Raw genomic sequence first — 144,179 nt, 5'->3', positions numbered from 1 at the left:
GTCTAAGTTAGTTTCAAGAATAAACTTTATTTTTCACAAACTTTTCGTAAGAAAGACCGGAAAAGACTAACTATAAAAACTAAACTGCTTGTGGTGCTGGAGGAAGCCACGCTGCTAGAGGTCTGTTACCTGGTATTTGCTTACCCTCTTTTGTGGGTATGTGATCCGTTATCTGTCTGCTCGGTGTTTACCTGCTCGATGTTTGTCTGCTCTTGTTTGTATTAGTGTCCACGTTATCTGGTACAGTCATGCAGTTATGACTCCTCCGGGGGGTGAAGAAGTGTCGTCCTCGGCACTTGGTTTTGCATCTTTGAATTTTCGTTCCGGTCTGTATGACCAGAATCTGTGGTTTTGCTGCGAAAATTACGATGATCGTAATATTGTTGGTTGATGTTCCTCCGGAAAATTCAGTTTCATATCCAGTTGTTTTAAATAGACATGTTGCAGACGGTGTCGATTCTCTCGCGTTTGGTTTTATATTTTAGCAATGTCACGTGTCTCTTTTTTGTCTCTTTATATGCGAGTTATGAAGTATTTCTTGAATATACTTTTTGAAGAGCTCTATTGTCTGAGCAACGATTAGATTTCAGTTTGGTGCGTAATATGGTTTTCTATTATTTGTTTGAATTTTGGACTGTATTTTTATCCATTATTGTCTGCGGTTGCTTTAGGCACTGATGGTATGCTAATCGGAGATGCGGTAGCAGCGCAGTACGTCATTTTGTGAGTTTTCATTAACTTCTTTATAGTTGAAGATAAATCGAATAACATCGATTTCCTCTGGTTTCGGGAGGAGTAGAATGAGCAATAACGATTCGTTGCTGACTGCTTTTTTTTGCATAAAATTTTCCATAATGTTGCGAAACATCGATTTATGATGCTATTAAATTTTGCAGTTCATTCACTTCTATTGAGAAACCTGATACGATTTCTGTGAGATGCTTGGGCAAAACTAATAACTCGTTTTGTAGATGATTTTCGACAACCGGCTCATTAAATGTCCTGTTCGTAATCCTCAGCTACTGTGTGTTGTGGTTTCCAGCTTTCCACATCTAATCTGTGTTTAAAATGTTTTTCCTGCTTCTACAACTATCTCACTTAAGCTCATGTGTATTTCAGCATAGTTTAAATTTGCAACCGTAGATTGGTCAAAGGGTTACAATAATTTGAAATGAATAAAGTAATAATGTATAGATAATTTCTTATATTCTACAATGTATTCTCATAAGAGTTAGAACATGATAATTATGCTGGTCAGATGTTCCTAATTCCTAGTTATCGATTTGTCTAAAAAAACGGTTCCTATCTCTATTTATATTATTTGGTAGATTTCCTTTTTTTTATTGTTGTCTACAATCGTCGTTATATTATGTCCTTTCTTGTTTTAGTAATTTCTCCGAGAAAGGGGAATATTCATTTTGATTTTTTGATTTTTTGTTTTGGGTTTTAGAATAGGTGTTTCCTTTGTTCTGGGCCAATGGTTGTGAGTGAACCTGTAATAAGTTAAGTTAAGGAATTCTTTCCGTTTGGATCGAGAAAGATCCGGAAAATAATCTGCCAGTTCCTCTAGGAGTTTAGAAATACATTCATGTGAAAGAGTTTATTTGAATGTTTTCTATCCATGTAACACTGTGACCAAATATGTTTCAATCAAGTGCTATTAACAGATGGTTATCGAGTTAGCATTAACCACTGGTGGGCTTCCAGTATCGAGGAAAATGTGGAAATATCTAATCGTTACTGAAAATAATCTGCCAGTTCCTCTGGGAATTTAAAATTACATTCATATGAAAGAGTTTATTTGAATGTTTTCTATCCATGTAACACTGTGACCAAATACATTAGGTTTTGTGATTTTTCAATCAATCGCAATCAACAGAATAGCTTCTGGAGATTATTCTTCCCCATCAGTAGAATATTTCCGTATCCAATATTGGATGCATAAAACCTTGTGCCTCCAACGTAACGCTCTCGTTTTCGAAGTTCTCCAAATATTCATTCATTCAGAATGAATTCAGATTCAACTTCATACAAATGATCTCTAAATCAACGATAGTCCTACGTCACCCTTGCGGTTATACCATAGATATAACCTACTTCCTGTTTTTCTATTTGTCCATTCGATTCAGAGGAGGATGCGAATTCCATCTCAATTCCAAGATTTCCTAGAAAGCCTTTCAATTGTATACTAGTAAAAGATGCTTCGTGGTCACAAACGATTGTTTGTGGTATTCCGAAGTTTGCAAAGTATGTTGTGAGGGCATTTTGTATGTCGATTGTGTTTCTTGTTTCTATTCTTAATAATTGTAAGTGTTTAGAAAAAGCACAAATAAGGGAGAGGTAATTATTTTTATCCATCCCGAAAATATCCATATGAACTCTTCGGAATGGGCATTTTTCTATTGGTCTAGGGGAAATTTTGATATTATACGGTTTTCGATCGTACTTATGTTGAAAACACGTAGTGCAAGTGTTGTTATAGTTTTTGATTTTCTTAATCATGTTAGGAAAGTAATAGGCACGTTTAAGCTGCTTTTCCACTTCTTGCGTGCCACGATGGGCTCTTTCGTGTTCCTTTTTTACAATGTCGTCCTGTCTTTGTTCAGATGTAACGTCTTCCACCATATTTTGCGTTATTACAAAGTGTGATGGAGAGTTTGAGAAGCTTTCTTGGAATACTTCTTGAATTAATTGCATAATATTCTCGGGCAGGAGAATAGCAGTTTGTCTTCCATTGTGACATTTTTTTATTGCATCCGTCAGTGTTTGTTTGTCGAGGTGGTTGCTGCAAATAATGGTTCTTGTGTGATTTGGGAGAATAGTTTTGTGTGTTATGGAATTGGTTTCTGAATGTTTGGAGATTACTTGATTATTATAATAGTTTATTGGTCTCTCGGTGAAGTGTATAAAATAATCTGTCGATGCGTCGGCAGAATGAATCGTGTTCATTGCAGATTGTGAGGCATTATTCGGCACCAGTGGGGTTGATTTCATTATTGTTAGTTTCTACTTTTCTGCTTAGTGTATCGGCAACTACATTTGTTTTGCCGGTTCTATATTGTATAGTCATAATTTTCTAATTCTAGTCTCCATCGAAGAATTTTCGAGTTTTTGTTTGAATTTTTAATAAAAGTGAGTGGTTTGTGGTCGGTTATAAGGGTAAATTTGTTACCGTACAAGTATGGCTTAAATTTTTCAATTGCCCAAATAATTGCTAGTGCCCCCTTCTCTGTTGTGGAATAATTTATTTCGTGTTTATTAAGGGTTCTTGATGCAAATGCAACTGGGTGATCTCGTCCTTCGAGTATTTGAGACAAAACTGCTCCTAAAGCATAGTTTGAGGCGTCTGTCGTAAGAAAAAATTGTTTTTCGAAGTTTGGATAAATTAATATGGGGTCAGTCGTTAAGATTTTATTACATTTTTCGAATGCTTGTATATATTGTACATCCTTAATATCGAGTTCTTTATCTTTCTTTAAATATTTAGTCATTGGTTGAGCAAGTTTGGAATAATCTTTTATAAATTTTCTATAGTATCCTAACAAACCTAAAAACTGCTTTATTTCTTTTTGTGACTTTGGTAGGTTCCATTTTTGTATTTCCTTTATTTTCTTCGGATTTGGCTAATCCCATCTGCTGTGATGATGTGTCCTAGAAATTCGCAATCTCTTTTCAAAAACTCACACTTGTCCAGCTGAATTTTTAAATTGGATAATTCTAATTTCTCGAGTACTTTCCCTAGGTTTTCTAAGTGTTTTTTCAAACTATCACCAAATATTATGATGTCATCTATGTATACGTAACATATTTTACCAATGAGGTTTCCTAGGATAACATTCATCGCTCTTTGGAAGGTTGCGGGTGCATTTTTTAATCCAAATGGCATCCGCAGAAATTCATAATGCCCTAAGTCGGTGCTAAAAGCTGTCTTTTGTCTAGAGCCTTCATCGAGTTCTATTTGGTGGAATCCAGATTTTAAGTCTAAAGTTGTGAAATAGCAAGATTTTCCCAAGTTGTCCAAGATATCCTATATCTGTGGTATAGGATGTCGATCATCCACAGTTTTTTCGTTCAATTTCCTGTAGTATAACGACACGAAATTTTTTCATGCCGGATGCATCGGTTTTTTTGGGAACAACCCAAATTGGTGCGTTCCAGGGGGATTCGGAATGTGTAATAATTCAATTCAATTTTCAAGCATTTCTTCGATTTGTTCATTAACCGTCTCTTTATGTGCATGTGGATATCGATAGGTTTTCGTATAAACAGGACTGTCGTCTACTGTATTTATCTTGTGTTTAACTGTGGTTGTTCATGTCAACTTTTCGTTATTTTGAAGTATAACTTTATCGTATTTGGCAAGTGTTTCTACACTGAGAGGAAAATTTAGTAAATATGACGAATTTTTTGGTACATGTTACCAATTCTCTAGTCATTTTCTACCCTACTAATCATTGGTACATGTTACAAAAAAAGAATGGTAGGCACATATGTCAAACAAACTACAAATTGTTGGTCCAACATTGGTGCAATAACAGTGAAAATTTTGCTTCATATTTGTGAGAGGTTATCATCAGGGATAATGACAAAATTTTTAATAATTATTTTTAATTTAAAAAATTGTATTTGATTGCGTTTAATTCTACATACTTAGAATACATTATACTAATAGCTTATTCTATAAACAACATCAATAATTCTCGTTGGAATCATTCTAACAACTGCGTACAAGAGGCAAATTTTAATCGCAGCCTCAACCACCTCAATTTGATGAGCATTTCCAAAGCACGTTCCCGTTCCTCTTCCTGCTGCATCGCTCTGATTTGCATTAGCTGATTAGCAGACTGACGGTAGAATTAGCACGTTTCATCCGTATTTTGTTCTCTCGTGTCCCTATGAAGAAAAGAAATACATATGTTAATGATATTAAATATGCAATAAATTATGTATGTTCACCTTAAGTTTTTTACGGTCGATGATGTGTTGAAGAAAGATTCCAATTTTAGCGACAAACTCGCCGTTACCTTCAATCCCATAGCTTGGATGGTTTTTGGTAAACAAGTATTACGAGTCTGGGATCATGCCAGCTGTAAAGACAAGGAAAAAGGTCAATAGTGTTGTAATGTACAGAATATAACTGATGTTTATCCTTGGCGGGAATATGAAAATAGTTTCCTGACCGAGGTGACTGATGTAATGATGTAAAAAAAACGAATACTTATCTCCGATTTGTTTATGATGAATGATTGAACTGCATATAATTTTAAGGCCAACTAAAAAAGAAAAAAATGGTATTAGGACAATTATGTTAATATGGATCAAAATTTCTTGTGATATTTTCCCCGCCGAAAAGATGAAAACAAATTCTCGGGGGAGATGAATACATAATTGAATTCAATAAAAACAAAGTGCTTACCTCCGAATCGCTTCGTCTCCAAAAGACAAAAGACAAAGTGCGCACATCACAGTTGTTAGGTATGACGATAAATACAAACTTACTAATGGTATGAAGTAAAATATACGAATTCCTGGTAGGAACATTCATTGCGTCTGACATCTTTTTTACGCAATTTTAGTAATATTTACAAAAAATGTGTATATTTTACCAATGTTTTTGCTACTAAAGATTTGGTAGCTGCTTTTACTAAACTATTTCTCCAGTGTAGCGTTTTTAATTTTTCGAATTCGGATAAATGTTCTGTTCTAATAAAATTTTCGATGGTTTCTAAAGGTATTTTTTCTGACGTGTTTTTCGACGAGAGAAAGTTATAGCATTGAAAATTATTTACTTTTAGTATCAATTTTGCTCATGTTGGTGTGTTAGGAGTCATGGGTTCGTTCGTTCTGACGAGAAATGTGGTATTATTGTTTATTGATCTATATAAGCCTGGTTCGATTTGAATATCTTTATAAAGTTTAGTTGGTTTGTCTACAAACCAATCTCCGTTTTTGTCACTAGATAGGCTTATAATATGGTTAAATTGTTTCGGTCGATCTTTTATGTAATACTTATGGAATTCAATTGTTTTTCCTAGCAAATTCAAGCTTAATTTATTGTAATCTAAAATAGCATTGCATTGCGAAAGGGTTTCGGATCCTATAAGTCCGTGGAAAAATTCATGGAAATCTAATTCGTAAAGTGTTAGTGCTGGTAAATCTGCTCCGAGTAGGGTAGCAAGTCCTTTCGATGAAATTATTCGGCTTCCACCGAGATTTTTTGTTAGAGTTGGTTTTATTTTCTTAGCTTTTTTTAAAATTCCGGGACGTATATATATATAATATTTTTGTTCGCACCTGAATCAATAAGTATATTCAAAATGCTATTGTCATCAGTATTACATATTTTTATGTATGGTAAAAAGTTGTGTTCCTTTGTTTTTACGTTATTGAGTTGGTTGACGTGGTCATGCAAAAATTTGCTTCCAAAGAGTTTTCTTCCTCATCTGTATCGACTTCTTGGTTGTTCACGATTTTTCTATTCAATTTTAATCTACCTTGTAGTGATGGATCAATTTCCATAGGTTCGAGTTTTGTATTTTGTTGTGTTTGATAGTGTGGTTTTGATTGGTTAAAGTTTGGTCGATTGAATGAAGGTAAGTTCCTATCAATCACTTTGTTTTCTTTTACAATTTTACGATGGCGTTCGTTGTCGTCAGGAGGACTGATTTTGTTAAAACTATAACTCTTTTGAGGATTTTGGTACTGTGAACTCTGTTGAGTGGCAGAAATTCTCTCGGATGATATGAATTTGCATAGAAATGCGTATGCGCTTTCTAAGTTTTCGGGGCATGCTGCCTGAGCATAGCCGAAATATGGATGTCTGAGTCCTGCCATAAATGCGGCTAGTGCATCCTCGTCAATAAATTTGCAAATTACTCTCCAGCTGTTGTTATATTCTGGATTTTGCTTTGCTATTGATTTTATGTTGAAACTCTCTAATTAGGGATTTCCTTTCTCAGGGTCGTTTAATCTGCTTCCGCTCACTCGCAAACAGCTGTTCCTCCAGCAAAAAGGAGCAGTGTCGGTTTTATCCTTCTCCACAAGACCTACGCATTCCTTTGAAGCCGCCAACTACTCCCACAATCAACTATCTCTCAAAGGTTGAGCAATGCTAGCCAACTCCGCCGACCAATCGAGGACGAGGGCTGGTGACTCCTTTCGAGTCCGAAAAAACGGGAATTTCCAAAACCGCAATAGAGGAGATAAATGTAATTTTCTTACAATTTTCTTCTTTAATTCCTTCCTTTTAAATCTACTCTTTAATTTTCTTCTGACCCTATCCTATTTTCCCTACCTTTTTCCTCTGTCCTAATTGTGACGTCACAAAATTTTATGCTTTTATACTTGCAGTACTTTACGTGTATTTTTTCTCTTCTTTCTCCGTCGTTTAACCGGATAAAATCCCCGCTGTAACCTCCAAGTGTGAATATGGCTCTTCTGGTTCCGGTATCTTTATTCGACGTCGACTATCAATGGCGGAAACTGCAGTCGAACGTCCCTTATCTCAATGGCGGGTACAACACGTCTCGGCGGAGAAAAAGATGAAATATAAAAAAAAGGCCCGCTGAAAGGACCTGTCCAGCGCATTATTTCTTAGTCTTGATTCTCGCCAATACACTACTTTACCTTTTTTTCTCTCTTCCGAATCTCTTCTTCTTTTTAGCTCTTATATGTTCTCTTATAATTTCTATAAATTAAATATTAAATTACTAATAATTCATTCCTTTTCAATTTCCCACTAACCTTTTAATTCTTATAACAATCTTTTTCTATCTTCTCTATTTGCTCTCGATGCACTCTGGCACTATTAAAATTCACTTGTTCCGTCGCGCACTTCCTACTTCCTTGATGGTGGAAAGTCGTTAGCCGGCACTACTCTTTACCGAGCTTTTCTTTTCTTTTTTTCTTTTGTGTGAGTTCATCTATGTTTTGCCTAGTTGGCAGCTCTGTTGAATGACAGATGGTCCCATGGAGCGTATTTCGCGGTGGGCATCTTTACCCAGGGCTCACACCGTTCACTATTGGGCCAACTGTTCACAAGCAACAGGCGGTGGGTATTTATGGCGATTTTTTTGAAACATTATGTTGGGATCTATTATTTGGGTAGAGCCCAAATTAATGCTTGGAACCAACGGTTACAATGTTTTGCACGATGTCTTTTGTGCGTTTATAATATTTATGGATATTCATATCGGCGTTTTGTTTGTTGGCTCAGAGCTGGGCTTTATATGTAGCCAGTTCCTGGCGATCGCCAAAGGCGTCGATAAGAACTTTTTTCACATCCTCAAAAATAAGTGAGTTTCCAGCAAGACAGACCACATCCTTTGCATTTCCTATAATTTTATTCAGAACAGCTTGTACATAGATGTTGTACGTTTGTTCGTTCACAATTTCTCTGAAAACGTTCAATGTATTTTCAGCGGTTGTAAGCCAGGATTGCAATTGCTTTCGGCTTCCATCGTAAGTGGGTATGGATTTGATTGGATCTGGAATCCGAAAAATATCGCCCGTCATTGAAGCTTGTGGCATGGCAGAAAAACACGGTGTATTTGATGTTGAAGGGTTATTAATGTTTTGGAACATATTTTCGTGAACTTGTTGCTTCAGTGAGATCTGCTTCATATTCATGTTCAATGAGCTAATTTGTTCAACTAGTTGCTGTAACAGCTGTTCTGATGTTTGTTGTTGTCCATCCATTTCGTTTATGGATAATTTTTCAAGATTGATTTTAAGATTTTCGACTGGTACGTGCGATAAATCTCCTGAATCGTAAGAGCACTCACTGTCACTATCACTACGTTCGTCGTCGCTTTTTGGTATGCGTGGCGCGAACAGGATTTTTCGTAACTGGCTCATAAATAGAGAATGTTTTTCGTGACGAAAAAAAAAATATTCGAAATCGGCGCCTATCTGGTAGTACGTCGAAATTGGAGCAGAAAAATCGTCTATCTGGTAGTGCGACCTTTCTGCAGAGATTAGGCGTCTATTTGTTAGTGCGCGAAATCTTCTCGCAAGTAATTTTAACTTGGATAGTGGGAGCACTGAAGAAAATTAAAAACAGGAAGTGGGTTATATCTATGGTATAACCGCAAGGGTGACGTAGGACTATCGTTGATTTAGAGATCATTTGTTTGAAGTTGAATCTAAATCCATCCTGAATGAATGAATAAATAAATATTTGGGTGACTTCAAAAACGAGAGTGTTACGTTGGAGACTCAAGGTTTTATGCATCCAATATTGGATACAAAAAACCTTGTTCTGAAGAATAATCTTCAGAAGCTTTCCTGCTAACTGCACTTGATTGACAAATCACAAAACCAAATGTATGTGGTCGCAGTATTATATGGATAGAAAACATTAAAATAAACTCGCTTGAATGTAATTTTCAATTCCAAGGGGAGCTGGCAGATTATTTTTCAGCAACGATAATTTCTTTCCAGGTTTCCTCTCGATAACCAGCAAACGAAAAGAGTTGCGCGCGTGTATGTGTGTGTGTGGCGGCAGCTTCTATGTCTTCCCGAGGAACCGTATTTCGATGCTGATACTCTCTTGGTCACGAGAGTATCAGCATCGGCTTTTCTGCGCTCCCTCACAGTTAAAACAAACTGATTGCATTTCAGGTCAGGTCAGGCCAGGTAATGAATCCCTCGATCCCTCGCCGTTCAGCTCGCTCAGATGTTGTCTTGTCGATGTTCTCAGGCATCGTGCACAAATTACGTAACGCTAAAAATCCGAATTTTGAACCACCTCTCCCCCCCCCCTTTCGTAACGCAATTTCCTCTAATCTCTAATAAACAGAAAGTAACGCAACATCTACCCCCTCCCCCTTATCGCGTTACGTAATTTGTGCACGACGCCTCACGAAAAAGGAATCGGTTTCACCACCAGAATATCATTTCAGTATGCTTTTCGTGCGTGATTGAATCGAGAGAAGGTGTGGTTTACGATGGCAATTTGGAAGGCAAACTAGAGGAGAATGAACTCTCTGAGTATGAAAATTTCGGCGACTGAGCAATAATCGATTGAAAATTATATAATTTTCGCGATACGAAACATTTTCCGTTTTTCATGTTATGCATCCAATATTGAATACGAAAATATCCTACTGATGGGAAAGAATAATCTTCAGAAGCTTTCCAGCTAATTACACTTGATTGAAAAATTACGAAATCAAATGTATTTGGTCGCTGTGTTCGCCATATAATTAGAAAACATTAAAATAAACTCTTTCGCATGGATGTATTCTTCAATTCCCAGGGAACTGGCAGATTATTTTTCAGCAACGATTAGATCTTTCCGGAATTTTCTCGATGCTGTATGGCATCCAAACGAAAATTCTCGTTTCAGTTCGGCCTGTAAAAAACGTTTCTGAACTCTAATCCTTCAAATTTGGAGCCCTGAAAAGGGCTGTTGATTATATGCTAAGCTAATATAGCACGCTCTCCTCGGATACGATGGGCCAGCTGGATGTCCTTGGGCATTATGTGACGCGTTTTGCATGGATAGCACACAAATTGGTATCTTCGAATAAGCCTCCTGCAGCGTCATAACCGCGGAGCGCAAGTCGGTTTTGAAGTCCTGAGCAATTCCACGAACCAAATGCTGCAAAGGTAGCATGCGGATCAGCAATTCGGTCGACTTCTGATAGCGACGAATTTCATGCGAAGTTCCCGGTCGATAGCGATATGGCTGCTTCACGCTTCCTGCGGCTGATGCGCTTATCCGAGCTGCTTTCGTGGTGCCTTACCACCGAAAGACTAACGAGCTGTCTGCTTAGTCCCGATGAAACGAGTCCTCACGGTGCGAGAGTAGAGTAAGAAATGAACGAAAGCAAGGGAAGTGTCATTTTATAAAACATAAAAGAATCGAATGTAAACCCCACCCTCTTTATTGTATAAGCTTACTGTATACTCACGAATATAATAAGGGTGGGATTTAGATTCTATACTTTTATGGTTTATAAAATGACGCTTCCTTTGCTTTCGTTCATTTCTTACTCTACTCTCGCACCGTGAGGACTCGAGCTCGTTAGTCTTTCGCAGACAGCTCGTTAGTCATTCGGTGGTAAGGCACACGAAGTCAGCTCGGATAAGCGCACCAGTAGCAGGATAGGTGGAGAAGCCACATCGCTATCGACCGGGAACTTCGCATGAAATTCGTCGCTATCAGATATCGACCGAATTGCTGATCCGCAAGCTACCTTTGCAGCATTTGGTTCGTGGAATTGCTCAGGACTTCAAAACCGACTTGCGCTCCGCGGTTATGACGCTGCAGGAGGCTTATTCGAAGATACCAATTTGTGTGCTATCCATGCAAAACGCGTCACATCATGCCCAAGGACATCCAGCTGGCCCATCGTATCCGAGGAGAGCGTGCTATATTAGCTTAGCATATAATCAACGGCCCTTTTCAGGGCTCCAAATTTGATGGATTAGAGTACAGAAAAGTTTTTTACAGGCCGAACTGAAAGGAGCATTTAGCGAAAATCGTGGTTTCGATAATAATTCGTTACCGATAGGTGCCATGGATATGGAATTCCTTATGAAGAATATGAAATACATGACATGATGTAGTGAATATATCCGAAGAAATCACTTTGGTGAAACTGCATTATAAAATTATTTGTGTACGAATGCCGCAATCGATAGTCGACTCTAATTTGCGCTGGGTAATTTCCTCGGAGGACTCGATTCCTCCTTTGAGCATTAATAATCTCTTTCTGGCAAAACGATGTGGTATGAATCACATTATTTGAATGATAGAATGAAGAAGTTTTCTACCAATTTCCTTCAACCTCCAAATATCTTTCTCCCGTTTGTCGTTTTCGCGTTCGCTAATCCTTTCTCACAACACCCATTTCTAGTTTGAGAAATTGTTGAGTAAACATTGTTTGCCAGTGCGCGTAGAGCGGGAATTCCTAAAGATTCATTGCACCTCTAATAAATTGCCGAAAGACGTGGTCTTACGTTGATCGCACTTGATTGAAAAAATCCAAAACGAAATGTATTTGGTCGAAGCATTATATGAGTAGAAAGCAAATAATCGCTCGAAAATGACTTGATTTTCGCGATGTGAAACATTTTCCGTTTTTCATGTTATGCATCCAATATTGGATACGAAAATTTCCACTGATGGGGAAAAAAATATTCAGAAGCTTTCCTGTTAATTGCGATTGATTGAAAAATAACAAAACCAAATGTATTTGGTTTCAGTGTTATATGGATAGAAAACATTAAAATAAACTATTTCGCATGAATGTATTTTTCAATTCCCAGGGGAACTGGCAGATTATTTTTCAGCAACGATGATAGCAACGAGAATTCCGCGCGTGTATGTGTGTGTGTGTGTGTGTGTGGCGGCTGCTCCGATGTTTCAAGCGGAACCGTGACATCACTCTCCTCCTGATGGATTCCCTTTTGGCCTTAGGTGCACAAACAGGCTCTTGGTGACACCGTTCATCAGCGCTTTCATGATAAACGAAATTAGTTTCACAACAACAGCGACAACATGCTCCAATCGCTGTTCAATCATAACTGAGTGGGTTTACATTTTTTTTTTTTTTTTTTTTTTTACATTAATTTTGATTTACAAGTAGGAAATAATGCAAGATTTGGAACGCTTATAACTCGAGCATTTCTCAATAGATCGCAAAGGTTTTTGCATCAATTGATAGGAAATATATCTACGCATCTATCATAACGAATAACATTTCATTTTTCTTGAGATAAATAATTGAATAATTGTGAAATATCAAGCATTGTCAAAATGTGCCCATTTTTGATTGGTCCATTTTGTGCTCCTCAAATCGAACCGAGCAAAACGGGCAACCAGAGCAGCAGTGAAACAGAATGAACCACGATTGGAAAGGAAAAAGAAAAAAATGAACGAAAAATTGGTCGCAGTCTCACACATGCGTAATTCTCGAGCCAGCCAGTCAGCTTAAAAATCCCCGCTCCGCTGCCGTAACGATCATTCTCATTCAACCCGTACACTACATCGGTTCGCATCACAACACATCAACAAACCAACCCAAGCAGCCATGTCTAGACATGGTAAAGGAGGAAAAGTGAAGGGAAAGGCAAAATCCCGCTCGAACCGTGTTGATCTGGAGTTCCCCGCAAGGGTAGCTAGGCCGAGCGCGTTAGTACCAGTGCACCAGTCCACCTAGCCGGCGTTATATAGTTTCGGCCGCCGGAGTGATCGAGTTAGCTGGCAAAGCTGCTCGCGACGATAAGAAAACCCGCATTCGGAACAGAACACATTCGGTTCGGTGGACATCAAGACAACAGGCAGTTGCAGCGAGTGGCGAGTGGCAAACGCAATCGCAAAACGGCATCAGGTAGCAGAAGAAAAAAGTTTGTTCTTTATACACACTGCTTTGGTGGCAAATCCAGAACAAGGCGGCATCGAGGGCGTTCGAAATGGTTTTTTTTCAAAACCACGAGTACTAAGTTTTCTAAATTGGAACCATTCCATAAAACAAGGCGCTTTTCAGGGCCATTAAACCTTCCAAAAAAGAGTTCAGGAAATACAGTTCAATGCTCTCTAAAACAATATCCAAAATAATAATAAAACACAAATTGATTTTTTCATAATTTGTTTGCCAGGATATGATGAGTATGTGAATTTGGCAGTTGTTCTGAGCTTATTGATTTTCACCAATTCTTAAATTGCTTCTAGATTGAAAGTACAGTAATTTACACTTATCTCGACATTTAGCTAATTGGACGGACCAGTAATGCGACATATTTAGTTGGACATTTTTGTAAACATAGAGTTCGGGGTCCAAATTATGACCCCACATTGAAAGTTGACACTGTACCACTGTCATCGCAAATGTTCAATTACAGGTTAAAATTACCTCCAATCCGATACTGAGTGGTGGTAATGCGACGTGCCGTTGAATGTAATTTACTGTAAAATATGTCACAAGCTGGATGGGAAGAAATTTTCCAACTGTGAAAGGCGAGTGGCAAATGCAATCGCTAAATAGCAAGGTTTAGCCGAACAAGATGGGGATATCGAGTGATAACAAAACAATAAACTCTTTAGATTGAAGATAATTTTGTGATCCTGAAAAGGACCCTTTTTAGCCTGCATGTGAATCCAACGAGCGAACAAATCGTAATGAATGTATTTTTTTGCCATCGCTCCCTTTTAACGCTCATTCGTTCGTCTCGTTGGACTCGCCCCTCTGGCTGAGTCTGCCGATTTGTCTCTATCCTGTGAGTGTGTACCGCTAGAGTATAAAACACGCGGACCCCAAAAAAATATCTTATTTTCTTTCAAACCGTAAACCCGTGTGGTTGTACGGCATCGGCATCGTGGACGTAACAAAGGAGGACAAGTTAAGGGAAAGGCAAAGTCTCACTCGAATCGTACAGGTCTCCAGTTCCCTGTTGGTCGCATTCACTGATTGCTCCGCAAGGGTAACTAGGCCGAACGGATTGGTGCCGGAGCACCAGTATACCTAACAGCGATTATAGAGTTTCGGCCATCGGAGTGCTCGAGTTGGCTTGCAAAGCTGCTCACGACAATCAGAAAACCCGCATCAAGAACAGAGCAGCTTCGGTTCGGCGCTCATCAAGGCAACAATTAGTTTCAGTGAGTGGCAAAGTGTTTCTCCGGCACGTCGCATTAAATGTAATTTACTGAACAACATGTCACAAGCTGGATGGGAAGAAATTTTCCAACTGTGAAAGCTGTGGCGAGTGGCAAACGCAATAGCTAAACACGAAGGTTTAACCGAACAAGATGGCAATATCGAGTGATAACAAAAACACAACACCAAAGGTTCTTTTCAGAGCCATCAACATATTCATAAAGAGTAAACAGTAAACTAATCCATTTTTCAGGTAGATAGGTAGGTATTCACGTAGGAGAAGAAAATAAAACAATATATTTAAAATATATATTTAACAAAAGCTGTCCCCCTTGTATAGTCCTACGTCACTCCGGTTATGTCCCCGACATTACCCACCCTTTTTTTTTAATTTTGAAATTAATTATGTTTCTAATAAATTGATTGATAAATGTATAAACATTTAGTGATGAGGAATATAAAATTATTAATAAAAAGAAAGCTACCTACTTAATCTAACTTAACCTACTGTACAGAAACCTTGGGTTTACAGATTTTGTATAATCATATGTTCGGAAGATGAGCACCTCTCTCTGTATTTTTGATTGTAACGGGCAAATTTCACCTCTAGGGTATTCAGGAAAGCCTTCTCGTGTACCTCGCTTGTTCTCGTCCAAGGCGGCAGACTAAGGATCTTATTTTGTACACGCTGGAGTCTCAGCATGTGAGTCATGGCGCATCCCTTCCATACCGGGACCGCGTATTCTATCGCTGGATAGATTACTTGTTTGTAGACAGCCAACTGATTTTCTAAGTTCAGTTTTGAAGTTCTACATGGCATCTGTATGGCATCCAAACGAAAATTCTCGTTTCAGTTCGGCCTGTAAAAAACGTTTCTGAACTCTAATCCTTCAAATTTGGAGCCCTGAAAAGGGCTGTTGATTATATGCTAAGCTAATATAGCACGCTCTCCTCGGATACGATGGGCCAGCTGGATGTCCTTGGGCATGATGTGACGCGTTTTGCATGGATAGCACACAAATTGGTATCTTCGAATAAGCCTCCTGCAGCGTCATAACCGCGGAGCGCAAGTCGGTTTTGAAGTCCTGAGCAATTCCACGAACCAAATGCTGCAAAGGTAGCATGCGGATCAGCAATTCGGTCGACTTCTGATAGCGACGAATTTCATGCGAAGTTCCCGGTCGATAGCGATATGGCTGCTTCACGCTTCCTGCGGCTGATGCGCTTATCCGAGCTGCTTTCGTGGTGCCTTACCACCGAAAGACTAACGAGCTGTCTGCTTAGTCCCGATGAAACGAGTCCTCACGGTGCGAGAGTAGAGTAAGAAATGAACGAAAGCAAGGGAAGTGTCATTTTATAAAACATAAAAGAATCGAATGTAAACCCCACCCTCTTTATTGTATAAGCTTACTGTATACTCACGAATATAATAAGGGTGGGATTTAGATTCTATACTTTTATGGTTTATAAAATGACGCTTCCTTTGCTTTCGTTCATTTCTTACTCTACTCTCGCACCGTGAGGACTCGAGCTCGTTAGTCTTTCGCAGACAGCTCGTTAGTCATTCGGTGGTAAGGCACACGAAGTCAGCTCGGATAAGCGCACCAGTAGCAGGATAGGTGGAGAAGCCACATCGCTATCGACCGGGAACTTCGCATGAAATTCGTCGCTATCAGATATCGACCGAATTGCTGATCCGCAAGCTACCTTTGCAGCATTTGGTTCGTGGAATTGCTCAGGACTTCAAAACCGACTTGCGCTCCGCGGTTATGACGCTGCAGGAGGCTTATTCGAAGATACCAATTTGTGTGCTATCCATGCAAAACGCGTCACATCATGCCCAAGGACATCCAGCTGGCCCATCGTATCCGAGGAGAGCGTGCTATATTAGCTTAGCATATAATCAACGGCCCTTTTCAGGGCTCCAAATTTGATGGATTAGAGTACAGAAAAGTTTTTTACAGGCCGAACTGAAAGGAGCATTTAGCGAAAATCGTGGTTTCGATAATAATTCGTTACCGATAGGTGCCATGGATATGGAATTCCTTATGAAGAATATGAAATACATGACATGATGTAGTGAATATATCCGAAGAAATCACTTTGGTGAAACTGCATTATAAAATTATTTGTGTACGAATGCCGCAATCGATAGTCGACTCTAATTTGCGCTGGGTAATTTCCTCGGAGGACTCGATTCCTCCTTTGAGCATTAATAATCTCTTTCTGGCAAAACGATGTGGTATGAATCACATTATTTGAATGATAGAATGAAGAAGTTTTCTACCAATTTCCTTCAACCTCCAAATATCTTTCTCCCGTTTGTCGTTTTCGCGTTCGCTAATCCTTTCTCACAACACCCATTTCTAGTTTGAGAAATTGTTGAGTAAACATTGTTTGCCAGTGCGCGTAGAGCGGGAATTCCTAAAGATTCATTGCACCTCTAATAAATTGCCGAAAGACGTGGTCTTACGTTGATCGCACTTGATTGAAAAAATCCAAAACGAAATGTATTTGGTCGAAGCATTATATGAGTAGAAAGCAAATAATCGCTCGAAAATGACTTGATTTTCGCGATGTGAAACATTTTCCGTTTTTCATGTTATGCATCCAATATTGGATACGAAAATTTCCACTGATGGGGAAAAAAATATTCAGAAGCTTTCCTGTTAATTGCGATTGATTGAAAAATAACAAAACCAAATGTATTTGGTTTCAGTGTTATATGGATAGAAAACATTAAAATAAACTATTTCGCATGAATGTATTTTTCAATTCCCAGGGGAACTGGCAGATTATTTTTCAGCAACGATGATAGCAACGAGAATTCCGCGCGTGTATGTGTGTGTGTGTGTGTGTGTGGCGGCTGCTCCGATGTTTCAAGCGGAACCGTGACATCACTCTCCTCCTGATGGATTCCCTTTTGGCCTTAGGTGCACAAACAGGCTCTTGGTGACACCGTTCATCAGCGCTTTCATGATAAACGAAATTAGTTTCACAACAACAGCGACAACATGCTCCAATCGCTGTTCAATCATAACTGAGTGGGTTTACATTTTTTTTTTTTTTTTTTTTTTTACATTAATTTTGATTTACAAGTAGGAAATAATGCAAGATTTGGAACGCTTATAACTCGAGCATTTCTCAATAGATCGCAAAGGTTTTTGCATCAATTGATAGGAAATATATCTACGCATCTATCATAACGAATAACATTTCATTTTTCTTGAGATAAATAATTGAATAATTGTGAAATATCAAGCATTGTCAAAATGTGCCCATTTTTGATTGGTCCATTTTGTGCTCCTCAAATCGAACCGAGCAAAACGGGCAACCAGAGCAGCAGTGAAACAGAATGAACCACGATTGGAAAGGAAAAAGAAAAAAATGAACGAAAAATTGGTCGCAGTCTCACACATGCGTAATTCTCGAGCCAGCCAGTCAGCTTAAAAATCCCCGCTCCGCTGCCGTAACGATCATTCTCATTCAACCCGTACACTACATCGGTTCGCATCACAACACATCAACAAACCAACCCAAGCAGCCATGTCTAGACATGGTAAAGGAGGAAAAGTGAAGGGAAAGGCAAAATCCCGCTCGAACCGTGTTGATCTGGAGTTCCCCGCAAGGGTAGCTAGGCCGAGCGCGTTAGTACCAGTGCACCAGTCCACCTAGCCGGCGTTATATAGTTTCGGCCGCCGGAGTGATCGAGTTAGCTGGCAAAGCTGCTCGCGACGATAAGAAAACCCGCATTCGGAACAGAACACATTCGGTTCGGTGGACATCAAGACAACAGGCAGTTGCAGCGAGTGGCGAGTGGCAAACGCAATCGCAAAACGGCATCAGGTAGCAGAAGAAAAAAGTTTGTTCTTTATACACACTGCTTTGGTGGCAAATCCAGAACAAGGCGGCATCGAGGGCGTTCGAAATGGTTTTTTTTCAAAACCACGAGTACTAAGTTTTCTAAATTGGAACCATTCCATAAAACAAGGCGCTTTTCAGGGCCATTAAACCTTCCAAAAAAGAGTTCAGGAAATACAGTTCAATGCTCTCTAAAACAATATCCAAAATAATAATAAAACACAAATTGATTTTTTCATAATTTGTTTGCCAGGATATGATGAGTATGTGAATTTGGCAGTTGTTCTGAGCTTATTGATTTTCACCAATTCTTAAATTGCTTCTAGATTGAAAGTACAGTAATTTACACTTATCTCGACATTTAGCTAATTGGACGGACCAGTAATGCGACATATTTAGTTGGACATTTTTGTAAACATAGAGTTCGGGGTCCAAATTATGACCCCACATTGAAAGTTGACACTGTACCACTGTCATCGCAAATGTTCAATTACAGGTTAAAATTACCTCCAATCCGATACTGAGTGGTGGTAATGCGACGTGCCGTTGAATGTAATTTACTGTAAAATATGTCACAAGCTGGATGGGAAGAAATTTTCCAACTGTGAAAGGCGAGTGGCAAATGCAATCGCTAAATAGCAAGGTTTAGCCGAACAAGATGGGGATATCGAGTGATAACAAAACAATAAACTCTTTAGATTGAAGATAATTTTGTGATCCTGAAAAGGACCCTTTTTAGCCTGCATGTGAATCCAACGAGCGAACAAATCGTAATGAATGTATTTTTTTGCCATCGCTCCCTTTTAACGCTCATTCGTTCGTCTCGTTGGACTCGCCCCTCTGGCTGAGTCTGCCGATTTGTCTCTATCCTGTGAGTGTGTACCGCTAGAGTATAAAACACGCGGACCCCAAAAAAATATCTTATTTTCTTTCAAACCGTAAACCCGTGTGGTTGTACGGCATCGGCATCGTGGACGTAACAAAGGAGGACAAGTTAAGGGAAAGGCAAAGTCTCACTCGAATCGTACAGGTCTCCAGTTCCCTGTTGGTCGCATTCACTGATTGCTCCGCAAGGGTAACTAGGCCGAACGGATTGGTGCCGGAGCACCAGTATACCTAACAGCGATTATAGAGTTTCGGCCATCGGAGTGCTCGAGTTGGCTTGCAAAGCTGCTCACGACAATCAGAAAACCCGCATCAAGAACAGAGCAGCTTCGGTTCGGCGCTCATCAAGGCAACAATTAGTTTCAGTGAGTGGCAAAGTGTTTCTCCGGCACGTCGCATTAAATGTAATTTACTGAACAACATGTCACAAGCTGGATGGGAAGAAATTTTCCAACTGTGAAAGCTGTGGCGAGTGGCAAACGCAATAGCTAAACACGAAGGTTTAACCGAACAAGATGGCAATATCGAGTGATAACAAAAACACAACACCAAAGGTTCTTTTCAGAGCCATCAACATATTCATAAAGAGTAAACAGTAAACTAATCCATTTTTCAGGTAGATAGGTAGGTATTCACGTAGGAGAAGAAAATAAAACAATATATTTAAAATATATATTTAACAAAAGCTGTCCCCCTTGTATAGTCCTACGTCACTCCGGTTATGTCCCCGACATTACCCACCCTTTTTTTTTAATTTTGAAATTAATTATGTTTCTAATAAATTGATTGATAAATGTATAAACATTTAGTGATGAGGAATATAAAATTATTAATAAAAAGAAAGCTACCTACTTAATCTAACTTAACCTACTGTACAGAAACCTTGGGTTTACAGATTTTGTATAATCATATGTTCGGAAGATGAGCACCTCTCTCTGTATTTTTGATTGTAACGGGCAAATTTCACCTCTAGGGTATTCAGGAAAGCCTTCTCGTGTACCTCGCTTGTTCTCGTCCAAGGCGGCAGACTAAGGATCTTATTTTGTACACGCTGGAGTCTCAGCATGTGAGTCATGGCGCATCCCTTCCATACCGGGACCGCGTATTCTATCGCTGGATAGATTACTTGTTTGTAGACAGCCAACTGATTTTCTAAGTTCAGTTTTGAAGTTCTACATATAAGCGGGTACAAAGACCGGACAAGTATGTTGCATTTCAAAATTATTTTATTAACATGAGCCCTGAAGATCAGTTGTCTGTCTAGCGTGAGTCCTAAGTAAACTACCTCTTCGGACCACTGAATTATCGAGCCGCCAAGCCGAATTCTGCAATCAGCAGTCGGGATAAGTTTTGGCGATTTTGAATGTGGAAACAAAACGGCCTGAGTCTTTGCCACATTGACAACAATTTTCCAACTAAGATAATAATCAGCTAAAGCATCCAGACCTCCCTGTAACCTACGGGTGAGTGCACGTATAACACGACCTTCGTACATGATGGCAGTATCATCCGCGAATTGAGACAAGACACCACCACCTGGAAGAGGTGGGATGTCCGATGTATATATATTGTACAGGATAGGCCCAAGGATGCTTCCTTGAGGCACTCCTGCGGGGATATCGAAGGTTTGAGAAAAATTGTTATGCAGAGACACCTGGAATGCTCTGTTGGAAAGGTAGCTTCGGACGATTTTTATTAGGTACATTGGAAAATTGTGTTGATGCAGCTTGTACACCAGACCATCATGTCACACATTGTCAAACGCTTTTTCAATGTCCAAGAGCGCCATTGCTGTCGTCTTGGACACCGACTTGTTCCGCTGAATTAAATTGGTAACTCGCGAGAGTTGATGGATGGTGGACCTTCCTTTGCGGAAACCAAACTGTTCTTCCAGGAAGACGCCATTCTCATCAGCGAAGAATAGAATTCGGCTTTGTATAGATCTTTCGAACAGCTTAGAAAGGGCAGAGAGTCGATAACTTTTAGGAACAGAAGGATCTTTCCCCGGCTTAAGGACTGGGATCACTTTTGCTAACTTCCACATTGATGGGAAGTAGCAAAGCTCCAAGCATCTGTTGTATATTTTAGCTACAAAAGCAAAAGAGGTTCGACTCAAGTGCTTGAGCTCGATGTTGAAAGTACTGTCAAAACCAGGGGCCTTCATATTCTTAGATCTAAGAGCAAAACCCATCAGCTCATCCACTGTAACCTTTGCTTCCACTGGAACTAAACTGTCGGAATGATCAATAATGGCGACTCCTTCAGTAACCGAACGTTCATGTGGACTATTAATGTGTCTCCCTAAATTGTGTGACATCACAAACTGTTGCCCCAGCGCGTTCACTTTTTCAATGGGTGTGATTAGAAGATGACTCACATCTGCATCTTCGGACGAGACAAGTGGAGGGATTGGCTTGGACTTTTTCTTTAGGATTTTCGTCATGGACCAAAATGGTTTAGAGTGTGGGGGAATTTGACGAATATTTTGTTTAAAATCCCTATTTCGAAGATCTTGAATCCTCTCCTGGATTACCCTAGTGAGGCTGTTGGACATGATCTTTCTGTCTCGGTCACCAGTCCTCTGATATTGACGTCGGAAAATGTTTCGCAGGCGCATGAGGTGTTTAGTGGTGCTGTCTATTACGAGAGAGGTACTCACCTGATGTTGATGCACCGGGACCGCATTGCTGCGAGCGATGTTGATCGCCCGCTGGAGGGATTCCAGCGCCTGGTCAATCTCCTCTGAGGAATCTAAAGGATGATCAATATCGATATTGTTATCGACGATTCTCTGGAATTCACTCCAATTGGCGCGGTGATAATTCCTCCGAGGTAGGCTAGCCAGCGTATCAGCAGAAGCTCCCAGTTTCAGCACCACTGGGTAATGATCGGATGATAACTCCTCAAAGACGACCGGATCCTCAGAGATGGCCATGTTTGTCAGGAAGACGTCCAGAATGGAATGAACTCCTGATTTAGAAATTCTGGTTGGACTATCTGGTGCCAGGATATTATAATGGCCGATATCCAAATCCTCTGCAAGAATGATCCCGTTCCGGTTACGCCTTCGATTACCCCACATCTCATGCCGAGCATTCAGATCACCTGCAACAATGTACTTCGCCCGCCGCCGCGCCAGCTTGGCCAAGTCGTTTCGTAGCTGAGCGGCCGTACCATCCCTAATGGTGACTTGCTTAGGACAGTACGCCGCGATGATGGTGATTGGCCCAAGCGATGTGCAAATCTCGACTCCGATGGCTTCGATTGTTTTAAGTTGAAAGTTCGGCAGCAGGCGATAGTTGATGTTTCGCCTCACAGCAACAGCCACTCCTCCTCTATCTGCATTAGTTCTATCTAGTCTCAAGAGCCGGAACTCCGAAAGATAGATATTGTTTTCCGGTTTGAGGTGCGTCTCGGTGATGATGGCTACGTCAATGTTTTTATTGTTCAGAAAATCGAGTAGCTCGACGTGCTTACTCCTTAGCGAGCAAGCGTTCCAGTTTGCAATGCGAATAACTTCACGGGACATATTTCTTGATCAGAGATAATGCAGCTTGGAGCTGTTCGGTTTGTGTTTTGCAGGTACGCATTATTATAATAACCTCTGATACCAACGTTAGTAATTCCTGCGTTGTGAACATGTCGGAGGAAATACCAGATGCAACATCTGCGTATGTTAATGTTGGGACAGACGAGTATCCTTGCATCGGCTGGGCGGCAGCAGCTGCGAGGCGGGGCTGTGCTGAACGACGGAGAGTATCCGTTAGGTTGGAAGAATTCGCAGGAGTGAAGTTACTGGAGCGCTGATTGTTGAGAGGAAGTGGTGCTAAATTAGGGACCTGTCGGCGATGTTGGAGAGCGGGATACTCAGCTTCTGAGTTGATCGGTGGAGTGCGAACGTTGCGCTTGCGTCCGGGCTGGTTAGAAGTTGTCGCTTTCTGACGGATGGAAATGAACTCAGCCCGCTTGGGGCAGGCCCGATTTGAGGTGCCATGATCACCACCACAGTTAACACATTTCAAAACGCTGTCATCAACTAAGCCACAGGACGCAGTGCTGTGATCCCCAGCACATTTACCACAACTGAGTGGGTTTACGAGCGGCGCTCGCTTATATACCGATTTTTGATTTCAATAGCCTGTTTTGAAAGCAATTTTAAGACTATTGAAACAAGTTTTTGGATGAAAAAGTAACAAGTATATGACGCGTAGACATTTTATCTTTCAAATGAAGTGTTTATCATACCATTTCGTTCAGTTGTTTAAGAGCTATTAACGCTCAAAATCTCGGTCTCCAGCGTAACGCTTTCGTTCTCGAAACTTTGGTTTTACACCCCGGTATAGAAATGAAAGACGTAGTCCTACGTCAAAAGACGGGTGGGTAATGTCGGGGACATAACCGGAGTGAAGTAGGACTATACAAAGGGGACAGCTTTTGCTAAATATATATTTCAAATATATTGTTTTATTTTCTTCTCCTTCGTGAATACCTACCTATCTACCTGAAAAATGGATTAGTTTACTGTTTATGAACATGTTGGGGGTTCTGAAAAGAACTCTTGGTGTTGTGTTTTTTGCGTTTTTTTTACAAACTTGATTCTTGATTTTTTTCTGAAGGCTTTGTACTTATTAAATGTTCAAAGCCGGGCATCTTTCGGCGTATGCACATATCGTACAATCAAAATGATGGCTGTGATAGGGAATGCATAGGTGGTCATCAGCTCATTCACTATCATATATTTCACTATTGAGCATATTATCGTCCCTTAAACTGTGGTTTCGGAGACGAATGAATTGTAAGATTTGTAGTCTCCGCAAACAAAATAATTAAAAATGAAACAGAACTGAGGTTTTGGAGACGAACTTTACGATCTGTCGAGAAATAAACGAGCTATAAGCGTTCTGAAAAACCAACAGTAAATACAGGGACGGATGACCTTCGGATTAAAGTCCTTTAAAATAAGAACAGAGCAGCAGGAAATACATAGCTCATCATGTTGCTCCTTAGTTATTTTTCTATACAATGCAGATGTAACGTCCGTCAATTTTCAACATCAGTTATCAACCAAAGAAAGCAGTTCTTGTTACCGAGAAATTTCGTTAATGCCATCCTGCATACAATGTGTTGTAATTTGAAGCCACTTTTAATTCGGAAACCATGTATGGATTTGTGAAAACTGAATGATCAATTTAAAAGACCTCAGCCACCAATAAGCTCAAGAACAAGCATAAACAAAATAAATCGGTTTATATTATATGTCATATTATGTCACTTTAGAATGCATTGTGAAATGTATTGTGAAAAACTTTTAATAACTCTTCTTTGAAAGGTTTAATGGCCCTGAAAAAGGCCGCGTTTTACGGTGGCTGGTTTTGCCACCAAAGCAGTCTGTATAAACAAACTTTTTCCTTCTACCTGCTGCCGTTTTGCGATTGCGTTTGCCACTCGCTGAAACTAGTTGTTGCCACCGAACCGAATGTGCTCTGTTCTGTAGGCGGGTTTTCTTATTGTCGTGAGCAGCTTTGAAAGCCAACTCGAGCACTCCGGCGGGCGAAATTCTATAACCGCTATTAGGTATACTGGTGCTCCGGCACCAATCCGTTGATGCGATGTGATGTGAAACGATGCCATACAATCGAACTGATTTACGGTTTGAAAGAGAATGATATATTTTTCTGCGGGTCCGCGCGTTTTGTACTTTGGCGGTACACGCTCACAGGATAGAGATAAATCAGCAGACTCAGCCAAAGGGGCGAGTCCAACGAGACGAACGAATGAGCGTTAAAAGGCAGCGATGGCAAAAAAATACATGAAGGTGCTACTGACATTCAACCGATTCGGTCGTGTTTTTAGCGCCCTTGTAAAAGAGTACGGAAAAATAGGAGTTTTCTCGCACAACTAATCAAATGCTTAGAGCAGCCTTTCTGAAGGCTTGATTAGTCCTAAATACAAATTGATTTTCAGCATCGCAACCCGAGGATAGCAGAAGAGGATATCAACAAACGTTCACTGCGGTGGCGGTGCTCACCGGTTCACCGGAAAAAGCGCGCGCTTTTTCGGCGTCACTGACGCCACGCCCCCTTTTTTCTTTCGGGCAGTGTTGCCAGTTTTTTTCTGTAGTGCTAATAGTGAATCTTAATTATTAAATAAAATCTAAAAAGAAAAAAAAACACGCATACAAACAGTGAAGTGACTGAAGCAATTATTAGATTAAGTGTAATTTGAAATTTTCTGCACCTGTTGGTGGCTTTTCAAAGTGCTTTATCGGAACAAAGTGTAATTTTCTGGGAAAATACCCCTTAGTGAATATCCCCCATAAGGAATTTTAGTGGTTTTATATCCGTACCTGCTGACTATAACCTAGGTATAGTCAAGCAGAAGCATGGCTTCAAGTAGCTCCGGGCCTCCGGGAGGCCGGGCTACAAATTTGTACGAGGGTAAACCTACCCAACGTACTGCTCCAAGGTGGGCCGACCCACTGAACGGCAACCTTCAGATCCTGTTACTTCGTGCCACAGGAGAGAACGCGATCCCGACTAACCCGTTCGTCGTGAGTAAGACGATCGCCAACGCTGTAGGGAAGAAATACTACACAGCGCGACCGCAACGGGACGACAAAAAGAGGACGCAGTATATCCTTACGGCCAAGGACGAGGATATAATTGGTAAGCTCCTTTTAATCAACAAATTGATCGATGAAACCCCTATCGAAGTAATTTACCACCCTACTCTAAATCAACGTAAATGCGTTGTTACTTGCCGTGATGTAATTGACATCAAAGAATCCGAACTGGTGACAGAGCTTTCCGATCAAGGTGTGATCGATGTCAAGCGAATCACCAGGAAGGAGAATAACATTGTTATTCCAACCGCTACTCTCATTTTGACAATTCGTGGAACTGTTGTTCCCGATTTTATTAACTTCGGATTTATTCGGGCTGGGACTAGAAATTTCTATCCCAACCCAATGCAATGTTTCAAATGCTATAAATTTGGACATACGAGCAAGCGATGCAAACGCGAGAACCCGCTTTGCCGAAATTGTGGACAGGAACATCCAGAACAAAAGGATGGAATTAAAACCTGCAATGCTTCAGCATTTTGCTTGAATTGCCAAGGGGACCATTCCTCTTCGAATAGGAAATGCCCCGTATGGCAAACTGAGAACAACATCACAAAATTAAGAATCGACTATGGTATCTCCTACAAAGAGGCGAAAGAAAAATACAACGGTCAAAATAATGGACCAACTTTTGCAAGTGTTCTGCAAGACAGACTCTCCAACTTGCAAAAACCAACACCCAGCTGCAACTGCAAATGCAACTGCGCCTCGGCCGCTTCGGCCTCTTCTAGCCGCGAAAGCACTCCCCCAATTGACACTACAATCGATACTTCTATGACAGAGTCGACAACCGACAGCTCAACAACGGAATCCGAATCCGAATCAGTCATTTCAATGGACACTTCTGATGTTCCAAACAAAAATAAAAATAAACGGAAAATGGCGAAAGGATCATCTTCTGATTCAGATCAAAAATCCGAAGATGAAATCCAAAATAACAAGGACAAGAAAAGAACAAAAAACGAACAAAGAACTACACCACCAACAAATAACAACACAACACCAACAAAAAACAACAACAACAACACACATCAAACAAAAAACAACAATAACAACAACAGCAACGCACATTCAACAAAAAACAACACAAACACAACAAACACTCCAAAGACTTCTACACCAAACAAAAACAACACCAATACCTCAAAGAAAGCTTCTCTTTCCAAGGGTAAAGGACCATCGAACTAATTCTCTTTGAATAGTTCAAACATACACACAATTAAGACTTAGGAATTAGAGTTAAAAACACCAACACATTCACTCCAACACAGAAATTCGGGATACAATGGAACATCAGAAGTATCCGACGAAATATTCTAGAACTGAAAATGCTTATTTCAAACTCTAATCCCACAGTCATAGCCCTTCAAGAAACTATGACTCCAAACAACTTCGATAAACACTTCATCTCAAAATATATCACATATTTCAAAGAGGGTCCCAACCCCTCAAAAAACGGAGTTGCAATCGCAATCAAAGATGGCACTCCACATGATCTTCTACCCATTACCACTGATCTTCAGGCAGTGGTAGTGCGCATTAAACACCCCTTTCCAATCACCGTCGTTAGCATCTACATCACTAATGATTCCGATCCGAACACTCTACGCGGCCAACTGGACCATCTGTTCGCCCAACTTCCCGCCCCAATCATGCTTATGGGTGATTTCAACGCCCACTCATACGCCTGGGGAGGTGCATACCTCGATCGAAAAGGATCCATCATTGAGGATTTCATATCCGACCATTCTCTTCTCCTTCTTAACAACGGCCAACACACCAGAATCCATTATTCTGGTACTACTTCAGCCATCGATCTCACTATAGTATCAGACAAACTATCTTCAAAACTTTCTTGGAACATCCACGATGATACTTGCGGAAGCGATCATTTTCCAATCTTCACTTCCTTCGGCCAAACTTCTCCAGAGTTTTCAACAAGGCCAAGATGGAAATTTGAATACGCTGACTGGGCTGGCTACCAGTTTGACATTGAAAACCGCCTCTCCGCTAAACGAGATTGGACAGCCAAGGAATTCTCCAAAGTTGTCCTAGAAGTTGCAATGGTGCACATCCCCAGAACCAGTGGCATCCCTGGCAGGAAATGTGTCCCATGGTGGTCGCCTGAGCTGAAGGCAGCGATCAAAGGTCGACGTAAGGCCCTACGCAAATTAAGAAAGGCCCATCCGGACAGCCCACTGAGACCCACTCTGCTTGCAGAGTTCCAAAGGGCTCGCAAAGAAGCTAAGACTGCTATCAACACAGCCAAGCACAACAGTTGGGTTAAATTCGTCAGCGAAATTAATCCCAACGCGTCAACAAAGGATTTATGGAGTAAGATTGGCAGGCTTCATGGAAAGAAAAGAAGCAAAGAATATAATCTTCTAATTAACGGTCAATACACCAATGACCGGAAAATCATCGCCGAGGCGTTTGGAGATTTCTTTGCTTCCGCCTCCTCCAATCAAAACTACGACCAAACCTTTCTAACCCACAAAACGGAATGCGAAAGAATTCCCATCGATTTTCATACCGATGTGGAATTTGACTTCAACAAAAACCTCTCCCTCAAAGAGCTCGATTGGGTACTGAACAAAGTCAAACAAGGATCCACAGGACCTGATGACATTAGCTACCCTATGCTTAAGAATCTACCCCATCTCGGGAAAAAAGCACTTCTGAAGCTCCTCAACAATGTCTGGGACAGTGGAACCCTCCCCAGTTGCTGGAAAGAGGGTTTAATGATCTGTATCCCGAAACCAGACATGAACAACCATCTTCTTGACAATTTCCGCCCCATCACTCTCCTAAGTTGTGTTGGGAAAGTCTTGGAAAAAATGGTCAATCGACGCTTAACGACTTTTCTAGAGTCAAATAAGCTGATTGATCCCAGACAATTCGCCTTCCGTGCGGGAAAAGGTACAGAAGATTGCCTTGTAGCAATCGAAAAAATCCTAGACGACGCAACTGAAAAATTACACCACATTGATATTGTTTCCCTGGATTTATCCAAGGCCTTCGATCGGGCATGGAGGTACCCAGTGCTGAAAAGCCTTTTCGACTGGGGGATTCGTGGGAGATTAGGTCTCTTCGTTAAAAGTTTTCTAGAAAACCGGTCTTTCAAAACCGTTATTAACAACCACCAATCTTCTCTAAAAATCCCAGAAAACGGCTTCCCACAAGGCTCAGCACTTTCACCAACCCTCTTCAACATTGCCATGCAATCTCTATTCGAGATTATCCCGGACCATATAAAGGTCATAGTCTATGCAGATGACATCACTCTTATCTCTACGAGCTGCTTCGGCTTAATTCAGAGAAAGAGGCTTCAAAAAACCTTAGACTCCATTCAAAACTGGGCTCTAAAAACAGGTTTTAAAATTTCCCCGGAGAAATCCAAACACATACATATCGGAAAAGCTCTCAGAAGGAGAACCTATCTTCAGCTCAACAAAATCCCGATCCCTACAATGAGGACATTGAAAATACTAGGGGTTACTTTCGACAAGAAACTCAACTTCCTATCACATTCCCAAAAGACCAAAATAGCCACCAGAAAGAAATTGAACATCATCAAGTCTATCGCAGGCAACCTAGCCTCTGGTCATAGAAAGACGTTGCTAAATGTTGTAAATGTTTGGTTGGTCCCACAAATCCTTTACGGAATAGGCACCTTCAGCCGTGGAGGGGACAGGGTGTTAAACACCATTCAACCAATTTACAATAAAGCAATTAGGCTCGCAATTGGCGCTTTTCCCACCAGTCCCACTCTTGCTGTAATGGCAGAAAGTGGGCAACTTCCCTTCACCCACCTGGTAACAAAAGCCATCACCAATAAAGCCATCCGTCACTTGTCACTCCCCGAAAGCGACCACAATGTCCCATTAATACATAGAGCTAAAACATGGTTCAAAAATCTCACGAACAAAGATCTTCCCGATATATGTGAACGTTCATCTGCGACGGGAAGAAATTGGAACGTCAAACCGCCGAACATTAACCTTGAACTTCTCAAGACAGTTCGAGCGGGAGACCCTTCTCCAAAAGTCAAAGCCTGCTTCAATAACCTCGTTGCATCCAATTTTCAAATCAACCACCAGGTATACACAGATGGTTCAGTCAGTGCCGATGGAGTTGGATGTGGAGTCTTTGAGAGTAGATACACTGGTAGCTTTTCTCTTCCACCGCAATGCTCCATCTTCAGTGCGGAAGCTTTCGCCCTTTTAATAGCTACCCAAGAATGCACCCATGAGTTTCTTCCTACCACAATATTCTCAGACTCAGCTAGCTGTCTCCACGATCTTCTGAGTGGAAACAGCAAACACCCATGGATTAAGCAAACAGAAGAGGCTGCTTCAAATAAAAACATCTCCTTCTGCTGGGTTCCTGGTCACTCAGGAATCCGTGGAAACACAGCCGCCGACATACTGGCCGGCAAGGGCAGCAAAATAGATCCCCCAGACATGCCCTGTCCTCCATCTGACATTGTCCGCTGGGTAAAACAGCAAGTCCGTGAAAGCTGGGACATAGGCTGGATAAACAGCCGTCCCACTCATCTTCATAAAATTAAAAATTCCACTCTCCCTTGGGATGACCGCCTCAATAGTAGGGAAAGGCAAGTCCTTACCCGTCTTCGAATTGGGCACACTAACTTCACCCACTCACACTTGTTCTGCAGAGCCGAAAAACCCCAATGTGCTTGCAACGAAGCTCCGGTTTCCGTTAGCCATCTTTTACTTGAATGTCAACATACCAAAGATGCTCGAGTCCGACACAACATAGGTCAGAGTCTCCGAGATATCCTCAGTAGAGACGAGACCCAAGAAACCAATTTAATTGCGTTTCTGAAAGAAACCGACTTCTTTGGTAAAATCTAAACCGAAATACTAAATACCTTGGAAAGTGCTTATTAAAGTTCGCCACTTCACAGTCATGTATGCGTGTTTATGTGTGTATACACATGTATGTACGGGTCGGAAGGAAGGTTTTCATACATGTATATACACGCATTCAATAATATTAAATAACAAATAATATAATATATACTTTCATACCCACATCTATCTTCTATCCATTACATTATACTTTAATCAACTTCCTATTCCTACAGCCACACTCACCAAGGAGGATAAATTCATTAAATAAACCTCTCCATTCTTCAGCTATACTATATACCATTAAATTCAAAACCACTATATTTTATTATCTATTCAAACTGTATTTCATTTCATTTCACCCCACCCCACACCTACTCCTCCCCTCTTTCCTTCCCATACCACTCCCACCCCCTCCCAATCCACTAATCCCACCCAAATCCTTTCCACTCCTTTCCTTCCTATCCTCCTGAGAAGGGCCTTTTTGTTTTTTGGCTTTGGAACACGCCCTTCGCTGGGTCACTTGTGCTTCGTTACTGCTTTGGTCCTCGGATCAGTAAATTTTTACTTTTCTTTACAGCATATATTAAATATCTTATGAAGCATAGGATCCCTTCCTACCTTCTTCTTTAACCGAGAGTCGAGCGGACAGGTCTGATGAGTGATTTTGTTGGTTTCCCTTTCGCCAGTCCCCTCTGGACTGGTTTTATTGTGGCTCTTCACTGGGCTGGAGGCGAATGAACTGCAAAGTTTAAAGCCTCTTAAAAACAAAGAAACAAACAAACAACAAAAATACATTCATTACTATTTGTTCGCTCGTTGGATTCACATGCAGTTGTTTCTAACAAACACGAAGGTACCGAAGACTAGTGGAATAATGGAAAAGCCGCCAAAAAGTTCGGCACGGCGCAGAAGAATATCTCGGAAACCGACAAGAAGGAGGAGAAGGAATCATATGCTATCTACATCATAAGGTGCTGCATCCGGATCATCCCGACACCGGTTTCTCATCGAAAGCGATGAGCGTCATGAGCTTCGTCAATGCATCTTTGAGCGTATCGTAGCGGAAGCCCCGCGTCTGACCCACTACTATAAGTGGACAACCATTACGGCGAGGGAAATTCAGATCGCAATCAGTGTGTTGCTGCCCGGTGAACTTGCATGCGGTTTCCGAAGGTACCAAAGCGGTGAAGAAGTATACCAGCTCCAAATAAAGAGCGTTTTCCGACTGCTGATTCGAAAGCAAACACTAAAAAGGGTCCTTTTCAGGACCACAAAACCATCTTTAATCTAAAGAGTTTATTGTTTTGTTATCACTCGATATACCCATCTTGTTCGGCTAAACCTTCCTGTTTAGCGATTGCGTTTGCCACTCGCCACAGGATTCACAGTTGGAAAATTTCTTCCCATCCAGCTTGGGACATGTTGTACTGTAAATTACATTTAATGCGATATGCCGAAACACCACTCAGAGTCGCATTGGAGGCGATTTTAACCTGTAATTAAACATTTGCGATGACAGTGGTACAGCTTTCACAGTTGGAAAATTTTATCCCATCCAGCTTGGGACATGTTGAGTCATAACTTGGACCCCGAACTCCATGTTTACAAAAATGTCCAACTAAATATGTCGCATTACAGGTCCGTCCAATTAGCTAAATGTCGAACTAAATGTAAATTAATGTACTTTCAATCTGGAAGCAATTTAAAAATTGAATAATCGAGAAAGCCTCCAACCATCAATACGCTCAGTACAACTGCCAAATTCTCAAACTCATCATATTCTGGCAAACAAATTGTGAAAAAATCAATTGGTGTTTTATTATTATTTTGGATAACATTTTAGAATGCATTGAACTGTATTTCGTAAACTCTTTTTTGAAAGATTTAATGGCCCTGATAAGCGCCATGTTTTATGGAATGGTTCCAATTTAGAAAACTTAGTACTCGTGGTTTTGAAAAAAAAGACGGGTGGGTAATGTCGGGGACATAACCGGAGTGACGTAGGACGATACAAAGGGGACAGCTTTTGTTAAATATATATTTTAAATATATTGTTTTATTTTGAATACGTGAATACCTACCTATCTACCTGAAAAATGGATTAGTTTACTGTTTACTCTTTATGAATATGTTGATGGTTCTGAAAAGAACCTTTGGTGTTGTGTTTTTGTTATCACTCGATTTCCCATCTTGTTTGGTTATACCTTCCTGCTTAGCTATTGCGTTTGCCACTCGCCACAGCTTTCACAGTTGGAAAATTTCTTCCCATCCAGCTTGGGACAAGTGGTTCAGTAAATTACATTTAATGCGACGTGCCGGAGAAACACTTTGCCACTCACTGAAACTAATTGTTGCCTTGATGAGCGCCGAACCGAAGTTTCTCTGTTCTTGATGCGGGTTTTCTGATTGTCGTGAGCAGCTTTGCAAGCCAACTCGAGCACTCCGACGGCCGAAACTCTATAATCGCTGTTAGGTATACTGGTGCTCCGGCACCAATCCGTTCGGCCTAGTTACCCTTGCGGAGCAATCAGTGAATGCGACCAACAGGGAACTGGAGACCTGCACGGTTCGAGTGAGACTTTGCCTTTCCCTTAACTTGTCCTCCTTTGTTACGTCCACGATGCCGATGCCGTACAACCTCACGGGTTTACGGTTTGAAAGAAAATAAGATATTTTTTTGGGGTCCGCGTGTTTTATACTCTAGCGGTACACACTCACAGGATAGAGACAAATCGGCAGACTCAGCCAGAGGGGCGAGTCCAACGAGACGAACGAATGAGCGTTAAAAGGGAGCGATGGCAAAAAAATACATTCATTACGATTTGTTCGCTCGTTGGATTCACATGCAGGCTAAAAAGGGTCCTTTTCAGGATCACATAATTATCTTCAATCCAAAGAGTTTATTGTTTTGTTATCGCTCGATATCCCCATCTTGTTCGGCTAAACCTTTCTGTTTAGCGATTGCATTTGCCACTCGCTACAGCTTTCACAGTTGGAAAATTTCTTCCCATCCAGCTTGTGACATACTTTACAGTAAATTACATTCAATGCGACGTGCCGAAGCGCCACTCAGTGTCGCATTGGAGGCGATTTCAACCTGTAATTGAATATTTACGATGACAGTGGTACAGTGTCGACTTTCAATTTGGGGTCATAATTTGGATCTCTATGTTAACAAAAATGTCCAACTAAATAAGTCGCATTACATGTCCGTCCAATTAGCAAAATGTGGAACTAATTGTAAATTACTGTACTTTCAATCTAGAAACAATTTAAGAATTGGTGAAAATTGAATAATCAGGAAAGTCCCCAACTATCAATAAGCTCAGAACAACTGCCAAATTCACATACTCATCAGATCCTGGCAAACAAATTATGAAAAAATCAATTGGTGTTTTATTATTATTTTGGATAATGTTTTAGAAAGCATTGAACTGTATCTCCTAAACTCTTTTTTGGAAGGTTTAATGGCCCTGAAAAGCGCCTTGTTTTATGGAATGGTTCCAATTTAGAAAACTTAGTACTCGTGGTTTTGAAAAAAACCATTTCGAACGCCCTCGATGCCGCCTTGTTCTGGATTTGCCACCAAAGCAGTTTGTATAAAGAACAAACTTTTTTCTTCTGCTACCTGATGCCGTTTTGCGATTGCGTTTGCCACTCGCCACTCGCTGCAACTGCCTGTTGTTGTCTTGATGTGTTCTGTTCTGAATGTGGTTTTTCTTATCGTCGCGAGCAGCTCTACCAGCCAACTCGATCACTTCGGCGGCCGAAACTATATAACGCCGGCTAGGTGGACTGTTGCACTGGTACTAACGCGCTCGGCCTAGCTACCCTTGCGGGGAACTCCAGATCAACACGGTTCGAGCGGGATTTTGCCTTTCCCTTCACTTTTCCTCCTTTACCATGTCCAGACATGGCTGCTTGGGTTGGTTTGTTGATGTGTTGTGATGCGAACCGATGTGGTGTACGGTTTGAATGAGAATGATCGTTACGGCAGCGGAGCGGGGATTTTTAAGCTGACTGGCTGGCTCGAGAATTACGCATGTGTGAGACTGCGACCAATGTTTCGTTCATTTTTTTCTTTTTCCTTTCCAATCGTGCTTCATTCTATTTCGCTGCTGTTCTGGTTGCCCGTTTTAGTCGGTACGATTTGAGGAGCACAAAATGGACCAATCAAAAATGGGCACATAGTGCATTTTGACAATGCTTGATATTTCACAATTATTCAATTATTTATCTCAAGAAAAATGAAATGTTATTCGTTATGATAGATGCGTAGATATATTTCCTATCAATTGATGCAAAAACCTTTGCGATCTATTGAGAAACGCTCGAGTTATAAGGGTTCCAAATCTTGCATTTTTTCCTACTTCCTACTTCCTTCAGTGCCTAGATTTTCATTTCACTGCTTGTGTTGGTTTGTTGATGTGATGTGATGCGAAACGATGTGGTGTACGGTTTGGATGAGAATGATTGTTACGGAAGGAAGGAAGGTCTTGTATTATAGAGACTTTAAACTTTTGCAGTTCATTCGTCTCTAGCCTTGAGAAAGGCCCTTTGAAAACTCTACTCTATTTACTCCAGCGCTACCACCTCCACCCTCTTGCCTTGAGAAAGGCACTCGATCCCTCGCCGTCCAGCTCGTCCAGCAACGATGTTGTCCAGTCGGTGTCCACACAAAGAATGATCGTTACGGCAGCGGAGCGGGGATTTTTAAGCTGACTGGCTGGCTCGAGAATTACGCATGTGTGAGACTGCGACCAATGTTTCGTTCATATTTTTTCTTTTTCCTTTCCAATCGTGCTTCATTGTATTTCGCTGCTGCTCTGGTTGCCCGTTTTGGTCGGTACGATTTGAGGAGCACAAAATGGACCAATCAAAAATGGGCACATTTTGCATTTGAACAATGCTTGATATTTCACAATTATTCAATTATTTATCTCAAGAAAAATGAAATTTTATTCGTTATGATAGACGCGTAGATATATTTCCTATCAATTGATGCAAAAACCTTTGCGATCTATTGAGAAATGCTCGAGTTATAAGCGTTCCAAATCTTGCATTTTTTCCTACTTCCTACTTCCTTCAGTGCCTAGATTTTCATTTCACACCCTATATCTTCCGGTTAGACGTAGTCCTACGTCAAAAACTTACGGTTTTCTGCTAATCGTGTCCTGGTTCTGGCTGACGATGCTGGTGCTCCAGATGATCGGTGCCGGGGGATCCTCAATTCAAACGGCAGTTTTAAACTCTCTCGCCGCCGATGCTTTCGCGGAATCACTTTCGTATTTAAAGAAACACTTTCCACTGTTAAAACACGCGATCACTCAGCCTGTTCCGGACGGCTGCGCCAATAATGAGTCTAAGTTAGTTTCAAGAATTAACTTTATTTTTCACAAACTTTTAGTAAGAAAGGCCGGATAAGACTAACTATAAAAACTAAACTCTTGTTCCCTGCTTGTGGTGCTGGAGGAAGCCACGCTGCTAGAGGTCTGTTACCTGGTATTTGCTTACCCTCTTTTGTGGGTATGTGGTCCGTTATCTGCCTGCTCGGTGTTTACCTGCTCGATGTTTGTCTGCTCTTGTTTGTATTAGTGTCCACGTTATCTGGTACAGTCATGCAGTTATAACTATATAACTTATTCTATGAGCAGCGTACACAAGAAAAGTTCCCGTTCCTCTTCCTGCTGCATCGCTCTAGTTTGCATTATTTAGGGAGCACGTTTTAACCGCATTTTGTTCTCTCGTGTCTCTATGAAGAAAAGAAATACATATGTCAATAATATTAAATATGTATATATGTAATGAAACGTAACATCAACAAAATGCTTACCTCCGAATCGCATCATCTCCAAAATAGAAATGGTGATTGCAAAGTGCGCACATCACAGATGTTATGGCGGGTTTACATTAGGGAGATCTATAGCTATAGATGGATTTATTCACGTGAAAATAGGTGTAAACGGGTGAGAATAAATATGATACACTTATTCGAGGTATATATAACTTGAATAAATTCAACATATGTAAACGCTGTTGAATTTCTCACTGGTGAGAAATCACTAAAGTTGGATGCAGTTCTACTTCAGGTGAATAAATTCACCGAAGATATGAATATATTCATCATAGAAGTTCACGCTAGTGTAAACGGTTGATGCGATTTCTATAAATCTCATCATATTTCTTCACATGAATATATCCCTAGTCTAAACCCACCCTTAGGTATGACAAAAAAACAAAGTTACTAATGGTATGAAGTAAAATCTACGTTCTCTGGTAGGAACGTTCATTGCGTCTGACATCTCTTTTACGCAATTTTGGTAATATTTACAAAACATTTGTATATTTTACCAATGTTTTGGCTACTAAATATTTGGTAGCTGCTTTTACTAAACTATTTCTCCAGTGAATAATCACCCTCATTCCGGTTCACGAACGGCGATTGGATTGATTGGATTTCACAATCCGAACGAGTTCGAATATTTTGCATTTTGCCCTTTCGCCTCTAATCCTAAAGGGCGGTGAATTTCGAATATCGAACTTTCATCGCAGCTGTCAGACAACTGTGAAACCAAAACAAAAACAAAATGAGACATACAGGAAGTTTGCATGAGTAATCTTAACGCTGCTGGATTTGACCAGGTTCCTGTTAGACAAGCGGTCACTTTCGCAGGGCTTCAAAAAAGCACAATCTGCACAACTGTACAACAGCACACTTCATTGCTCATCCGGAATGGAAAGCATTATGCTGGGAGCGCAAGCGTTGACGCTGGGCCAACAAGATGTTGTACCGGCGTGAGGAATGGAGTCAATGTCAAATGCACCATACAGGACGGTATTGTGTTCTACGGACTGATCGATTTTTTTTTGTAATCCAAAATATATATTTTATTAAGGCTCATATGGCGTCAGCCTAACGGGGCCGGGAGTTCAATATTTTGACAATGTTTGCTTAGACTATGTTAGTAATATGTAACCGATTACTCACGGTTGACTCGAGGTTAGCATTACAAGTGTTCTCATAATTGGTATGTCGCAGTCTTCGATGCTCTGTACGTGTGCCCGACACGGGATACTTCCTATTGGGATGCAGCTGACCATTAATCAGCAACGCCCCCCTAGTCTGTACCCCATATCTAGCGTGGTGCGTCTTTCTCGACTCGAGGAATCCAGGATAGAATGGTCACTAGCCGGCGCAATCATCAGCTCGTGTAGAGTTGTCATGAGCGGTACAACCTTTGGCTCTTGTTGAATAATCAGTGGGCTGCACAACCTTCGGCCCGTGCATCTGTAAAGAATGTGTGTATGTATTGCCGCGACTAAGTAAAAGTTTATCGATCGGATAGGAGGGATATGAAACGGGGACACAAAGAAGGAAACATCATTAAACGTTGACTTTGGCTTCTCTGAGGAACAGGTATAGATGAAGCAGAAGATCAGGATCCCGGCTACCTAAGATATCCCGGACGGGGATATCCGATTGTCTGCCATGTGCTCTCAGTGCTCTAGAGAGCTGAGAGCGAGCAGCATGGAACCGGATACACGACCAGACAACATGCTCGATGTCGTGGTAGCCATCGCCACAATCACAAAGATTGTTTGCTGCGAGCCCAATACGATAGAGATGCGCGTTTAGGTTGTAGTGATTGGACATAAGCCGAGATATCACGCGAATGAAATCACGACCTACATTCAATCCCTTGAACCATGCACTCGTCGAGACCTTAGGGATAATCGTGTGTAACCAACGACCGAACTCATCACCACTCCACATGCGCTGCCAACTTACGAGCGTATACTGACGAAGAATGTGGAAAAATTCATTATAAGCAATTTGCCTTTCAAAAAGTGTGCCTTCTAAAGCGCCCACCTTAGCTAGCGAGTCCGCTTTCTCATTCCCCGGAATCGAGCAATGAGAGGGAACCCATGCTAAGGTAATCTTGAATAATTTTTCGACCAAAACACTCAATAGTTGTCTTATTCTTGTTAGGAAATAAGATGAGCGTTTATCAACTTTCATTGAACGGATTGCCTCTATTGAGCTGAGACTGTCTGAAAAAATAAAATAGTGGTCGATGGGCAATGTTTCAATGATCCCTAATGCGTAATATATCGCACCCAGTTCAGCGACATACACGGAACAAGTATCTTTGAGTTTGAAAGAGGCACTGGAATTTTCATTGAAGATGCCGAAGCCAGTGGACCCGTTTATGAATGAACCGTCAGTAAAGAACATTTGATCAGATCTAACTTTCCCATATTCTGCCGAAAATATCGGCGGAATAGAATCGGAGAGTAGGTGATCTGGGATTCCATGGATTTTTTGTCGCATGGACAGATCAAAAATGACAGAGGAATTGCAGAAGTATGGGAAGCAAACTTGGTTGGAGATGCCTGGTGAAGGGTGCACGTCGTGTGTAAGGTACTCATGGTATAAAGACATAAAACTTGACTGAGGAGTCAGTTGGAGTAGATTTTTGAAGTTATCTATTACCAATGGATTCATGATCTTGCAACGGATGAGAAATCTGTAGGATAATTCTGTGAACCAAAGAGTAAGCGAGGGTACTCCTGCCATAACTTCGAGACTCATCGTATGTGTCGAATGCAAACACCCCATGGCTATACGCAAGCAACGATATTGTATTCTCTCCAGCTTGAGAATATGAATCCTGGCAGCTGATCGGAAGCAAAAACTGCCATATTCTAACACTGATAATATCGTTGTTTTGTACAACTGAATGAGGTCTCCTGGATGGGCACCCCACCATGTTCCGGTAATTGTTTGGAGAAAATTGATTCTTTGCTGGCATTTCTGTTTCAAATACGCAATGTGTCTCCCCCAGGTACACTTAGAATCAAAATATACACCCAGGTATTTGAAAAACATAGAGTGTTGAAACGTTTTGCCGGATAGGTGAAGCTGGAATTGGGCGGGTTCGTGCTTCCTAGAAAAAACGAGCATTTCAGTTTTCTCCGTAGAGAATTCGATACCCAGCTTGAGGGCCCACGTGAACAGATTATTCAGGGTATTTTGCAACGACTTTTGCAGAACGACGGGATTAGTACCCGTGATGGAAATAACTCCATCGTCTGCAAGTTGTCTCAGCGTGCAGTCTCTAGTTAGACAATCATCCATATCATTGACGTAAAAACTGTACAAGAAGGGACTTAGGCAGGAGCCTTGTGGTAGGCCCATAAAACTGTAACGAGAAGATTTCGAGCTGCCATGAGAGAAAATCATGTGCTTTTCTGACAGTGAATTGTACAGGAAATTGTCAAGAATTGGTGAAAGTCCACGATTATGAAGCTTCTCTGAGAGAATTTCCATGGAAACTGAATCAAATGCCCCTTTGATATCGAGAAAAACGGAAGCCATTTGTTCTTTGCGAGCAAATGCGATTTGGATTTCAGAAGATAGCAGCGCGAGACAATCATTTGTCCCTCTACCTCGGCGGAAGCCAAACTGCGTATTTGACAGCAAATTGTTCGTTTCGACCCACTTGTCGAAACGAAGTAGAATCATTTTCTCTAACAATTTACGAATACAGGATAACATTGCAATCGGCCTATACGAGTTGTGATCGCAAGCCGGCTTGTTGGGTATGGACTGATCGATGTTTACAACAAATTCCACATGGGGAATTGCGCGGAAAATACTACAATAAAAATAGGTATCTTTTGTCAGGATCAGGATGAATTCGTTCTAAACAGCTACAAACGAAGTATTGCAGCTTGGTTTGCAAAGATCATTGATGCAAAAATCGCGGCAAGCCGGATGTTGTTAGCGGAGATATGGGATATAAACGAATTAACTTCTACTAATTCAGTCAATTGTGTGCAATATTTCAGGTGAGAGTGAAACCGTTACCGCTGGAAATGCATCTACTCCGAATGATGGTGCTTCGGCTACGATTTTTATGACAGCTGAAGTTCCAATAGCACATGCTAGCAATTCCTAAATTACTCCAGCAGACGGGTATTTGCAAAGAGGATGTCACCATGTGGAAATTTAACGATGCCTTCTTGGTTGTCGTAGTCGCCAATCATCCTATCAGAATGTCAGCCACTTGTTTGGTCACTCATTTGGCGTACAATCTCAAGACTGGCCAGACTGTGCATCGATCTGCAATGAAGGTGGTGGCGCTTCCTTCATCCTGATTGAAAAACTGTAAGGTTTAGTTGGAAAATGTAATAAAAAGTTCTTCCAAATTTTGTGTACAACAGAGTATGTGTCTTATGGAATCAGTGATTGATCAAGACAAAGGTGCATTTATTAGCTTTTTATTATCAACTTTTTGTAAAGAAAAAAAACATTGGGCCTGATCACGAACATCACTGCCACGTACGCTGGCACGTCACGTACACTTCACTTAATCTTGTCGTGTCTATCATCATTGTCACGGACAGTTGCGTGTAAAAATGAACTCCGTGAAGTGAAAGTGTTCATTCCCGTTTATAAGACTCATGTTGGTTGCATAATGTCGGGTGTTTGAACGTTGTGTCGGTTGCATAATTTCGGACGTTTAAACGTTATGCAGGTAAAATCAATACAGCGTATGAGATAATATTCCATTTAATTAATCGTATGTTTTAGAATGACAAGTTTGCGATTATACCTCGCTAGTTTGCTGAATCAAATGCTGGCTCAAAGATGAGGAGGAATACTTGGTTGCTTGGTTGTAGTTGTTGAACATATAGGAATGTAATTTTACGCTAGAGATAAAACATGACTATTCCCATATGGGATTTTGAAGTTCAATCCTCTTATCCTTCCCATTCTCGTGTAACTTGATACACGGGACATAAGGTTTGATTTAATTATTTAAACAGAAACTGGTCAGCACTTTTTTAATATTCTTTCATTCAAAGTATGTCTTCAAAACAATATCGTTAAAAATATCTATAACGTAAAAAGTTATAACTATCGTCCTGATTCTGGTCTGGTCCGCCAATTGTGAATGTTTGAATTACAAAAACTAACTCTGCAATGTGGGAAAACCTTTACAGTTATTATTTTATATTCAAAATATCAACAAATCAATATTATACATAATCAAACATATTGATCGTATTTGGGCCAGTGGCCTCCATGGCCATTTTACGGTATTGCAACTCTCTCTTAGTCTAATCCTAAAAATAGAAACAAAAAGTTACAGGAGGGTTGTGTCCGAGACACGACCGCATAGTTGACGTAGGATTCCGTTAGGCTATCTAGTGATTTTGTATATGTTTGAAGAATTACATCGTTAAACTCGTTGGTAAAGATTTGGTGGCCCTGAAAAAGGCAATTTTGTTTGGTTGTTGGGTATTGTTTGTTCACTCCACCACCGAGTGATTATGACAGAAGTATGATAAACAGTCGGTGGGTGGTATCAGATACCAGATGCCGAAGTGGAATGAGATATGATGAAAACCGCCCTCTGTGATCCTAGATGAGATGCCTCCTGTTATGTATGGTTGAAATAAAGAAAAAAAAAAACCCACCAATGTAATATAATATAATTACCAATACCGAACACAATTATCAACTTTTCTCATCAGTAAAAACATGTTATTTTAACATAGAGAAATCATGTTTGAAATGGAAAAGGTAATTTTGTTTTATATTTTTTGCTTTCTGAGTGTTTATTCAACCCAATGCGAACGTTATTTGGACTAACAACGCCTAATACTATATGTAGAGCATATGGGAAATCACTTTTCCGAGTATTTCTTAACTTTTCCAATTTTTTTCTCGCCGCATGAACTTTCCTTGGGTGAAAATAAACACAACAAAACAGACAGCTTAAGCCAAACGACCCGTTCCCGTTCCCGCTCGAGACACCTTGATTTTTATTTATGGAAATTGAAATAAATCGTTTCGTATATCAAATCACTTTTAACACAACTGCTACCGTATACAATTTTACAATTACACTTGTGCTAAATTTTTCACAATACACGATCGGTCATTGATATGAAATTTCACTAGGCAACCATCATTAAAGTTCCAAATTTAAATTTTATTTGCTAGAATTAATCGTATCAGGCAGCTTGGTTTAGATGTCTCTGTTAGGGAACACATTTCGGTAGCAACAAAAGTTCCCCCTACTTTCATGTATTTGCAATGCCTATTTCCATCAGGCTGCTTGGTTTTGAAGTCTGTGTTAGGGAACCGCCGCATGTGTCTTCAATTTCGACCAATTAGAAGTGGATATTTCCGTTAGGACAGAGGCTTAGATTTTCCAATTGTTCGATAGTTAGTTTCATGACATATATTATTTTATTCAATATCAAAAATTGTTATGAAGTGCCGAAATTGAATGACGTAAAAATTTCATCAATCCATCCTAAAATGACTGAGCAATAAGCGTTTGAATTTGGACAATTTTCACGATGTGCTCGATTTTAGATTTTCAATTTGTACAATTTGTATTTGTTATATTCTGCAAAATTGTACCGATTGATTTGTCGTTAGGTTTTCCCATCAAGTTTATTATTATAAGACGATTGTAAATTATAGAAACGAATGTTAATTTTTGACACTACAATCGCTAAATATTTTTTGCAAAACCAAGCGTTAGCATCTTGTATATTGCCTAAAAACTGCCTTACGGAGGTCGGAGATTCCTCCGATAGCCTGTTGGACGGTACCCGGAACAGACGTGCTCACTTCGATTCTGGATACAACACAAGTGATGGAGGTTTCGATAGTAAGCGTTAGTCTCAGGAGGGTCTGGACGATAGTGGTGGCACCTATTCGCCCAAATGGTCGCCCATTCCAATCCACATATGCTTTAGTGGGAAACCACCACCAGCTTCAGTTGCACCAACAGCAGCAACATTTTCCTGTTGTCATCTGCGGGTACAACTGGTCTTTCTGTTCTGCTCAGTGATGAAAGCCACGGTGGTGGTGGCATAATACGTTCGCTTGAGGAAGAGTTCAAGAAAGGCATCGCGCTGCAGGATCAGCTTGAGCGAAAGTAGCTGTCGAATAAGAATAAGTAATATGATCGCATTCCAAGATCAACTAAACTATTTATTAATTCGTAGGGTCGATATTTCTTCAGAATATGATTTGACACTTGGAAGTGTCAAGTCCGATGAGAAAATACGAACGCTAGGAAATATCCAACCTTATAGGTAACCATAACATATTTTAATCATTCTTCGCCGATTGCCCGAAGTAACCAGACGAAGGAAAGTCGCGTCCAAGTTCCGTTATCGGTTACCGCATGATTGTTGTTTTTTTTGCCGCTGAAGAGTTCATTTCGCTATCTGGATAGTTCCCTCCTAAGTGATAAAAAAAAGTCACTCAAACGCGTACCAAATACGGAAGATACTTCTTCTGGGGACGAGTCAGCTAACCCTACAAAGCCTCCCTCCAAAAAACTAGCAAATCTCCCATCTGCCCTTAACGATCCCACTCTACCTTCAACCTCGTCTTCTCCCTCTGTTCTTCCCGCTCCTTCTCAACCTTCGTCTTCCCACTCTCAATCCCCGTCCTCGCCTTCCCCCCTGTTATTCCCACTCCCCGTGTAAAGGTCTATCCAGAAGATGCGCCCGGAACTGGTCCCTGGGTTGTTTTCTTCAGGCCTAAGCCAAATGGAAAGGCGTTGAGAGTCATGCAGATCGCGAAAGATCTGGCAAGGTATACCTCCGTTTCGGAAATTTCGAAGGTTAGACCAAACAAATTGCGAGTTGTCGTGAATGATCGAAAAGACGCAAACAAGATTGTTGTCGATCAGCATTTTACAATTGAGTATCGGGTCTACATTCCCTCTCACATAGTCGAAATTGAGGGTGTGATAACCGAAACGGGCTTGACGTGCGAATACATTACGAGTGAAGGTACCGGCCGTTTTAAAAAACTGCCCTCGACGACTGTTAAGATCTTGGGTTGCCGCCAGCTCGGAACAGTCTCCCATGAAGGAGAAGAAAAGAAATTTACGCCGTCCAACTCGTTTCGAGTCACCTTCGCTGGTTCAACTCTCCCTGACTACGTGATGGTAGATAAATTGAGGTTAGCCGTGCGACTTTTTATTCCAAAGCCAATGACTTGTCTAAAGTGCAAGTCAGTTGGTCACACGGCTGCTTGTTGTGCCAATAAAGAACGATGTGCCACTTGCGGAGAACAACATGAGGGGAAATCCTGCAGTGCGACTGAGCATAAGTGTCCATATTGCGGGGGATCCCCACACGTGCTCTCAGCTTGTGAAACATACAAGGCTCGCTGGGAGAAACAGAAGCGCTCTTTGAGGGAACGCTCTAAACGCACTTTCGCAGAAATTTTGAAGGGCGCTTCTCCACTGGCTCAAGAACAACAACCAATCAATACACACAATGTCTTCGCTACGTTGCCAGTTGACGAAATGGAAGCGGATACAGCTAACGGGGACACGCCGTTTATTTCTCAAGGGAATCCCCGGCGCAAAAATGTGACCACTCCCAAAGTTCAAGGACAAATCCCTCCGGTGATACCCCCTGTTAGCTTGCCCAAAAAATCGAGTGCAGCGGATAAGCAAAATCAGGTCCCTCCTGGCCTCCGTGGTAATAGTTCACCTTCGAACGACCCAGCACTCGAGGGGACATCAAAAACCCCAACTGTCCCTGTTTTTCCGTCAAGTTCAACTTCCCAATCGGGATTTATAAAGTTGTCTGACCTTGTGGATCAAATCTTCACGTGTTTTAATGTTTCCGACTCCATCAGAACCATTGTCACCGCAATGCTTCCAGTACTAAAGACAATTTTGCAGCAATTGATGCAAACATGGCCCCTCCTTGCAATGATTATCTCTCTTGATGTCTAATTTAAATAGAGAGGTCGGAGATATCACTGTTTTACAGTGGAATTGTCGTAGTCTTATCCCTAAATTGGATACATTCAAATTTCTAATTCATAAACTCAATTGTGATGTTTTTGCTCTGTCCGAAACCTGGCTCTCTTCTCAAAATGATCTCTCTTTCCACGATTTTAATATAATACGCTTGGACCGCGATGACAGATACGGAGGGGTACTATTGGGGATCAATAAGTGTCACTCATTCTTTAGAATTGACCTTCCACCTATTGGAGGGATCGAAGCTGTTGCTTGTCATGCAAACATCAGAGGCAAAGACCTCTGTATAGTCAGCTTGTATTGGCCTCCGAGAGCTGCGGTTAGCCGCAAGCAACTTGTTGACATGTGCTCACTCCTTCCTGAGCCACGATTGATCTTGGGAGACTTCAACTCTCACGGAACTGCCTGGGGGGAACCGTACGACGATAATCGTTCATCGTTGATATATGACCTTTGTAACAGCTTCAATATGACCGTTTTGAACACTGGGGAAACAACACGTGTACCTAAACCTCCTGCTAAACCAAGTGCTCTTGACCTCTCGCTTTGCTCGAATTCACTATCGTTAGATTGCAAGTGGAATGTAATCCAGGATCCCAACGGTAGTGATCACTTGCCAATCAAAATTTCTATCACCAATGGGTTGAATTCTTCTGAATCAATAAACATGGCATACGACCTCACAAGACACATTGACTGGAAAAAATATGCGGACGCGATTGCTCTAGCCATCAATTCCAGAGATGGTTTGCTTCCATTGGAGGAGTATAACTTCATTTCTCGTTTGATCTATGACAGCGCGGTTCGCGCTCAAACGAAACCCATCCCAGGTTCCACTATTCGTCGAAGGCCTCCCAATCCATGGTGGGATGGCCAGTGTTCCAAGCTTTATGGAGATAAATCGAATGCATTTAAAGCTTTTCGGAAACGTGGAACCATTGAGAATTTTCAAACGTATTTGGACCCTGAAAATCAATTTAAAAACTTGATCAAAGGGAAAAAACGTGCTTATTGGCGAAATTTCGTGGGAGGTTTATCACGAGAAACGTCAATGAAAAAATTATGGAAAGTGGCTCGAAACATGAGAAATCGCTCTTCACCCAATGAAAGCGAGGAATATTCACATCGATGGATTTTTAATTTTGCACGAAAGGTTTGTCCCGATTCCGCTCCAGTGCAAAGAATTATTCGAGATATACCACAAGATAGGTGCGATCTTGATTCCGAGTTTTCGATGGTAGAATTCTCTCTTGCTCTCCTTTCATGTAACAATTCTGCTCCGGGATCGGATAGAATTAAGTTCAACTTGCTGAAAAATCTCCCTGATGTGGCGAAACATCGCTTGTTGAACTTATTCAATCGGTTTCTGGAGCATAATATTGTTCCAGATGATTGGAGACAAGTACGAGTTATAGCTATTCAAAAACCCGGAAAACCCGCGTCCGACTTCAATTCGTACCGCCCAATAGCAATGCTGTCTTGTATACGGAAATTGTTGGAGAAAATTATCTTGTTTCGCCTTGATCGATGGGTTGAAACGAATGGCCTACTCTCAGATACACAATATGAGTTCCGCAGAGGCAAGGGGACGAATGATTGTCTTGCGTTGCTTTCTTCAGAAATTCAAATGGCTTACGCCGAAAAAAAACAAATGGCTTCAGTATTCTTGGACATAAAGGGGGCCTTTGATTCTGTTTCAATAGAGGTTTTGTCAGACAAATTACAATCTCGGGGTCTGCCGCCTCTATTGAATAATATGTTATATAACTTGCTTTGTGAGAAACATTTGAACTTTTCTCACGGAGATTCGGCAGTAAGTCGGGTCTCTTACATGGGACTCCCCCAGGGCTCATGTTTAAGCCCCCTTTTGTACAACTTCTACGTAAGCGACATTGACAATTGCCTTACACAAAATTGCAGCCTAAGACAACTTGCAGATGATGGAGTGGTGTCTGTCGTAGGATCAAACGAATCCGACCTGCAAGAATCCTTACAAGATACTTTGAACAATTTTTCAACCTGGGCCATTGGGCTAGGGATCGAATTCTCCACGGAGAAAACAGAGATGGTGGTTTTTTCTAGGAAGCATAAACCAGCAAAACCAAAGCTTCAACGTTTGGGTAAACCGATCACTCATGCTATGTCATTCAAGTATCTTGGGGTCTGGTTCGACTCTAAATGTACTTGGGGGCCCATATTAGGTATCTGAGTAAAAAATGTCAACAAAGAATAAACTTTCTCCATACAATTACCGGCACCTGGTGGGGAGCCCATCCCGAAGATCTTATAATGTTGTATCGAACAACTATTCTCTCATTGATGGAGTATGTATGAGTTTCTGTTTTCAATCAGCTGCCAAAACACACCTCATTAAACTCGAGCGAATTCAGTATCTTTGTCTCCGTATCGCGTTGGGATGTATGCCCTCAACGCATACCATGAGTCTCGAGGTTTTGGCAGGCCTACTCCCACTAAAAGATCGCTTCAATTTATTATCTCTTCGGTTCCTCATCCGGTGTAAGGTTATGAACCCATTGGTGATCGGAAATTTTGAGCAGCTGATCGAGCTAAATTTTCATTCTGGATTCATGAGCTCATATCATGAATTCGTCTCCATGCAGGTTAATCCTTCTTCGTATATTCCCAACCGTGTTTGTTTTCCTGACTACATCAATTCCTCTGTGCATTTTGATCTGTCCATGAAGCAGGATATCCATGGAACATCAGACTATCTTCGATCGAGGATCGTTCCAACGATCTTCGATGCAAAGTATGGGGATATCAATTGTGATAATATGTACTTTACTGATGGGTCCTCTATGAATGAGTCCACAGGATTTGGAGTGTTCAACGAATTTTTTAGCACCTCACACAGTCTTCAGAATCCTTGCTCAGTGTATATTGCTGAATTGGCAGCGATACACTGGGCGCTGGACAGCGTCGCCTCACGACCTGTTGAACACTATTACATTGTAACGGATAGTCTTAGCTCTGTCGAAGCTATCCGTTCAGTGAGGCCGGAAAAGCACTCGCCGTACTTCCTTGAGAGAATACGAGAAATTTTGAGTGCTTTATCCAGACGCTGTTATGTCATTACCTTTGTCTGGGTCCCTTCACATTGCTCAATTCCGGGTAATGAGAGGGCTGACTCATTAGCAAAGGTAGGTGCCATTGAAGGCGATATTTATCAGCGTCAAATCGCCTTCAATGAATTTTATTCTTTAGTCCGCAAAAATACCATAGTTAACTGGCAACGCAAATGGAACGAAGATGAATTGGGCCGGTGACTCCACTCGATTATCCCTAAGGTTAGCCTCAAACCATGGTTCAAAAGTCTGGACTTGAGTCGGGACTTTATTCGCACCTTCTCCCGACTCATGTCCAATCACTGTTCGTTAGATGCGCTACTCTTTCGTATTAATCTTGCCGACAACAATCTTTGTGTTTGTGGCCAAGGTTACCACGACATCGAGCACGTTGTTTGGTCGTGCGAGCTGTATCTTGTCGCCAGATCGAATTTAGTAGTCACCCTTCGGGCCCGAGGAAGGCAGCCCATGATTCCGGTGAGAGACGTGTTGGCTCGGTTAGACCTTGATTACATGTCCCAAATATATGTATTCCTTAAAGCTATCGATCTTCGTGTGTGATTATCCTTACACCCTTAGTTTTTCCTTTTCCTTTTCCTTTGTGAGAGATCGGATCCCTTCTTAAGAATAAGATGAAATGTAAATACATATTAGATATAAGATAGGTTTAAGAATTGAGTGTGATGAGTGTGATTGAGAGTGTGAGTGTGATCATTGTCTATATATCCTCATATCCCCTCCTTTTCCTGAAGAAAATATGTCACCCTTCTAAACTCGAGTCGACCGCGAGTAATCGGTTTCCTATATTATTAACATTAGAATTAAGGAAAAATGTTTATATACTAGTAACAATACAGTAAGGAGTTCGGCTCCTTTAAACCTATGTAACTGAGCCTGTAAAAATAAACGATTTAAATAAAAAAAAAAAAGCATATTTTAATATTCCTCCAATACAATATTCATGACTATTCGAATTAAAATAATGTGTGGTAAACAATACGTTCACTGAAATTTCTTTATTACCCTACAAACATGAAATTATTTTTCGCGACCATTGCTGAAATTCATGACCTTGCACGATCTTCGTCCAGCAGCCAGTTCGAACATTTCTTTGAATGAGTTGATTTATTAATCAACTTTTTTAGAAAAATTTGTAACTTCTCGTTTTGTCAACCAGAAAACAACTGATAGCATCCATTCAATAATAATGATCAACACTGGACATCCTGATGTATCCATGTTAATCTTGATTATATCATGTACGGCCGCTTCCTTATTAGTTCCATCCACGTCGATCTGCAATTTTCAACAGATTTGATTGTGTCAGTCAAATTTCCCTGTAATATTCGAAGAAATTCATAATTCATAATAATCGGGTGGTATTTGTGTGACCAGACCAATTGCATCGCTGACTATGCCAAAAAGCACACAACCCGTTGTCGCCGTCGTTCGCTCACCAAAGTTTTGCATCACGAGCGAACCGTGGCGGAATACATTGACCATATCACCGAGATCGCATTGAGCAACCTTTGGTACTTGCTATCGTTCGTCGTCCGTTGCTGCGGCCCTTCAAATAAAAACAAAAATTGTTCGTATTATAAACAGAGCTACGGAAATCCTACTTACCCATCTTTTAGGCAAACAAATAAATTGTTCTGTTATCCGCCCGAGGAAATCACTGTCATCCAATTTGGTTAATAGTCGCGAGCGATCTCCTCAAAATTACCTCCAGCGTGACAGATCGCATCAAATCACCCACTAAAATGAAGTCGCCTGTAAAAAAAACCATTACTCTGAGGAATCCAAGTTATTAATCTTGTTTACCCTTGGTTTTACAATATAATGCCAACACGTTAATGAAATGGTTACAATCGTACAGTTGAATTGATGCTAGCTAATACACGACGGTTAAACTCAATGAGAGAATAGCACGCGCCCTTGATTCCCTTCTCGCTAACTTGAGTGAGGGCTCCATCCGCGTAGTGATAGATGATAATCCTTCCTACTTTGGGTTCCGGTTCCGCTTGATGTACCAGTGCTGTGCCGACGATGCAATAAGTATTCGAGTCGTTACCCAACTTCGCCGAAATCAGTGACATAGTATACTTCGTTTGCATGAATTGATGTGCATGTGCAACTCGAACGTATTCTGATCGATGATAAGTAGATTGTGAATTTCAACTTCTTGACCAAACTCGGCACTGCTGGCTCCTGGCTTAAGCATTGCCATGCTGCTCGAGTAAGTTACATTTGTCGTCTGAGTCACGTGCTCTGTCTCGAAGGAGTCAGACCACTCGAGTCCTGAAGATTCATTCGCACCGTTATAACACCAAACTATTGAGAAGCTTCCTGTTCCTATTTGTACCGTTCGAATGTGCAGCTTTTGAATTTCATTAATTGTACCAAGAATAACTGAATATTCGGTTCCAAGAGCCGAACTGTCCTGATACGTTCCGGCATTAAGTGAGCACATATGATTTACTTCCTTCAGGTTGACATTCGAGAAAACCGCTGCCGAATGGTTCCGAACGGCTGGAGCTTTCGTTCAAGGGTGAATGTGACAGTGCTGAGGGAGGGAAAAGAATGTTATTATTGTGAACATGTGCAATTGGCCGTTTCATACCTCTAGTGCTCCGACTTGCCTGCTTCAATTTTGATATAATAAATGTCACATGCAGTTACACACGCAAGCTGACATGAATTTCACGCGACTACACTAATGCATTTATCATCCGGCGGATTCCATTCACATATCATCGATTTGTTGTCACATTGGATCAATCGTTATGAATTAACCCGAATAACTTGGTCATAATCAAATTCGCACAGTAAAATGTCTGCGGATCACTCAGAAAACCGGGAATTTCCGTTTTTCCCGACAAAAACTGTACACAATGTAGGAATCTCAAATGAAAACAAAACAGAAGTGAAAAAATAAAAAAAACATCTCTCATGGATGTCGATAAAACAGTTTACCAAACAAATCTAGTACACAGAAATACGGCCCTAAATGAGGATAGCTTTTTCTTTGACGACGTATCGTATCCGACAAATCAATATACGGATACGGCCGTAAATGAGAATAAGGGTGATAGTAAACATTAGAATACTTATTTTGATATAAGAAGAAATAAAAAAAAGAAACATTTTGGTTCGTGACGAGTTCGGTTTATTTTCTATGTGATGAAAGTAATGCGAAAAATATTCTTTGGAAATATGTAATTGTTTTCTGTATATCCTCTTTCAACGTTATTCGTTGACACATTCATTTTTGTACCATTTGAGTAACTGACTGTTATGCCTGGTATGTGAACTTCCTATCTTCCCGGCTACTAAACAATCAAAGTTTAACACAACCAAAACCACAACCAAGGCGCTTGTATAAATGTATAACAGGTGAAGCAACATCATCACTTTAATGAGAAGGCTATTACGGTTTGTGGAGCGGGGGTTGTTTGTTTTGTTATTGCTAGGATACGACATTTTTGCATTTTCACATGCGAGAGTAGTGGATGAACTGGATGAGAATGAAATTCTACAAAATCATCCCGTCTTTCTCACATAAATTCGCGAAAGCCGAACAAAGTAGGCATCGTTCGAATAAGCGTCGCAGCAGTTTGTAGAGAGCCGCCGGCAGCGTTCTCATGCTATTTGTAAACAATACCGACAGCAATTCCAATATGGCTGAAAGTGCATTTCATATGATTGTTTCACCTGGTATATATAGAGGCGCCTTGACCACAACCAAGTGAATCTTCCCACCTTCTATTTTTCATCTCGCGTCTATTCCACGATAAATACAATACGGTAGCGCGACTTATGAAAAAGGCCTATCAGTCATCATGGATTTTTTCTGCTGTGTTTGTAAACTATTTGCAATATTTTGCAATATTTTTTTTGCTCTCTGTGTGTGGAATTGTTTTGGTTATTCTGAATTTCTGCAGGAAGAGAGTGTTGATGGATATAGCAAAGTTGTGATGTTAAAATGACTGGAAATGTGTCAATAAGAGCATTGAAAAGTTGAAAGGTAAGTATTTTACGATTAAAACCAGGTTTGTAATATACTCTTATTTTATGTTTCAGCTCAAGCGCTGAAACAAGTGGCGCATTCAATGAACACATTCCAGCAATTGCACACTCTCACTACTGTTAGCTACGATGCGAAGCACGCAAAGGAAGGTATTGCAAAGGCACCTTCCGCTGCTCCATCGGAAATAGGATCGGAACCAGACAATGAGGCGAAAACTGAGCAGTCACGGGGGAGCAGTGCCGATAAGGAGAATCAGCATTAACGCAGGATTTTACTTTCGAAGTAATAGGAACCTACTCCGAAGAAAATGTGTAAGTAATCGACCAAACACATTGGGTTGACAATATTTACGACTTTGTTCACAGGGACAAGAAGCACAAGCGCGATCGGTTGTTGGAAAAATGTCCCTGTTGCACTGTATCATGCAGAAAAAAATATAATGGAAACGGTTCAACGATCGTCTATCAGGAGAAAACAACAATTCAGAGCTTAGATGGAAAGTGCGAAACAAACTATAAAGTAAATTTGAATCAAACAAAACTCGATTTTATTTCATGATACTAATGATTTACCGATCGACATGGAATTTCATCATAAGTGATCTCTCCCCAGCGGTGATATTCTTCGGCATCGTATCGTCCGTGAGCAATTCCACCCCCACAGAACAGAAGAGAACGAATCGAACCATGCCGCGCCCGGCCAAGTCCTTTCTGGGGCCAAGGTTTGCGTCCTAAGTCTTTTACGGTTAAAGCTAGGTTTGTAATATACTCTGTCTTATTTTATGTTTCAGCTCAAGCGCTGAAACAAGTAGCGCATTCAAAGAACACATTCCAGCGATTGCACACTCTCACTACTATTAGCTTCGATGCGAAGCGCGCAAGGAAAGGTATTGCAAAGGCACATTCCGCTGCTCCATTGGAAATGGCTGTAGGATCGGAGCCAGACAATGAGGCGAAAACTGAGCATCCACGGGGGAGCAGTGCCGATAAGGAGAATCAGAAATAATGCGGAAAAAGTAAAAAGCCGTCGAAGAAATAGGAATCCGCTCCGAATAAAATGTGTCAGTAATCGACCAACCACATTGGATCGACAATATTAACGACTGTGAACAAAGTCGATCCCGACAAGAAGCACAAGCGCGATGAGTTGTCGGAAAATGACCCTGTTGTACTGTATCATGCATATAAAAAAGAATGGGAACGGTTCAAAGATCGTCTACCAGGAGAAAACAACCATTTTGAGCTTAGATGGAGAGTGCGAAATAAACTGTTAGGTGAAAAGTAATCATCTCTTACAACATTCCGTCATTGACTGCCAAATTCCGCCCAAAACGAGCAATTTGTGATTTGACGTCTCTAGCATAGGTAAAAAACTGATTAATGTTACATTATGATTAAAAAGTAAATTTGGATCAAACAAAACTCGATTTTATTTCATGATGCTAATATGATTTACCGATCGACATGGAATTTCGTCTTAAGTGACCTCGCATCGTTGCGATGTAAATGTTTGCTTAGTTTCAATTTCCTGCGCTGCGCTTCTTGTCAGAACCAAAGCATTGTGTTTAAGCATTCAGTCCATAAACGGGCATCAGATTCATATGTTCGACTGCATCCGCTCCAGCGGTGATATTCCTCGGCATAATATCGCTGCTATCGATGAACAAAACTGACGGTCCCCATGCTCGCTCATGAGCCAAATCTTTTAGATATTGTGGATCATCTGTCGGAATTTTATGGCGCGCCCGGCCCGATTTTATGGCGCGTCCTTTCTGGGGCCAAGGTTTGCGTCCTCCTCCACGAACTTCGTTTCTCGTTTTAGCATGTTGGCAATAAGAACATTGAAAAGTTGAAAGTGTCGGTTGGTGATGGAAGTGTTTTTCCCGCGTTTTGCAGTCATATCCCTTTCCACCGTCCTCTGTATATTTATACCGTTTCCCCTCGCACACTTATTGACGACACGGTCACATTTTTAGTATATATATACACACCTTGGTCTATTCTACGTACTTTGCTCCTTGCGTACAACTTGATCGCATATTGACAATTTCGAAAAATAAGATAATTTATTGCAGAATATTGGCAAAATAACGCTCAGATACTTATTGTGGGTAGATTTGATGAATAACATCATAACGTCATAACGTACCCATATTTATTCTGTTTCTGCTTCAATTGACAGGCTGCAAGAGGCAGAAAAATTGTGTTGAGTTGATTTCATTGTGAAAAGTTGCTTAATTTTTTTCAATCAAGAAATTTCATCGGGACGGATCGTTGATTTATTCGTCTACACAAGAGTAAGTATACAGTTTTTAAATGCGTTGCGGTTCGTTTCTACTTAGAACTGATTTAGTGCAGCTTATATCCATTTGTTTTAAGAAAAAAATGTGTTGTCATCTCCATACTATTTTCTCAGATTACCTTGTTAACAATAATTGTAATTTCCTACTGGAAAATATATATTAGGCTGTCAAAAAAGTCCTGCGGTATTTTTTTTTGAATTTTCATTTGTTCATAAAATTAGTTACAATCATCTGTTTTAAGTCAAATATGCGTCAACTTCATAATACCCCTGTTATAGAAGCTCGCTTCCTTATTGGCAAAAAACTCGGATAGCCAATTTTCACAGGCCTCTTTTGTGGCTAACTTCTGACTACCTAGCTCGTTCGCCATGGACAATAACAGGTGGTAGTCACTTGGTGCAATATCCGGACTATACGGCGGATGCAAAAGAACCTCCCATCCGAGCTCCCGGAGCTTCTGGCGCGTCACCAAAGAAGTGTGTGGCCTGGCGTTGTCCTGATGGAAGACAATGCGGCCTCTGTTTATCAAAGATGGCCTCTTCTTCATGAGTGCTACCTTCAAGCGGTTCAGTTGTTGGCAGTACAGGTCCGAATTGAGCGTTTGGCCATATGGAAGCAGCTCATAATAGATTATTCCTTGACAATCCCACCAAACACAGCAGAACCTTCCTGGTCGTTAATGAGGGCTTGGCCACCGTCTGAGCCGCTTCAGCGGGCTTCGACCACGACCGTTTGCGCTTCACGTTGTCGTAAGTGACCCACTTTTCATCGCCAATCACCATCCGCTTCAGAAACGGGTCGATTTTGTTGCGATTTAGCAGCGATTCACATGCGTCGATACGGTCAAAGATGTTTTTTTGCGTCAACACGTTGACGGGGCACCCATACATCGAGCTTCTTTGTGAATCCAAGCTTCTTCAAATGGTTAATAACGGTTTGATGACTTATCCCCAGCTCTTGGCCGATGCTACGGCTGCTACTATGCCGGTCTTTCTCGGCTAATTCAGCGATTTTGTCGCAATTTTCGACGACAGGCCTTCCGGAGCGTGGCGCATCTTCGACGACCTCTACACCAGAACGAAAACGTTGAAACCATCGTTGTGCGGTGGAAATGCAAACTGTATCGGGTCCATAAACCGCACAAATTTTATTGGCAGCTTGAGATGCATTTTTGCCTTTGTCATAGTAGTACTGTAAAATATATCGGATTTTCTCTTTATTTTGCTCCATTTTTTCGACACTATAACTCACGAACGTATCGGGTCCGGGTCCATAAACTGCACAAATTTTATTGGCAGCTTGAGATGCATTTTTGCCTTTGGCATAGTAGTACTGTAAAATATGTCGGATTTTCTCTTTATTTTGCTCCATATTTGCGACACTATAACTCACGAACGACTTAACCAAACAAAAGACTGTCAAGGACTATATTATAGCGCGCAAAAATACATTTCCAACAAGCTATAGTATGACTCGATACAATGAATACAACTAGAACTACACGCTTACAATGAATGTTTGTTTTATATGGTTTGGTATTGTTTGTAATGATAGTTATTAAAGAGAAACGTGTCACAATAGAATTATAGAATTTCAGGGTCACTATTGTTGATATATATCGCCAAGCGAATCTAAATTATGTAGACTACAGACTGAATTTATCTTTAGTATTCTTCTAGTCCTATGACTCAGCTTAAATGGTGTGTTTCAAATCATATTAAATGAATATGCAAACGGCTTGCATATTCGTTCTTTTTTTATAACTATAAAAATCCAACAACGGCTTGAATGTTCTGTTGTTTTTCCTTTTGTTCCGCGTACTAAATTGTCTGTATTTGATGATTGACACTGTAGAGGCGAATGAACTGCAAAGTTTAAAGCCTCTTAAAAACAAAGAAAGAAGAAGATTGACACTTATATCAATCTTTCTAGAACTAGGACAAGCCAAGATCTAATGTTAACAGAACGATCATATTTCAGTTATTGAACAAGATTTAATTGCCATTCATTTTTTTACAGTTGCGAGCTCTTCAGCCACTTACTTAAGGATATCTCAAATCAAGACAATGAACATCTGCATAAACTTGCGCTGCCATTTTCTTTCATGAAAAGGGAAAAAAAATGAATAACGAGAAAAATCGAAACGATTCCAAAAATACTGGAAAGAAGTATATCAGCAAGAATGATCCACAGTTTTCGAATGAGAGAGAATGCACAGTCAACACTTCTTGGAGTGTGGGAAAAGGTTCCCAACAGTTGATGTGGAATGTATCTACAAAGAACAATATGACCACAATGCAGAGAAATTCGTTGCACAAACGTCTATCAAGCTCGCATAATTCGTTGAACGATTCAGCAGCCAAGATAGTCGATGATTCAATGTTCATTACTCAAGCAATGTCACACGACACTCTGGACGACAACAAAATATTAGATTTTTATAACGTTCCCCTTGATTCTGATATATATTCAGTTCCCATAGACTTCATTACCAATCAATACAATATTGATTCAGTACTACATAAGAAAAAAATGAACAGAAAAGGTATAATATGGTGCTTGATTGTATTGCTACAAAATAGAATAGGAATCAGCTAATAAAAGTTGTGAAATACAGAACGAGCACCAAAATTGAATCATTTTAACTCTGTTACTAATTAGTTATTCCGTTTCAACCAGGAACCTGCCACAAAAATGAGCTCAATTTGAAGAGAAGGCAAACATCTCCATTGCGGAATGCTGAGAGCAAATATCCCTCAACAGATGGGAGAAAACAAGGAACGGCAATAGATCTCGAAAATGAGCAGATCAAGTCTACAATATTCAACAAATGCAGTGAATGTAATAGCAAGAAAAACAACTTTTCCTTCAATTTCAAACAGAAGTTGTGCAACATCTTTCGCATAAGCAAACAACATCAATATTTGAGGTGTAAAAAAACAATACTTGAAGGCCATACTATGCAAAATAGCTGTAATGCGAAATCGAAATGTATAAATGATTATTATAAAAAACTTCCTGTTCCAACACGTAAGCTGCCACCATTACCAATGACAGGTAAGGGCTTTATCTAACGTTTCCTATCGATAAGTCTATAAATATGTTGAATTTAAAATCAAAAATATGGTTTAACCCTTTTTTGGATTTGTATTTCCACCATTATACAAAGAAGGATTATTCTAGAGCAGGAATACTATTTTGGGCAAGAAATCCCTTCTCCAGAATGAAGTGATACCATCGACTCCCCCATAACAAAATTTCTTTAAAAAATAGCTTTATCTTGTCATACATAATACTTACCAATTTCGGTTGGTCAAGTGAGTAAACTTGACATCATTTTCTCAAATAAATAGACAAACGATTTAGTAAATATGAAGTATAACTAATAATTATTACTACAGTTTACAACAATAATACTTTCTACTAAAATATAACTCATTCTTATGAGAAGTTGGTTCGCGTAACACAACATATACAGTATCTTGAAAGTGTCAAATAAGAAATTAGGCTAACCACCGTCGATTTTTAGACCTGGTCGACCACCAAAATCAGTAGAGGGTCGATCGATCACTTTGAGAACCCCAGATTTAAATTGAAATGAATTGGATCGAAATCAATACTATTTGTGTGTTCATTAATCTGAAAGCCGGTCTCATTTTGATTGTTTGTTACATCGTTTCGTATTCAGTGACGTAAAACGTTGCTCCTCGTTGGCCCCGAATGTATGACAAAAATGGCTTGATAGAATTTTATGTTCACGTGTATGTATCATTAGATTTATATATTGGGCGATGATGAGCTAGTCTGAAAATTTAGTCACTGGCCATCCTGGTCATCCTGAATCGTTTGATCATCAGAGTCAATACAAAATGACATAACCACATTATTTTTGACGTAGGACTACGTCTTTCATTTCTATACTGGAGTGTAAGTCAAAGTTTTGAAAACGAAAGCGTTACGCCGGAGAACGAGATTTTGAGCATTTATAGCTCGTAAACAACTGAACGAAATGGTATGATAAGCACTTCATTTAATGAATAAAATGTCTACACGTTATATGCTTGTTACTTTTGACGTAGGACTACGTCTAACCGGAAGATATAGGGGGTGAAATGAAAATCTAGGCACTGAACAAGTAGGAAAAAATGCAAGATTTGGAACGCTTATAACTCGAGCATTTCTCAATAGATCGCAAAGGTTTTTGCATCAATTGATAGGAAATATATCTACGCATCTATCATAATGAATAACATTTCAGTTTTCTTGAGATAAATAATTAAATAATTGTGAAATATCAAGCATTGTCCAAATGCACTATGTGCCCATTTTTGATTGGTCCATTTTGTGCTCCTCAAATCGTACCGACCAAAACGGTCAACCAGCGCAGCAGCGAAATACAACGAAGCACGATTGGAAAGGAAAAAGAAAAAATATGAACGAAACATTGGTCGCAGTCTCACACATGCGTAATTCTCGAACCAGCCAGTCAGCTTAAAAATCCCCGCTCCGCTGCCGTAACGATCATTCTCATCCAAACCGTACACCACATCGTTTCGCATCACATCACATCAATCAACCAACACAAGCAGCCATGGTTGGTTATGGCAAAGGAGGAAAAGTGAAGGGAAAGGCAAAATCCCGCTCGAACCGTGTTAGTCTGGAGTTCCCCGCAAGGGTAGCTAGGCCGAGCGCGTTAGTACCAGTGCATCAGTCCACCTAGCCGGCGTTATATAGTTTCGGCCACCGAAGTGGAAAAGCTGCTCGCGACGATAAGAAAACCCACATTCAGACCACATTCGGTTCGGTGAACATCAAGACAACAACAGGCAGTTGCAGCGAGTGGCGAGTGGCAAACGTGGCAAAATCGCAAAACGACAGCGGGTAGCATGAGAAAAAAGTTTGTTCTTTATGCAATCTGCTTTGGTGGCAAATCCAGAACAAGGCGGCATCGAGGGCGTTCGAAATGGTTTTTTTCAAAACCACAAGTACTAAGTTTTCTAAATTGGAACCATTCCATAAAACAAGGCGCTTTTCAGGGCCATTAAACCTTTCAAAAAAGAGTTAACGAAATACAGTTTAATGCTTTCTAAAACAGTATCCAAAATAATAATAAAACACAAATTGATTTTTTCATAATTTGTTTGCCAGGATATGATGAGTATGAGAATTCGGCAGTTGTGCTGAGCTTATTGATGGTTGGGGACTTCCCCGATTATTCAATTTTCACCAATTCTTAAATTGCTTCTAGATTGAAAGTACAGTAATTTATATTTAGCTCGACTTTTAGCTAATTGGATGGATCTGTAATGCGACATTTTTGTAAACATAGAGTTCGGGGTCCAAATTATGACCCCACATTGAAAGTCTACACTGTACCACTGTCATCGGAAATGTTCAATTACAGGTTAAAATCGCCTCCAATGCGACACTGAGTGTTTCTCCGGCACGTCGCATTAAATGTAATTTACTGAACAACATGTCACAAGCTGGATGGGAAGAAATTTTCCTACTGTGAAAGCTGTGGCGAGTGGCAAACGCAATAGCTAAACAGGAAGGTTTAACCGAACAAGATGGGGATATCGAGTGATAACAAAAACACAACACCAAAGGTTCTTTCCAGAACCATCAACATGTTCATAAAGAGTAAACAGTAAACTAATCCATTTTTCAGGTAGATAGGTAGGTATTCACGTAGGAGAAGAAAATAAAACAATATATTTAAAATATATATTTAACAAAAGCTGTCCCCTTTGTATAGTCCTACGTCACTCCGGTTATGGCCCAGACATTACCCACCCGTCTTTTTGATCCAAAAAACTGTTTCAATAGCCCTAAAATTGCTTTCAAAACAGGTCATTGAAATCACACCAATCGGTATGTAAGCGAGTACCGCTCGGGAATCCATTTGTTTATTTGTTTAAATTAAAGTTCACCCGACAGCATCGTCTTAATGAAGTAAAATAATTATAGTCAAAAAAAAAACACACACATTAAAACATAACATTAAGCACATCTGAATTCTCTATCCTGTTTCTGAAGCGTAGTGACGTCTGTTCAAAATCGAAAAACTCTTCTACTAACGAAAATGTCCTTATCATTCCCGTAATCGGCTCATGATGACCAAACGATGAACGATGCGGGAGCGGTTGCAGCAAATACGAGGATCGTAGGATGCGACTGGGAGCGCGAAAGTTCACCATCTGGAGCAAGTTAGGTGCATCAATTTCACCACAAAGTAGTTTTGCAACGAATGTGGCTTGTTGTATACGTTTCCGTCGCTCAAGCGTATCTAGATTCAGCAATCGACATGTAGCTGTATATGGCGGTAGATTCCACGGATCACGCCAAGGCAGATGCCTGAGCGCTCTACGGATGAAGCATTTCTGAACTCGTTCAATCCTATTGCTCCACATGTGCTGGTAAGGGTTCCATACTACAGATGCAGTTTCAAGAATTGGCCGAACAAGAGAGCAGTAAAGCGACTTCAGGCAGTAGGGATCAGTAAAGTCCCTAGAAATAACCGAGCGTCCTGGCATAAAACCATGTTGTACTGGTGAGATATAGCTCCTGACTTCGAAGAAGACAACTTCGTTTACGATCAGCTCAAATAGCTTAGATGCAACAGATAAGCTGGTTATGCCACGATAGTTTGTCACGATACAATTGTCTTCCTTTTTGAATACTGGAAACATAAAGGAGTGCTTCCACACGTCAGGAAAAATCCCTTGATCCAGCGAAGCTGTGTAAATACGGGAGAGTGGTAAAGCCAAAGCTGTAGCACAGCGGCAAAAAAAACTATTGCTGGAATGCCATCTGGGCCAGGAACTGTTGAACGTTTCAACTTTTTTACACCCTTCTCAACCATCTGTGGAGTAACAGCGAATGACCGCAAGTCTGTTAAACCCTCCGGAACCTTAGCTGCAGCCCTCTCGGCTTCGGATGGGGTAGCTACATCAGCTACAAATACTGAAGCAAAGTGTTTTGAAAACAAATCACACGTTTCAGGAACAGAAGACGACTCCCGATCGCCCAAGAACACCTTAGACGGGATATCTGCACTTTTCCGCTTGGAATTGACAAAATTCCAGAAACTTCTTGGGTTCCTACGCAAGTTCGTCTGGACACGGAGCACGTACGATTTGTAGAGAGTTATTCAAACGCCCCATCTGTCAAGTTATGATTGTCCCGATTTACGGTTTCCCCAACACAGACTTCGAATTAATGTACCTGTAAGAATCCGCAAGTAGGGGGTATTTTTGTCCCCACCGAGCTGTATTGTAATATGAACTTCAAAATCAGTGTGCCTGGGGGAATCCGCTTTGCAAATACATGCAAGTAGTTATTTTTGTTCCCACCAAAATGTGTTTCCCTAAGGCGGATTTCAAAACAAGATGCCTGGGGAAATCCGCATTGCAAATAGATGCTCGCTTGGCTTTGTGCTGACCGGAATATGTTTCTCTCAAACGTACTTCTAAACTGAGAAGCCTGGGAAAATCGTCATTTCAGATACTAGAGGTGAATGAACTTTCGCTATTCAAGAAATACGTAAACAAGAGAGATGCAACAATTTCCAAGGGAATGTAAAATACAATGAACGTTTGACCATTCTTCCGTTCACATATTTTGATAGCCCTAGGCAAGGACGTGAAAGGACGTTCATCAAAATGCATGAATTGGTCTTACATGGTTCAAACTTTTTACTTGCAAAGCAAATATGTTGAATTCAATTGAATTCAATCGATCATTTAATCAATACAATACAAATGCTTACTAAGCCAACGGTAGTCCCACGTCAATCTATCAAAGATATAATCCACATTTTTTTTAATTTGAGTTATGATTTTGATTCGTACTTGGTTTGATACCCTAATGCCAAATGCACGAATTGATTGTGTTCTTGAGCGATGAACGTGAATAAGCGCGAAGAATCAATTGTGCGTGTACCAGAATAAGCCAAATAAATGTTCTTAGTGTAAAATCCCATGACCTGAGCGGGGAAAATAAACTCAAACTATCACTGCAATTCATGTGTAATTCCAGAGCACGCAGATTGAATCATTTCAAACCAAATCTTCAAAAAACATGTCTGGAACAGACTTGATAACATCATTGATGGTAATTATATGGTAAAGCTGGACAGTGAGCAGAGATTGACAGTGACCGCATTTTAGCCATTGAATAAACGTGCTCGATTGAATCTTGTATTGTTTTTTTAGTAGTCCCGCATCCCAAAATTTGCCATTACTAAACGAGTTCTGAGTTATGGAGACCGATTACAACCTTGGTCTTGGCTCGAGAAAACAACGTGATCACAAAGATCAACGGAATTTTCATCTGCAGTTGCTACGCACCTCCCAGATGGACGATGGACCAGTTCCACTATATGCTGGATGTCCTCACCGAGGAGCTCGCCGAACGAAAATCAGTCGTTATAGGAGGGGATTTCAATGCTTGGGCAGTAGATTGGGGAAGCAGATGCACCAACGCGAGAGGGACTTGCTTACTAGAAGCTCTGGCCAAGCTGGATGTTACAACGAGTGCAACGTGCAACGAGGGTACCACTAGTACCTTCCGCCGAGATGGCCGAGAGTCCATCATCGACTTGACTTTCTGCAGTCCGTCGTTAATGACAAAAATGAGATGGAGGGTATGCGAAGGATACACCCACAGTGATCATCAAGCCATCCGTTATACCATTGGCCAACAACACTCCGTGACAGAACGGATAACTAGGACATGCCCACGCAGGTGGAAGACAAAAACCTTTGACAAGGATCTTTTCATCGAAGCACTACGCGTGGAGAGCGGCGTCTTGAACATGAACACGGATGAACTGACGGAAACGCTAGCCAAAGCATGCCATATAACAATGCCAAGAAAAAGTGAACCCAGGTATAAGCGACCTCCAGCCTACTGGTGGAGTGAGACACTTGGCGTGCTTCGGGCCAACTGTCTCAGCGCCAGAAGACGCTTCCAACGGTCAAGCATAGACACCAGAGAAGAGCGGAGAGTGGAATTTAGAGAGGCTAGATCCACTCTTAAACGGGCGATCAAGCGGAGTAAATCTAATTGCTTCAGGGAGTTATGTCGGGACGTGGACGTCAATCCATGGGGCAATGCCTACCGAGTGGTGATGGCGAAGTTCAGGGGCCCAACGACACCCTCCGAAATGTGTTCCGAAAAATTAAAAATTATCGTTATTTCCGCAGCACGACCCAACGACCTGGCCACCCACGTCATATGGAGAGGATGAGGATAACATCGAACGCAGAGAGGTATCGAACGACGAGCTAGTTGCAGCTATGAAACGCCTCAAAACGCTGAAAGCGCCTGGCCCAGATGGAATCCTCAATGTAGCTTTAGAAGCGGCAGTCCTAGCATTCCCTGATATGTTCAGGACAGCAATGCAGAAGTGTCTAGACGAATGCTACTTTCCGGATCGATGGAAGGTACAAAAGCTAGTACTACTGCCCAAACCAGGGAAGACGCCGGGTGATCCAGCATCGTATAGACCCATATGCCTGTTGGACACTCTGGGGAAACTTTTGGAGAGAATCATCCTCAATAGGCTGACGGAATGCTCGGAGGGAGTTCTGGACTGTCCGATAGTCAATTCGGATTTCGGAAAGGGAGATCCACGGTAGATGCCATTCGCATAGTGGTCGAAAGAGCAAACAGAGCATCCAAACAGAAACTCAGAGGAAATCGATACTGCGCAGTGATATCGATCGACGTTAAGAACGCGTTCAATAGCGCCAGCTGGGAGGCCATCGCGACTGCGCTCCACACGATGAGAGTCCCAGACTACCTGTGTAGAATACTGAGAGGCTACTTCGAGAACCGTGTGCTGGTGTACGAGACAAACACGTTCCAGGCGCAGATTAAAACTACGGCTGGAGTTCCGCAGGGCTCTATCCTGGGTCCATCGCTCTGGAACAGTATGTACGATGGCGTTCTAAAACTGAATCTGCCCAGAGGTGTGGAGATCATTGGCTTCGCGGATGACATCGTTATTCTCGTGACTGGAGAATCCTTGGAACGGGTCGAAATGCTCGCGACCGAGTCGATAGACATGATCGGAAGGTGGATGCAAAGTGTGAAACTGCAGATAGCCCACCACAAGACGGAAATGCTGATTGTCAGCAACCGCAGGGCGGTGCAACGTGCAGAAATCACAATTGGAGAGCACTCGATAACCTCGAAGCGAGACCTAAAATACCTGGGGGTGCAGATCGACGATCGACTGAACTTCAACAGTCACGTCGACTACGCTTGTAAAAAAGCAACGAAGGCAATCAATGCACTGACACGAATCATGCCCAACAACTTTGGCCCAAGCAGCAGCAAGAGGCACCTTTTGGCTAGTGTCTCCTCATCGACATTACGATACGGTGGTCCAGCCTGGATCGCGGCGTTAGAAACTCAGAGGAACACGAGGAGACTGAATAGTACGTACCGGCTCATGGCGATGCGAGTCGCGAGTGCGTACAGAACCATATCAACAGAAGCGGTCTGCGTCATAGCCAGGTTGGTCCCTATCAACATCATCTTGGCGGAAGACAGCGAGTGCTATATGAGGAGGGGAACCAGAGGAATCCGGAAGCTAATGAGGGCAGAGTCGATGGCTAGGTGGCAGCAAGAGTGGAGTGCGGCTCAAAACGGCAGATGGGCGCACAGGCTCATACCGACACTAATGGGCTGGGTAAACAGGAAACATGGAGAGGTGAATTTTCTCCTAACGCAGTTTTTGTCTGGTCATGGCTGCTTCAGGCAGTATCTCTGCACCGGTTTGGACATGCAAGATCGCCTCTTTGTTCGGAGTGTGGAGATGTGGAGGAAACACCGGAACACGTAGTATTTGTATGTCCAAGATTCACCACAAGGTGCGAGGGGCTGCCTACCCTTCATGCTGGGAACATCGTAGAGGAAATGTGTCGTGACGAGGGCACCTGGAACGCAGTGAACAGTGTGATCGTCCACATCATGTCCGAGCTACAGCGGAAGTGGAGGACCGACCAGCGTGCGGATAACGCCTGACTATAAAAGATGAACCACAGCGAGATCTGAAGCACCGGAGTACCCCACGAGAGCGGCCGTGACGGAGTGCGCGTTATGTTGGAGGGCATTACCTAATCGGCGCTCCGCTCGGAAGAGAAATCCTGCGAGGGTGACTGTGACGGGGCACGCGTTACGTTGGAGGGCGCTTCCTAATCGGTTCACGTCTCGACAGGTGAGAAATCCCGCGAGAGTGGCTGTGACGGGTTGCACGTCAAGTTGGAGGGCAATTCCTAATCGGTACACGTCTCGACGGGTAAGCGGAAGCTAGCGGGAAGGATTGACAAATTGCTGTCAATGCCTCATGGTGGATTGGAAAGAAGAATACTGCGAGGACTTCGACGAAGCGAGTGCCTAGGAAGGCGTCACCAAATCGGTGTGTACCTCACGAGAGTTGCTGTGACGGAGTACGCGTCATGTTGGAGGGCACAACCTAATCGCCGCTCTATTGGGAAGAGAAATCCTGCGAGGGTGACTGTGACGGGGCGCGCGTAAAGTTGGAGGGCGCTTCCTAATCGGTGCACGTCTCGACGGGTAAATGGATGCCTGCAAAATGGTCATAAGCGCAGTGGAGAGCAACGAATGGTGAATAAGAATATAGAGAAAAAAATATGGGAGGGTTATATCTATGATATAACCGCAAGGTTGACGTGGGATTACTTTAGCATGGCTATCATTTGTTTGTATTTATTTAATTCTTGATTGAATAAAACAATTTCCGAATTCAATTGAATTCAATATATTTGCTTTGTGAATGAAAATATTGTATAATGCCATGTGAGGTCAATTCATGCATTTGAATAGATTATGTTCTACGTTACAAGTGAATTTAATGACAGTCCTTTTACGTTTGGTATGATGACATCTAGGTTTTGAAGTCTGTGTTAGACAAACATATTTCAGTCGGAACAAATATACCCCCAACTTTCATGTATTTGCAAAGCGGATTCCACCAGGCACATTGATTTTGAAGTACGTGTTAGGGAAACACAGCTTGATTGGAACAAAAATACCCCTACTTGCATGTATATTTGCTAAGCGTATTCCCACAGGTACATTGATTTTGAAGCCTGTGTTCGGGAAACCGTAAATCGGGCCAATCAAAACTAGGCACTAAGGGCGTTTAGATAACGTTTGATATTTCACAGTTATTCAAGTGTTTATCTAATGAAAACTAACATTTTATTTTTTTTATAACATTGTGATAGAAGCGTAGAAATATTGCGTATCAATTGATGCAAACATCATTCCGATCTAGTAAGAAATGTTCGAGCACTTGGAATCTTTCTTTTTTTCCTGCATGTTCTGTGTTTAGGTTTTCATTTTACCCCCCATATACTCCGGTTAGACTTAGTCCCACGTAAAAAGGGAAGGATCAACGCTAGTTTGCGTTAAAAACTCGTGAATTGCATGAGCACAGCCGCCCCCTGAAGTAGTCGCCTAGATGTGGTCCCGGGGGGAATGAGGCTACAAGTAGAGGGCTTGGTTTTTGTGGGTGCGGGTGCGATCCCCACTCGACGTCTGAGTTATCCCTTCCCAGATAAGTCTGGAAGAGCGTTTTTCACCTCTATATAAAAAAAAAGAGAGAGAGAGAGAGAGAGAGAGAGAGAGAGATAGGGAGAGAGAGAGAGATAGGGAGAGAGAGAGATAGGGAGAGAGAGAGAGAGAGAGAGAGAGAGAGAGAGAGAGAGAGATAGGGAGAGAGAGAGAGAGAGAGAGAGAGAGAGAGAGATAGGGAGCGAGAGAGAGAGAGAGAGAGAGAGAGAGAGATAGGGAGAGAGAGAGAGAGAGGGTGGAGCCGTGGACGGAGGAAATGTTTTCGGCCACAAATTCCCCCGACCAGAACGGGAATCGAACCTGAACCCCTGGCATGTAAGGTTTGACGCTAACCACACAGCCACGGGAGCACGGTCATGTTGAATTTAGACATTGATGTCGTACTCGTTGGAATTATTTTCACCTGAAAGAGCAGTTTTACATAACTTGTAATATGAGAGATAAACAAGATTTATTTTTTCCATTGTAAACTTTTGATAAATATTTACTAAATAATGTGTTTAATGTGTTGTTTTTATATAGAAATAATATATTCTAATTCTCCTTCGTGTGATATCTTTCGAAACAGTCACTAACATGTTGGTTCTCGAATGTATCACAAAAGTAATTAGTTTCAGATCTTACGCCTTTTATCATTCTGTTTGAACCTACAGTACAATGTTCTTTATATCTACACAGTGGCGCAATACAAGAAGGTGATAACTTTTGTTTTTACTAAGTACTGTTTTTTGTTATTCATAGGTCCACCGTTTTGATTCGTAACAAGTGCATTATGCATTAAAATGCGTTCAGAAAAAGTGTGATCTGATTCATTATTGTATTTTTATTGAACTAAGTGTAAGCTTAGTATAAAGGGTGTGTCACATCAAATTGCATCACGGAAAAAACGCTGTAGAAATTTAATTTTTAGGAATTATATCTTCAGCTTTCGCTTATAATCAGATAAGAGTGTATAGCTCACGTTGGCCATGCTTCACTGTCAATTTTTCGTAAATTTGGAAAAATGTCGTCGAACGAAAAAGAGCGTCGTGAATTAATTCTGTACACTCATTTCGAGAATCCGGAGTTGTCACATCGGGACATCGGTAAGATGCTGGGAATCGTCCAATCCACGGTCAGCAGAGTACTAAAACGATACTTCGAGAACCTAACCATCGACCGGAAGGTGAAGAACGGCAAAAATGGATGCTCCGTCAGTGAAAAAGATCACAAGCGCGTAGTTAAGCAGTTTAGACGTGATCCGAGAAGTTCGGTCCGGGATGTCGCCAATAAGCTGAATTTGTCAAGTTCATTCGTCCAGCGGACCAAGCAGTGGGAGGGCCTGCGTACATACAAGGTTCAGAAGGCTCCTAACCGCGACGAAAGGCAAAACATGGTGGGGAAGACGCGAGCCCGGAAGCTGTACACCGAAATGCTGACGAAGCCGCATTGCTTGGTAATGGACGACGAAACCTACGTCAAAGCGGACTTTCGGCAGCTGCCGGGCCTGTTGTTCTTCTCCGCAGAGGACAAATTCAGCGTTCCGGAGGTGATTCGCAAGCAGGAACTATCCAAGTTTGCCAAAAAGTACATGGTGTGGCAAGCGATCTGCTCTTGCGGAAAGCGGAGCGCCCCCTTCGTGATGACCGGCACGGTAAACGGGCAGGTTTACCTTAACGAGTGCCTACAGAAGCGCTTACTACCACTATTGAAGCAGCACGAGGGCCCGACCATCTTCTGGCCGGATCTCGCTTCGTGCCACTATTCAAAGGACGTGTTGGAGTGGTACGAAGCCAACGGGGTCACCTTCGTGCCAAAGGAAATGAACCCGCCCAACGCGCCGGAGCTTCGCCCAATAGAGAAATATTGGGCGATTATGAAGCAGGCCCTCCGGAAGAACCCAAAAGTTGTCAAATCGGAGGCGGACTTCAAGAGAAAATGGATTTTTGTTCAAAAAAAACTACAACCTGACGTTGTACAGAACCTTATGGACGGGGTAAAGAGGAAGGTGCGAGCATACGGGGTTGGGCTCGAAGTATGAATAAAAAGAAAATGCCAAAAGTTGTTTAATAGTTTTTATTTTACTGTCTGAAATTTTCAAAAGGATCGGTCTACTGGGCGAATTTCTACAGCGTTTTTTCCGTAATGCAATTTGATGTGACACACCCTTTAGTTCCTGTGGTATTCGCGATGACAACGGTACAGTGTCGACATCTGGATACGAAATTAGTTTCCCACTAAATTTATCATTATAATATCAAATTATCTTCAGATGAATCTTTTGTATGAGATTATTATATCACATGAAGAAAACAAAGTTTTCCACTCACATTAAATACTAGTTTGATACGAAGAAGTTAATTTTCATTAATGATTTTTTATTTGAAAAGTGTTCATTCTGCCTGAGAACTCATTATTATCTTCTACACTTCACTAACTCGTAAAACGTAGTTCAATGGCGTGCCGTTTATGTCGTTTCCACCGTGAAGTGTATTCGAGAATCAGGCCCGGTATGAAACGTATTCGCGATGATAACGGTACGGTGTCGACATCTGGATGCGAGATTAGTTTCCCACTAAATTTATCATTATAAAATCAAATTATCTTCAGATTAAATTTTTGTATGAGATTATTATATCACACGAAGAAAACAAAGTTTTCCACTCACATTGATTACCAGTTTGATATGAAGAGGTTAATTTTCATTAATGATTTTTTATTTGAGAAGTACTCATTCTGCCTGAAAACTCATCATTATCTTCGACACTTCACTAACTCGTAAAACGTAGTTCAATGGCGTGCCGTTTATTTCGTTTTCACCGTGAAGTGTATTCGAGAATCAGGCCCTGAGAGAATACGACCGTAAAGAGTAAATACGTCTACGGAGCTAAAACATTCAATTTAGCTCAATCCTCTTCGAGCCTAAAATAAACAAGGGGAAAAATAAACTTTTACTTGTCTTCTCAGAAATGCTGAATCATATGGTTCTCATCTTAATATTTTCTTTCGGTGCTGAAATCCAGCAAAAACATTTATAGCCGCCTTTTTAAGGGCTAGTTAATTTACTAGTGTTGCAGATTCACTTACATTGGATTAGATCCAGAAAAAAATGATCGTTGGTCTTGATCTATGCAACACATAATTCGACCTTTTTCCTCCGTTTATCAAAACATGGGTCGGAGCTCAAAAATTAATGTTTTGTTTTCGATTTCAGCGGACAAACGATTATCAAGTGGCGTTTCCTTGAATGAAATTATGCACACGATAAAAAGTTCGAAGCAGGATGACAAGTCTCATATAATGGAATTTACAGCTAGTATTGACAAAGTCAAAGAGGTAAGTTTTGAATAACTTCTAAATAAGTCGTGTAATTTATTCATTTTTCTGTAAAGTGGTGTCTGCTATATTACTGTGAATATGGAGTGCGATTCACTGACAAAATTTTTCTTTTCTTTCTTGCAGCGTGGATGGTACTGGGGACCTATTTCTTCTGAAGGTGCGGAGAAAATTTTGTCTAATGAGCCGGATGGCAGTTTTCTAGTACGAGATAGTTCTGATGATCACTACATCTTTTCCCTAACATTCAAATTGAATGGTTTCGTTCGTCATGTGAGAATTGATCAGGATCAAGGTAAGCTAATCTATTGGAGTATTCTCTTCTCTTCTCTCAATCATTCTCAGAATTTTTAAATTTACGTGCGGCACTCTCAGTATGTAAGCATAAGTTCAAGATAAACCAGCGATGGTGATAGATCCGCGCTATCGTACCTTTGTTGATCGACTCGTGTTATTCATTGACAGCCCACTCACCTTTGCTAATGAGTCAGCCCTCTCATTACCCGAAGTTTAGCAATGTGAATGGACCCAGACAAAACTGAGGGTATAAAAGCGTCTGAATAGAACCAGGGACGGAAAAAATCGCTCACCGCTCAGATTGCCGCTGAGCATCCTTCAACAAAAATCATTAACTACCCACACTCACTTGAGCGAATAACAAAGGCGCTCTTCCTCGGTAGCGATCGAAAAAGCTTAGAAAAAGAGAATCGAAAAATTCAAGAACGTTAGCAAACGATCTACCTGTCGAAGCAACGAGTTTCTGATCGCTGCCGAACTAGATCGCTGATGATCATGATCGGTCGTAAAAACGATCGTTTCGATCGTTACCGCTCGAAAAACCCGAGCGAACTATAAATATGACGGTTACCGAGCAGTATGAGTTGAATCGATTTTTTTGACGTAGGACTACGCCTTTCATTTCGATACCGGGGTGTAAAATCAAAGTTTCGAAAACGAAAGCGTTACGCCGGAGACCGAGATTTTGAGCGTTAGTAGCTCCTAAACAACTGAACTAAATGGTATGATAAACACTTCATTCGAAAGATAAAATGTCTACGCGTTATATACTTGTTACTTTTTCATCCAAAAACTTGTTTCAATAGCCTTAAAATTGCTTTCAAAACAGGCTATTGAAATCACCAATCGGTATATAAGCGAGCGCCGCTCGTAAACCCACTCAGTTATAATTGAACAGCGATTGGAGCATGTTGTCGCTGTTGTGATGAAGCTAACTTCGTTTATCATGAAAGCGCTGATAAACGGTGTTACCAAGAGCCTGTTTGTACACCTTAGGTCAGAAGGGAATCCATCAGGAGGAGAGTGATGTCACGGTTCCGCTTGAAACATCGGAGCAGCTGCCACACACACATACACGCGCGGAACTCTCGTTGCTATCATCGTTGCTGAAAAATAATCTACCAGTTCCCCTGAGAATTGAAAAATATATTCATGCGAAAGAGTTTATTTGAATGTTTTCTATCCATACAACACTGCAACCAAATACATTTGGTTTTGTGATTTTTCAATCAATCGCAATTGACAGGAAAGCTTCTATTATTTTTCCCCATCAGTAGATAATTTTCGTATCCAATATTGGATGCATAACATGAAAAAAATTTTCACATCGCCAAAATCATGTAATTTTCGAGTAATTATTTGCTTCCTACTCATATAATGCTGCGACCAAATACATTTCGTTTTGGATTTTTCAATCAATTGCGATCAACGTAAGAATGTAGGATTTCCCGCTCTACGCGCACTGGCAAACGATGTTTACTCAACAATTTCTCAAACGAAAAATGGGTGTTGTGAGAAAGGATTAGTGAACGCAAAAACGACTAACGGGAGAAAGAGATGTTTGGAGGTTGAAGGAAATTGGCAGAAAACATCTTTATTTTATCTTTGGAATAATGTGATTCATAGCACTTCGTTTTGCCAGAAAGAGATTATTATTGCTCAAAGGAGGAATCGAGTCCTCAGAGGAAATTACCCAGCGCAAATTAGAGTCGACTATCGATTACGGCATTCGTACACAAATAATTTTATAATGCAGTTTCATCAAAGTGATTTCTTCGATATGAGGAAATATTCACTACATAATGTCATGTATTTCATATTCTTCATGATCAAATCCATATCCATGGCTCCTATCGGTATCGAATTATCATTGACACCACGATTTTCGCTAAATGCTCATTTCAGTTCGACCTACAAAAAACTTTTCAGAACTCTTATCCATCAAATTTGGAGCCCTGAAAAGAGCCGTTGATTATATGCTAAGCTAATAGCACGATCTCCTCGGATACGATGGGCCAGCTGGATGTCCTTGGGCATGATGTGACGCGTTTTGCATGGATAGCACACAAATTGGTATCTTCGAATAGGCCTCCTGCAGTGTCATAACCGCGGAACTTTGGAAGCGCAAGTCGGTTTTGAAGTCCTGAGCAATTCCACGAATCAAATGCTGCAAAGGGAGATTGCGGATCAGCAATTCGGTCGACTTCTGATAGCGACGAAATTCACGCAAAGTTCCCGGTCGATAGCGATGTGGTCACACTCCCCGCGGCTGGTGCACTTATCCGAGCTGCTTTCGTGGTGCCTTACCACCGAAAGACTAACGAGCTGTGTGCTTGGTCCCACACAAACGAGTCCTCACGGTGCGAGAGTAGAGTAAGAAATGAACGAAAGCAAAGGAAGCGTCATTTTATAAACCATAAAAGTATAAAATGTAAATCCCACCCTTATTATATTCGTAGCTTACTCTGAGAGAGAAACGAATAACATCGAAGTAAGTATACAGTAATGTATTTGAATCCGGACACTTTGCGTTGCATTTAATATCATACCGCAGCCATAACATTTTGTGCATGTTGAATTAATACGATTGATAAGTAACTATCAAGTAGCTATCAGTAACTATATTAGTAACTACTAATCGCATAAATTCAACATGAAAAAAATGTTATAACTGTGATATGATATTGAATGTAATGCAAAGTGTCCGGATTAAAAAGCGTCCGGATTCAAAAACATTACTGTAAAAGAGAGTTAACACGACTGAAAATTTTTCAGTTCGGCCTGCAAAAACGAAATTAATTGGAAGAGTACAGCATAATGCATAGACGTGAGTATGAGCTTCCCCATCTCACATTCCAATAGGATTAATGGGTTTCCAAGAGGGCGCGCTACATACGGATACGAATGATTTCAATAACCTGTTTTCGAAGCTATTATTAAGCTATTGAAACAATTTTTTAAGTCAAAAGATAGCAATCATATAACTCTTGGACACTTTATCTTTTGTATGAAATGATCCGACGCAGAATGAATCACGCTTAAAGAAGGGATGGATTTTTTCTTGGAATTTACTCAGCAAAAATAATCCCCTCGTCCCAACAATTAAAAACGACAAACGGCAAACAGTTTCATCAAAGTGATTTCTTCGATATGGGGATATAATTCACTACATCATGTCATATATTTCATATTCTTCATTATCAAATCCATGTCCATGGCACTTATCGGTATCGAATTATCATCGACACAACGATTTTCGTTAAATGCTTCTTCAGTTCGGCCTGCAAAAAACTTTTCTGAACTCTTATCCATCAAATTTGGAGCTTTGAAAAGGGCCGTTGATTTTATGCTAAGCTAATAGCACGCTCTCCTCAGATACGATGGGCCAGCTGGATGTCCTTGGGCATGATGTGATGCGTTTTGCATGGATAGCACACAAATTGGTATCTTCGAATAGGCCTCCTGCAGTGTCATAACCGCGGAACTTTGGAAGCGCAAGTCGGTTTTGAAGTCCTGAGCAATTCCACGAACCAAATGCTGCAAAGGTAGATTGCGGATCAGCAATTCGGTCGACTTCTGATAGCGACGAATTTCACGCAAAGTTCCCGGTCGATAGCGATGTGGTCACACTCCCCGCGGCTGGTGCACTTATCCGAGCTGCTTTCGTGGTGCCTTACCACCGAAAGACTAACGAGCTGTGTGCTCGGTCCCACACAAACGAGTCCTCACGGTGCGAGAGTAGAGTAAGAAATGAACGAAAGCATTTTTTTTTTTTTTTTTTTTTTTTTTTGCATAAATTCATTTATATTTCTTATACGTTTTTGGTTAATACAAAGTTCTATACATTTTAATTGGCCAGCTAACGCTTCACATCTTTGTTCATCTTAATTTGCATAATAGAATGCTAGGTACTGTTTGTTTTTACTATATCTAATTTTTTTTTTTAATGATAAACATTTGTATTTTTTTAATTGTTATAATAAAACTACCTACTTAACCTAAGACCTTAAACTACTATATACAAATTCCGTACAATTTCATGCACGGAAGAGGAGCACCTCTCTCCAAATTTTTGTATGACGTTGTCAAACTTTACTTCTAGGGTATCCAGACAGGCTCTTCCATGAACCTCCGTTGTTCTCGTCCAGGGTGACAAATTCAGTATGATTTTAAGAATCTTGTTTTGAACGCGTTGGAGTTTCAGTCTGTGTGTCCGGGCATATTCAATGGCAGGATAGAATATCTGTTTATAGACAGCCATCTGATTCTTTAAACAAAGTTTCGAGTTCCTGCAAATTAAAGGATACAAGAACCGAAGTAAAATGTTACATTTGTTGACGGTTTTATCAACGTGAGATTTGAAAATTAGATGACTGTCTAATGTGAGTCCTAAATAGGTGACTTCTTTGGACCATTCAATAAGGGAGTCTCCGAACCGAATTCTCACGTTGTCAGTGGGAACAAGTTTAGGAGACCTTGAATGCGGGAAAAGGATAGTCTGGGTCTTCCCCGCATTGATTACAATTTTCCAACTTGCGTAATATTCTGTTAAAGCATCCAGACCGCACTGTAGTTTGCGAGTCAGAGCACTGATTATACGACCCTTGAACATAATTGCGGTGTCATCAGCAAATTGAGACAGTGTTCCATCACCGGGAAGCGGTGGAATGTCTGCAGTGTATATGTTATATAAAATGGGCCCAAGGATACTTCCTTGGGGCACACCTGCATTTATGTTGAATTGCTCTGAACACACATTATACAGGGACACCCGGAATGATCTATCAGAGAGATAATTTTTAATTATCTTTATCAAATACATCGGAAAATTGTATTGATGTAGCTTGAACACCAGACCATCATGCCATACGTTGTCGAAGGCCTTTTCAATGTCCAAGAGCGCCATTGCTGTCGTCTTGGATACCGACTTGTTCCGCTGAATGATGTTAACAACTCTAGTGAGTTGATGTATGGTGGATCTTCCCTTACGGAACCCAAACTGTTCCTCAGGAAAGATACCATGTTCATCTGCGAAAGAAAGAATTCGGGATTGAATACACTTCTCGAAAAGCTTGGAGAGGGCAGAGAGTAAACTGATGGGTCGGTAACTCTTGGGGACAGAAGGATCTTTTCCCGGTTTCAGGACTGGGATGACTTTTGCTAACTTCCACACAGAAGGGAAGTAGTTAAGCTCCCAGCATCTATTTAAAATTTTTGCTACAAAAGCAAATGAGCCGTGGCTCAAATGCTTGAGCTCGATGTTAAAAGTGTTGTCAAAACCGGGGGCCTTCATGTTCTTTGATCCTCTGATAAGACCAATCAGCTCATCAGCAGTGACTTCTGACCCCTCCGGAATAAAACTTTCTGATCGTTCGACCACAGAGACTCCCTCAATGACGTCATGCTCGTGAGGACTGATGATGTTATGCCCGAGGTTGTGAGACGACACAAACTGTTGCCCCAACGCATTCGTTTTTTCTATGGGTGTTAATAAAATGTTACCTTCATGTGGACCTCCAGATGAGAAAAGCGGAGGCACAGGCTTTGGTTTCTTTTTTAGAACTTTAGTCAAAGACCAGAAGGGTTTCGAATGAGGAGGAATTTGACGGAGTTTATCACGAAATTCTCTATTTCGAAGCTCTCGAATCCTATCCTGGATTACCCTAGTCAGATTGGTATACGTTATCTTTTTGTTCCGATCGCCAGTACGCTGGTACTGACGTCGATACATATTTCGTAAACGAATGATGTGTTTGGTTGTGCTATCTATTTGGAGAGAGGTACTCACCTGATGTTGTTGAAGCGGAACCGCCCTGTCACGAGCTGTGGTAATCGCTCGTTGAAAGGATTCCAGCGCCAGGTCAATATTCTCCGGAGAATCTAAAGGCTGATTGGGAGTGATGTTGTTATCAACAACATGTTGGAACTCGCCCCAATTTGCTCGGTGATAGTTTCGTCGGGAATGATTGGCCACCGTATCAGCAGAGGCACCCAACTTAAGCACCACCGGGAAGTGGTCGGATGACAGTTCCTCGAAGACGAGTGGATCCTCGGAAATGTCCATGTTGGTCAGGAAAATGTCCAGAATAGAGTGAACTCCCGATCTGGAAATTCTTGTTGGACTGTTCGGCGCCAAGATATTGTAATAACCACTCTCCAAGTCCTCCGCAAGGATGATCCCGTTCCGGTTTTGCCTTCGGTTACCCCAAATCGCATGCCGAGCATTCAGGTCTCCTGCGATGATGTATTTCGCCCGCCGCCGTGTAAGCTTGGCCAAGTCGTTCCGTAGCAGTGCGGCTGAACCGTCCCTGATGTTGACTTGCTTAGGACAGTATGCCGCAATGATGATGATTGGCCCAATCGATGTACGAGCCTCGATACCGATGGCTTCGATGGTTTTGAGCTGAATGTTCGGCAGCAGGCGGCAGTCGATGTTTCGTCTCACAGCAACGGCCACTCCCCCTTTATCTGCGCTGGTTCTGTCGAGTCTTAGGAGCCGAAACTCCGGAAGAAAGATGTTGATTTCCGGTTTAAGGTGCGTCTCGGTGATGACAGCAACATCGATCTCCTTGTTATTGAGGAAATCTAGTAGCTCGATATGCTTGCTTCTCAGCGAGCAAGCGTTCCAATTTGCAATGCTGACAGCTTCACGGGACATATTTGCTAATCAGTGAATAAGCCGCTTGCAGCTGCTCAGGTATAGTTTTGCAGGTACGCATTATTGTGATGACTTCTGACACGAGAGTTAGCATCTCCTGTGTGGTGAATAGCGTACTGTCCGTGGTTGCACCAGCGGCCACATCAGCGTATGACATACGAGGGGTGGAGGAGTGCCCTTGATTCGGTTGAGTGGCAGCAGCTGCGAGGCGGGGCTGTGCTGAACGACGATTGCGGACTGCTTCATCGATTTGATTAGTAGCAGGAGATGTATTGGTGTTACGCTGACTGTTGAGGGGAAGCGGGTGTAAATTTGGGACCTGATGGCGTTGCTGGAAAGCTGGATACTCCGCATCCGAGGTAATCGGTGGTGGACGAACGTTACGCTTGCGTCTACCAGGCTGGTTGGATGTTGTCGCCTTTTGTCGGATGGTGATGAATTCAGCTCGCTTAGGGCAGGATCGGTTGGATGCTTGGTGTTCACCGTCACAATTAGCACACTTCGACTTTTGGTCATCAGCCAGACCACAGGACGCCGTGGAATGATTCCCAGCACATTTACCACAGCGAGCCTGCATGTAGCAATTTTTGGTACCGTGTCCGAACCTTTGGCAGTTCGTGCACAGTGTGACATCTCGGTGCTGGGGACGATACAGCTCCCATGATACAATGACGCGGAATAAATCACTGATGTTTTTGAGCGAGCTGATGTTGGTGGTGCCCTTGGCGAAGTGTACTAGGAACAGCTGGTTCCACGTGTTGTTGTTTGGGCGACGAGTCATCGCGAAGACGTTCTCCGGTTTCAAACCAAGATTGGACAGCTCAGTTTTAACTTCCTCCGGGCCGACAGGCGGTAGTCCACGTAAAACCACCTTCAGAGGTTTCGCCGCTTGCATATCGTGTGTGTAAAACTGCACGCCTTCGGTTTTCAGGTAGGCCCCGACTTGTTGATACTCCTTTAGGCTGGAGCATACGATTTTGATGCCCACGCTACACAGCTTGAATCGCGGCTTGAGATGTTGTTGGGAAAGCTCAGACTCGAGTTTCACTAAGTCCATCCTAGATGTGAACAGCGGGGGAACGCGCTCCTTTTTGATGACGGCATCGTTGCTTCCAGTGTCCTCTGGGAGCACCGAATATTGGTTGGTCTGTAGCAGCTGATTTGTTTCTGCATCCGCTGGGGCAGCGGACTGAGTCCGGAACTTTTTCGAAGGGCCGTCTGTGGCTGAAGTACTGGAACGCTGACGCCCCATATTCCTTTTCTTGGCGATATCCACCAAGCACGCCAAAGCGTGTGACGACGATTCCACCTCCAATGCGGGTAAAAAAAAAGAATGGAAAAAAACCAAAAATTAAAAACTACCTGTCTTTAGCTATAAGCGAGAGTGGAAAAAATCACGTGTTGTCGAAACGAATGACATACACAGAATGAATGATAAAATGAACGAAAGCAAAGGAAGCATCTTATTATAAACCATAAAATTATAAAATGTAAATCCCACCCTTATTATATTCGTAGCTTACTCTGAGAGAGAAATGAATAATGAATTTATGAAATTTATGAAATGAATTTATGCCTTTACATATATGCCCTAATGATATATTAACCTAAATCTAAATATTAAAGTTATGCTCATTGTCTAAGAACACTGACGAAGTTTGTGGTTGGAAGATTATCGTGGATAGGAAGCGTATAACGTTCGTTGTCTTTCCACGTTCGTCGTCACATATATGGGTGACGGGTGTAAAGGGTGTGTCACATCAAATTGCATCACGGAAAAAACGCTGTAGAAATTTAATTTTTAGGAATTATATCTTCAGCTTTCGCTTATAATCAGATAAGAGTGTATAGATCACGTTGGCCATGCTTCACTGTCAATTTTTCGTAAATTTGGAAAAATGTCGTCGAACGAAAAAGAGCGTCGTGAATTAATCCTGTGAACTCATTTCGAGAATCCGGAGTTGTCACATCGGGACATCGGTAAGATGCTGGGAATCGTCCAATACACGGTCAGCAGAGTACTAAAACGATACTTCGAGAACCTAACCATCGACCGGAAGGTGAAGAACGGCAAAAATGGATGCTCCGTCAGTGAAAAAGATCACAAGCGCGTAGTTAAGCAGTTTAGACGTGATCCGAGAAGTTCGGTCCGGGATGTCGCCAATAAGCTGAATTTGTCAAGTTCATTCGTCCAGCGGACCAAGCAGCGGGAGGGACTGCGTACATACAAGGTTCAGAAAGCTCCTAACCGCGACGAAAGGCAAAACATGGTGGGGAAGACGCGAGCCCGGAAGCTGTACACCGAAATGCTGACGAAGCCGCATTGCCTGGTAATGGACGACGTAACCTACGTCAAAGCGGACTTTCGTCAGCTGCCGGGCCTGTTGTTCTTCTCCGCAGAGGACAAATTCAGCGTTCCGGAGGTGATTCGCAAGCAGAAACTATCCAAGTTTGCCAAAAAGTACATGGTGTGGCAAGCGATCTGCTCTTGCGGAAAGCGGAGCGCCCCCTTCGTGATGACCGGCACGGTAAACGGGCAGGTTTACCTTAAGGAGTGCCTACAGAAGCGCTTACTACCACTATTGAAGCAGCACGAGGGCCCGACCATCTTCTGGCCGGATCTCGCTTTGTGCCACTATTCAAAGGACGTCTGGAGTGGTACGAAGCCAACGGGGCCACCTTCGTGCCAAAGGAAATGAACCCGCCCAACGCGCCGGAGCTTCGCCCAATAGAGAAATATTGGGCGATTATGAAGCAGGCCCTCCGGAAGAACCCAAAAGTTGTCAAATCGGAGGCGGACTTCAAGAGAAAATGGATTTCTGTTCAAAAAAAACTACAACCTGACGTTGTACAGAACCTTATGGACGGGGTAAAGAGGAAGGTGCGAGCATACGGGCTTGGGCTCGAAGTATGAATAAAAAGAAAATGCCAAAAGTTGTTTAATAGTTTTTATTTTACTGTCTAAAATTGTCAAAAGGATCGGTCTACTGGGCGAATTTCTACAGCGTTTTTTCCGTGATGCAATTTGATGTGACACACCCTTTATTTTCTGGGAGCTTTAAATGCGTGGCATTTTTCTCGTTCAAGTTGAATAGGAATTCGATGAAATAGGCATTTAAATATAAATATAGGGTATATAAAATAATCATAAAAAAATATAATTTCTATTCATTTATATTTCGGATGATTGACGAGTCTCCTAATGATATGAAAGTTGTACTGGTATGTATTTGCGGACGTCTTCGGTTAGGATCTAGATTCACAAGATAATCCGTGGGGTGTACGGACTCGATAAAGAAATAATTTATTTTCACTTTTAAACAACTTCATTGTCTGTCACTTACATAAAAACTGAACTCCGTTTCCTGACTCTGAACCTTTTATTGACTAAAGTTCCCTACTCAGCAGTAATCAATACGGTTCGATCCTCCGCGTTTGTCATTCGCGTTGCTTGTCCGGTTTGTTGCCAAGCCGGATTTCCTCGTCATCAGTTTTCCGAGTCGTCGGTCGTTCTGTCCTGTCGGTGTAGCGGTGCCCGATATTACATAACTTACATATACTTTCGCACTGGGTGACGACTAACGTGTTAAAATGTAATATTTGAGTATATTAGGTTGCGCATAAATAATTGGCTTGATTTTCGACGTCAAGTCGTCTATTCATTTTGCATTGAGAAGCCTCGAAGCCTCAAATCTTCGACCGAAGAATTTTGGAAGTGTGCTGCAAAGTAAATCATTTTTAATTTGTATTATTTTATTTTTTTTTTTTTCATCCAAAATATATATTTTTATTAAGGCTCATATGGCGTCAACCTGACGGGGCCGGGAGTTCAATATTTCGACAATGTCTGCCTTATAACTATGTTAGTAATATGTAACCGATTACTCGCGGTTGGCTCGAGGTTAGTATTACAAGTGTTTTCGTAATTGTGATGTTGCTGTCTTCAATCATCTGTACCTGTGCCCGACACGGGATACTTCCTATTGCGATGCAGCTGACCATTAATCAGCAACGCCCCCCTAGTCTGTACCCCATATCTAGCGTGGTGCGTCTTCTCGAGGAATCCAGGATAGAATGGTCACTAGCCGGCGCAATCATCAGCTCGTGTAGAGTTGTCATGAGCGGTACAACCTTTGGCTTTTGTTGAATCATCAGTGGACTGCACAACCTTTGGCCCGTGTATCTGTAAAGAGTGTGTGTATGTATTGCCGCGACTAAGTAAAAGTTTATAAATCGGATAGGAGGGATACGAAACAGGGACACAACGAAGGAAACATCATTAAACGTTGACATCGGCGTTTCTGAGGAACAGGTATAGATGAAGCAGAAGATCAGGATCACGGCTACCTAAGATATCCCGGACGGGGATGTCCGATTGTCTGCCTTTTGCTCTCAGTGCTCTAGAGAGCTGAGAGCGAGCAGCATGGAACCGGATACACGACCAGACAACATGCTCGATGTCGTGGTAGCCATCGCCACAATCACAAAGATTGTTTGCTGCGAGCCCAATGCGATAGAGATGCGCGTTTAGGTTGTAGTGATTGGACATAAGCCGAGATATCACGCGAATGAAATCACGACCGACATTCAATCCCTTAAACCAAGCTTTCGTCGAAACCTTAGGGATAATCGTGTGTAACCAACGACCGAACTCATCTTCACTCCACATGCGCTGCCAACTAACGAGTGTGTCCTGACGAGGAATGTGAAAAAATTCGTTATAAGCAATTTGCCTTTCAAAAAGTGTGCCTTCTGAAGCGCCCACCTTAGCTAGCGAGTCCGCTTTCTCATTCCCCGGAATCGAGCAATGAGAGGGAACCCATGCTAAGGTAATCTTGAATAATTTTTCGACCAAAACACTCAATAGATGTCTTATTCTTGTTAGGAAATAAGATGAGCGTTTATCAACTTTCATTGAACGGATTGCCTCTATTGAGCTGAGACTGTCTGAAAAATAATCACATTTTTTTGGTATTTTATTATTGTCTTTTCACAATTATTGGAATTTTGAACCGTTGCGGTTATTCGCCAGAGGACAATATTGTTTATCAAATAGTCGAGTAATTACAGATAACATGCACCCTGTTTTTGTGCTAGTGTAACATGTGTATTATTGTTAAATATATGCTTTTATTAACAATGAGATTTGGATTGAAATGGTGCTGGATGTACTTTGTATACCGCTCGTATGAGGAGACTGCATTAACTCGTTCGTTCGATTCTCGCAACAACATTATTTTATGACGTTTCGTATAATTTCGAATGTGGAAGAACGGAAAAAATCACAAGAGGGTTGTGTCCGAGACACGACCGCATAGTTGACGTAGGGTTACGTTAGGCTATCTGTTGATTTTGAATATGTTTGAAGAATTACATCGTTAAACTCTCTAATATTGATTTGCTGGTCCTGAAAAGAGCAGTTTTGTTTGGTTTTTGGACATTGTTTGTTCACTCCACCAGTGTTTACCGAGTAATGATGACAGAAGGATGATAAACAGTCGTTGGATGGTGCGTATCAGATAAAAGATACCGAAGTGGAACGAGATAAGGTGGAAATCGCCCTTTCGATCCTAGACGAGATGTCTCCTTTGTTATGAATGGATGAAATAAAGAAAAAAAACTCACCAAAGTAATATAAGATAATTACTAATACCGAACATAATTATCAATTTTTCTCATCAGTAACAAATAGTAATATAGAGAAAACATAATTGAAATGGAAAAAGTAATTTTCTTTTATAACTTTTACTTTCTGAGTGTTTATTCAACCCAAATGCGAATTTTAATTGGACTAACAGCACCTAATACTATATGAAGAACATCACTTTTTCTAATATTTCTTCACTTTTCCAATTTTTCTCGCTGTATAAACATTTCTTGGGTGAAAATGAACACAACAAAATAGAGAGCTTGATCAAAACGATCCGTTCTCGAGCGGGAACACACTTTGGTTTTTATTTATGAAAATTAAAATAAATCGTTTCATATATCAAGTCATTTTTAACACAACTGCTAGAATATACAATTTTACACTTACACTGCTGCTAAATTTTTCACAATACACGATCGGTCATTGATATGAAATTTCACGAAGCAATCAACATTAACGTTCCAAATTTAAATTTTATTTGCTAGAATTAATCGTATCACTCACCTTACTTGCAATATAAAAATGCCCCCGACTTGCATAGGGATAGTGGGGGCAAAGTGGTCACCTGCTTGTTTGGTACTGAAACTATTGACTAGATGCCATATTGATAATCATCTTATGTTTGAAGCATTTAATGACTTTTGAGTCCCCCTGTACTTCAGTAGAGCTGTCGCATGTCAAAATATAAATAAAAAGTCACAGGAGGGTTGTGTCCGAGACACGACCGCATAGTTGACGTAGGATTCCGTTAGGCTATCTGTTGGTTTTGGATATGTTTGAAGAATTACATCGTTAAACCCTTTGATAATGATTTGGTGGTCCTGAAAAGAGCCTTTTTGTTTGGTTGTTGGGTATTGTTTGTTCACTCCACCAGTGTTTACCGAGTGATGATGACAGAAGGATGGTAAATAGTCGTTGGATGTCACGTATCAGATAAAAGATACCGAAGTGGAACGAGATATGATGAAAATCGCCCTCTGTGATCCTAGACGAGATGTCTCCTGTGTTATGTATGGATGAAATAAAGAAAAAAAAACTCACCAATGTAATATGAAATAATCACCAATACCGAACACAATAATCATTTTTTCTCATCATTAAAAACATAATACTTTAATATAGAGAAAAAAATATTTGTAATAGAAAAGGTAATTTTATTTTATAATTCTAACTTTCTGAGTGTTTATTCAACTCAATGCGAATTTTAATGGGATTAACAGCACTTAATACTATATGTAGAGTGTATGGGAAATCACTACCCTCCTCTAATTTTCCTTTCCTTGGGTGAAAATGAACACAACAAAACAGACGGCTCAAATCAAACGACTCGTTCTCGTTCTCGAGCCGTTCAATGTTCTGTTTACTAAAGCTGATATACCTCATCACATTCTGCTCTTGAAGAAGATCATTTTGTGGCTTTGACCCTGGATTAATATGCCACTGCAACTAAACCAAGCCTCATTTTGCGAAACGTTATGTGTTTCTTACAACATTTTTATATGCATCAGAAAATTTAAATTTAGACTCTAGGTGAATAGACCAAGCTTATTTCATACATGTACCTACTATATCGAATATGATTTGAACAAATTTGGACGAAAAAAAAATATGTGCGAGCGACCGCTTTGCCCCCACTAGGTGACCACTTTACCTCCAAGCAAAAAAAAAACTCGATTTTTCACCTTTTTTTTCTAATGATGAAATGTGTAATATTTTGAATTTTTATAGTAAAAGCTGTTTTGAACAACAATGAGTTGAACTTTAATATTCTTCGAAAACCGCGAACTGAAGCGGTATATGGACGCCGGAAATGGGCATATTCTTTAGGGTGACCACTATCCCCCCCACTTCCCCTATATTTGCAATGCCGATTTTCCCTGGGCACCTTGGTTTTGATGTCTCTGTTAGGGAACACATTTCGGTAGGAACATAAACTCCCCCTACTTTCATGTATTTGCAATGCCGATTTCCCCCAAGCATCTTTGTTTAGATGTCTCTGTTAGGGAATACATTTCGGTAGGAACAAAAGTTTCCCCTACTTGCATGTATTTGCAATGTCGATTTCCCCCAGGCAGCTTGGTTTTGATATCTCTGTTAGGGAACACATTTCGATATGAACAAAAGCTCCCCCTACTTTCAAGTATTTGCAAAGCCGATTTCCCCCAGGTAGCATGGTTTTGATGTCTCTGTTAGGGACCCGTCGTACGTGTCGTCAATTTCGACCAATCAGAAGTGGGTATTGCCGTTAGGATAGGGGTTAAGATCTTTCAACTGTTCGATAGTTAGTTTCATGACATATATAATTTTTTTCAATATAAAAAATTGTTATGGAGTGCGGAAATCGATTGACGCAAAAATTTCATCAATCCGTCATGAAATGACTGAGCAATAAACGTTTGAAATTGGACAATTTTCACGATGTGCTCGATTTTCGATTTTCAATTTGTACCCCAATATGTTCCCGAAAGACGTAATCCTACATAAAAAAATCATCGGGGCATGTAACGATGATTTTAAAAAGATTGCTGGTGTGAATATTCCCCCGTCGGATCCAGTGGGCATCTCATTTTTATTGTTGGCGCTGGGGAAAAGTCAATGCAAAATAATTATTTCTCTCCGATTATATATTTCCCGAAAAAAGGGAACATTTTTTAAAATATTCAAAGTACAAATGCGCTGCGAAAACACAATGCGCTACGAAAACACAATGGCATTACGGGCTACGAGGTTGCTATTCAGTGGAATATATTGAATTTTTGGAAATTTCTTCGTCAATAACAGCAATAGTTTTCGTTTGTAAGAAAAGCTTGCCGGTAATGAGTTAAATAATAGAAAAAAAGAAAGCTACACCAATAGATGGATGAAGGTTTTGACGTAGAACTACGTCTTTCAGGAAGGGTGCCAAATCAGAAAACAGGTCACGTTTTTATGAAATAAAGTTAACGTTAATAACTATTTTCACTGTGAACGAATTCTCATGATTTGCATACCAATCGAATCGGAAATTCTCTAAGATTTGTTTGATATTCTATACATTACAATTCGCTAATCTCTAAACGGTTTAAATTCATGAAAACTGGAACTTTCTTTTTTTTCCATACATTTGTTCTGCCGATTTGTGTGCTAACCCTACCCGTATTTCGAATGCTTATAACTCGAACATTTCTTGACAGATCGGAAAGATTCATCAAGAATCATCAATTGATAGGAAATATTTCTACGCGTCTATAACTGTAAAATTTCAAGCGTTATCCAAACACCCTAACTGCCAAGTTTTGATTGGCCCGATTTACGGTTTCCCTAACACGCTTTGTCAAAACTGCAAGCCGGGAGTATTTTTTCCTACTGAGCTGTGTTTCCCTAACATGGACTTCTAAATTAATGTACCTGGAGAATCCGCTTTGCAAATACATGCAAGTCGGGTATTTTTTATTTGGTGTTTTGCACTCGCTTGTCGTTGTACAGAACGGAATAAGTTTCCTTAAAACGTACTTTTAAATCGAGAAGCCTGGGAAAATTGTCATTTCAGGTACTAGAGGTGGATGAACTTTTGCGATTCGAGAACTACGTAAACACAAGATGTGCAATAATTTCAGGGGGAAATGTAAAATACAGTGATTGTCAAACAATTTTTCCGTTCACATATTTTGGTAGTCCTAGGCATCATATCAAACGTAAAAGGACGTTCATCAAATTGATTTGTTACGAAGAACAAACATTTCGATGCATTCTGAAATAACATTCGGAGTGGTAAACAAGTGGAGTGCATAATATAATTGCGTAGTATATAGTTTGTGTAGTTCTTCTTTGTTGATTTATTGGCTGGTTCAGGGTCATTGATCTCCAGGAGGGTCCTGTTGCTGCAGGTAGTCAACATCATCATCTTCTTCGCACGATGGCAGTGGGCAGATTTTCGATACTGCTCGCTTGAAGATTCCACTAGTAGTGCGTAGAGTAGCAACACGGGTTACACCGTCTTTCCCTGGGTGGATTTCTAGCACTCGCGCCAGTGGCCATATCAATGGGGGCGGCAGTTCGTCCTTCAAGATGACAATACTGCCAATTTTGATGGAACTCTGCTTTGGGTTAACACATGTCAAGTGATTTAGTTGTCGTAGATATTCTGACCTCCATCTATGCCAGAAATGCTGCACCTTCTCTTGAATTCGCTGGTACCTATCAAGCCGATTTACAGGTACATTCCTTACGTCGGGGTCCGGTACTGATTGTGGAGAGTATCCAAGCAAAAAATGCGAAGGAGTCAGTACCGACGAATCATTGGGATCATCTGTAAGCGCTATTAGTGGGCGAAAGTTCATGCACCCTTCTATTTGGGTCAGTACAGTGGCCATATCTTCGTACGTTAGTGATGCGTTCCCAATTTGACGAACAAGATGTTTCTTCGCCACTTTCACAGCAGCTTCCCAGAGTCCACCGAAGTTGGGCGACTTAGGGGGAATAAGATGCCATTGAATATCCATTCTGGCAGTACTAGCAGCAATCAATTCAGAATCGGGACCAGGTTGCAGCATACGATACAATCGATTGAGTTCATTATTTGCACCGATAAACGTTTTTGCGTTGTCCGAATAAATGTGTTCTGGTTTTCCACGTCGCGCCACAAAGCGACGTAGAGCGGATATGAATGCCGGTGTTGTCAGATCACCGACAAGCTCGATATGTACTGCCTTGGTACTAAAGCACACGAATATTGCTATATAAGGCTTCGTAGGGGTTGTCTTGCGTTGAGTTGAACGAATGTATACTGGGCCACAGTAATCTATACCCGTACTAGAAAACGGTCGACTGGGAATAACACGAGAGCGTGGAAGTTGTCCAGTTGGTTGCTGAAATGGTTTTGGATCCACACGAGCACAACTGTGACATTTCCTTATGATGGATTGCACAGCACGTCTTCCGTGGACGAGCCAGAAATGATCCCGAATTACTGCGAGAGTTAGATTCGTTCCTCCATGCATGAGAGACCGATGATAAGAGAGGATAAGCAGCTTGCTGAAAGGATGAAACTCGGGCAACAACATCGGATGTTTGGTTGAATATAACTCGTCTGACAGCCTCAACCGGCCACCCACGCGAATTACACCTTCATAGTCGATGAAAGGATTCAGCAGTTTCAGATTCGATTTCCTGGATACTATAGCGGATTTTTGCAGTTCTTTCAAATCATCTCTAAAATATTTAGCTTGGACTAATTTCACTAATGCTGTCCTAGCGCCAGTTAGCTCCTTCACTAAGGGAACTCTAAAGTAAATTCGCCCAGTTTTGGTTCGAGTATTGTGCAAAAATCTAAGGCAATAGGCCGTGATGGTTATAAGCTTGTGACAGCACGAAGAGCGAGTGAATATTTCATTTATCTTTGGAGATGTTGCTTCAATGGCAAGAACAATCCGTTTCCGTTCGAGGATCTCGTCTTTTGGTCTGGCAACACTTTGCATCGGCCAACACTCTCTTCCTACCGCCAACCATTTGGGTCCATGAAACCACCTCTCGTTCGTAACTAAATCTCTGGGAGATACTCCGCGGGAAACCATATCTGCAGGATTATCAGTTCCAGCAACATGCAGCCACCTTCATCCATGGGTTATCGATTGTATTTCCGATGTCCGGTTTGCTACGAAAGTTTTCCAATTGTGGGGAGAGGACTTCAACCATTCCAAAACCACTGTGGAGTCGGACCAGAATACAGTGGAAGTGAAAACCATGTTAATTGCTGCAGCTATTCTTTCATATAAACGAGCAGCCAGTAGAGCACCACATAATTCCAATCTGGGTAGTGTTATACGCTTCAGAGGAGCTACGCGCGATTTTGAAGCAAGCAAACTAATTTTAACTTTCCCATCTGGAGTCTCTGATCGGGCGTAGATACAGACTCCAAAGGCTGCTTCCGAGGCGTCAGAAAAGCAGTGTAACTCTACGCCGATGAATCCGTGAATGAAAGTGAATCGATCGATGCGCAACGTAACAAGACTTCAAAGTTGTTCACAAAATACCAGCCACCTTTGCTCAATTTCATTTGGGACCGGGTCATCCCAATCCAGGGACATGCTCCATATTTGTTGCATCATTACCTTGGCTAATATTACAACCGGTGCTATCAGTCCGAGTGGATCATACAACTGATCTATTCGCGAAAGAATATTCCGTTTCGTCGTTGGTTTGATACCTGTCTCCAAATTTATGTCGTAGCGGAAGCGATCTGTGGCAGGCTCCCAGCAAATACCTAACGTTTTAATCGTTTTTTCAGGATCGAATTTCAACAGCGCTTGTGTTGCAAGTAGTTCTGCGGGTAGACCGGCTAAAACATCAGTTGAATTCGAACACCATTTATGCAAGCGAAATCCTCCCTTTGTCATGATTTCATCCAACTCGTGACGTAGTTGAATCGCCCGTTCTACCGAATCTTCTCCTCGAATGAAGTCATCCACGTAGAAATCATTACAAATTGCGAGGCTACCGAGGGGGTACTCCTTTCCCTCATCCTCGGCCAGCTGATGTAGCGTTCTGGTTTCCAAAAACGAAGATGATGAAATACCACATGTAACTGTGTTTAATTCGTATGTCCTAACAGGTTCAGAAGAATCGAAGCGCCAAAGGATACGTTGCAAACAGCGTTCGTCAGGTGAAATGAGTATTTGGCGGTACATCTTCTCGATGTCCGCCACCAACGCCACGGGATATTTCCGGAATCGAAGTATAATATCTAAGAGCTCATCCTGAATTACTGGGCCAACGAGGAGGGTATCATTCAAGGAGTGTCCACTGCTCATTTTTGCCGAACCATCGAAAACAACACGGACCTTTGTAGTGCTGCTTTTATCGTTGAAAACAGGGTGGTGTGGCAAATAATAAGTAGCTCTAGCGTCATCAACCGTCTCTTCAACTGCTTGCATATGCCCTTACGATATGTACTCCTGCATGAAAGCATTATACTGCAAACGCAGATCGGGATTTTTCTCCAATTTCTTTTCTAGTGACTCGAAATGTCGAAGAGCACTGAATTTAGACTCACCAAACATTTGTTGAAATTCCTCGTGCTTCGGATAACGGACGATATAGCGTCCTTCACTGTTCCGGGAATTTGAAGTTTGATAAAATTCCTCACACTGTTGATTATTTCGTGATGGTCGAGGGCTATGAACGTCTTCGATTAGCCAAAAATCGTTCCAGTTTTTCATCTAGGGATTCCATGGTTGTAGCAGAGCAGATGACACTCGGATTAGATGTGTCGATGTCCGCCATGCCAGAAACTACCCAACCAAAATCACTTTCGATAAGCGATGGTAGTTTATCCCCAAGATTAATTCGTCCATTCTTTAAAAAATTATAGTAGTGTTCCGCTCCTATTATTATGTCAACTTCGCAACTTCGATTAAAATCAGGATCAGCCAATTCCAGATTCCTCGGAATTTCCCAATGATCGATGGAAACAGTTGCAGACGGGAGATTTCTTGTTACCTTGTTCACCACCAAAAAATCGATTGACAATGACACCTCATGTACTCGAGAGCGCACATCCGTGCTAACAGAATGCTTCACACGCGTAGTAGCTTTATCAACACCGCAGATTTCTATGTTGACCTTCTTCCCCGCCAGGCGCAGGGTTTGACGTAGTTTCTCGCTCATTGAATTGGCTTGTGATGCACAATCTAACAAAGCCCGTGCAAGATGCTCCTTGCCAAAAGTATCCACCACAATAACAACCACAGTGGAGAGAAATACGGTGGCATTCCGTGTAGCAGCATTCACTTGAAACATAGGCACTTCAAAGTTTTCACGTGGAAACATGGCAACCGAACAATTTGTTGGAATCACACTGAATGAATTTTCATTGGGCGAAGAATTCGAATTTACCTGCTGGCTGTGGAATGAAGGCGCAAATCCAGGATGTACCAATGTGTGGTGACGTTTGTTGCATACTCTGCAGCTGTATTTCGACTGGCAGCGACGTGCAAAGTGATCGCTCCCGAAGCAGTTGCTACACACCTTTTTTGTGTTTACCAATTCCAGTTTGTCCTTTAGTGGCATCTTGTCGAAGATGATGCATTTTAATAGGGAGTGCTTTTGAGAGCAAGCAATACATTCAGGATAAGTTTTTTCAGTAGTCGCATGAAAAACTGTCCGTGATTGTGCAGGCTTCTTCGTCGGTTGCTGATGTTTGTCGAAGGAGGGATGCTGATAATTCGTCGATAGTGATTCTAAGACTGTTGCTCTGCGCTGTAAGAATTCCACCATTTTCGTGTACGTATGGTTTTCCTCCATAGAAGCGAAATCTTCCTAAGCCTTTAGTGTGATACCATCTAAACGGGAATTCATCAGCTCCACCAGCATAGAGCTCCAATGTTGAACAGGTTCACCGAGCTGCTGCAAGACTTTGATGTGCCGTTCGAAACAATCCAAAAGCACGCGAAGATCAGCTGCTGACTCTTTCTTAACGCGAGGGCACTCGAATAGTGCCTGAATGTGTTTTTTACGAAGGATGTATTTATTTGAATATCGGCTACAGAGAAGTTCCCATGCAATGACGTAATTATCTGCGGTGACGGAGAGCGTCTCTATAAGTTTCGCTGGTTCCTCTCCGAGAGCTGCGCGAAGATAATGCAGTTTTTGCACCGATGTTAGCTCCGTGGATGTGTGAATGAGCGCTTGAAATGTGTCGTGGAATGATAGCCAGTCGTCAAATTTTCCATTGAACTCTGGCAACTTTATGGTTGGTAATTTGATTCCAGTCAAACCAGATTGTGTGCTAGGGCGTGAACTGGAAGAGGATTGCTCGGTTACCACTGGCAATTTCCCCATTAAAGCTGCTTTGGTGCGAAAGTATTGCTCCTCGAATTTCGCACGCATGTCCAAATTAATATTGACGAATTCATCCGCGTCAATTCATTCTGCAAATTCGATTTCAAGCGTTTCGAAAGTCTCCATGTAATGCTCCAATCGGTCCAATCGAAGCTTCACTTCACCAAAATGATGCTGAGGATCATAATTCATCACGAAATCCTCGATGCGAACCACTGCGGCCATGACATTTCTCCTTGCAGCTTCAATTTTTCGCATTTTCTTCTCCTTCCGCTCCGCCATGATGTGCACCCGATGACGAACGATGCAGCCGATGTGACGCTGTGGGGTCGAAAAAGATTCCGGGAGCACCAAAAAACCGACAGTAATTTTATTTGAATGGTACTCACCTGGTACCTATTCGCAACAGGCCTTGTATTTTCTAAAATACGTAAATCTTACCAAACAGGATCTGGAATTTTCCAGATTTATAGTCTATTTTTCGAAACACTTTCGGGGCCAATATGCTTGGGTCCTGGTCACGGCACCAATGTTGTGACTGGGGGGGATCCAAGCGGGACAATTTTTCACCAAACCAAACCAAATTTGAACTAGTACAAACGTGCTTGCACTGTTCGGGAATAGTAAAAATAAACCTAACCTTCGTTGTGCGGTGATCGAACTAGAACTGATTTTATTCTAACATGGGAGGGGGAAACTTGCACATTTTGCTCCTCTTGTGTATGTGTTGGTGACAGCGGATGCTAGCAAACGCACTAGAAATTTCCAGACGCAAGTGCAGCGCGAATGCAAGGGTAGGCCATTAAGTGGGGGTAACACTGAACGCAACAGGCTTACATACACCAAAAGATGAGTCTATCGCCTCACTATCCACAGTGCACTTTTTGCTTATCGGTAGATTGCCCAAGGAAGTCATTTTGACTGCTTTTCAATTTCAATTAGAAAAATAATGATGACACATTATGATACAATTGCTTAAAAAGCTGTGGCTTTTTGTATAACTTATTCATAAACGTATTAATAAGTTGTAAAAAAGTCACAGCTTTTTTAAAAAATGTGTCATAATATCTCATCATTTTTTTTTCTAATTGAAATTGAAAAGCACTCAAAATGACTTGCTTAGGCAATGTAGTGTTAAAAATCACAAATTCAAATGAAAATATCAATTCAATATTCATATATGATATGATCATTCGAATAAGCATGGACGTAGTAAGGAAATGGAAAAGTTAGGATAGGAGTGTTGAGATTGTTACAAAGAATACAAAATAAGTGATATACCTTTGAATCCGCTAGGATTGTTCAAGATGATTTTTTGGATTCTTAAAAGATGTCTATTTAGTAATCTTCATATGTTCCGATATTATGGCAGCATAAATTTTACAGAACTTGTTTGGCAAATTATTATTTATTTCAGGTTAAGAACAAATCCATGAGTAACTAACAAGGTGCATTAGAGTGTCAATGAAAATGATCATCTCAAATTTATGAAAGGGACTCCCTGGAAAACGTTGATTTCCGCGAAAAAATACACTAGGGTAAATGATCTTGGTTTGTCCAATTTGGGGTGTTTTTACGCAACTAGTAAATGCAAATCGATTTTTCTTCATGAAAATCACACATAATCGATACGAGTTTGGGTTTGTTGAAAAGCCCCAAGTCTCTAGTTGCTAATACTACCATAAGGTGTTGAAATTATTCAAATTTTTATGCTTTTTAACGATTTTCCTTAAAGAAGAATTATGATCATGGTTTGACCACCTCTGATCATGGTTTGCCCAAAAAAATGATCATGGTTTGTCCGGTTTTAGAAATCTCCATTTTTGAATGAAAACATTCGAATTCACAATTAGATGTTGCATTTATCATTGCTTGAGTTTACTGTCATCATATTGATTCATTCATAATTTAGGCTTTCTTCAGAATATTGCCTTTTCTTGGGCATTTTAAAAGTGTTCACCTCAACACAATCAACACAGAAAAACCATACTTCTGTTATGCGCGAAGCACACCATAAACAAACATAAACAAACTGCAGCGCGCCAAGCGGTTGCCATAGAAATCATGTGGACAAAACAACATTATTGAATTGGACAACTCATGATCAGAATTGAGTTCATCAAAATGCGTTAATTTAATGGTTTAGCTATGAAAATCCGATACAAATGGTGAGCAAGCATGATGTTTACAATATTTATAAGTGTTGTAATCCAGAAAAGGTCTGATTACGTGCCAAAAAATCATCTGGTGATCGATTAAAAGTTAGCTCGAATGAGGGGCGCATTGACACAAATAGAAGGTGTATTTTATAATCCTTTAAAACATGTGATTTCGTAAAAATATACTATCAAACTACTAAAAATCATGTAAAAGGCAATTTCATTTATATGTTTCGAAGCATTATTTGACACAGGAGCGCTGAATTAGAGCATTCAAAAAAGTGGGCAAACCATGATCATATTTTCGACTGGACAAACCAAGATCATTTACCCTATACAATTTTTCAGATTATTTCTGTGTCGTAGGACGTCAAAGTTTGATCTTTCGAAAACTGTAAAAACACTCAAGGCGGGAGTACATGAAATCGGAGTTTAGGAAAAAACATCGTTTGATGCCTAATGTCTTCAAATTGCATGAACCGTCGAGCTCTTCTGTCATCTCGAAAAAATTTTTTGGTCATCTAAGTTCCTGCCACGATTTTTGATAATATCCCTTGGGTGATTTTACGGTTTTCAAAAAAATCAAACTTTTACGTCCTGGCACGCTAGTAAATAAAGTAAGATTGAGCTAAAATTTTGCATAGGGTATTTTTTCGCCGAAATCAACATTTTGCAGAAAGTGCCATTCGAAAATTCGAAAGTCACATTTTTCACTCATTGGCACTCTAATATACATAATATGCCGCAAGCTAACATTTTGTGAATGGATGATTTTCACTCAAATATTTCTACGTAATTCTCGCAATTGTCTTTCCAATGGCAATCCGTTTTCTTCAGTCTAAGTGATAACTTTATCGATTCCACATAAGGCTGTTTCATTTGAAACACATTTGTGGTTCTAGAATTGATGAATTATTCGCTTCATCGGCAGTCGAAATTGAATTTTCATCATCGTAGAAAGATGTGTTTGGATGCAAAACAATGTTGACTATGCCATCGTCATTCGGAGCCTCAATCTCCACGTCCTCGCCGTGCACGGTATTGACTTGGTCCATCTATTTCTGCTGAATTGAAAATATGCGTTCTCTTACAACCGACAACGGGATATATGCATGTTCCATGACTTCACAATGGAATCACCCGGTACCTAGTCTCAAGCCTCGGCTACTCAAAACGTAGCATCGTTAATGTTGATTCCCATAACCATGTCATCGAACTCTCCTTGGCGTTCAAGATGCTCACGCATGTGTTTTTGCATGTAGTTGGACTCGACCAATTGAATAATATGTTGGTCCATGGGCAATGAATATTTTTTTCGATTTTCAAAACGTTACTCCCAGGGGGCTCCTCTCAACTTCTGGTTACGCATTATACAAATAAATCAGTGCTATGATTTGTATATTATTTGTAATTTTTTTCCGGGAAAATATTTTTTTTATGATTCGATTAAACGGAGTTTAAAAAATACTCCAGATAATCAAAAGTTCCAATACTTTTATCTATACCTTTTATTTTTACCGCTAAACGCCGAGAACAGGTAACAATCGGCTACGGATAACACTCTAATTGGCAGAATACAGCACATTTCGTTTATTTCCCGGATAAAAAAGCCGTCCAGATTCAAAAGCATTACGGTATTGCAAATCTTTGGGTTGCGTTAATTTGAAACTCTCTGAAACTTCTTAAATGGCAATAACGTTTTAAAAGTATACGCATTTTCACGCAGTATAATTGCGTCATTTCATTGGTATTTAGTTGAGATTTCTATGCCGAATAACACTGACCTTACACTTACGAAATAAATTCCTTTCACGAACAATCGAACAATCCCCCGGCCAGAACGGAAATCGAACCCGAACCCCCGGCATGATAATGTATGCCGAAAACTTATTTACTATACTCTTAATAATTTGACAATACTTTAGAGCAAGTCACCCCATAACACACGACAAGCCCAGGATTTAACATGACGTAAACCAACAACAAGCATCATTCAGCAGCGTGCCTTATTCAATTAACCATCGTCTCCTGAAATCAAAAATAGCTCGCATCCAGAACATATCAAGGCCAAATTGAAACCATATTATGAATTGAAGTTGTACAATTTCATGATATGAATAAAACCAATTAATCTTTTTAATGCAACTTTTTAAAAATTTAATGAGTAATAAGTTTTCCCACAGCCCTATAACAACTCAGTAATGCATTTAAATTTCCCGTCTATCGCGGACGGCATTCATTTGCGTTCCCCTTGTATGCATCTAGTATCCTGCACTGGCTGCTCAATGCGAACTAATCGTTTGCCTCTCTGTGAACTACCCGAATATCACTCGGTCAAACTCACGATCGCAAATAATCATGCCCACTCGTTTTGCCGAGCGATCCAAATTTTTATTGCCTCGGATGCGAACGAGTGTCTGACGGACTAGATCACGCTATGCATCAGAGCGAGTGAGGAAGGGAAAATATGGGAGCACCTCATCCTACTCGCTCACTTAGCTTTCGCTGAGGGCAATGTGGGGCGATCGACAGTCACACATGAAGGAACAAAATAACGCCGAGCGGGTAAACGATAGCAGACGAGTAGCAGTCTGAGTGGAAATCGATGCGAGTGTTCCGATCCCTGGATAGAGCACTCAAAACTTCTCGTATTCTTTCAAGGAAGTACGATGAATGGTTTTCAACAGGTCGTGAGACGACGCTGTCCAGCACCCAGTATACTGAACACTATCAGCCCTGCGGACCCATCAGTGAAGTACATATTACAATTGATACGCCCATACTTTGCATCGAAGATCGTTGGAACGATCCCCCGATCTATGAAAATCTGGAAATCCATGTATATTCTGCTTCATGGACCGATCAAAATGCACATAGGAATTGATGTAGTCAGGAAAACAAACACGGTTGGGAATATACGAAGAAGGATCAACCTGCATGGAAATGAATTCATCATATGAACTCATGAATCCAGAGTGAAAATTTAGCTCGATCAGCTGCTCAAAATTTCCGATCACATAAGTTCATAGCGAGTTCATAACCTTACACCGGATGAGGAACCGAAGAGATAATAAGTTCAAGCGATCTTTTAGTGGGAGTATGCCTGCCAAAACCTCGAGACGCATGGTGTGCGTTGAGGGCATACATTCCAAAGCAATACGATCATTCGCTATCTAACTCTTGACGAGTAAAGTTCAGTGTCGGTATTGTGCGTTGCCACTTTTGCTATTGTGCTATTGGTACGAGTGAAGGTCATTGCTGTCCGCTTCCGACCTGACCTTTTGTGAAGTGGAACGAAGGTACAAAGGAAGCAGCGCTCTTGCAGCGAGCCGGATTGCGGCTGTTGAACTGATTCGGCATAACGGGATCGCCATCGCGTGACTGTCGCAAACGGGATTCATCATCACGTGGCTGCGTAAGCTATTCTTGCGCTATTGTGTTGTCTCCGTAGCGCGTAGCCTCTGTCTCTCCCTGATTAGGGCAGTAGAGCGCATTATTGGAACAACTTATATATTAAGGTACACATATTTATTATTAATATTATTATTCAATTCATTTGTTCATTGTTTAATATTATTATCAAATTTTTTTTTGCTATTTTTTTTAAGATTATTGTTAAAATCAATAATAAATTAGAAATAAGACAGAAATTTTTGTAAAATGGAGAATAGTGGAGGATCTCCAGAGATGGAGATCTCCGATAATGAATCTCATACAAGATCTGGGAAAAAACATAAACGAGTCCCTCATAAGGAAGATAGTTCTTCTGGGGACGAATCCGCTCATCCTACCAAGCCCCCCTCTAAGAAAAGCAAGCCTCCCTTCTCAACCCACTGTTACTTCCACTCCCCCTCTCCCATCATCGATTTCGCTTCCCCCTCTGTTGTCTCCGCTCCACGTGTCAGAGTTTATCCAGAAGATGCACCTGGAACTGGCCCTTGGGTTGTTTTTCTCCGGCCAAAACCGAAAGGAAAAAACCTTAACGTGATTCAGATCATGAAAGATATGGCCAGATACACTTCTGTATCTGAAATTCGTAGGGTTAGACCGAACAAATTGCGAGTTGTCGTGAATGACCGGAAACACACAAACGAGATTGTTGCTGATCAACATTTCACTCTCGAATATCGAACATTTATACCCTCCCATAACGTAGAAATTAAGGGGGTGATAACTGAAACGGGTCTGACGAGCGAACAAATAAAAGCAGAAGGAAAAGGCAAGTTCAAGAAGCTCCCCTCAATGGAAGTGAAAATCTTGGACTGTCGCCAACTCGGGAAACTTTCCCATGATGGGGACCAAACTAAATTTACGCCGTCCGACTCGTTTCGAGTCACCTTTGCTGGTGCCGCCCTCCCTGGTCACACTTCGGATTATTGTGTCAACAAGGAGCGCTGTGCCACTTGCGGAGAGCAACATGAGGGGAAATCCTGCAGTGCGACTGAGCATATATGTCCATATTGCGGGGGATCCTCACACGAGCTCTCAGTTTGTGAAAATTACAAGAGTCGCTGGGAGAAACAGAAGCGCTCTTTAAAGGAACGCTCGAAGCGCACATTTGCGGAAATTTTGAAGGGCGCTTTGCCACTGACCCAACAACAAGAACAACCAATCTCAACACACAATACCTTTTCCACGTTGCCAGTTGATGAAATGGAAGCGGACACAGCTAGCGGGGGCACACCGTTTATTTTCAAAGGGAATCCCCAGCGCAAAAATGTGACCACTCCCAAAGTTCAAGAACAAGTCCCCACGGTTATATTCTCTGTAAGCTTGCCTAAAAAATGGAGTGCAGCGGACAAGCAAAACCAGGTTCCTCCTGGCTTCCGTGGGAATATTTCATCTTCGAACGACCCAGCACTCGAGGGGACATCAAAAACTCCAACTGTCCCTATTTTTCCGTCCAGTTCAACTTCCCAATCGGGATTTATAAAGTTGTCTGACTTTTTGGATCAAATCTTCAAGTGTTTTAATGTTTCCGACTCCATCAGAACCATTGTCATCTCAATGCTTCCAGTATTAAAGACAATTTTGCAACAATTGATGCAAACATGGCCCCTCCTTGCAATGATTATCTCTCTTGATGTCTAATTCAAATAGAGAGGTCGGAGATATCACTGTTTTACAGTGGAATTGTCGTAGTCTTATCCCTAAATTGGATACATTAAAATTTTTAATTCATAACTTCCATTGTGATGTTTTTGCTCTGTCCGAAACATGGCTTTCTTCGCGAGATGATATCTCTTTCCACGATTTTAATATTATACACTTGGACCGTGATGATAGATACGGAGGGGTGCTTTTGGGGATCAATAAGTGCCACTCATTTTTTAGAATTGACCTTCCACCTATTGGAGGGACCGAAGCTGTTGCTTGTCATGCAAACATCAGAGGCAAAGACCTCTGTGTTGTCAGCTTGTATTGGCCTCCGAGAGCTGCGGTTAGCCGCAAACAACTTGATGACATGTGCTCACTCCTTCCTGAGCCACGATTGATCTTGGGAGACTTCAACTCTCACGGAACTGCCTGGGGGGAACAGTACGACGACAATCGTTCATTGTTGATATATGACCTTTGTAACAGCTTCAATATGACCGTTTTGAACACTGGGGAAACAACACGTGTACCTAAACCTCCTGCTAACCCAAGTGCTCTTGACCTCTCGCTTTGCTCGAATTCACTATCGTTAGATTGCAAGTGGAATGTAATCCAGGACCCCAACGGTAGTGATCACTTGCCAATCAAAATTTCCATCACCATTGGGTCGAATTTTTCTGAATCTATAAACATGGCATATGACCTCACAAGACACATTGACTGGAAAAAATATGCGGACGCGATTGCTCTAGCCATCAATTCCAGAGATGGTTTACCTCCATTGGAGGAGTATAACTTCCTTTCTCGTTTGATCTATGACAGCGCGGTTCGCGCTCAAACGAAACCCATCCCAGGCTCCACTATTCGTCGAAGGCCTCCCAATCCATGGTGGGATAGCCAATGTTCCAAGCTTTATGTAGAAAAATCGAATGCATTTAAAGCTTTTCGGAAACGTGGAACCCCTGAAAATTTTCAAACGTATTTAGCCCTTGAAGATCAATTTAAAAACTCAATCAAAGGGAAAAACGTGCTTATTGGCGAAATTTCGTGGGAGGTTTGTCACGAGAAACGTCAATGAAAAAATTATGGAAAGTGGCTCGAAACATGAGAAATCGCTCTTCAACGAATGAAAGCGAAGAATATTCACATCGATGGATTTTTAATTTTGCACGGAAGGTTTGTCCTGATTCCGCTTCTATGCAAAAAATTGTTCGAGATATACCACAAGGTAGGTGCGATCTTGATTCCGAGTTTTCGATGGTAGAATTCTTTCTTGCTCTGCTTTCATGTAACAATTCTGCTCCGGGATCGGATAGAATTAAGTTCAATTTGCTGAAAAACCTCCCTGATGTGGCGAAACATCGCTTGTTGAATTTATTCAATCGGTTTCTGGAGAATTATATTGTTCCAGATGATTGGAGACAAGTACGAGTTATAGCTATTCAAAAACCCGGAAAACCCGCGTCCGACTTCAATTCGTACCGCCCAATAGCAATGCTGTCTTGTATACGGAAATTGTTGGAGAAAATTATCTTGTTTCGCCTTGATCGATGGGTTGAAACGCAATATGGGTTCTCTCAGATACACAATATGGGTTCCGCAGGGGCAAGGGGACGAATGATTGTCTTGCGTTGCTTTCTTCAGAAATTCAAATGGCTTACGCCGAAAAAAAACAAATGGCTTCAGTATTCTTGGACATGAAGGGGGCCTTCGAATCTGTTTCAATAGAGGTTTTGTCGGACAAATTACACTCTTGAGGTCTGCCGCCTCTATTGAATAATATGTTATATAACTTTTGAACTTTTCTCACGGAGATTCGGCAGTAAGTCGGGTCTCTTACATGGGCCTCCCCCAGGGCTCATGTTTAAGCCCCCTTTTGTACAACTTCTATGTAAGCGACATCGACAATTGTCTTACACAAAATTGCAGCCTAAGACAACTTGCAGATGATGGAGTGGTGTCTGTCGTAGGATCAAACGAATCCGACCTGCAAGGACCCTTACAAAATACTTTGAACAATTTTTCAACCTGGGCCATTGGGCTAGGGATCGAATTCTCCACGGAGAAAACAGAGATGGTGGTTTTTTCTAGGAAGCATAGACCAGCAAAACCAAAGCTTCAACTTTTGGGTAAACCGATCACTCATGCTATGTCATTCAAGTATCTTGGGGTCTGGTTCGACTCCAAATGTACTTGGGGCCCATATTAGGTATCTGAGTAAAAAATGCCAACAAAGAATAAACTTTCTCCGTACAATTACCGGCACCTGGTGGGGAGCCCACCCAGAAGATCTTATAATGTTGTATCGAACAACTATTCTCTCAGTGATGGAGTATGGCAGTTTCTGTTTTCAATCAGCTGCCAAAACACACCTCATTAAACTCGAGCGAATTCAGTATCTTTGTCTCCGTATCGCGTTGGGATGTATGCCCTCAACGCATACCATGAGTCTCGAGGTTTTGGCAGGCCTACTCCCACTAAAAGATCGCTTCAATTTATTATCTCTTCGGTTCTTCATCCGGTGTAATGTTATGAACCCATTGGTGATCGGAAATTTTGAGCAGCTGATCGAGCTAAATTTTCACTCCGGATTCATGAGTTCATATCATGAATTCATCTCCAAGCAGGTTGATCCTTCTTCGTATATTCCCAACCGTGTTTGTTTCCCTGACTACATCAATTCCTCTGTGCATTTTGATCTGTCCATGAAGCAAGATATCCATGGATATTCAGATTATCAACGATCGAGGATCGTTCCAACGATCTTCGATGAAAAGTATGGGGGTATCAATTGTGATAATATGTACTTTACTGATGGGTCCACTATAAACGAGTCCACAGGATTTGGAGTGTTCAACGAATTTTTTAGCACCTCCCACAGTCTTCAGAATCCTTGCTCAGTGTATATTGCTGAATTGGCAGCAATTCATTGGGCGCTGGACAGCGTCGCCTCACGACCTGTTGAACACTATTACATTGTAACGGATAGTCTTAGCTCTGTCGAAGCTATCCGTTCAGTGAGGCCGGTAAAGCACTTGCCGTACTTCCTTGAGAGAATACGAGAAATTTTGAGTGCTTTATCCAGACGCTGTTATGTCATTACCTTTATCTGGGTCCCTTCACATTGCTCCATTCCGGGTAATGAGAGGGCTGACTCATTAGCAAAGGTAGGTGCAATTGAAGGCGATATTTATCAGTGTCAAATCGCCTTCAATGAATTTTATTCTTTAGTCCGCAAAAATACCATCGCTAACTGGCAACGCAAGTGGAATGAAGATGAATTGGGCCGGTGGTTTCACTCGATTATCCCTAAGGTTAGCCTCAAACCGTGGTTCAAAAGTCTGAAATTGAGTCGAGACTTTATTCGCACCTTCTCCCGACTCATGTCCAATCACTGATCGTTAGATGCACTACTCTTTCGTTTCAATCTTGCCAGCAGCAATCTCTGCGTTTGTGGCCAAGGTTATCACGACATCGAGCACATTGTTTGGTCGTGCGAGGTATATCTGGTCGCCAGATCGAATTTAGAAAACTCCATTCGGGCCCGAGGACCCCAATGTGCCGGTGAGAGATGTGTTGGCTCGGTTAGACCTTGATTACATGTCCCATATATATGTTTTCCTTAAAGCTATAGATCTTCGTGTGTGATTGTCCCTACATCCTTATACCCTCCTTTCCTTCCTTTGCGGGTAATTCGTCCCCTTGCTATAAATAGTAGAATAAGTTGAAATGTAAATACACTATAGATATACGAATAGATTTATGAAATGAGTGTTCATCAACATTGTTACAATTTCCTTATATCCCATCCTTCTCCTAAAAATATGTCACCCTCCTAAACTCGAGTACACCACGAGTAATCGGTTTTCCACCTTACTAACCATAGATGTAAGAAAATTGTTTATATATATAGTTTTAAAATTATATTTCAGAATTCGGCTCCTTTAAACTTAAGTAACTGAGCCTGTAAAAATAAACGAATTAATAAAAAAAAAAGCAATACGAAGACAAATAATTTAAAAATGTGTATTTTGCTAGCTAATTAAAAACAGAAACTACCATACTCCATCACTGAATGAATAATTGGAATAATAAAATCTTCTGGATGAGCTCCCCACCAAGTGCCGGTACAAGCAAACCTTTTTTTGTGCGGGGAATAGGGACAGCACAAAAAAGTCGCATAAAAAAATCGAGCAAAACTTCACCAGCAGCTTTAAAAAATCGTGTTCGGTATACATTTTGAAAAAAAAAACTTTTTTTGTGCGGTAGATAAGGACCGCATAAAACCGCAAGAAAATAACTCAAATCCACGCCATTTACCGTTCAATTTCCTTTTGTTTCCCTGCTTTGCGATGGGACGCTTTGCCTTTTCGGTTGCGCGTGGCTGTTTTGTGCTTTTAGTTGCATGTCGAAACGTGTTGCTGTTAGGAATCATGTCATGAAAAAACTTAGAAAATCTCAGATCATTTGATGAGAGGAGAGGAATGATTTCAGAAGCGGATAATTGAGACGCAAATATGCTTTTTCACGATAACTTCGTCAAATATGCTTCTTTTCATACACCACACAAAAATAATCGGCCAAAAAAAACCGCACAAGAACAGAAAATCGCACTAAACAGGTTTTACTGTAATTGTACGGAGAAAGTTTATTCTTTGTCACCACTCCATCATATGCAGGTTTTTTTGACGTAGGACTACGTCTAACCGGAAGATATAGGGGGTGAAATGGAAATCTAGGCACTGAACAAGTAGGAAAAAATGCAAGATTTGGAACGCTTATAACTCGAGCATTTCTCAATAGATCGCAAAGGTTTTTGCAACAATTGATAGGAAATATATCTACGCATCTATCATAACGAATAACATTTCATTTTTCTGGAGATAAATAATTGAATAATTGTGAAATATCAAGCATTGTCAAAATACACTATGTGCCCATTTTTGATTGGTCCATTTTGTGCTCCTCAAATCGTACCGACCAAAACGGGCAACCAGAGCAGCAGCAAAATAGAATGAAGCACGATTGGAAAGGAAGAAGAAAAAAATGAACGAAACATTGGTCGCAGTCTCACACATGCGTAATTCTCGAGCCAGCCAGTCAGCTTAAAAATCCCCGCTCCGCTGCCGTAACGATCATTCTCATTCAAACCGTACACCACATCGGTTCGCATCACAACACATCAACAAACCAATCCAAGCAGCCATGTCTGGACATGGTAAAGGAGGAAAAGTGAAGGGAAAGGCAAAATCCCGCTCGAACCGTGTTGATCTGGAGTTCCCCGCAAGGGTAGCTAGGCCGAGCACGTTAGTACCAGTGCAGCAGTCCACCTAGCCGGCGTTATATAGTTTCGGCCGTCGAAGTGATCGAGTTGGCTGGTAAAGCTGCTCGCGACAATAAGAAAACCCGCATTCGGAACAGACCACATTCGATTCGGTGGACATCAAGACAACAGGCAGTTGCAGCGAGTGGCGAGTGGCAAACGCAATCGCAAAACGGCATCAGGTAACAAAAGAAAAAAGTTTGTTCTTTATACAAACTGCTTTGGTGGCAAATCCAGAACAAGGCGGCATCGAGGGCGTTCGAAATGGTTTTTTTCAAAACCACGAGTACTAAGTTTTCTAAATTGGAACCATTCCATAAAACAAGGCGCTTTTCAGGGCCATTAAACCTTCCAAAAAAGAGTTTAGGAAATACAGTTCAATGCTTTCTAAAACAATATCCAAAATAATAATAAAACACAAATTGATTTTTTCATAATTTGTTTGCCAGGATATGATGAGTATGTGAATTTGGCAGTTGTTCTGAGCTTATTGATTTTCACCAATTCTTAAATTGCTTCTAGATTGAAAGTACAGTAATTTACACTTATCTCGACATTTAACTAATTGGACGGACATGTAATGCGACATATTTAGTTGGACACTTTTGTAAACATAGAGTTCGGGGTCCAAATTATGACCCCACATTGAAAGTTGACACTGTACCACTGTCATCGCAAATGTTCAATTACAGGTTAAAATTACCTCCAATCCGATACTGAGTGGTGGTAATGCGACGTGCCATTGAATGTAATTTACTGTAAAATATGTCACAAGCTGGATGGGAAGAAATTTTCCAACTGTGAAAGCTGTGGCGAGTGGCAAATGCAATCGCTAAACAGAAAGGTTTAGCCGAACAAGATGGGGATATCGAGTGATAACAAAACAATAAACTTTTTAGATTGAAGATAATTTTGTGATCCTGAAAAGGACCCTTTTTAGCCTGCATGTGAATCCAACGAGCGAACAAATCGTAATGAATGTATTTTCTTCTACTTCTTCTTTTTGGCTTTAAGAGGGTTTAAACTTTTCAGTTCATTCGCCTCTATGAATGTATTTTTTGCCATCGCTCCCTTTTAACGCTCATTCGTTCGTCTCGTTGGACTCGCCCCTCTGGCTGAGTCTGCCGATTTGTCTCTATCCTGTGAGTGTGTACCGCTAGAGTATAAAACACGCGGACCCCAAAAAAATATCTTATTTTCTTTCAAACCGTAAACCCGTGTGGTTGTATGGCATCGGCATCGTGGTCGTAACAAAGGAGGACAAGTTAAGGGAAAGGCAAAGTCTCACTCGATCCGTGCAGGTCTCCAGTTCCCTGTTGGTCGCATTCACTGATTGCTCCGCAAGGGTAACTAGGCTGAACGGATTGGTGCCGGAGCACCAGTATACCTAACAGCGATTATAGAGTTTCGGCCGTCGGAGTGCTCGAGTTGGCTTGCAAAGCTGCTCACGACAATCAGAAAACCCGCATAAAGAACAGAGTAGCTTCGGTTCGGCGCTCATCAAGGCAACAATTAGTTTCAGTGAGTGGCAAAGTGTTTCTCCGGCACGTCGCATTAAATGTAATTTACTGAACAACATGTCACAAGCTGGATAGCAAGAAATTTTCCAACTGTGAAAGCTGTGGCGAGTGGCAAACGCAATAGCTAAACAGGAAGGTTTAACCGAACAAGATGGGAATATCGAGTGATAACAAAAACACAACACCAAAGGTTCTTTTCAGAACCATCAACATATTCATAAAGAGTAAACAGTAAACTAATCCATTTTTCAGGTAGATAGGTAGGTATTCACGTAGGAGAAGAAAATAAAACAATATATTTAAAATATATATTTAACAAAAGCTGTCCCCTTTGTATAGTCCTACGTCACTCCGGTTATGTCCCCGACATTACCCACCCGTCTTTTTTATTAAGGAGGCTTTAAAAATATAATTTCATTCGCCTCTATCATTTGCAAGATGTCTCATGCTGTAATTTTGTGTAAGGCAATTGTCAATGTCGCTGACGTAGAAGTTGCACAAAAGGAAGCTTAAACATGAGCTCTGGGGAAGGCTCATGTAAGAGACCCGACTTACTGCTGAATCTCCGTGAGAAAAGTTCAAATGTTTCTCACAAAGCAAGTTATATAACGTATTCAATAGAGGCGCAGTCGCCGTAATTTGTCCGACAAAATCTCTATTGAAACATAATCAAAGGCCCCCTTTATGAGCTTGAGCTTGAGCTTGGGTAGACTTGGGTAGACTGTACAATTCGTAGCTGCTCTCCGTGATTGACCTGAACCAGCGAAATTGCATTAATAATGACGCTTGGGAGTAGCAAATCATTCTCATTGTGCAAATTTCGGTGATTCGAGCTTTAAATAGTCGATATAGTCTGGGAAAATCGGCATGGCAAAATAGATACAAGTAGCGGATACTTTTGTACTCGCTTGTGTTTCTGCAAATGGAATGTTTCCCTAACACAAACTTCAAAACCATGGAGCCTGGTCATGTCGCCAGCTCACTGAACTTCTACGCATATCGTTTGATGATTAGGCAAAATGTTGATAACTATTTGCTGCGATAACGTTTTCCCAATACAGATTGGGATTTGTTTGCAATTGAATTTGTTTCATCCATTCACTAATTTAATACACATAAAAAATAGATCTGCGCAGCGACGACATCGTACCCAATAAGGAACTTCTGGGCTGGTCGGGCAACGTATGGATACCCCGACCATGCATCAACATCAACGGAACATTCACGGCCAGAAGGTCATGCTGTCTATTTGGTGGGACCAGCTGGGTGTGGTGTACAATGAGCTGCTAAAACCGAATGAAACCATTACAGGGGACCTCTACCGACGACAATTGATGCGTTTGAGCCGTGCACTTAAGGAAAAACGGCCACAATACGAGCAAAGACACGATAAAGTTATTTTGCACCACGACAATGGTCGGCCGCATGTCGCGAAACCGGTCAAAACATATTTGGAAACGCTGAAATGGGAGGTCCTATCCCACCCGCCGTATTTTCCAAACATTGCTACGTCCGATTACTACCTTTTTCGATCGATGCAACATGGCCTGGATGACCAGCATATCTCCAATTTTGATGAAGTCAAAAATTGGATCGATTCGTGGTTAGCCGACAAACCGGCCTATTATTTCCGCAAAGGGATCCGTGATTTACCAGAAAGATGGGAAAAAGTAGTGACAAGCGATGGGCAATACTTTGAATATTAAATTTGTAATCATTTTTGCAGAATTAAACATTAATTTTTGAAAAAATGAAAAAAAGGACGGGTGGGTAATGTCGGGGACATAACTGGAGTGACGTAGGACTATACAAAGGGGACAGCGTTTTTTTTACAAACTTTCTATTTTTTTTCTTACTGTCTTATAGTTGATTCTTGATTTTTTTCTGAAGGCTTTGTATTTATTAAATGTTCAACGCCGGGCATCTTTTGGCGTATGCACATATCGTACAATCACAATGATGGCTGTGATAGGGAATGCATAGGTGGTCATCAGCTCATTCACTATCATATATTTCACTATTGAACACATTACCGTACCTTAAACTGTGGTTTCGAAGACGAATGAATTGTAAGATTTGTAGTCTCCGCAAACAAAGTAAATAAAAATGAAAAAGAACTGAGGTTTTGGAGACGAACTCTACGATCTGTCGAGAAATAGACGAGCTATAAGCGTAAAACCAACAGTAAATACAGGGACGGGTGACCTTCGGATTGAAGTCCTTTAAAATAAGAACAGAGCAACAGGAAATGCATAGCTCATCATATTGCTCCTTAGTTATGTTTCTATACAATGCAGATGTAACGTCAGTCAATTTTCAATATCAGTTATCAACCAAAGAAAACAGTTCTTGCTACCGAGAAAATTCGTTAATGCCATCCTGCGTACAATGTGTTGTAATTTGAAGCCACTTTTAATTCGGAAACCATGTATGGGTTTGTGAAAACTGAATGATCAATTTAAAAGACCCCAACCACCAATAAGTTCAAAAACAAGCATAAACAAAATAAATTAGTTCATATTATATGTCATATTATGTCACTTAAGAATGCATTGGTATTGTGAATAACTTTTAATAACTCTTCTTTGAATGGTTTAATGGCCCTGAAAAGCGCCGTGTTTTACGGTGGCTGGTTTTGACACCAAAGCAGTCTGTATAAACAAACTTTTTCCTTCTTCTACCTGCTGCCGTTTTGCGATTGCGTTTGCCACTAGTTGAAACTAGTTGTTGCCACCGAATCGAATGTGGTATATTCTGTAGGCGGGTTTTCTTATTGTCGTGAGCAGCTTTGCAAGCCAACTCGAGCACTCCGGCGGCCGAAACTCTATAACCCCTGTTAGGTACACTGGTGCTCCGTTCGGCCTAGTTACCCTTGCGGAGAAATCAGTGCGACCAACAGGGAACTGCAAATCTGCTCGATTCGAGTGTAACTGCCTTTCTTTTAACTTGTCCTCCTTTGTCACGTCCACACGTCCACGTTGCTGCTTGTATTGCTTTGTTGATGTGATGGGATGCGATGTGAAACGATGCCATACAACCACCCTGATTTACGGTTTGAAAGAGAATGATATATTTTTAGCGGGTCCGCGCGTTTTGTACTTTAGCGGTACACGCTCACAGGATAGAGACAAATCGGCAGACTCAGCCAAAGGGGTGAGTCCAACGAGACGAACGAATGAGCGTTAAAAGGTAGCGATGGCAAAAAATATATTCATTACGATTTGTTAGCTCATTGGATTCACACGCAGTTGTTTCTAACAAACACGAAGGCACCGAAGACTAGTGGAATAGTGGAAAAGCCGCCAAAAAGATCGGCACGGCGCAGAAGAATATCTTGGAAACCGACAAGAAAAAGGAGAAGGAATCATATGCTATCTACATCAAAAGGTGCTGAATCTTGATCATTTCGACACCAGTTTCTCATCGAAGGCGATGAGCGTCATGAGCTTCGTCAATGCATCTATGAGCGTATCGTAGCGGAAGCCTCGCGTCTGACCCACTACAATAAGTGGTCAACCATTACGGCGTGGGAAATTCAGATCGCAATCAGTCTGTTGCTGCCCGGTGAACTTGCATGCGGTTTCCGAAAGTAACAAAGCGGTGAAGGAGTATACCAGCTCCAAATAAAGAGCGTTTTCCGACTGCTGATTCGGAAGCAAACCCTAAAAAGGATTCAGGACCACAAAATCATCTTTAATCTAAAGAGTTTTGTTATCACTCGATTTCCCCATCATGTTCGTCTAAACCTTCCTGTTTAGCGATTGCGTTTGCCACTCGCCACAGGATTCACAGTTGGAAAATTTCTTCCCATCCAGCTTGGGACATGTACATGTACTGTAAATTACATATGCGACATGCCGAAGCACCACTCAGTGTCGCATTGGAGGCGATTTAAACCTGTAATTGAACATTTGAGATGACAGTGATACAACTTTCACAGTTGGAAAATTTCTTCCTATCCAGCTTGGGACATGTTAAGTCATGATTTGGACCCAGAACTCTATGTTTACAAAAATGTTCAACTAAATATGTCGCATTACAGGTCCGTCCAATTAGCTAAATGTCGAGCTAAATGTAAATTACTGTAGGGGAAAAGGGGGGAATTTGGACCACCTAAGCAAATCGCCTAATATTTCCAAACCAATACGGTCTAAATAAAAAATGTCACATTGTATACTGAGCTACACTTGTTTTCTCTCAATCAATAATGTTTAATCATTATATCAAGCTTCAAACTACCAAATATATCATAAAATGAGAGAGACGATTTTTGGACATTAAAATTTGATGTAGGGTGATTTGGACCATCTGTGGGGTGATTTGGTCCAGTGTGTGTATCATCGAAAAAAACATTCTTATGTTTATTTAAAGTATTTAGAAATAATGTTACAATCAGTAACAGTGTTCTGGGATCGATACCAGGTGTCTTGGCCAGATTTCAGACCAGAAAAATAGGATTGGGACCATCTCGAATTATGCATGGATCTTTTCACTGTTGTTCGAGCATTTTCAAACACTGTCGATGATTGGTCAAAGAAAATCCGTTCTTGATGACCTGCGTTGGTCTTTCAAGCTCCTCCTTCTTCCAACGTTGTCTGCCCATCCTCTTTTTGTAATTTAGTGGCATCTGGAATCAATTAGACCAAAGAAAAGCCTCAAATCTGTAGGACCAATTCACCCCACAAAAACATGTCCATGTCACCCCACACAACATCCAAAAATTAAAATGCAATTAATTTCATTTATTGTTATCAAACTTACTGTTTCGCTGCATCAAATTGCTCCTCTTCTGTAGGAGAACAGAACTTTACTGCACAATACACGAAAAGTTTGTTTAATCAGCGGGAAAAACCTTAAAACCACGATCGGAAAACTCACATTTTTTGACAATAAAAGTGCTTGCTGTGTTAATGCTACCGTTTCCTTCAACCTGTCGAATTTTACCAAAGTTTTTTTACGTTAGTTATATACGGTTCAACAATAAAAGAAGATGACATTATAAAAAATCCAAGTTGAGCCATACTTTTTGAGATAATGGGGTGGTCCAAATCACCCCATATGTCCAACTCACCCCGTGTTACCCTACTTTCAATCTAGAAGCAATTTAAGAATTGGTGAAAATTGAATAATCGGGTAAGTCTCCAACCATCAATAAGCTCGAACAACTGCCAAATTCTCATACTCATCATATCCTGGCAAACAAATTATAGAAAAATTAATTTGTGTTTTATTATTATTTTGGATATTGTTTTAGAAAGCATTGAACTGTATTTCGTAAACTCTTTTTTGAAAGGTTTAATGGCCCTGAAAAGCGCCGTGTTTTATGGAATGATTCCAATTTAGAAAACTTAGTACTCGTGGTTTTTGAAAAAAAATTATAGGAGGTTGTGTCCAAGATACGACCGCATTGGTGACGTAGAACTACGCTGTTATTTTATATAAGTCGCTTGTTTATACCTTCGGATATTATTCTATAATGCTGTGAAATTTTAGAAACAACTGCTTAGTAGAATAATCTCTGAAATGATTTTTTCATTGTAGAATCAGTTGACGATAATTGATTGATGATTCATTCTTGCCCTCGCAAAACAATCGTATGTCGCAATTTATTTCATGTCAATGCATTGAAAATTTACCTCGAAGGCTATTCCGGTGGCCTTTTTCGAAATTGACATATACTTGGCTACAGTCGATTATACACATGTTGCACCAGCACCATTATTCCATATATCATAACTACATCAATATATCTTAGGCACCTCATGTAAACAACAACAATGACAACACTTGCAAGTATCAAATATCATGCTACATGTTATTTAGTATTGCCTCAAAGGAATTGAACCTCTAGATATCGTTCGTACAAACTAAGCGTAAACCAAGCGCCAAACAAGCTTTCACCATAGCATGCATACAGAGCCATACATTGGTGGCTTGAAACTACTAGCAATATAAACATTTCTCATCATTTTGCGCTATTCTCAAAAGAAACGCTTCTGTTAATATTACTGGCCTCGAAAAGAGTTGCATTACTTTCTCATGCTCGAGATAAGAGCAGCAGTCTCCCTTAGTGGAGGAAGTTTTGCTACTGGCAAGCAAAACCTAATCACATACAAAATTCCAGAACATTTACTTTCTTGATGACTAAACAAGAGAAATAAACTCTTTTTGTTAATAACAACCTCGAAAACAGTAGCAATGCTTCATTATGATCAATATTAGCGCAAATGCAATCCTAGTTGAAGGCAGTTTTGCGACTGGCACGCGAACCCAAATAACTTATAACATTCCAGTAAGATATTCATAATGCTTAGTATTCCCAAATAATTTTTTGGTGCACAACCTTAACGTCTGCTTCGCCATAACGTCAGTTTAATACATTGATGCATTCTCAAAGGCACAAACGAAGCCCTTATGAAGACGGAAAATAAACAATGTTAACTGCTTGGAAAAAGACCGAATTATGCCACACAGCTTGTACTCTGCTGTAACACCCATCGATGCGAATTCGTTGATGAGTTTGTCAAGAGCGACCGCCTTCACCACCAGCGGGGGGAGCTTGATTTTGGTTGCTGCCTGGACGTTTACATTTTCGACCGACGCGCCGAAATCGCCTATTTCGCTGTTGTTCGGTGCGATGTCACATTCGCGAAGGCTCGGTTCAGTGCGAGCGCTTTTCACTGCACCAACACCGCGTGCATCATTAGATGACGCTTACCTCGAAATTTTATTGCCCCTGGCAATGCGTTCGTTTTTTGCAGGGCTCGAGCCTGCCTTCCTCTTCTTCTCGCTCATCGCACACTACGCGAAGCGTCCAATTTATGACGCGAAAAGAAGAACACACGATACGAATAACGCGAAAAACGAACAGAAAAATCAAACGGCGAAAGCAAAGTGAACTGGATTACTCAATAGTCCGATGCCGAATGAAAGTTTGCCTCAGCGAGATCCACTGTTTATACTCTAGGCAAGTGTTCCCCTTCATTCTTCTTCTTTTCCTTTGTTCACGGAGACTTTAAATCCAACGATTTCCCCTCCGTTGGACGTCGATAAGTTGCTCGTTATTGATAGCTCTGTTCGGGAAAGCACTCAAATGGACAGACCAAATGTATGGGAAAATAGAAACACATAGTTTTCATGAATTTTAACCATTTACTAACAAGGGGATTCTAATGTATGGCATATTAAACAAATCTTACGGAATTTCCGATTCGTTTAGTATGTAAACCGCCAAAATCCGTTCGCGGCAAAAATAGTTATTAACGTTAACTTTATTTCATAAAAACGTGACCTGTTTTCTGATTTGACACCCTTAATGAAAGACATAGTTCTACGTCAAAAACCATTTCGAACGCCCTCGATGCCGCCTTGTTCTGGATTTGGCACCAAAGCAGTTTGTATAAAGAACAAACTTTTTTCTTCTGCCACTGCAAATGCCTGTTGTTGTCTTGATGTCCACCGAACCGAATGTGGTCTGTTCTGAATGCGGGTTTTCTTATCGTCGCGAGCAGCTTTGCCAGCCAACTCGATCACTTCGGCGGCCGAAACTATATAACGCCGGCTAGGTGGACTGGTACACTAGTACTAACGCGTTCGGCCTAGCTACCCTTGCGGAGCAATTGGCGGATACACCTACGGGGAATTGCAGACCAACACGGTTCGAGCGAGATTTTGCCTTTCCCTTTACTTTTTCTCCTTTGCTATGTCCAGACATGGCTGCTTGTGTTGGTTTGTTGATGTGTTGTGATGCGAAACGATGTGGTGTATGGTTTGGATGAGAATGATCGTTACGGCAGCGGAGCGGGGATTTTTAAGCTGACTGACTGGCTCGAGAATTACGCATGTGTGAGATTGCAACCAATGTTTCGTTCATATTTTTTCTTTTTCCTATCCAATCGTGCTTCATTGTATTTCACTGCTGCTTTGTTTGCCCGTTTTGGTCGGTACGATTTGAGGAGCACAAAATGTACCAATCAAAAATGGGCACATAATGCATTTGGACAATCCTTGATATTTCACAATTATTCAATTATTTATCTCAAGAAAAATGAAATGTTATTCGTTATGATAGATGTGTAGATATATTTCCTATCAATTGATGCAAAAACCTTTGCGATCTATTGAGAAATGCTCGAGTTATAAGCGTTCCAAATCTTGCATTTTTCCTACTTGTTCAGTGCCTAGATTTTCATTTCACCCCCTATATCTTCCGGTTAGACGTAGTCCTACGTCAAAAAATCTGAAAAGGTATCCGAGATTTTCGATATCTCGAAAGCATTTATATAAGGAATATATGCAATCAAGAGATATAAAGCAATGATCGCAACACTGCTTAATTTGATTTGCCTAATGTCCTCGTATTTTCAATATTCCTGCTTTAAATTGATACAGAACACTTCCACATACAACCGCATCACAAAATGTACATATACGCGCCCGAAACTCATAAATAGAAACGAGTACTTCCGTATACAACCTTCAATACACTTATAATGAAGTGTGTATCGTGTATGAATACTATAGCACTTCTGGCAATCACTTAGATTATTACACTTCCATGTTTATTTTATCATTGGAATTGAATCAATAATGCTATTTCAGGTGTCCAAAGTTTCGATCTGTATATCGATTTTTATCATAACAAGCACACTCCGTCCAAATGAAACTATCTCCGACGTAAGTTTTATGATAGGAACGCAGCTTTAGGGGGTCACATATATTTCGCGTATGTTATTTGCTTTGTACTAATATAAACCGACACGCGCACACATAATCTACTACACGATGACTGAAACGTATCGAATTCTTCCAGTACTGAAGCACTGATCATAAGAATAACGTTGCTATGTAAGTGGTGATAATTACACTACGCTTACATATGCGACGGTGCATACTCAAAGTTTTACATTATGCGCACCCTACTCACACATTACCTACACACGATACAGTGTACAAACGTTATCAAATGGATCTCATCTATCGAATGAAGCACACGAGAATGCACCAACATCCGCCCAAAAACACCTCTCGTTCACCTATTTCTGACCATACCCAGCAAACATTAAATCGTATAATTTTGCACGTGTCAAATCTTACAAGAAATCCGAATAAATCATAATCGCATATAATATCAATCAAAGTATGTATCGTGTATATTTGAAATCGCATAAAATGTAAGAACTCGATTTTATATACCATTATCAAATTAAGTCGCAATTCGGTATAATAAACATCAATTTTATGATGTACATTGTCGTAAAATATATTTAATCCGCATCATATGCGTATATTACGCTGATGCAGTTTGTGTGTCGTATAAGCGTATAATTTAAATCGATTCAGTACTGTAGTAAATCGTGTTGCATGCTGAAGAAAATCATGAAACAGTAAATCATATTAGATCCTAATAAAGAACATATTACATCATATTGCAATGTCAATGAAATGCTGATGCATTCGAAAGTTTTAACCGCTGTTGAATTAATTTTCAGATAGCCGCGCGAGATAGCTGGTGGATGGTAATTCAGACGACTGGAGTTCGAACCCACATTGGAGCAGTTTTTACCAAACATCAATCTGTGCCATTTTAAACATTCATATTCCACTCCCAACACAAGTCAATCAAACTATTATTATTTCTACAAACATAAATACTCATATATAAAAATGGCGATTCGTGAGGCTATAATAAACATTTCACGAAAATATTTTGCACCATTTGTTTTTTTCTATGTCTGTAATAAATCGTATATGAGTATGGCAAAATTCGTACATATTTGGTGCTTTGACAATTCATGAATATATTCATAATAGATCGCAATTCAATATCAACATAATCGCTATTATAGCCGGTCAAAGTTGCATATTCATCCAAACAAATTCGGTAAGCATTTGCCATGTATGTATATGGCCTCCACTTTTGCATGCATATGCCAGTTAGGCGCATTATATGCCAACCAAATTTTAGGGCATATGATGTTATATATACGCTTGTTATGCGATTTAATGTGTGCTGGGTATCAGAAACAATCCTACTAAATAGAACCCGTGAAAACCGGAAACAACACATGGTCCGGATTTTACCCATCGTGACTCGCCACTCTAACACACACGATGAAAGAAAAAAAAACATTTCGCGACACGGAACTGAGCGAAAGAAGAACTCAAGTATAATTTGGAACAAGGCGCCTAGAAGTATATCCTAAGGTGGGCCAACTTGCTTAAAGCACTCTTCAGCCATTTTGGAAGTCTATTGTGTTTTGTTTGTAAACATACGCTAGTGCCGAAGCTCGCTCCTGATCAGTCTGTCTCTTTCACGCTTCAAGCAAATAATTCCCCTTCTGTTTTCGTCCGTGCTATTTTCATATACCGCTTCCCTAACCAACTTAGTGACGAAACGGATTCACCTTAGGATATACTTCTAGGCGCCTTGATTTGGGAGAGAGAAAACCAGGTGTATGGCACGATTATCGCTATCTCACTCTAACTACCATCACCGCCTATCTCACTATCCCTCTGCTGTAAAAGTTCATCATCGACTTCACGATATGTCAGATGGTGGTAAATTGGTAATTCGCGATGACAGAAAAATAGTGTCGACGTCTGGTGGCGACTTCAAATTTGGGTCCCAAACTCGTTAGTGTAATCTCTATCAGATTAGAAGACACGAAGCCGGTTTTTAAATTTTAAAATTTGAATGAAAATGTTCACATCATGTTATTTAATTACTTGAGGCACGTATTTCTGACTTTCATTCAACCATATGGCTATACAAATTCCAACATTGTTACTGATTTTTTTCACTATAATATAAAGTCGTCTTCATAAACAATTTTCGTATGAGACTTTTTCCCCACCTGCAAACAATTTTTTTTAATTTTAATAGAATACTAATTTGATATAGAAAAGCTAATTTTCATTCATAATTTTAATTTTGAAAACGTTCATTCCGTTCAGCTATTCTTTGACGCTCCCCTAAACTAGTAAACGAAGCTCAATGGCGTCAACGCGGATCGCTGTTTTGAAGAAAACAAATACTTTTGATGTTTGAGATGATGGCCCCAAAAACATGGCGGGTGTCATACAGCTGGAGAAAACAGAATAGATGCACTTAGCTTTGTAGAATCCATCTTCACTGACGCAAAACTGATTCTCATTCTCCGCTCACCGCTCCCGCTCCGACCTTCTCAGAAAACTGCTCCGCAATATACGCACATCAAGCGCTTCTATGCATTAAATTTCAAGAAATAGACGCTTTCGAAACAGAACACTGAAACGCAAAACCTGGATCTGTTCGTTCATCGCACTTTGTTTAAACTCTCAAATTCACAAAACTAGAGAAACATTTCCAATCGGGTGCCTCCAATTGTACACAAAACCACAGTCCTCCTGCATCACACCACAGACACATCAGGAAAAAAAACAAGAAGTGGGTTATATCTGTGGTATAACCGCAAGGGTGACGTAGGACTATCGTTGATTTAGTGATCATTTGTTTTTAGTTGCATTAGAATCAATTCTGAATGAATGAATAAATGAATATTTGGGGGACTTCGAGAGCGTTACGTTGGAGGCACAATATTCAGCAAAAGAAGCAATCACACAATAGTTGTATAATACATTGCTTGTATTGTGATATGATTTGCATTCCATTTCCAATAGACAAAATATCTGTTGCATCAAATCAGTCTACATAATTTTTGCGTTCGCTCATCCTTTCTCACAACACCCATTTCTCGATTGAGAAATTGTTGAGTAAACATCGTTTGCCAGTGCGCGTAGAGCGGGGATTCCTTCTTAAAATTCATTGCACCTCTAATAAATTACCGAAAGACGTGGTCTTACGTTAATCGCACTTGATTGAAAAATCACAAAACCAAATGTATTCGATCACAGCAGTATTATATGGATAGAAAACATTAAAATAAACTCTTTCGCTTGAATGTATTTTTCAATTCCAAGAGGAAATGGCAGATTATTTTTCAGCAACGATGACATCTTTCCGGAATCTTCTCGAAGCTGGATGGCAACCAAACGAAAATAGTTCCACGCGTGTATGTGCTTGTGTGGCGGCTGCTCCGATGTCTCAACGGAACCGTTTTTCGATGCTGATACTCTTTTGGTCGCCTTTCAAGTCATTTTTAACACAACTGCTACCAAATACAATTTTACACTTACACTTGTGCTAAATTTTTTACAAAACACGATCGGTCATTGATATGAAATTTCATGAAGCAACCAACATTAAAGCTCCAAATTTAAATTTCATTTGCTATAATTAATCGTATCACTCACCTTACTTGCAATTCAAAATTGCCCCCGACTTGCATATATTTGCAATGCCGATTTCCCTCGGGCACCTTGGTTTTGATGTCCCTGTTAGGGAACAAATTTCAGTGAGAACAAAAGCTCCTCTACTTTAATGCATTTGCAATGCCAATTTCCAGTATGCATTCCAGTACGACATTAAAGAGGTTGGTATTCCCCAAATGATTTTTTGGCGCACAAACTTAACGCCTGCTTCGCAATAACGTCAATTTAATACATTCATGCAATGTCTAAAGCACCATCGAAGCCCTTATGACGGAAAACAAACAATGTTTACTGCTTGGGAAAAGACTGAATTATGCCACACAGCTTGTACTCTGCTGTAAAACCCATCGATGCGAATTCGCTGATGAGTTTGTCAAGAGCACCCGTGTTCACCACCAGCGGGGGAGCTGGTTGCTGCCTGGGTAACGGCGTTTACATTTTCGACCGACGCGCCGAAGTCGCCTACTTCGCTGTTGTTCGATGCGAAGGCTCGGTTCAGTGCAAGCGCTTTTCACTGCACCAACATCGCGTGCATCATTAGATGACGCTTGCCTCGAAATATTTTTGCCCCCGGCCATGCGTTGGTTTTTTGCAGGGCTCGAGCCAGCCTTCCACACACTATGCGAAGCGTCCAATTTATGACGTGGAAAGAAAAACACACGATACGAATAACGCGAAAAACGACACGACGATATCCAAGTTGAATTACCACTGGTGGGGTCTAATCATAGATCGAAACGCAGCGAAAGCAAAGTGAACTGGATTGCTCAACAGTCCGATGCCGAATGAAAGTTTGCCTTCTTTCTTTGTTTTTAAGAGGCTTTAAACTTTGAAGTTCATTCGCCTCTAAACAGTTTGCCTCAGCGAGATCCAATGTTCATACTCTAGGCAAGTATTCCCCTTCATTCTTCTTCTTTTCCTTTGTTCACGGTGACTTCATATCCTACGATTTCCCCTTCGTTAGTCGTCGATAAGTTGCTCGTTATTGACAGCTCTGTTCGGTAAAGCACACAAATCGACTGAACAAATGTATGGGAAAATAGAAACGCTTAAAGTTTTCATGAATTTTAACTATTTACAAACCAAGGGATTCTAATGTATAACATATTAAACAAATCTTAGGGAATTTCCGATTCGTTTAGTATGTAAATCGCCAAAATCCGTTCGCGGCATAAATAACTTAACTTTATTTCATAAAAACGTGACCTGTTTTCTGATTTGACACCCTTAATGAAAGACGTAGTTTTACGTCAAAAACTTCGAGAACAATGCTTGAGGAGTGATGAAAAGCGCAGATCGAATCATATTTCTCCGGATTCCACGTTGATTCAGAAACACGCTCGAGGGATACCTTGTATTCGATCTATTTTTGTAATACGCGTTCGCGGTTAATCCGCACCGAGGATCAGCCACTCGTGGATAATCGGTGTTCAACTGTATATTGTTTAGTTATATGTCTTTCTTAGTTTATGAGTTAAAACCTATCTTTCGAAAAACATAAATTTATATACTGTAATTTGAAATTTGGTATAAATGTCTACATGCTATCATCTTTTTTTTCTCTAGGAGCCTTCTCATTTGGGTCCTGTGCAAAATTCAAATCATGCACTATAATGGAGTTTATTGAAAATGCAGTCGAACACTCGCGAAGCGGTAGATATCTTTTCTTCTTACATCGGCGACCAGAACATGGCCCTCTACGTGTGCAATTGACGAAACCCGTCTCCAGATTTAAGTATGTACAAAGTTTGCAGCACTTATGCAGGTATGTCATACAATTTATATTTTTAACTTTTTATATTGTAAATATTCTTCTCTTAATAGCATCTCATATATAGGGGAAGGGTGGTAAAGACGAACACTTTAAGTAAAAGTTTATTCTTTCGTGAATTAAAAAATAAATAAATTGATAGTTTAAGTCTCTTTTTATATGCAAAAAATTTTGCAAAATGAATTTGTCTGGCTTCTTTGAAAAAATAAGAATGAGTCGGGAAAAATTGAAACTTGAAGAGAAAGATGGACACCTGGGGTGGGAAGGATGAACACTATCTGAAAAGTTATACTTCGAAATTCGAGTCACGTGTTGGCGATTGGTTTTCATGGTTTTTGGCATCTTACGCTCTTTGTCATTGGAAGCCTTTATCTTCTTCCGATTGTCAACATATACCGGTCAGATGTTATATCTGTTGTTTTCTCAGCTTGACGTTTTCTCTTGGTAACTCGTAGGGTAACCATTTTTGGCATTGGCAACATAGCTGACGGTGCTTGCTATTTGAAACAATGGCTTTGATTTGCTTTCTGGTTTGAAATGCACCTCGATATCTTCGGTATCCACGCAGGCGCATGCATCATAAGCTCCGTTAAGGATGACATGCACTAAGTGTAAAAAAGACGGGTGGGTAATGTCGGGGACACAACCGGAGTGACGTAGGACTATACAAAGGGGACAGCTTTTGCTAAATATATATTTTAAATATATTGTTTTATTTCCTTCTTCTACGTGAATACCTACCTATCTAACTGAAAAATGGATTAGTTCACTGTTTACTCTTTATGAACATGTTGGAGGTTCTGAGAAGAACCTTTGATGTTGTGTTTTTGCGTTTTTTTACAAACTTTATCAATTTTTTCTCACTATCTTATAGTTGCTTCTTGATATTTTTCTGAAGGCTATGTACTTATTAAATGTTCAACGCCGGGCATCATTTGGCGTATGCACATATCGTACAATCAAAATGATGGCTATGATAGGGAATGCATAATGGTCCTCAGCTCATTCACTATCATATATTTCACTATTGAGCACATTACCGTAACTTAAACTGTGGTTTCGGAGACGAATGAATTGTAAGATTTGTAGTCTCCGCAAACAATGTAAACAAAAATGAAAAAGAACTAAGGTTTTGTAGACGAACTCTACGATCTGTCGATAAATAGACGAGCTATAAGCGTTCTGAAAAACCAACCGTGAATACGGATGACCTTCGGATAAAAGTCCTTTAGAATAAGAACAGAGCAGCAGGAAATACATAGCTCATCATGTTGCTCCTTAGTTATGTTTCTATACAATGCAGATGTAACGTCAGTCAATTTTCAACATCAGTTATCAACCAAAGAATGCAGTTCTTGCTACCGAGAAAGTTAGTGAATGCCATCCTGCATACAATGTGTTGTAATTTGAAGCCACTTTCAATTCGGGAACCATGCATGGGTCTATGAAAGCTGAATGATCAATTTAAAAGACCCCAACCACCAATAAGTTCAAAAACAAGCATAAACAAAATAAATCAGTTCATATTATATGTCATATTATGTCACTTTAGAATGCATTGGTATTGTGAATAACTTTTAATAACTCTTCTTCAAAAGGTTTAATGGCCCTGAAAAGCGCCGTGTTTTACGGTGGCTGGTTTTGTCACCAAAGCAGTCTGTATAAACAAACTTTTTCCTTCTTCTACCTGCTGCCGTTATGCGATTGCGTTTGCCACTCGCTGCAACTGCCTGTTGTCTTGATGTCCACCGAACCGAATGTGGTCTGTTCTGAATGCGGGTTTTCTTATCGTCGCGAGCAGCTTTGCCAGCCAACTCGATCACTTCAGCGGCCGAAACTATATAACGCCAGCTAGGTGGACTGGTGCACTGGCCAAACGCTCTTGGCCTAGCTACCCTTGCGGAGAACTTCTCGATCACTGGAATGTGGAAATTTTCCAAAAGCATGGAAAAATTCTTTCGTTTTTCCAGTATTCAAAAAAGGCTGCAGGAAAAATGTCAAGAATTACAGAGGAATCGCCAGCCTTTGTTCGGTGTCTAAGTTATTTGAACTCATAGTTTTGGAATTCATCTCCCATGCATGCAGTAGTTACATCTCACATCAACAACATGGTTTCGTTCCCAAGCGATCTACCTCAACAAATCTGGTACTGTACACCTCATTCATCGCTCGCTCTCTACAGTCACGTCAACAAATTGATGCAATTTATACAGATTTCTCAGCTGCGTTTGATAAAATAAACCACGAAATAGCGGTCGCTAAACTCCGACGTCTCGGATTCCACGGCAACTTCTTGAACTGGTTACGTTCATACCTGACTGGCCGTGTGATGTCAGTGAAAATAGGTGACACTGTATCTTCTCCGTTTCCAGTATCATCGGGTGTTCCTCAAGGTAGTCATCTTGGCCCTTACATTTTTCTTCTGTACCTGAACGACGTTAACTTTTGCTTGGAGTGCCACAAACTCTCTTACGCCGATGACTTCAAGTTGTTTTGGCCCGTCAATTGTCTTAATGACGCAGTGTACCTGCAGCAGCAGCTTGACATTTTCGCTGAATGGTGTGATAACAATAGAATGGTTTTGAATCCAGAAAAACGTTCCATTATATCCTTCTCGAGGAAACGTTCATCTGTCGTTTATGAATATAAATTGCGCAGTGTGATTTTAAGCCGTGTAGTAGCAATCAAAGATCTAGGAGTCATCATTGACAGTAAACTCACATTCAAGGATCATATATCTTACGTCACCGCCAAAGCTTCTAGAACTCTCGGATTCATTTTTCGTGTCACGAAACAATTCAAAGACGTTCATTGCATCAAGGCACTCTATTGTGCGTTGGTTCGCTCAATTCTCGAGTATGCTTGCATAACATGGTCGCCTTACTATCAAAACGGTATTCAGCGCATCGAAGCGATCCAGCGTAAATTTGTTCGTTTCGCTTTACGTAATCTGCCCTGGAATGATCCCTCAAATCTTCCTCACTACGAGAACCGCTGTAAATTAATTGGACTTGATCTACTGAGCGTACGTAGAGACGTAGCTAAGGCTACTTTTATATCGGATCTGATTCTCACGAATATCGACTGTCCCGACCTTCTTCAAACGATCAATTTCAACATTTGCTATCGAAACCTACGCTACTACACTTTTATTCGTCTCCCTCACTCCTGCACAAATTACGGGCACAACGAGCCCGTAGCGAGTATGTGTCGAGTGCTAAACCGATGTTTTTCATCGTTCGATTTTCACCTGTCTCGCTCAACTCTCAAAAAAATGTTCCTCGTAGTTCTTAGACATTAATAAAATCTTCATTTAGACTTAGATTTAAATTAGATTTAGATATCATTAGGGCACTAATGTAAAGGCCTGTTGATATAATAAATAAAATTAAAATGAAAATGAAACTCCAGACCAACACGGTTCGAGCGGGATTTAGCCTTTCCTTTCACTTTTCCTCCTTTGTCATGTCCAGACATGGCTGCTCGTGTTGGTTTGTTGATGTGATGTGATGCGAAACGATGTGGTGTTTCGGTTTCGATGAGAATGATCGTTACGGAAAGAAGGAAGGAAGGTATTGTATTATAGAGACTTTAAACTTTTGCAGTTCATTCGTCTCTAGCCTTGAGAAAGGCTCTTTGAAAACTCTACTCTACTCTACTCCAGCGCTACCACCTCCGCCCTCTTACCTTGAGAAAGGCACTCGATCCCTCGCCGTCCAGCTCGTCCAGCAACGATGTTGTCCAGTCGGTGTCCACACAAAGAATGATCGTTACGGCAGTGGAGCGGGGATTTTTAAGCTGACTGGCTGGCTCGAGAATTACGTATGTGTGAGACTGCGACCAATGTTTGGTTTATTTTTTTTTCTTTTATCTTTCCAATCGTGCTTCATTCTATTTCGGTGCTGCTCTGGTTGCCCGTTTTGGTCGGTACGATTTGAGGAGCACAAAATGGACCAATAAAAAATGGGCACATAGTGCATTTGGACAATGCTTGATATTTCACAATTATTCAATTGTTTATCTCAAGAAAAATGAAATGTTATTCGTTGTGATAGATGCGTAGATATAATTCCTATCAATTGACGCAAAAACCTTTGCGATCTATTGAGAAATGCTCGAGTTATAAGCATTCCAAATCTTGCATTTTTTCCTACTTGTTCAGTGCCTAGATTTTCATTTCACCCCCTATATCTTCCGGTTAGACGTAGTCCTACGTCAAAAGTAGTGAACGATTCGGATCGCATCACTTGTCGTGGATATTGCGGAAACTCATTCCATATGATTTGCGCAAAGGTAGATTACGGTCATTGTGAAATTTTGGGAACCTACGATCGAAACATTTTTAGGATGTGCGATGGCTGCTCGGATCTATTTTCCAATGAACACTTTCGGAATATTACGTCTCGTTTCACTAATGAAAATATGACAGATACATCGTCCATCAAATCGCTTAAAGAGAACATTGATGGGCTGAAGGATGCAGTTGGTGTATTATCAACCATGATAAATTCTAAGTCGCCTACCTCTACGCTCAATGCACCGAAAAGAAAACGCGAAGCGATAGGTTGGTGAATAAGCCTATCAATATTCGAGACACTAAAACTGCATCCGAAGTTGTCAAAACTGTTCCTCCGACGGCGGAATTGCTGTGGATTTATTTATCCGCTTTTGAACCGAGTACTTCCGAGAATGACATCGTTAAACTAACTAGAGATTGTTTGAATTAAGCGCTGATGTAGAACCAAAAGTGATCAGGTTGGTTTCAAGAGACAAAGATCCTGCCCCCTTAACCTTCAAGGTCGGTGTGAACAAATCTATTCGAAACGCTGCTTTGTCGAGAGATGCATGGCCGGAAAAAGTGTCTTTTCGCGAATTCATAAACTACCCGCAAAACCAACGAGTCGTGCGTATTAAACTACCTTCGGAGGTGGGGCCAATAGCGCCAAAACCAGTTACTTCGTGCTTCAGTTATCGTCCCAGAACGCAATGCCTGTAGCACTATGGAAGCTCCTAGTCCTCCCGACCCAGTCGCGCCTGCAGCTCGTACATGCCTTCTTAGTTGTTCTGGTCCTGTGGTCGAGGATTCGGCGCATTCAGCACAATCTACGGCGTAATTCAAGACGATTCTGGACGTTTGTGAAAACAGAACGGAAGGAGGATGGGCTACCATTGGAAATTCACATGGGCAACAGAATTGCCTGCAGATCATTTGAAAAATGCAAACTCCAGGCTGAGCATTTCAGAAGTGTTTTTAACGATCGCTCCGCTTCGTCGATCCAGATTGGAGATGCAATAAGGGATCCCAGATTATTTTTGATTTTGATATCGCTACGATTTAATCAGCCTTTGTCGAATCTGCCATAAAAAACTGAAATTTTTCAACGCTGCCGGTCCCGACGGAATGCCCTCCTGCGTACTGAAGAATTGCTCTTCTGAATTTATAATACCGCTGTCTAAACTGTTCAATATCTCGGTACAGCTGGGTGTGTTTCCAATACGTTGGAAATATTCATTTATGTTCCCGATTCACAAGAAAAGAGACAAGCAGGACGTCGAAAATTATTAAGAGATCACATCGCTTAACACCTGTTCAAAGATATTCGAATTGATAATCAACGACGCATTTTATTTGCTTGCTGCAAAAATTATATTTCTGCTGATCAACACGTATTCTAAGTTTCTTAGAGATCTGTCTCAACGAACCATGTTCCTTTCGTTTCGTTTTGCCTCAGGAATATGGAACTAGGAGCGCAGGTGGATGTTATGTACACCAACCTCAAGGCTGCTTTTGATAGGGTTGATCGTAACATACTACTTGCCAAACTTGAGAAAATTGGAGCATCTTGAAGACTCACTCGTTGGTTCAGGTTGTACCTTACGAACCGAAAACTGTGTGTGATAATTGTAACGGATCTCTCGGAAAAGTTCACCAACAACTCAGGAGTACCTCAAGGCAGCAACCTCGGACCGATGCTGTTTTCTATGTTTTTGAAAGAGATTGGGTTGATCCTCCCAATTGGTAGTCGATTGTTCCATGCGAATGGCGTAAAAACTGTTACGACAGTTCGGGAAATGACTGACTGCTTGCGACTACAGCACTTACTAAACACTTTCGATGAATGGTGCTTGAGAAATTTCCTTTCATTAAGTGTTCAAAAATGCAACGTCATTACATTTCACCGATAACTCAAGTCAATAACGTTTACATACATGATCGATCTTTATCCTTTGCTATGTGTAGAAAAAATACGTCATCTCGGAATTACGCTTGACTCAGATTTAAAATTTAAGGTGAAGGTGGAAGCTAGCCATTGTAGTAGTATAGGTAAACCCACGTGTAAAAATGGGGTAATAGTGTTTGTGAGAGAAGAGCGAAGCACATGTAAATAGATCAATTCACTTATCAGACTGTGTGGCGCTTCATTGACACTGACAATACTGATTATACGCGAGCGTAACATGAGCAAATTTATAACACATGCGAATTGGGCCTCTTTTGATATTAACAAGTTCTTCCGCATGCTGATAATTCCTGCATATTTTCCTTCGTTGGTCGTATTGTTTTCACATATTCACGTTGGAGAGCCTTAACTCTTCTCTTCGTTGACCGAGACATTTTGATTGAATGTAGTACTTTTCCGTTTATTGTTTTTGAAAGCATAGGCAGCCGTGGCAGTGTTCCGAGCTCTGCAATACAATTTTTTTACCCAATGTTGAAGTTGCTAAAACTTACATTATAGACCCATTAAACGTAAAAATAATGATTGTATTGATATCAACATAATTTTATTCTATTGATTTTCATGATATGAAACGCTATGACTCAGGAATAACATTTTATTGAGTGGTTTTGATAGATGCTTCGATGATGTTGTCTGGCATCAGTCGAAAAAATAACGATGCTTTCACCAATACAAACAAAACCATTGTCGAAGATTGAAAAATGAAAATTTAACTTTCAGAGCACTTGCTCGAGTTTTCCGACGTTGTTCACTATACAGTGCGACAGCAGATGAAAATTTAATATCTTGTGAGTAATCGATTAGAGTTTGGCTGATATTACTTCATGGGAAGTGTGCGAAAATGATCATTTTCTCCACACTGTTTCGCAAAATTATTGATTTTCGGGCGAAGGGTGAGGGAGGAAGATGAAAGAAATGAGCGCCATTGTGGCAGCCATTTGTGGCAAGCTTCCACCTTCACCTTAAACCACATTACTCGGGCATAATATCCAAGGCCAATAAACTTCTCGTATTCATATTCAAAATTTCCGATGAATTTCGCAGAAAAATAAAGTTAGGACAAAAAATAAGGTGATTTTCGTAATCTACGTTTTATTTCCTATTTTTCTACATAATCGCCGTAACGTTCGAGGCATTTTTCATAGCGTGGCACAAGTTTTTCTATTCCGAGCGCGAAGTGCGTAGCGTCCAACTTTTTGAAGAACGATGTAACTGCGTCACGAATTTCTTCAGTGTTATCGAATCGTTGACCGCCGAACGCCTGTCACCGTACTATTGTGAAATTTTGGACCGATTGAGAACTATTAAGAACAAAAGGCTAGGTTTATTGACGAAAGGAGTGTTCCTCATCCACGATAATGCGCGGCTCCATTCTGCTCGCGTAACTCAAGAGCAATTGAAAAAAAAAATTGTAAGGAGTTGTATCTAGGACACAACCGCATATTTTCGACGTAGAACTACGCAATTATATTATGCAATCCACTTGTTTACCACTTCGAATATTATTTTAGAATGCATCGAAATTTTTGGAATAGATTATGTTCTTCGTTACAAATAAGTTTGATGAACGTCCTTTTACGTTTGATATGATTCCTAGGATTACCAAAATATGTGAACGGAAGAATTGTCAAACGATCATTGTATTCTACATTTCCCTCTGAAATTATTGCACATCTCATGTTTACGTAGTTCTCGAACCGCGAAAGTTCATTTACCTGTAGTATCTGAAATGACGATTCCCAGGCTTCTCAGTTTAAAAGTACGTTTTAGGGAAACATATTCCGGTCTGCACAACGACAAGCGAGTACAAAAGTACTCAACACCAAAAAATGCCCCGACTTGTATGTATTTTCAAAGTGGATTCCCCAGGTACATCGATTTTTAAGTCTGTGTTAGGGAAACACAGCTCAGTGGAAGAAAGATACCCCCGACTTGCATGTTTTGACAAAGCGGATTCCCCCAGGCACATCCGTGTTAGGGAAACACAGCTCGATGGGAACAAAAATACCCTCGACTTGCATGTATATTTGCAAAGCGGATTTCCACATGCACATCGATTCTGAAGTCTGTGTTGGGGAAACCGTAAATCGGGCTTGGCAGTTAGAGCGTTTAAATAACGATTGAAATTTTAAAGTTATTCAATTGTTCATCTCATGAATAATAATATTTTATTAATTGTGATATACCCGTAGAAATATTTCCTATCAATTGATGCAAACATCTTTCCGATCTGTTGAGAAACGTTCGAGTTATAAGCATTCGAAATACGAGTAGGGTTAGCACACAAATCGGCAGAACAAAGGTATAGGAAAAAAAGAAGTTCTTCCAGTTTTCATGAATTTAAACGATTTAGAGATTAGCGAATTGTAATGTATAGAATATCAAACAAATCTTAGAGAATTTCCGATTCGATTGGTATGCAAATCATGAGAATTCGTTCACAGTGAAAATATTTATTAACGTTAACTTTATTTTATAAAACGTGACCTGTTTTCAGATTTGATCTGACGTATTTTTTTCTATTATTGTGACTTTCGTGAATGTCGGGAGTGATAATTGAACTCGTGATCTCTGCGTGAGAGGTATGGATGTTACCACTACGCCAGATCGCCTCCATGATCTGACGTAGTTCTACGTCAAAAATCCAAATGGATTGTGTTCGAGCATCCTCTTTACTCCCCAGACCTCGCCCCTAGCGACTATCACTTATTCCCAGTGATGAAACAGGCGTTCGACGTTCAAAGATTTGATAACACTGAAGAAATTCGTGACGCAGTTACATCGTACTTCAAAAAGTTGGTCGCTACGCACTTCGCGCTCGGAATAGAAAAACTCGTGCCACGCTATGAAAAATGCCTCGAACGTTACGGCAATTATGTAGAAAAATAGAAAGAAGATTACGTAGATTACGAAAATCACCTTGTTTTTTGTCCTAACTTTATTTTTCCGCGATTTCTGAGGCACTGAAACTTATTTTTGAACGACCCTCGTATATATTAATTTCTATATTTTGACCATCATTTGTTTTATGTGTTCTTTTCAATGTATGATGTAAAAATGTGCGGGTTTTTACGTCATTTTGGCTTTTTTTCACCATTTTTTTAATATGACAACATATAGTCAGATGAAATAAAGATTGTATAATGTCGTATTGTCTAATAAAGGTGGTCAACTAGTCATTGTAGATATCAAGGTCCATGTATCCCGATGCATTGTTCGAGATTTTGATCCCATATGGAGCACCTTTCTTCAAAGCTTCAAGCTTTTCAAGCTTTTCTGAGGAACAGTGGAAGATGCTCACATACATATCAATGCGGTTACTGGTTTTGTCAACATACGCGATTCGACCCCATTTGCTTGTTTACTACTTCCTTTTTACTTTTTAGAGTTGCAGCCTTAAGTTCCTTCGAAGGGAACTAATATCAAAATAATACTGTCATGATCAACAATTTTATTTAACACTAGCTGACCCGGCAAACTTTGTCTCGCCCAAAATCTATTTTTCGTTATCACATTCACGTTTTTTTACTAAGCGCTCGTTCATAGGTCCAATCGCAGAACTGTTCACTGATTAGAAAATATACCCTTTAAAATTACCTTTTACTATAAAATTCCTAGTACTTCTACCAAAAATCGTCATTATAATATCAGATTATTTTTAGTTCAAGATTTTTCAACCACTTGCAAATAACATGTTTCTCTGTTACATGGAATAAATGTTTGATACAGAATATATGATAGAATAAAGACAGCCCTAAATCGGACAATTCCTTTCTCGAGTTTTGCTCTTATCAACACTTTCGGTGATCCATTTATATTTATATAGATAGATGAAGATATAGGAGTGCGTTTTATCACACTAAAAAAATAAAAAATTCAATTGTCGTGTTTGGTCAAATATGTGTATTATTTTTACGGGACCCCCTCTCCATTTCAGACGAGGGAGGGTTGTCATACCATCATAGAAACATTTCTCATCTTCAAAAACCTTCACATGCCAAATTTGGCTTCATTTGATTGATTAGTTTTTGAGTCATGCAGAAATTTGTGTTTCATTTGTATTGTAGCCTCCCCTTAGAGAGGAGGGAGGAGTTGTCGAACCACCAGAAACGTTTATCGATCCCTGAAATCTCTATATGCTAAGTTCAATTCCATTTGTTTGATTAGTTCTCGAGTTGTTCAGCACCCTGTGTCAAACCACAATAAAAAACATTTATTGATCCCTAAAATCTCCATATGCCAAATTTGGTTCCATTTGCTTGATTAATTCTCGAGTTATGAAGAAATTTATGTTTCATTTCTATGGCAGCCCCCCTTTCTAAGGGGGAGCTGCCATACAAATGAAACACAAATTTCTGCATTACTCGAGAATTAATCAAGCAAATAAAACCAAATTAGGCATATGGGGATTTTAGGGTGCAATAAATATTTCTATGGTGGTTAGACACTGCACCCCCCTTTCTAAGCGGGAGCTGCCACACAAACAAAACACAAATTTCTGCATTACTCGAGAATTAATCAAGCAAATAAAACCAAATTAGGCATATGGATGTTTTAGGGGTCACAAAACGTTTCTATGGTGAATCGACACTTCTCCTCCCTCTCTGAGTGGGGCTGCCGTACAAATGAAACACAAATTTCTGCCTAACTCAAAAACTAATTCATCAAAGGGAGCCAAATTTGGCATGTGAAGGTTTTTGAATATGAGAAATGTTTCTATGATGGTAGGGCAACCCTCCCTCCCCTGAAATGGAGAGGGGGTCCGTAAAAATAATACACATATTTCAACCAAACATATTCCAACCAAAAATGACAATTGAATTTTATTTAAATGAGATAAAACGCACTCCTATATCTTCTTCTATCTATATAAATAAAAATGGATCACCGAATGTGTTGATAAGAGCAAAACTCGAGAAAGGAATTGTCCGCTTTAGGGCTGTCTTTATTTTATCATGTTTTTTGTATCAAACATTTATTCCATGTAACGGAGAAAAATGTTAATTGTAAGTGGTTGAAAAATCTTGAACGAGGATTGTGTCTGAAAATAATCTGATATTATTATAACGAGTTTTGGTAGAAGTACTAGGAATTTTACAGTAAAAGGTAATTTTGAAGGGTAGATTTTCTAATCATTGAACAGTTCTGCGATTGGACCTATGAACGTGCGCTTAGTAAAAAAACGTGAATCTGATAACGAAAAATAAATTTTGGGCGGGACCAAGTTTGCCGGGTCAGCTAGTAAGTCATAAATGGCTGCGACAGAGACCTTATTAAACCCTTTAGCACAAACCGCAGATGTAGCTTTCGGCATTTGGAATAAGTATTGTGATTACGCTTCAAAAACCGCCAAGTCATTATTTTCCAGTCATCTGAGTCGATTCATTGAACGAATGCTTTAGTCCATTTTTTTACTTTCGTCATGGTAATCCCATACAATATCCCCTCTAGGTCGAGGAGATGTCGCACTGGCTTTTGCTCCTACTACTGACTGAAAACTGTCGGAAGTGGCCTTAGCTATGGTGAAATATTGAGATTTTTGGGGTGCCGTATGAATGTTGTTCTTGAAATGTTGTAATTCAACGCAGCTGTGTTTACAGAGTATCCTCCCTTCACAGTTTTAACAGCTATGGACAAACCACCGGATGGTAGAGCTGGTTTGGCCATGATATCCGATTGCTCCAGTGAACGTAGTTAGTGCGCATCTGTTAAGATAAAGAAAGAGGAGATAATCAATTTGTTTTCAGAACAAAGTGTTCGTCTTTCTTATCGGTGGGGTGTCCTTATCCGACTTGATTAGTATTTTTTTTATCAAACTTTCTGTAGTGAAAATAAGAAACGGTCGGTTTACGATCGACATAATCGTCTATCTAAGGAATTTTTCTTCGACTATCTAGAGTCTAGAATGAAGTTGATGATCCTGTAATATTCAGAATCATTTTGCCTCATTAAAATAGCTGCAACAAAAAATATTGTTATGTATCAACGTTTTTAAGTCAATTTTTGTCTTCTATTTGCAGGTTTGTTATACACAAAGCGATTAAAAGGAAAGATTTCATTCAAACACTGCCATTACCGAGGAGGATGCTGGATTATTTAAACTATAAAAACTGTTTTTCGGAGCGCATTGAAATTGACATGATATCTCATTCCGGACAGAACGCAGAGCAACTGTAATATGTATAGTGTTTATGAATAATTATATGTAATGCTCATAATGTAACCTAATCGAATATTTGTACATCAATTCGCGTATGTCATTTTTTCGTTCAGTAACCAAGAAATGATATTAAAATTACAAATAAAATAATGACTGGTTTTGTAATATTATACGCAATATTTATTGACAAAATTGAAAGAAGATTCAATACGAATGAAAGCGGGTGGTAGCGTCACACATGTTATGGCGAGGGTTTGAGTCGATTACCGTTCCGGCCGGGTTTTTTTTGCAAAGTAACACACCTGGTATGATTGTAAACATAAAAATAATGAAAATTCTTTACTGAGCAGCTGACCCGGCGAACTTCGTTCCTCCCACAATACATATTTTGATTTAACAGATTTCGAACACTCGTCTCTCTCTCTCCTATTTTTTTTATGAATTCAATCTGTATCCGCGGTCGATAATAGAAAAATGCCATTATAATTTCAATTAGTGATTGAATGAAATTCTTCAAATGCAAATGAATTCAATATTTTCCCATTCATTTGCATAACCTTTAACACGTTGAGTTGACATTCAGCTTTTCTTTAGCAAAACGATAATCACTAGGACTCACAGTTACTAAATAAGGAAATAAAAAATAACATGGGTTTTCCCGGATGTTTTACGAAAGGTAACTACTTTCTAGTCAAATTTTTGATTGTATTCTTTTTATGCAATAAATATCTTTGGGAATGGGGAGTGGACAATGGCATCCTTAAAATACTCTTGATGCGGACTGAATAGAAAGCGCAGCAAGAACAATCTGGAACTTAACGTGTTAATGTTTTTATATTTTGACGTAGGATTATGTTTTTCGGGAACATATTGGGGATACAAATCGAGAAGCGAAAATCGACCACATCGTGAAAAAAGTCCAATTTCAAACGGTTTTTGCTCAGTAATTTCATGATGGATTGATGAGATATTCACATCAATCGATTACGGCACTCCATAGCATTTGAATAAATTTAAATACATGTCATGAAACTAACTATCGAGCAATAAAAAAATCTAAACCGTTATCCAAACGGAAACACCTCATTCTGATTGGTTGAAATCGAAGACATTAGCTTCCTCTTTTACTCACGATTATTGCTCAGTCTTTATCTGATAGATTTACGAGTTTTCAATCATTTTGGGCACTCCACAACAATTCATTACAGTGAAAATGGTAAAAAAAACATATTTTATGAAACTAGAAATTTCAAAACCAAGGAAACCGGCAATACATGCAATTTGGGGCATCTTTTGTTCCCACCGAAATGTGTTCCTTAAAGTGGTATTCTAGTGTAATGGCACGAATTTCGGACGATTTTCCAAACTCCGAAAAAATAAAACAAAGGAAATTTTCACCCTCCATTATATCATTATTGATTTATCTATCTATTAACAATAAAACAAAAATTGAATGGAAAGAAATTATTCATAATTAGAATAGCTTCAAACTCTGGTTATCTGAAACAAAAAATATAGGAAGTTATGTCCAAGACATGACAACATTGTTGACGTAGACCTTCGCTGTTCTTTTGTTCAAGTCGCTTGTTAATAACTTCGGTCATTATTTTAGGATGCAGTAAAATTTTACAAATAACTGTTTAGTAGAATGGTTTGGTTGCCCTGAAATGTTTTTTCATTGTAGAATCAGTTGACAATAATTGATTGATGATTCATTCTTACCCTCACAGAACAAAACACAAGCTAATCGAATGTCGCACTTTGTTTCATGTCAATGCATTAAAAATTTACCTAGAACGCTATTCCGATGGCCTTTTTCGCAATTGACAATTGACAATTGACTCGGCTACAGGCGAATATATACTTGTTGCGCCAGCACAATTATTCCACATCTCATAATTACACCAATCTCTCTTTGGCACCGAATGGAAACAACAACAATGCCAATACTTGCAAGTATCAAGTATCTTGCTACATGGTATTTAGTATTGTCTCAGTGAAATCGCACCTCTAGACATCCAATCAGCACCCAACAAGCGTCCAACATAGCATGCATACAGAGCCATACATTGTAGGCTTGAAGCGACTAAGAATATGAACGCTTCCCATCATTTTGCGCTATTCTTAAAAGAAACGCTTCTGTTAATATCACTGGCTTCGAAAAGAGTTTCATTACTTCCTCATGCTCGAGATAAGCTGTTATCCTTAGTGGAGAAAGATTTGCTACTGGCAAGTGAAAGCCAAATGCATACAAAATTCTAGAACGACATTTACTTTCTATGTGACCAAATGAACGAAATAAATTCTGTCTGTTAATCTCAATAACCTCGAAAAGAGTTACATTGCTTCATTATGATCAAGATTAGCGCAAGTGCCATTCTTGTTGAAGGCAGTTTTGCGATTGACACGCGATCCGAGATAACTCACAACATTCCAGCACACCATTCACTATGGTTTAGCTTGATATTGTGGCGCACAAACTTAACGCCTGTTTCGCCATAGCGATCCAACAAGTAGGAAAAAATGCAAGATTTGGAACGCTTATAACTCGAGCATTTCTCAATAGATCGCAAAGGTTTTTGCATCAATTGATAGGAAATGTATCTACGCATCTATCATAACGAATAACATTTCATTTTTCTTGAGATAAATAATTGAATAATTGTGAAATATCAAGCATTGTCAAAATGCACTATGTGCCCATTTTTGATTGGTCCATTTTGTGCTCCTCAAATCGAACCGACCAAAACGGGCAACCAGAGCAGCAGCGAAATAGAATGAACCACGATTGGAAAGGAAAAGAAAAAAATGAACGAAACATTGGTCGCAGTCTCACACATGCGTAATTCTCGAGCCAGCCAGTCATCTTAAAAATCCCCGCTCCGCTGCCGTAACGATCATTCTCATTCAAACCGTACACCACATCGGTTCGCATCACAACACATCAACAAACCAACCCAAGCAGCCATGTCTGGACATGGTAAAGGAGGAAAAGTGAAGGGAAAGGCAAAATCCGGCTCGAACCGTGTTGATCTGGAGTTCCCCGCAAGGGTAGCTAGGCCGAGCGCGTTAGTACCAGTGCACCAGTCCATCTAGCCGGCGTTATATAGTTTCGGCCGCCGAAGTGATCGGGTTAGCTGGTAAAGCTGCTCGCGACGATAAGAAAACCCGCATTCGGAACAGAACATATTCGGTTCGGTGGACATCAAGACAACAGGCAGTTGCAGCGAGTGGCGAATGGCAAACGCAATCGCAAAACGGCATCAGGTAGCAGAAGAAAAAAGTTTGTTCTTTATACACACTGCTTTGGTGGCAAATCCAGAACAAGGCGGCATCGAGGGCGTTCGAAATGGTTTTTTTCAAAACCACGAGTACTAAGTTTTCTAAATTTGAACCATTCCATAAAACAAGGCGCTTTTCAGGGCCATTAAACCTTCCAAAAAAAATGGGTGGGTTATATCTATGATATAACCGCAAAGTTGACGTGGGACTACCTTAGCTTAGTAATCATTTGTTTGTTTTGATCAAATTGAATTGAATGAAATTGAATGAAACAATACGAATTGAATTCAATATATTTGCGTTGTGAGTAAAAAGTTCGAACAAATGCCATGTCTCTAGTGTCTAAACGATTTTACCATGTACAGGTCGGACTCGATTATATACAGACTCGATTATATAGAGACTCGATCATATGTGATTCGATTATATATAATTTTGGACTCGTTTACAGTTTGGATTTTTTTTTATGTTTCAAATATGACTCATTTCAAGAAGAACTCTAACCTTTGAACGTTAAGGTGTAATTTAAGTGGCTATTATATGTACAGTGCGGTAAAAATCGTGTTTTTTGAAGATTTTGTTTGAATGTTCACCAGGAATTGTTTATATCGATATTGCAGCCAAACTAAGAAAGAAATTGGGTGTCAATAAACAGACTGTAGAGCGGTTAAAAAGCTTCAATTTAATTGATAGAAACAATCTAGTTAAATATAAATTTTAAGGATGAAATTAATAATAACACATTAAAAATTATTAACTTTTAAGTTTTTCACTTCCAAAATGTTTCACTACTATATCCTGTACTAAATTTTCTCATCTTTCAAATGAAAGCAACAGAATCGTCTTCTGTAGCGTACTTTGTAATGTAGCGTCAGTTTGAGGCAACAGAGTCCGAAACAAAAAAAAGTTCTATAATTCTGTCATTGTTGAAATTCGAACATATGCGTAGAAGGATTTTTTTCATCAAATATAATCGTCTATCACCTCCTGAGAGAATTTGGATAAATTTATTTTTTTCATGTGAGAAAGGTGTTTTCTGTTTATATACAGGATTCGATTATATACAGTAAAAAGAAATCAGAAACTGTATATAATCGAGTTCGCGCTGTACCTAAGTTTAGAAGACCGTATTAGGGAAACGCGCTCTAGTCTGCACAAAGGCAAGCGAGTACAAAAGTACTCGCAGTTTGCATGTATTTGCTATCCCAATTTCTCTAGACACCTTGGTTCTGAAGCCTGTGTTGAGGAAACATATTTAGTCGGAACAAAAATGCCCCCGATTTGCATGTATTTGTAATTCCGATTTCCCCTCGCTCTATGGATTCGAAGTCCGTGTTAGGGAAACACATTGCAGTCGGAACAAAAATGCCTTCGACTTGCATGTATTTGCAATGCCAACTTCCCCACGCTCCTTGGATTAGAAGCCTGTGTTAGGGAAACACATTTCGGTGGGAACAAAAGTTCCCCTTACTTTCATGTATTTGCAATGTCGATTTCTCCAACGCTGCTTGGTTTTGAGGTCTGTGTTAGGGAACACATTCCGGAGAGAACTAAAGTTCCCCAACTTTCATGTATTTGCAATTCCGATTTCCCCAAGGCTGCATGGTTTTAAAGTCTGTGTTGGGGAAACCGTAAAGCGGGCCAATCAATACGAGGCAGTTAGGGCGTATAGATAACGCTTAACATTTTACAGTTATTCAATTATTTATCTAATGCAAAATAACATTTTATTAATTGCGATAGACGCGTAGAAATATTCCCTATCAATTGATGCAAACATCTTTCCGATCCAGTAAGAAATGTTCGAGTTATAAGCATTCGAAATCTTGCATTTTTTCCTGCATGTTCAGTGTTTATGTTTTCATTTTACCCCCTATATATTCCGGTTAGACGTAGCCCCACGTCAAAAGAGTTTAGGAAATACAGTTCAATGCTTTCTAAAACAATATCCAAAATAATAATAAAACACAAATTGATTTTTTCATAATTTGTTTGCCAGGATATGATGAGTATGTGAATTTGGCAGTTGTTCTGAGCTTATTGATTTTCACCAATTCTTAAATTGCTTCTAGATTGAAAGTACAGTAATTTACACTTATCTCGACATTTAGCTAATTGGTCGGACCAGTAATGCGACATATTTAGTTGGACATTTTTGTAAACATAGAGTTCGGGGTCCAAATTATTACCCCACATTGAAGGTCGACACTGTACCACTGTCATCGCAAATGTTCAATTACAGGTTAAAATTACCTCCAATCCGATACTGAGTGGTGGTAATGCGACGTGCCATTGAATGTAATTTACTGTAAAATATGTCACAAGCTGGATGGGAAGAAATTTTCCAACTGTGAAAGCTGTGGCGAGTGGCAAATGCAATCGCTAAACAGCAAGGTTTAGCCGAACAAGATGGGGATATCGAGTGATAACAAAACAATAAACTCTTTAGATTGAAGATAATTTTGTGATCCTGAAAAGGACCCTTTTTAGCCTGCATGTGAATCCAACGAGCGAACAAATCGTAATGAATGTATTTTTTTGCCATCGCTCCCTTTTAACGTTCATTCGTTCGTCTCGTTGGACTCGCCTCTCTGGCTGAGTCTGTCGATTTGTCTCTATCCTGTGAGTGTGTACCGCTAGAGTATAAAACACGCGGACCCCAAAAAAATATCTTATTTTCTTTCAAACCGTAAACCCGTGTGGTTGTACGGCATCGGCATCGTGGACGTAACAAAGGAGGACAAGTTAAGGGAAAGGCAAAGTCTCACTCGAACCGTGCAAGTCTCCAGTTCCCTGTTGGTCGCATTCACTGATTGCTCGGCAAGGGTAACTAGGCCGAACGGATTGGTGCCGGAGCACCAGTATACCTAACAGCGATTATAGAGTTTCGGCCGTCGGAGTGCTCGAGTTGGCTTGCAAAGCTGCTCACGACTATCAGAAAACCCGCATCAAGAACAGAGCAGCTTCGGTTCGGCGCTCATCAAGGCAACAATTAGTTTCAGTGAGTGGCAAAGTGTTTCTCCGGCACGTCGCATCAAATGTAATTTACTGAACAACATGTCACAAGCTGGATGGGAAGAAATTTTCCAACTGTGAAATCTGTGGAGAGTGGCAAACGCAATAGCTAAACAGGAAGGTTTAACCGAACAAGATGGGAATATCGAGTGATAACAAAAACACAACACCAAAGGTTCTTTTCAGAACCATCAACATATTCATAAAGAGTAAACAGTAAACTATTCACGTAGGAGAAGAAAATAAAACAATATATTTAAAATATATATTTAACAAAAGCTGTCCCCTGTGTATAGTCCTACGTCACTCCGGTTATGTCCCCGACATTACCCACCCGTCTTTTTTTTTTTTTTTTCAAAAATATATATTTTTATCAAGGCTCATATGGCGTTAGCCTCACGGGGCCGGGAGTTCAATACTTTGACAATTTTTCTTATTATCTATGTTAGTAATATGTAACCGATTACTCGCGGTTGGCTCGAGGTTAGTATTACAAGTGTTTTCGTAATTCGGATGTTGCTGTCTCCAATGCTCTGTACGTGTGCCCGACACGGGATACTTCCTATTGGGATGCAGCTGACCCTTAATCAGCAACGCCCCCCTAGTCTGTACCCCATATCTAGCGTGGTGCGTCTTTCTCGACTCGAGGAATCCAGGATAGAATGGTCACTAACCGGCGCAATCATCAGTTTATGTAGAGTTGTCATGTACAACCTTTGGCTCTTGTTGAATGATCAGTGGACTGCACAACCTTTGGCCCGTGTATCTGTAAAGAGCGTGTGTATGTATTGCCGCGACTAAGTAAAAGTTTATCGATCGGATAGGAGGGATATGAAACGGGGACACAACGAAGGAAACATCATTAAACGTTGACATCGGCGTTTCTGAGGAACAGGTATAGATGAAGCAGAAGATCAGGATCACGGCTACCTAAGATATCCCGGACGGGGATCTCCGATTGTCTGCCTTGTGCTCTCAGTGCTCTAGAGAGCTGAGAGCGAGCAGTAAGGAACCGGATACACGACCAGACAACATGCTCGATGTCGTGGTAGCCATCGCCACAATCACAAAGATTGTTTGCTGCGAGCCCAATGCGATAGAGATGCGCGTTTAGGTTGTAGTGATTGGACATAAGCCGAGATATCACGCGAATGAAATCACGACCTACATTCAATCCCTTGAACCATGCACTCGTCGAGACCTTAGGGATAATCGTGTGCAACCAACGACCGAACTCATCTCCACTCCACATGCGCTGCCAACTTACGAGCGTATACTGACTAGGAATGTGGAAAAATTCATTATAAGCAATTTGCCTTTCAAAAAGTGTGCCTTCTAGAGCGCCCACCTTAGCTAGCGAGTCCGCTTTCTCATTCCCCGGAATCGAACAATGAGAGGGAACCCATGCGAAGGTAATCCTGAATAATTTTTCGACCAAAACACTCAATAGTTGTCTTGTTCTAGTTAGGAAATAAGATGAGCGTTTATCAACCTTCATTGAGCGGATTGCCTCTATTGAGCTGAGACTGTCTGAAAAAATAAAATAGTGGTCGATGGCAATGTTTCAATGATCCCCAGTGCGTAGTATATCGCACCCAGTTCAGCGACATACACGGAACAAGGATCTTTGAGTTTGAAAGAGGCACTGGAATTTTCATTGAAGATGCCGAAGCCAGTGGACCCGTTTATGAATGAACCGTCAGTAAAGAACATTTTATCAGATCTAACTTTCCCATATTCTGCCGGAAATATCGGCGGAATATAATCGGAGCGTAGATGATCTGGGATTTCATGGATTTTTTGTCGCATGGACAGATCAAAAATGACAGAGGAATTGCAAAAGTATGGGAAGCAAACTTGGTTGGAGATGCCTGGTGAAGGGTGCACGTCGTGGGTATAAAGACATAAAACTTGACTGAGGAATCAGTTGGAGTAGATTTTCGAAGTTATCAATCACCAATGGAATCATGATCTTGCAACGGATGAGAAGTCTGTAGGATAATTCTGTGAACCGAAGAGTAAGCGGGGGTACTCCTGCCAAAACTTCGAGACTCATCGTATGTGTCGAATGCAAACACCCCATGGCTATACGCAAGCAACGATATTGTATTCTCTCCAGCTTGAGAATATGAATCCTGGCAGCTGATCGGAAGCAAAAACTGCCATATTCTAACACTGATAATATCGTTGTTTTGTATAACTGAATGAGATCTCCTGGATGGGCACCCCACCATGTTCCGGTTATTGTTTGGAGAAAATTGATTCTTTGCTGGCATTTCTGTTTCAAATACGCAATGTGTATTCCCCAGGTACATTTAGAGTCAAAATATACTCCAAGGTATTTGAAAAACATCGAGTGCTTGATCGTTTTGCCGGATAGGTGAAGCTGGAATTGGGTGGGTTCGTGCTTCCTAGAAAAAACGACCATTTCAGTTTTCTCCGTAGAGAATTCGATACCCAGCTTGAGGGCCCACGTGAACAGATTGTTCAGGGTATCTTGCAACGACTTTTGCAGAACGACGGGATTAGTACCCGTGATGGAAATAACTCCATCGTCTGCAAGTTGTCTCAGCGTGCAGTCTCTAGTTAGACAATCATCTATATCATTGACGTAAAAACTGTACAAGAGGGGGCTTAGGCAGGAGCCTTGTGGTAGGCCCAAAACTGTATCGAGAAGATTTCAAGCTGCCATGATTGAAAAACATGTGCTTTTCTGACAGTAAATTGTACAGGAAATTATTCAGAATTGGTGAAAGTCCATGATTATGAAGTTTCTCTGAGAGAATTTCCATGGAAACTGAATCAAATGCCCCTTTGATATCGAGGAAAACGGAAGCCATTTGTTATTTGCGAGCAAATGCGATTTGGATTTCAGAAGATAGCAGCGCCAGACAATCGTTCGTGCCTTTACCTCGACGGAAGCCAAACAGCGTATTTGACAGCAAATTGTTCGCTTCAACCCACTTGTCTAAACGAAGTAGAATCATTTTCTCTAACAATTTACGAATACAGGATAACATTGCAATCGGTCTATACGAGTTGTGATCGCAAGCCGGCTTGTTGGGTTTTCGTATGGCTATCACTCTCACTTGCCTCCAGTCATGTGGGACAATATTCAGCTCCAGAAACTTGTTGAACAAGTTCAGCAAACGCTGTTTCGCCAAGTCGGGAAGATTCTTCAACAAGTTGAATTTAATCTTGTCCGACCCAGGAGCTGAATTGTTACATGAGAGGAGGGCAATTGAGAATTCTACCATCGAAAAATTCTCATAGCCGCATTGGAGCGGAATGTCGCGTACGACGCTTTGTGCAGGAACGGAATCGGGACAAACCTTTCTTGCAAATTTGAAAATCCAACGGTCAGAGTATTCCTCACTTTCATTTGTATGGTTCCAGCCACGCATTCTCCTAGCCGTATTCCAAAGAGTGCTCATTGCGGTCTCCCTTGACAAACCATTGACGAACTTTCGCCATTATTCACGCTTTTTTGCTTTAATCAGACCTTTTAGTTTGGCTTCTAGAGCTTGGTACTTTCGAAACCATTCCACTAGTCCAGTTTTCCGGAATTTTTTGAAAGCGGATGATTTTTCAAGGTAGACCTTTGAACACTCCTTGTCCCACCAAAGTGATGGAGGACGACGTCGGAAAGTGGTAGCAGGAACACGTTTCTTTTGAGCTTGAAGTGCGCTTTCGTAAATCAAACTCGATATAAAATTATACTCTTCGAGTGGAGGAAGTTCATGCATTAAAACAAGTGCTTCAGATATTATTTCTGCAAATTTTCTCCAGTCAATATTTTTCGTGAGGTCATACGCAATATCGACTGACTCACGAGAACCTGATTCATTGGCGATCGATAAAATTATTGGCAGGTGGTCACTACCGTGGGGATCTTGGATTACCTTCCACGTGCAATCCAGGGATAACGAAGAAGAGCAAAGTGATATGTCTAGCATACTTGCCCGTGCAGGAGGGTTGGCTATTCTAGTTGCTTCCCCAGTATTCAAAACTGTCAATTTGAAGTTGTCGCACAGATCATAAATCAAAGTGGCACGGTTGTCATCGTAGAGTGAACCCCATGCTGTTCCATGGGAGTTGAGGTCACCTAAGATTAGCCGCGGCTCCGGCAGTGCCTCGATGATATCAAAAAAGTGATGGCGGCCAACCATAGTTCTTGGAGGAATATATATCGAGGCAATGCAGAGGTCTTTGCCATTGATTTGTGTCTGGCAAGCGACAACTGCAATGCCTGTCATCGATGGGAGAGTGACTCTATAGAAGGAGTGACATTTTTTGATCCCTAATAGTACGCCACCAAACGAGTCATTTCGATCGAGGCGAACAATGTTGAAATCGTGGAAATTCAGTTCGCCATGTTTCAGAAAGCCATGTTTCACAGAGGGAAAATACATCACAGTTAGAACTATGAATTTAAAATTTAAATTGATCTAGTTTAGGGATGATGCTTCTGCAATTCCACTGTATTACAGTGGTCAAATCCTTGACCTCTTGCACTGAATCAGGCATCGAGGGAAATGAACGCTGCTAAAAAACCACATTTTTCTTTCAAAAATGTTGTCACAATCGGGAGCAAACATAATACTATGCTTTTAAGAGGGTCATTTATATTTAAAGCATTTAAAATATTGTCCACCAGGTCAGAAAGCGCAAGCAAGCCAGATTGTGGCTGTTGCCTCGACCGCGAAAAAGGAACAGACGTGTTGGGCTCTGCTCCGGGAAGTGCTGAGGACCCCTGGTGCGTAGAAGAACCGCTTAAACCAGGAGGTACTTGCTTCGGTCTATTCTCAGCACGTTCGATACGAGGTTTCATTCCAATTTGGGAAGTTTCGGTCTTCTTTCT

The 144,179-nt window shown here is 40.7% G+C and overlaps 1 protein-coding gene, 1 long non-coding RNA gene and 1 pseudogene across 5 annotated transcripts; 2 read left to right on the top strand and 1 right to left on the bottom strand.

The window, feature by feature from the left end:
• The first annotated feature begins 22,988 nt into the window (after positions 1–22,988).
• On the top strand, positions 22,989–41,023 carry LOC129761211 (acetyl-CoA acetyltransferase, mitochondrial-like; annotated as a pseudogene).
• Positions 41,024–49,763: 8,740 nt separating this feature from the next.
• On the bottom strand, positions 49,764–51,665 carry LOC129762377 (uncharacterized). 2 transcript variants are annotated; one of them, XR_008740606.1, is made up of 5 exons: positions 51,380–51,665; positions 50,581–51,322; positions 50,379–50,529; positions 50,154–50,323; positions 49,764–50,093 (listed from the first exon to the last, which is right to left on the bottom strand). It is a non-coding gene; the product is annotated as an uncharacterized LOC129762377 (long non-coding RNA). The 2 variants fall into 2 exon arrangements; XR_008740605.1 differs by having other exon boundaries at positions 50,383–50,529.
• Positions 51,666–54,925: 3,260 nt separating this feature from the next.
• On the top strand, positions 54,926–133,191 carry LOC129761119 (uncharacterized). 3 transcript variants are annotated; one of them, XR_008740434.1, is made up of 8 exons: positions 54,926–55,082; positions 57,108–57,633; positions 57,768–58,145; positions 70,894–71,015; positions 71,142–71,310; positions 73,218–73,803; positions 74,088–74,139; positions 120,415–120,542. XR_008740434.1 is itself a non-coding variant. In XM_055758828.1 (7 exons), exons 2-7 carry the CDS (start codon positions 57,210–57,212, stop codon positions 133,036–133,038), a joined length of 1,449 nt encoding a protein of 482 aa, XP_055614803.1. In that variant the 5' UTR covers positions 54,926–55,082; positions 57,108–57,209; the 3' UTR covers positions 133,039–133,191. The 3 variants fall into 3 exon arrangements, 2 of the variants coding, with proteins under 2 accessions (XP_055614803.1, XP_055614810.1); XM_055758828.1 differs by lacking the exons at positions 73,218–73,803; positions 74,088–74,139 and adding an exon at positions 132,882–133,191 and having other exon boundaries at positions 120,415–120,613; XM_055758835.1 differs by lacking the exons at positions 73,218–73,803; positions 74,088–74,139; positions 120,415–120,542 and adding an exon at positions 132,882–133,008.
• Positions 133,192–144,179: the final 10,988 nt, after the last annotated feature.

The sequence above is a fragment of the Toxorhynchites rutilus genome, chromosome 1 (genome assembly GCF_029784135.1).
Source record: "Toxorhynchites rutilus septentrionalis strain SRP chromosome 1, ASM2978413v1, whole genome shotgun sequence".
In the NCBI taxonomy this organism is placed as follows: domain Eukaryota; kingdom Metazoa; phylum Arthropoda; class Insecta; order Diptera; family Culicidae; genus Toxorhynchites; species Toxorhynchites rutilus.
This window is presented reverse-complemented; position numbering and strand designations above follow the sequence as displayed.

Bases quoted from the DNA above. Each gene is read 5' to 3' on its own strand.
- LOC129761119 (XM_055758828.1), top strand. From the start codon at position 57,210: ATGAATAACGAGAAAAATCGAAACGATTCCAAAAATACTGGAAAGAAG. The intron at 58,146-70,893 runs GTAAGGGCTTTA...TTTCGATTTCAG, and splicing joins GCCACCATTACCAATGACAG to CGGACAAACGATTATCAAGT. The intron at 71,311-120,414 runs GTAAGCTAATCT...TTTTTTCTCTAG, and splicing joins GAGAATTGATCAGGATCAAG to GAGCCTTCTCATTTGGGTCC.